Source organism: Nelumbo lutea, chromosome 1 (genome assembly GCF_056320005.1).
Source record: "Nelumbo lutea isolate HS-2025 chromosome 1, American lotus-T2T, whole genome shotgun sequence".
In the NCBI taxonomy this organism is placed as follows: domain Eukaryota; kingdom Viridiplantae; phylum Streptophyta; class Magnoliopsida; order Proteales; family Nelumbonaceae; genus Nelumbo; species Nelumbo lutea.
This window is the reverse complement of record NC_142684.1, coordinates 20971318-21115496: the sequence shown is the minus strand read 5'-3', so window position 1 is coordinate 21115496 and position 144179 is coordinate 20971318. Positions and strand designations below refer to the sequence as shown.

Here is a 144179-nt window from a genome sequence, read left to right as displayed (position 1 = left end):
AGGGAGAGGGGGAGGGAGGAAGAATAGAATAAAACCCAAGGCCTGGATAGTCATGGCACATTCTTGTTTGGATCTGATATCCCTTAAATAAAAACATCAGCAGTTTGGGGAACTATTCTTGGCCTTTTCCGTTTCCAGCAAAAATGGTTTTATACAGGAATACCGTAATGGTTGAGAAAGACGTTCACATTGAAGGACTATCAAAGAAGGAAATCTTGGGGGGTTTGGTTTCAGCTGGTATGTTGGAAGGAAGTCAGAATGGAAGACAATCCAGGTTTAGCTCTTAATAATTATAAAAAAAAAAAAAAATCATCCTTGGCAGTGTGGTCTCTTATGCCGTGATATCAAACAACAGAAAGGAGTCAAGGTTGGAATACAGCTTCTAAAGTTGTAAAATGTAAGCATAGAAGGAATAGAATTGCAAAATCTTCTCCCTATGTCTGGTCATGTCCACTTTGGGGATTTTATAGTAAAGGCAATGCCTTTTTTTGTGGTAAACAATGTTGAGGTTTACAATCTCAAGAATTTGGAATCTATAGGGGAATTTTCTTGCCTTGTGGAGTAGCCTGGTGAAGAAAAAGAGAATTCAGGAACAAAGGGGATGAAGGCTCAAGTGAAAGCAACTTTGAGGAAGACAAGGAATAAGAACCTAATGAGGAATAAGTGGTGGATGATGGTGTTAGAGCAAACCAAGAAAAAATATTAATAAAGTTAAAGCATCATTAAAATAAGCTACAAGTACAATGATGTCCAATCCAAAAAAGAAAAAAAACAATGTAGAAGAAAAGATTACTGGAAATGACAAATCAAAAAGGATCAATTAGAGGTAAGTAGATATAAGTTGTCCAAATGTTTGTGCATGACAGTTTTACAGCATTTTGGTCAAAAGATAAGAGTTAAAGCATCACCAACCAAAGGTACAAGTCAATGTTCCCATAGACATGAACCTCCCAACCATAATGAACAACCTAGTCCATCCAGTTGCATTAGTAACAAGACTTCTAAAGTCCCAGAAGATAACACACACTCAAAGCAACATTTATAATTGTCTCCATTCCCTATCTTTGTCACATAGCCACAAGTCAAATGAACATTCTCTCCAGGGTTGTAAGAAAGTCAATTCAGATAGGATAAATCTAGATTCAAATATGATGCAACCATATATTCAGCATATTCAGGAATGATCTGAATGCTACTAGTTCAATTCAGATTGGGTTCTGATATTACATTTTCACCTAAAATGACTTCCATGAGGCCTGAACCTAAATCTTTTGGTGTAAAAGGAAATATTAAAACCAACTTTACCACTAAATATATGTTAGTTAATACATATATTTTATAGATCATAATCAAGCTAGATCAGATCATTCATGATCAAGGTACAACCAATTATAATTGGTACCAATTGACAACTATATGCAGTCTAATGAATCACAGGTGGATCATGTTCTGATCCATTGAGAGACTTAATTTTTTATTCCTCAGGCACTTGGTCATTCTATATTTACCACTAGATCAGTAAGTTAAACAACTTGTAGATGCATCCATATTTAACCATATTTCAAATTAGATTGACTCGAAACAATATAAAGAATATCTAAAAATGTGATGCAGGGGAAAATGCTGAAGCAGGGAAAGGTTCTTCTGTAGGCTTCAGAAGACATTCTCCAGCTCAAGAAGGTACTGACTCCTAGAGAATCTATTCTTTTTTTTTTTTTTGGTGAGAGAAGGAACTGGGGTTATATGAGGTTGAAGAAAAGAAATATCTAAGAGGAGTACACATTTATATGAAATATATGATAGTAGCTCAATCCTCAAAAAAAAAAAAAAAGACTTATATAGCTGTCGTGATACCCAAAAAAACCCTTGCATGCTCATAGCTCAATCTAGCTAAATCATCAATAGCAGTATTCATCTTCTTTGTAATCTGGCAGAAGGTTGTTAAGCAGGAATTGAGAGTGCCTCCAATTTCATTCAGGTAGTCTACCAGTCTCCATTATAGTGTTTGCCGAGTCCCCAATAACAAACAAAGATGGCAACTGTACTCTTTTAGTTATTCTTAAACCTGTAAGCACAGGTACATCTGCTTTCAATGCATCTGCATCTCCTATTGGATCATTAAAAGTCTAGATGCTACCATCAATTTTTTTTTTCTGTAAACACACTAACCCAATGCCTGATGGTCCTGGGTTTCCATGTGCACTAACATAATTCAATGAGCTCTAGGATGAGGGAACCACCTAGAATTGGGGGGTGAAGAATGATTGAACAACAAATTAAAATTAATAAATTCCTTCTATGAGTTACTGATAAAAAAGTGATTGCACAACAAAACCTCAACCAGATTTCTTTATCATTTGAGGAGGACTATTTATCTCTTTCCTTCGTTCTTTTTCTTTCTAGTTTTTCTTTTGTTCTCTTTATTGCTGTTAAATAATCTTTGCACATATAGTTTCTCAGGCGAGCTGTGTACTCTTTGTTTCTTACCTAAGTCATCATAATGCCTCTTTCTCTTTTCACTAAGCCCTCCTGCCTTGATCTCCATTAATAGTCCTTATCAATACATTATCTTAAGCATGCTATTTCTTTCTCTTCCCTATCTACCTCAAAAAAGAAAATTCCTTATCAGCCCATTATCTTAATTCAGATACCACTCAGCTCCTAATTCGCATTATTTGAGTGTCCCAAACTCATCATCTACCTTAATTTACATATCAGTTTCATGCCTTCATATACCCTAATAGCCATCACAGATCTGTTGGTGAATCTATCTACTATCAGGATGTTGTCAATCCGTAAGTTAACAATTACTTGACCTTATTTTTTCACTCTACTAGGCCTCAAATTACAAAAAACATTCTGTCTCCCCCACCCCTCCTGGGAATATATCCATCTGTGTTCTCAACTACAAAACTTGGATGCTTCAATAGTTTTTATAGCTGGACTTTTCCTGCTCTGATTATCTCCATAACCATTAATCTGACCACTGGACTCCAGTCATCTAACTATAAATAGTTTGTTTCAGTAATCTATGGACAACCTACAGATCTTTTGTGAAAGTACAAACAACAAAGAAAGCAGAAACTGTTTACAAGCACAACTTTATTTATTAATTAATTCTCTATTTGTTTATTTTTAATCAGTACAACGAGCAATCAGAAATGAAATCTACTATTCTAAAGAAAATACGAGTAGGAGTTACCTCACAAAATTAGGCAAAATACACTGAGTATATTTAAACCAACCATAACCAAGAACCAAAAGAACTACAACTGAGACTTGTGAATTGTATAACCAAACAGGGGGTGGATAGGGATAAACTTTTTTGAGGTTACTAGTTGTATATAAAGTGATTGTATGGGGTTAGGTAGCAGAAGCTAGCCTAACAAAAAGGGAGAAGCTTGACACTTTGCTTTATGTAGAACATTATTTTTAACAAAATTGACTTTTAACAATAAGAAAAAACACTTGGGAATTCTCATCATCACCAAATTAGAGACCATAGCTGAGTATGGTTTTCTCCAAGACTTTTGAAAGATAACCAGAGATACCCCCTAAAATATCGTTCAAGAACAGAGAACTGCCAAATTGATAGCACTTTAGAACTTTGTTGTCCCTTTACAATAAAGTCATCATTCTGATTTAATCTATAAGCATAGATATTTTTGTTGATGAGTAACTTGTTTAATATGCTTAATTGAAATTGAGAGAAAATTATGTACATACAGCAGGCATCCCTTAGATTAAGATGGCCTTTTCACTTTCTTTGTGAATCAAAAGTTAGCCCCTGTACCCCAAAACAAATTGTCTCTATCCATCTTTATTTTTCCAAAGTGTCCGCCAGACCATGAGGTATTGAGTTGTCAATGATGTTGAGGGGAGAACGTGAGCTAGGTTTTCTTATGATCAGAACTTTGGGTGGTCAGGTGGATACTGATACACTTGAAACAGTCAAGGGAGATGCTTCTGAAGGAATGGAAATGGAGTGCGGCTCAATAATCCCCAAGCCATTAGAGGAGATCGCATACAAGGATCTCCACAAGTTGAATCTGGGAGAAGACATGAGTATATTGCAAGTACATGAAATTTTCTTACAACCTATGCTTAAGGAATGGATGGACAGAATGGATGGACAGAAATTCAGGTAGGTAGATTGAGCATTGATTTATGTTGTAGCAGAAGGTCCAATTCTCAGTCATGGAGCTTGGAGTGAGGAAGTTTCCTATCCTTTTGGTAAGGTTGATTTGCCTAGGAAGTCAGGAAGGTATGGGGAGACAAATCGCAGGTGTGAAAAGCCATAGATTGGTTCATGTAACCAAAGTTTTTTCTTGGTTAAAGAGCAGTTTGTGTGGTCCAGAGCTGTTTAGAGTTTCAAGAAGGTCAATAATAGAAAAGATGGAAAAGTTCCTAATCAGAGAGCGGGATGGAAAGTTGAAAATTTGAAGGAGGATCCAAAACACGGATCAACCTTGTACAGTTTGATAGGCGAGGATTTTCCACACTTGAATTGAATGATGCTTAAAACTAAAGGCTTACCAATTAGGTTAACAAATAAAAAGAAAATACCAATGACTATTAAGAGGTTGAAGGGGGTTCCATGCTGGTTGTGGACTGGATGAATAACGGTACTCAAGGAAATTGGATTTACAGGTAAGCATGAGAGACATCTGACAATTATCAAGAGAGGCAGATGCCACCTTTAGATGGGTTAACAGACCAGCAAATGGTTTGGCTGATACCTTTGCCAAACAAGGGTGGTTTTTAGTGGACGACTTTTTTGGGCTTCATTGAATAATTGATGCTATAAAGAGGTGACTCTTCAGGAGCCTAAGCTGTAAACCTGTTATATTTATTAAGAGTCACTGATCAAAAGAAATTCCTATTGTAATTATGTGGGGGTACCTAAGAAAATAAATATACATATACATGGATATTTCAATTAGAAATGACTTCAATTGAGTAGAAGTTCAAAATTAGAAGCCTATGGTACCAGAACACTAACAAAAAAAAAAATGATACCAGGATAATACTTGTACTGATGTACATTATTTTGTTGTGTGTTAGACACTTGTTCTCCATGTCCAACACCTTGTCCAGCTGTGTCTTTACCAAAAAGAGAAACTTGGGTTATAACATATTCCCAACATTTGTACAATGGCATAAATGTAACATTGGCAGAACGTTTGCAGATCTTATTGGTTGGTTTCCAATACCCCATGCATATCAAATGCATAAAACAATAATATTTGGGGGAGCATTCTATGGCCATTTTATAGAAGGGAAGAAAATGATAAAAAGAACCAACTTCCCCAACATCTATCTATTAAGGAATCCTAACTACTTGTCATGATAAAGCAAGCTTGCCTACACATAAATTCAAGCAGAGATTGATGGAGATGATAAAATAATAAAAAGTCCAGAGCCATCATTTTAGAGATGATATCAACGAACCTTGGTGATGACAGACCACCTGCAAACACATTTGAGTATGACTTTGTCAAATATGAGAAGTTGGCAATAGGCGGTAGAGCAGGCACCTGTTCACCTTTCCTTAGAAGTTGTTGCAAGTCAAGCCTCTGCAAGGTCAAGACAACTCTTGTTTCTTTCCAAATGAATGCAAGCAATCCATTTTGAATCACAAATAGAGAACCAGGCTTGGAGCCTGGATATCTGAAGCCATAGCCATTTGCAATACCCTCCCCATTGTAAGCATGCAGTATATCCACAGGAAAGGAATTTCCATCATTATCGCATGGAAATGGATCCTGTAAAGGCTCATCAACCTTTACAACAAACATTGCCGAGCCATTTGGATGAAGGACATAATGGGTGCCTTCTAATATTTTGGTTGCAATGAGAAGTCGTTGCCCCTCAGTTTCTTCATAAGAAAGCAAAAGCAAGAACAGAGCCTTTCCGGGTTTGTCTTCGGAAGATCTACCAGGAGGCCAGCCAAAGGTGCCACCCCATAGGCCAGCATACTCTTCACCAGCTGCAGGGGTCCTTGTGGGCAACTTATATAGGGCAAACCGGTTGTCAGGCATATTTGGCCATGCTCGATAAGTGGTTAACTTCATAGTAGAGGCATGCAAGTTAAGTCCTAATGTGTCACCAGACATTAGAAACTCATGAAGCTGAGCATGCTTCTTCTCACTGCTTGAAGTGCCATTTTTTGAACTTGAACGACCGCCATTAACTGAGTTTGACCTCCCAAGGATCTGTTTCAGTCCATCCCTAAAATATCCTGCAACAGTTTTGCTCCTTCTACGCTGTGAGTGACTTTCTTCCCCATTAAGGGTACCATGACAACCACTTGAACGATCAAGACTCTTTTTAATCTTGCTCAAATCCATCTGGGTAGGATCTGACTGCAATCCAGGAGCTGCCTCCCAATCGAAGTGCCCAGCACCAAGCCTATGCATCTGCAAAAGCAGCGTACGACGCTCGAACAAGAGCACCATATCCCTCCGAAATTTCTTATAATCATCACTCGATCTAGGAAAAAGAGGCCCAGTTGCTGAATCAGGAACTTTTAAGCGGACTACATTAGTGACAATCTCGAGCAGCTTCCGGCGATCTCCGAAGGCCAATTGGCTGAAAGGAATCGATTCGTTTGGTTCAGTCATCCGTTGTGACCTGGAAATCCCATTGTCCGACTCAGAAATCCTTCTAGACAGCTCCCTATACGAATGGAGATGAACAAGGCTCTTACTATGCGACAATCTCCTTTCAGAGTTCTGCATTTGTAGCTCAACCTCAAGTAGAAGCACATTACAGGTCCTATGAATCGGCTTCAGGGAACCAGGATAGAAGTAGTCACCATCCTTCTCTCTCCCATGAAGGAAGAACGCCATTGAACCATCACAGTCACCAATGATCTCAAAGACCGGAGCCCACAGAAGGGGACCATCCTCAAGACCCAAAGGGCCAAGCTCTTGTGGAATGATCCTGCACCCAACAACGGATATGAAACCAGGCATGACGTAAACTACATTGCCGAGCTCAGGGTTTTGGTGCACCCAGATGCCAATTAAGGGTCGAACACCGACGAGGAATCGACATAGGGCCTTGTAGGAGATGACACCCTTACGCCACTCAGAAAGTTCCCGAGCAGCGACAAGGCCCAAAGCCTGGCACTGCACGAACCAAACCTTGTCTGTTGCAGCGAGAGCGTTAAGGCTCCGGCAGCTTAGGCTGAGGCTGCATATGTCCCTTGGAGAGAGGAAACGGGAGATGATGGCAAAAACATCATCAGGCAGAGCTGATAGCAAATCAGATCCACGGGGAAGAGCTTGATCCATCATTAAACGAACTGATTGATGGTCCATGGCAGAAACCCCACAAAATTGAGTTGCAAATCTGTGCATAGAATCTACATAAACCCTAGGATTCAGCAAAACCATTCAATTCCGAATCTATAACATGTATCTATTATCAGTAACAACATCAAAATCAATAACAACAACAACAGACAAGCAAACAACAATAGCAGCGAATGCTAAGGGGAGATCCTCTAAAACCCTCATAAACCCTCTTTCAGAAGGGGAAAAAGAAACAGAATTTAGATATTGAAACCTGGAAACGAACTGGGTATCTTTCGGATTCTTCAAAAGTTGTCTCAGAGGAACCGTGCATGGCGGGGAGAGAGAGAGAGAGAGAGAGAGTTCAGACTTGTCAGAAAAGAATAAAGAAATACAAGAACAAGCAGTGTAATTATTGAAGATGGGCAGAAGTGAGGTGGGTATTCTTCGCAATCGTCGTCGTTGAATCAACTCAACGACAAATCATCATCGATGAGCCCTTCACCTCCTCTCAATTAAAAGGGGAATGATGAAGAGAAGCGAAAGATGTGATTAATTAGCCTAATACGGCAATTAATTACTCAATTTATTTAATTCATTTTTCAATAATGAAGAGAAAAGACAGACGAAATTCATCTCTCTATCTCTAACAGTTTAACGGGGGCCAACCAATCCTAATTATTGAATGGGATTAGTTGAAGGTAAGCTACCAGCAGAGTCCAACTCATTAGGGCTTTTTTATTCTTTTCAGCATTGACGCCTGCTTTGGGTGATTAAAAAGTCTTTGGCACTTAGGTCAGCACACATGCAGTAGTCCTACCAGGCCCATCAGTGCTACTCATTAGAGCTTGGAAGGTTACATGAGGACCAGCTGTAGAACTACTCGAAACCCTTTGTTTTGAGTGGGTAAATTAGGTTTCTTGGGGCTGTTTGATAACTGCTGAAATGGCATGAATGACTCAATGTTTTGTTTTATAGTGGATAAAATAATTAATCAGTAAAATAATTCGAGGGATGTGATGATCAACCAGACTAGTCACAACCTCCTAGAAAACTTATTAATTGAATGACCAATTGATAAGCCATTCAGTTCAGCCACTTCAACTATTAATTGAACCCTTATTTTGAAAATTTAGATTAATTAATCCATTGCTTTGTTTTTAAATGAATGAAATAATTAAACAGTAAAAATAATTTGAGGGATGTGATGATCAATCAGACTTGGGCTATCATAGAGTTGACAACCTCCTTGAAAACTTATTAATTGTATGATGAAGCGATAAGTCATTCAATTCAGCCACTTCAATTGTTATCGATTGGCCCTTTATTTTGAAAATTTAGGTTAATTAATTCTCTTAAATTTATGGGAGATTTTTCCAATGTATGAATAGATACCAATACTTTCTGGGTGTCTGCAAAATTTTCTATGGGGGAGGAGATCTTACATCCTTACCGTCAAACCCCTAAAAAATAGTAACCAAAAAATTTTCAAATACAAAAATCTATATTTTTGGTAGAAAAAAGAAGACAAAAATCTACTTGGGTCTTAGAAGTAGACTGGGTACCATCCCTTTTTTTGGTACATGAAGACTTCGTACCACCCTGACCTTTAGCATGTTTTCACACAAAGTGACCATGTTTAGACTTGAACTAGGGGTGATCATGGGTCGGCCCAGGCCGGGCTTTGCCTTCGGGCTTAGGTTAGGTCCAGGCCCGGCCTGACCCATATTATGGGTCTAAAAATATAAGCCTGGGCCCGGCCCTATATGGGCCTGGGTTAGGCCGGGCCAAAATTTCGAGCCTAATTAGTATTTCAGTTCCAAAATTAAACAATTGTACCTTTTTTTCACTTATTGTCGTAGAGACTATAGTAATCTGTAAGAAACTTTAAACTTAATATCAAGATAAAAGCTTCTAACATAAAAGAAATTAAATAATTATACATTGTAATTTATAAGTTTCAATTGGTCATTAGTATGCTAAAAATGATAATTTTAACAAACTAATTCTTCTATTAACAAAAAATCAACCTAGAACCTATAATACCTATAAAAAAATAACCATCCATTGTCATGTAATATCCACAAAACAACTTTAAACATCTCTATAAGTGACTCCATCTTCCATTCAATTCCTACAAATAAAAAGTGAAATAAAAAAAATATTAGAAAACTAAGAAAAAATAGTTCAAATTAATGTAAATAAATTAATAAAATATTGAAAATGGTTTCAATTTTATCCAAAACTTGCAACCAATCTAAATTTCAGATTTGTCTTCATCAATGGAGTCTTCATCACTAGAAGATTCGTCTTTTGGTGAGAGAGAGAGAGATTGGGCATAGCGGTGGTTTTGTGAAATTGGTGAGAGAGAGCCAAGAAGATTAGGGTTTAGTAATTTCTATATTTCATTAAATACTATATTAGAATTTGGTAAGATCTAAGACCGTAGGATTAAAATCTTTAATCTCCTACAAATCTCTATTTAATATATAAAACATCAATTATCAAATATTTTAAAATAACATATATACATATATATGTATATATATATATATTATTTATAAATATTTGAGCCAAGCTAGGTCTAAAAAAATTAGGCCCAAGCCTAGCCCTAAATTTTGTGGGCTTGGCCGGGCTAGGTTGAAATGATCATTTTACCTAGGGATGCAAATGTATTGCATCGGATTTGAATCAATCAGACACTGTTCATGTCAGATTCGATCTGATTAGATGTGTAAAACGGGTTGTGCCACAGCCCGCCTTGGCCTTGGGTTGTGCTGCCCTCCCTAGGGATAATTTGGGGGGTTGGCCCAACACAGCCCATGGCCCAAGCCCATGCGGGCCTGTGCTGAGCTGTAGGCCTAGGCGGGACCATAGGGCGAACATTGGATATGGGCCAAATCGGGCCAAACTATTTTTGTTTTTTTGTTTTTTTGACATTTTGTATTTTTTTTATTTCATTGCTAAGTAAAACTAAAATATTCAACTTTCCTTCTATTTGAAAAATAAGAAATCTAACAAATAAATGAAAAAAAAATACGTAACCAAATAAGAAATCAAAGAGACAAAGACTCAAAGTGAATAACAAATTGGAAGACAAATAGGAATTTTATTTCATTTAAATTTAAATGATAGAAAGCATACAATGGTTGGATGAATGAAATATGAAGATTGAAAATGGAATAAATTAATAAATTATAAAAATGCAATATAGCTACAAATTGAAAATAAAAATTATGTTATTAAAAAATATCAAATAAATTAAATAAAATTAAAACAAAATTTACAATAATTTGAAAAAATGCTATACAACTATTGAGTATACAAAAAATATTGACTTCATCATTTTCTCCTACTGTTCTTGACTTTGATCATCTGCTTCATGTGAAACATCAGATGTAGTGTTATGCCCTCTTTTGTCTTATAATCTATCTTCAAGATCCAACAAATCTTTAAAGTAGATGCACATATCTAGACTTTTATCATTCATACTTCTCTTGTCATCTAATACCCTAGTATGTACACTAAAACAAGATTTTGATGGAACTGTAGACACTAGAAGGGTTAGTAGATCGTGTGCCATAACGGCGAGAATTGGATAATTTTTTGCATGTTCACTCCACCATGCTAAAATATCAAAATTATTTGTTCCTTCCGAGGTGAAGAAAGAATCACCTAAAGTAGAAAAATTTGCTTGTAAATAAAATTTAAGTTCAATAAATTAACTTGTTGTCGAGGCAATGAAAATTTTGTTTCTTATTAAATAAAAAAGTTTTTCTCTTCCACTACTGAACTCAAGTTCAGAAGTGGAAGATGCAACTGTACAAGTTGTAGAATTTTTATTATTCCTTGTTATTTTAGATTAATATAAGCTATACATTTCAAATAATAAACTATTAATTTCTTCTTTTTTATTTTCAATTTCAATATTCATATTTTCACAATATGTTTGAAGTAAAATATCTAAACCATCTTTCCTAATCCTAGGATCTAATATGAGTAGAAATAATATTTAAAGGATCCTGAATACATAAATTTAAGATGTGACATGCACATCTGATATGAAATAATTTACCATTTAAACATGGTTTTATATTAAAATTTTAAAATATTTATTACTGAATCATTATTACTAGTACTATCAAAACTAATAGAAAATAATTTATTATCAATTCTATAAGCAGGTATAGTACTTAAAATACTTGCAACAATAGTTGGGCTAGTATGCAGCCATTCAAGCCTAGTACAAGGTCCAAAGTATCAGAAACGTAAGGTGTATCGAAAAGATAATTTTAAGAGACGTTTTGGGATACATTTTGGATATGCATGGACACATATGAAAAATCAAGATACACATGGATACATTAGAAAACTTATATAAATCTTAAAAAATACATTAATAACAATAAATATAAATTTTATATGACCTTAAACAATTTATTTAAACACATATAAAGAAAACAAGTTATTTAAACATACAAACCCATACCTCAATAGTTTATATAAAATGTGAGATATAGGGAAAATTTGGTAATTGTTGAAGATAATGGAAGGAGTAAAATGTGTATTAATTTTTAGAAAATCAATATAATTTATATTAATGTTTATAAGTATATAAATTTTAATAATCAATTTTAACATTAATTAATGAACATCCATTAAGAAGAAAAATATTTGCTAAGAATAATAATACATACAACTATAATCAACAATTGAATATGGTGTTGTGGTTTGTTTATATTTATTAGAATCATACTACCAAGGTTCAATTCTCCTTACCTTTCTTATTTGTAGTTTTAATGACAAGTCAACTTTGAATTTATTGCTTTAATGGCGGGTCAAATTAAAATTTGAACTTGAATATTGTCATAAATTTAATAATTAATTATTAATTAAGTGAGAAAATAGTTATTAAGAGAGAGGTAATACAAACGAAAAGGAACAAAACTATTGGATTTGTAGCGTTCCATGTATTAGGATGTTGCTAGAATGATACGCACCGGCCCGTATCGGCTGATAAGTTGTGATTTTTTAAATCTTAATTCTAAAGTTACAATAAGTTGTGACTTTTATTTAAAAGTCAATTTTCAACAATAAAATGTCTGGTAACACAAATATTACTTATGTTAAATTCAGAACTCCAAATATCAGAAGTAATTGTAACTTTAGAATTAAGATTTGATAACATATAAATTAAATTTTGTTTATATGAATAAAAAAATTTTAAATCATATGATCTAATGGTATTCCTAGAAACTTTTTTAAAATTTGGATTTATAGAATTGCGTAACCATTTTTCAAGTTTAGTATCTTCAACTAACAAAAATGGTTGTTCAGCATAGACAATGTATTTTGCTAATTCTTGCCTCACGCAAATGCCTGCCCAAATGGGCAGTACCACCCTTGCTACAATAGCTAGTCTTTCCTACATATTTGGCAAACAACTCTATTTCCCTCCCCTGAACCTCCTCTATTTTAAATATTTTTCCAAATTGGGCTAATCAACTTAGTGGCATTCTTTTTATTTCCTCTAGTATCAGTACTAGGGTCGGAAGCTTCGTCAATATAAATAACATCCATATTGGTGATAATACAACAATGTTGCAATTGAATATCGCCGACATTAAACATATTGGGGAATTGTTTTTGGGAGGGGCCGACCATTTTTTTTTAATTCTAAAAAAATAAAAATTTATTTAATTGCACTTACCTGGATTGTAGGTTTGAAATCCTAACTTGATTTCAAGGGTTGAAACCTTTTAACTCCAAGAGTCCAAGCCTCCCAAATTGCTAACTTGAGAGTTAAGATACTTGAGATGTTGAGCAAGCCTTCTTATTGTTGAAACTTCAATAAAGTTGATAATTGGGGAATCAGAAAATGTATGAGAGATCGGGAGATTGAAAGATTGAGACTTGAGAGAGTATGAGAACTAGAGAAGAGATTAGGAGAATTGTTGAATTGGTGTGAAGAGACTGGTGGAGGATAGGGCTATCTATAGGAATTGAAAATAAATCAATTGCCCAAAATACCCTAAAAACTAGCTATTTTTTACTTGTTGGGAGGGGTATTTTGGTCATTGTAAAGTTATTTATCACTTTACCAAAATGCCTCATAAACTAGCTATTGGGGGGTATTTGTGTCATTCTTTCTCCCCCCAAACCAAAATACATAAATACCCCCCATATAGCTGCCTATAGTTGTTGGGGGGCTATTTCTGTAAAAAAAACCCTAAAAGGTTAAATGACTACTTCATCGGACAGGCCAAGCGCGGCTTGCTATGGGCCCATGGATTGTGCCAACATGTAAGTAGTGGGTGGCACGACACGACACAGCCAGCCTGTGGACCTGGAACCCCAGGCCCAGCATGACTTGGACCATTGTGTCAGGCCTGGCACAACCTGCATGCTGCGTGTCGTGCCATGCCGAGTCGCGGGTGACATGACCTGGTATGCACCTTTAGATCTGATTCGAAGATCCGATCGGATTTGATAGGACTCAATCTGAATTTGAATCCTATTGGATCTTCGGATTTGATTTGATCTAACTTGTTTTCTTTAAAAATTAAAAAAAATATTAAAAGATAAAAATAAAATATACCAATTTAAATAAAGAAAAACAAAAATACAAGTATTTTTTAATTATTTTCATCATATATATACATGTTTTTTATAATAAATAAATAATATATCAAATTTATAAAAATATAATATAAATAATATATTTATAAATAAATAAATAACAAATATATAACACCCTATAATAATTCGGATTTGAACTTCAGACCTATAATAATTCAAATTTATAATCAGCCCCATCTATAACACCCTTATTTACGGGTGAATTGGCATCAATTCCGACCTAGCACTTAACCTGAACTGTAAAAACCCCCAAATTTTTTTGGAGTTATGGTTTCCCGCTTCTTTATATCATTGGTTGCCACTTTCATGAATTGGAATTTTTTGATGTGGAATAGAAGTAAGGGTAAATTTATGAAACATCCCTTAAAGTTTGATAATTGTAATTACTTTTCATGAACTTTTTGACATGATTGCAAGTATACCCTTTTTGTTAGAATCCTCTAAAAAAGGCACCAAAATGTCCAAAAGACTCATTTTAAGTATTATTGAGATTGATTTCAACAAAAGAAAAAACAATGCGATCTTTATAATCAACAAAAAAGGGAGAATCTTTTCAACTTTACCTTTGAGCGATTGATATGGACACATTTGAAAAATAAATCTATTTCAGAAAAGATATCAGAATGACTCTCGCTAGCCATTCATACGAGGAGAAAATTTACAAAATAAATATTTTAGTCAAAAGTAATTGCATGGATATTTTGGACACATGTTCATGTCTCTTTTTAAAGAATTCTAACAAAGTGGTCTACTTGCAAGTTGCAACTATATTAGAAAGTTCAGGGGAGGTGATTGCAATTATCAAACTTTGGGGGTGGCTTGAGAAATTTATCCTAAAAGTAAAAAGGTAAAAAAGAGAATTCGTCTAAGTTCAGGGGATGATTGCAATTATCAAACTTTGAGGGTGGTTTCAGAAATTTACCCTAAAAATAAAAAAGGTAAAAAAGAGAATTCATCTTTCCCTGCTGCCTAAATTTTCTTTCTTCCTTGGTTTTCCTTGCCAGTCAATTTAAAGAAAAATCACTTTTTTTTAGACTTTCTTTTCTTTTCTTGGCACTCAAATGCATCATTAAACCTAAAACGCATAAATTTCCCAGAGGTTGTTCTCCAACATTGGTTTCTTTTATTGTGGTTAAAAAAAAAAATTAGTCCCACAATAAGAACACATAAATTTCTTATGTACTGCTTTTTCCTTTTTTTTTATTCAAGTAGAACTGTATAAGTGTAGTATTCAATTTCTACTTTCTAAAATTTGATTTTGTTGATATGTTATTTCAGAAAGCATGTAATATTCTAATAGAGATTTTAATTAAATGGATGCTTAGTTCATCTTTCTACTAAATTGGTGGCCCCAATATAGATAAATCAAACTTATACACGAAGCTTTAAAGTAACCTGACTCTATTAGGGGCTGATTAACAATTAATAGTGCCTAAGGGTGTCAATGGACCGGTTTTGGATTGGATCCCGTCGAGTATAAAATCGATTTGGACGGATTAGATGGACCAACAAGACATATTGGATTAGACCAATTCGATCCAAAATATTTATTAAATTGGATTGGATCTAGTCCATCCATAACAAATTTATATTGGATTGGATTGGATTGGATTGGATTAAGCCAACATCTGATCCGTTGATATAAGATAAAAATATATGCATTAATGAGTCGGATTTGGACTAAAACCAATCTAAATCAAAATGAATTTGAATAGATTGGACAGAAGTTAAATTGGACCAGTCCAAATTGACCCAAAACATTTGTGGGATTGAATTGAAATCACATTGAACTGGATCGGATTGGACCAAATCCAGTCCAGTTACACCTCTAATAGTGCCCCAAGTCAGCCATCAAGTCTGTCACTTCCCGTGCATGATGTGGAACATTATTATAGATTAAACAACAACTAATTAATATAGCAATCAAGTGCAGATAATCCAGATTCAATTATGATGATGAGAACATGTTAGAACCAGACTAGCTGAACCAGAATATGCTGTAGCGTCCAAACATAGACATACCAACTGAAAAGAAAAGATTGCCTATTTTGTTGATATGTCGCTTTCTAAAAACAAGAAAAAATAAGACACTACCCATAAGATGCTACAGCCGCACATTTGGAATATGTTTCTAGTTGAATGTTGTCATTGATGGAATTGATTCTCGATGTGTGGCTGCGCTGTGTTGCGGGTAGTGTGTGGATTGAGATTCATGTATTATCCACTCTGCCCTCTCTGTTTATAAAAAGGCAAATGTTCCCCCCCCCACACTCTCCTGTGAATTTGGTAAACCATCCACATAAGTCAATCTCATGATCTGAGAGATAGACCTCAGCTCCTAAAGCAAAAAAAATTATGTATACACGAGAGTACGACATCCAATTTTACATATCTAATATATTTTTATGAATTTAACGTACACTAGGGGAATGGCCCGTGATGCACGGGGTATTTGATATTGATTGTGATGTTTGATCATTTTTTTTACATTCTGGGTATAGATGAAAGTTCAAGTTTTAAGACAATTATATAATACATAAAAGAAGATTATCCTCACAAATTGCCAAGATCTGAATTTTATAATTATAAAATGTTGGTTGCAAATGCATCAGATTGAAACAATAATGCACCAAATCAATTATAAAATTACATTCAACAACATTATATATAGATACAGTTCATCCTAATGAAACACAAAATTTATGGAGAATTGGATATGCCACTCTTAACCCATCTCCTGTTTTGTAATAACTTAAAACCTAAGAAAATAATTACTATTAATGGTTAGAAGTAAACTAAGTTATTATGTTAATTTACTCAATTAAATACTGAATAGCAAAGTCATTATCTAAGATGACTATTAAATGCTTACATTTAAGCGTAAAAACATTTTCTTCTTACTTTTTAACTAAAAGGGAAATAAAAAAAAATAGTTGGAAGTAAAATTTATGAACCAACCACTAGAGTAACATGTATGCAAACACCATCTAGGCATGTTGATAACCTCCGCATATTTGTCCAAAAATAAAACAATCGAACAATTCATAATGTGTCACAATGTTGCATACGACTGAGGACATGAGTTGTAGGCCTACTTAACAACCACACACATGATAACCTACGGTCCTAGTGGCCAAATGCCCTTATAAGACGTGGACCCAACTGACAAACACATTTAGGGTCCATGGAATGAAACTTTTGTATTTTTTATGTAATTTTTGTTATATTTTTTCATTTTTGTATTTTTTTATAAATTTTTGTTTTATTCTACAACTTTTTTTTTCATTTTTCTTTAATTTACCATTTTCTTTGTTCATTGTAATTTCTGTTATTTTCATCAATTTTTATGATTTTCTATATCTTTTGTAATTTTTTTTGTGTATTTCTTTATTTTTTGTAATTTATATCATTTTCCTCATTTTTATGTTTTTCATAATTATTTTGCAATTTTTTATTTTTTTCTTTAATTTATGCTATTTTTTACATTTTCTATCTTTATTTGTATATTATGAATTTTTTATAGTTATACTTTTCTAGAATTTATGTATTATGTTAAAAATTAATGGGTTGGGTAGGTTGGGTTGGGTTGAACCCAAAATGGGTTATTAGTTGATGGGTCAAGTACCCACCAAAGGGCTTTTTAGAAAGGACAATGGTGTTTTCTTTTTTTTTTGCAAATTACTACCATGCACCCTCATATAGAATTAGGATATGTTGGAACAAGCAAAAAACTAAGGGGTAGAATTGGTATGAAAAATTAGGGTCTTTCGACCACTCTAATTGAAGCATTCACATTTTTTTATATATGGTAGTAGATATAAATTCTTATTTTACTCTACAATTTTTGTTCATTTTTTTATAATTTATGTTTTATTTTTGTTTTTGTAATTTATGTTTTTTCTAAAGTTTTTACGATTTTTTGTAAATTTTCTCAATGTTTCTCTATTTTTCTGTAATTTATATTATTTTCTTCATTTTTTTGTGTTTTTTCACAGTTATTTTGCAATGACAACATATACAAAGGGAAAAAAATAGAAAGTTGAGGGTAAAGTTGGAAAGTAAAATCATGGTTTTTTTACCAAACCAATTGCAACATTCTCATTTTTCAGTATGGTATAGATTTGTAATTTATGTTTTTTTTCAATTTTTATGATTTTCTATATTTTTTGTAAATTTTCTATGTATTTCTTTGTTTTTTGTAAATTATATTATTTCTTCATTTTATGTGATTTTTCATAATTATTCTGCAATGACATATATACAATGGAAAAAAATAGAAAGTTGAGGGTAAAGTTGGAAAGTAAAATCAGGGTGTTTTGACCAAACCAATTGCAACATTCTCATTTTTTGGTATGGTAAAGATTTGTAATTTATGTTATTTTTCTTCAATTTTTATGATTTTCTATATTTTTTGTAAATTTTCTATGTATTTTTTTGTTTTTTGTAATTTATATTATTTCTTCATTTTATATGATTTTTCATAATTATTTTGCAAAGACATATATACAATGGGAAAAAATATAAAGTTGAGGATAAAGTTGGAAAGTAAAATCATGGTGTTTTGACCAAACCAATTGCAACATTCTCATTTTTTTCAGTATATATGGTATAGAAATTTCTATGAATTTCTATATTTTTTTAGTAAATTTTCCATGTATTTCTTTGTTTTTTGTAATTTATATTATTTTCTTTATTTTATGTTTTTCATAATTATTTTGCAATGGCAATATATACAATGGGAAAAAAATAGAAAGTTGAGGGTGAAGTTGGAAAGTAAAATCAAGATGTTTTGACCAAACCAATTGTAACATTCTCATTTTTTTAGTACTAAATTAATATTAAGCCCATAGTAGGATTCTTATTATCTAACTAAAATTAATATTAATTCAATAAGAGGTGTCTTTTGTATTCTTTTCAAGTTTAATTTTGGTGTTTAGATGATTTCACATGCACTACTTTAATCCTAAGTGAGGTTAATGAATTTTTAATTTTTATTCTAAATATCAGGGTGAATTTATAGAATAATTGATTGATATATGATTTCAGCAAAAACATAAATAACAATAAATTATTAGTTATGAGATCTCCAATCACCATTTAGTAGTCCTTATATTTCATGTGTGTAATTGATGAGAATTTATGGACAGTTGCAATGAGTTAAATGAAAATAGTGGGTAGCAACAAGATCAGAATCGGAGAGTGTACGTGGCCATTTATGATAAGATCAAATACTTGAATGATCAAAAAAGAACATTAGAAAACAAAAATTGTTGAGGGTAAAGATGGAAAGTAAAATCAAGATACAATCATGTTAACAGTTTGCATTCTCATTTTTTATCGTTGGAAAAAGTTTGATGAATAACGCATGGCCTCATGAATCATGATAATTAAATAAATTACTAGAAAAACAAAAAGTATAGAGGGTAAAAAGGGAAAGTAAAATCAGATTTTTTGACTAGGGATCGGCATACGGCCTCAGAAATCATGATAGTTAAATAAATTGCTGGAAAGACAAAAATCATAAAGGATAAAAAGAGAAAGTAAAATCAAGCTTTTTAACTAAAAATGATTGAGTCAATCAATCTTTAAGAAAACTTCTTCCACATACACATACATATCTAAAAATGACCTCCCAGTTCTAGTTATATCATCATCACAATGACAATTTCAAGGGAGAAGCCAATCACCTATATATGCATGGGTGAACATTTGGTTTATTCAATTAAACACGAAACCAAATCAACCAAAATTTAAAAAAACTGAAATAAAAATAATAAAAATTGAACCAAAACCGAATATGTTATATAAAAATCTAAATAATCAAAACTGAATTTCATTAATATATATATATATATATAATATTATATTATAACATATAATATATATTATACATTACATGTTATATAACAAAATCCGATTAATTTGGCCTTTCAATAACTGGTTATCTAATTCTGTTAAATTAAAGTCGAAACCAAAATTTTTAAAAGCTGAATTAACTGAACCGAATTAATCAAAAACAAAAATAATTGAAAAAAACAAAATAAAAAAAAATTGGTTTTAACCGAATAATACTCACCCCTACCTATATGTACATATTCTTTATGTATAATGTATTTACAATCATCTAAATTCAATTTAAGGTGTTAACCAACCATTTTATTGCTGTTAAACAACTCTCATCAAGCTGGTTTTTAGTCGAAGGATGTGACATGTATCAATTGTCATACCGGTCAAAGCATGCGAACTGTAATAGGAATAAATGAATTAATAGTTAATAACATTCAACCTAAAAATGTAGCAATGAATAACTTTAATTTATTATTTGATTACAAGAGGTAGAAACAATAAGTAGTTAGTTTTATCAAGCTTCCACAAAATGCTCAAGCCTAACACTACTCGTGAAGGATTAAGCTACAATGGTACCACATCTCTTGCAATACTAATATTATGTAATTATTGTTGGAAATTGGGGTTATAGAAATTTGGAGGAAAAGTTATGAGATGTGTGCCTAAAGATACTGACTTGGAAATGTTTTTTACCCCATTCAGTTTTACTGATTTTATTATTGGATTATAGGCAAATTTATTCTCAGGATATAATAAAGCTTTGAGCAAGAATTTGCAACAAAAAATGTTGAAGAGTTTTCGAAAAATCTTCACTGAGATAGTAGCAGATCGGACTGAGAGAGACAAGTGATTTTTCCGAAAAACTTATGTATTTAGTTGTTTGATTCATACTCCTTATATAATTTCTAGAGAGTCATCTTCAAGAGGAAGGTGCTAGTTCAAGAAAAGGCTCTTTGTACAACCACAATTTCAAACTTTGTGACTATTAAAAGTTAGTTAACAATTAATGACTGTTAACTTTTGAATAATGTCTCTTGGCCACACCCGATCAAATCGTGACCATTGAATTTTCTTAAAATGTCAATGGTCATGATTTAGCCTCACGCCAAAAAATCAATGCCACCTTACGCGAATCCCGCGGGTGTGAGCAAAGTGCGCCTCAAAAGTGCCTCAGTATGCCATACACGTGTGCACACATGTGTTGCGTTGTAACAAGCCTCCATACTCTCCTCTTATAATTCTAAGGAGTATAAGGCTTTAAAGAAGAGAACAAGTTCAAAACAGGTTTTAGTGTGAGATTTAAAAACTATTTTCAAGATATATGTGCAGGTGTATTTTTATGTAATTAATCAATCAAACCCCATTGGATTTAATCTGTAATGACATTAAAATCCAACAATTATTGCTTTTGCATCTGTACTTATGAAATCCATCTTACATCCACCCTTATAAATACACACACATACGAATGGAAACTGGTAGGTGGGGCTGTGTTTTTATACCCCATCCCCGATCCCAAACTCAAATACCTTACCCCGTCCTCACCCTATACCCCGATAGAATGAGAAATCCAAACCATATCCCCATCCTTATGGGAAACAAGGATCCCTGAGAAGTTGAAAAGGAGCCCTAAGAGGGGAAATTCCAAAAAGTACTACAAGTATCACCGCAGCACCGGGCATGATACGAAGGGATGCTACAACATCAAGAATGAGAGAGTCCCTCATCCGCCATGGGCATCATAAGCAGTTCGTAGGAGAAGAGACTAGCACCTCGTCATCCCAGCAGCAATAGCAGCACCAACAAGTGGCAGGTGTCATCGAAGTCATCATTGGGGGCATGGCCTCGGGTGAAGCTTCGGCCTCAGCCCGCAAGGCCTACGCCAGGCAGTTGAACATCCAGTGGCCAGTCCCGAAGAAGCAGAAGTACCCAAGCACTCCGAAGGAACCGAACTATCCGAAGGCCCTCATTTTCACGGACGAGGACCTGAAGGGGGTCACAGTCCCCCATGACGATGCCCTCGTGGTCGCAGCAATCATCGCCAACTACATGGTGAAGAAGATCTTAGTGGATGGTGGATCCTCGACCAACATCCTCTTCTACGATACCTTCAAAAGGATGAAGCCCGCACCTGAGTGGATCTAGCTAGATGGCGTTCCCCTCATCGGCTTCTCTAGTAGTGCCATCAGACTGAAGGGAAATATCATCCTGCCCATCACGGTAGAGACTAAATCGGACCAAGTGACTTGGATGCATGAGTTCTTGGTAGTGAAGGTTGGCTCCCCCTACAATGCAAAAATGGGGAGGCCTACCCTTCACACGCTGAGGGTAGCCATGTCTTCCTACCACTTAGCCTTCAAATTCCCCACTGAGCACGATGTTGGAGTAGTTCATGGGAACCAACAGATTGCCAGTCGAAGCTATGTGACAGCGCTGAAAGGCAAGAACAAGGAGGCCCCATCACTGGAGGGCCATGACCTCAAGGAGGAGCTAGCGAGCCAAGGCCAACCAGCCGAGGACCTTGCCTCGATTCCCCTAGACGACGCAAACCCTAAGAAAATAGTATGTGTCAGGTCCAACCTTCCCCCTGAACACCTATCCAAACTGGCAAGTTTCCTTAGAACTAATGCCGATGTCTTTACTTGGTCTGCCACTGATATGTCTAGAATTGACCCCATGATCATTACTCACAGGCTGAGCATGGACCCAAGCTCTAGGCCAGTTCGGCAAAAGAAGAGGAACTTTGCACCAGAGTGATGGAAGGCTATAGGAGAGGAAGTTGACAAGTTACTCGACGCCGACTTCATCTAAGAGGTACACTACCCTAACTGGATCTGTATTGACTTTACAGACCTTAACCGAACCTGCCCGAAGGACAATTTTCCTTTACCAAGGATAGACCACCTTGTCGACACCACTACAGGGTACGAGTTACTCAGCTTCATGGATGCCTTCTCTGGATACAACCAAATAAAGATGCACCCCAAGGACGAGGAGAATACCTCGTTCATCACTGAGCATGGCACATACTGCTACAAAGTATTGTCGTTCGACCTCAAGAATGCGGGGGCCACCTACCAACGTCTTGTCAACAAGGTGTTCAAGAACTAGATGGGGAGGAATGTCGAAGCATATGTAGATGACATGGTAGTGAAGAGCCTGAAAGCCGAAGCACACACCTCGGACATGGACGAGACCTTTGACACTTTACACAGGTTCAACATGAATCTTAACCCAAGAAAGTGTGCCTTCGGTGTCATCTTGGGCAGATTATTGGGATTCATCGTCACCCAAAGAGGCATTGAAGCCAACCCGGACAAGAAAGTGTGCCTTCGGCATCATCTTGGGATAATTATTGGGATTCATCGTCACCCAAAGAGGCATTGAAACCAACCCGAACAAGATACAAGCCATACTAGACATGGCACCCTCTCAACCGGTGAAGGAGACCCAGAGACTCACTGACAGAAAAGCTGCTCTCAACCGCTTCATGTCGAAGTCGGCCGACCGCTGCCTTCCCTTCTTTTGTATCGTCAAGAAGATGAAAGATTTCCAATGAACGGAGGAATGCCAATGCGCCTTCGATGAGCTAAAGCAATACCTTGCCTCACCTCCCCTCCTCACCCAGCTGGCATCAGGAGAAACTTTGTACTTTTACTTATCAGCGGGGGACGAAACCATTAGTTCAGTCCTGGTAAAAGGTGAGACGCCGAGACCAAGTACCCCGAGGTGGAAAAGTTAGCCTTCGCCCTCGTTATCTCGGTCAGAAAGCTCAGACCATATTTTCAAGCTCACACCATTGTGGTCCTGACAAACCCGCCTCCTAAGGCCATCCTCACCAAGCCTGAGACCTCGAGATGCTTGCTCAAGTGGGTAGTCGAACTGTCTAAGTTTGACATCCAGTACCAGCCAACTCCCACAATTAAAGCGCAACCCTTAACTGATTTTGTAACAGAGTGCACCATCAATAGACCCCTCGGGCGATGCCTCGAAGATGAACCAGAAGAGGTACACCTAGCCAAGGAAGCCCATCCAACATGGGAACTCTTTGCTGATGGTTCATCCAATGCCAAAGGAAGCGGAGCGGGCCTCATCTTCCTTACCCCCGACGACGTCGTCATAGAATACACACTGAGATTCGACTTCCCAGCATCCAACAGTGAAGCCGAGTACCAGGCCCTCCTCGTAGGGTTACAGATCGCCAAGAACCTCAGCTCCAAGCATATTGAAGTCTTTAGCGATTTGCAGTTGATGGTGAATCAAGTCAACGGTGAGTACGAGGCTAGAGAATAGAGCATGGCCAAGTACCTTGCCAAAGTTCAAGAGCTAACTTGCCACTTCCAGTGCTTCTCCCTGCAACAAGTACAATGAGTCGAGAACACAAGAGCAGATGCCCTCTCTCAGCTGGCAAGTACCTTGGATGTAGCCCTCGGCCGCACTGTCCGCGTGGAGAAGATACCTTAAACCTCTATAGAAGAAACCCAAGTACACATGCTAGAGGCTGAACTGTCTTGGATGGACCCCATCATCGATTTCCTACTAACAGGACGACTGCCTGATGATAGGAACAAAACTAGATGACTCCAACATCACGCAACACACTACACTTTGCTAGAGGGAAAGTTGTATATGAGATCCTTTTCCTTGCCTTACCTCTTATGCCTTCGTTAGGAGTAAGGTGAATATGTGCTCTGAGAAATTCATGAAAGCATCTACTATAACTGTTAGACAATTTTGTATGCCCTTAGCTTCAATCAAAATTGATGTACTTTATGAGTTTATTGTAAATGAATAAAAGTACATATTTGATTCATGTTCCCTTTGTATGTTTCTGTGTATTACCCTTAAACTGGACACTTATTAAGACTCGTGTTAGTTTTGAATGTTCACATCCAGTGGGTCGGTCTGGGGAGACCTATCCTAACAAGGCTGACACTGCGGTGCCACCAAGTTGGTTGGGGTGGCTTGTCTCAGACCATAGGCACATACAGTGTGGGATTAATTGAATATGTGAACTGGACCAGATTTCCAGTATTGCCCTGGACCTTGGAGATTGATGGGCAAAACTAGAAAGTTACACCCGACCCCTAGACTCGATTATGATACTGCACTAGGTGTCGGATCGGACTATCTTTGATGTACCAATCAGTGAGATCCTTAGCGGGGGTCAAAACCTGGGTATGTTGGGACAATCCGAGAATTCATCTGAGTGGGTGATCATAATGATAGGATCAGCCCCTTTGTCGGACAAAGGTAATGATTGGGGATGCACTATCACTGTTGGAAACCAAGACTGCTGGCAGCCGATTTCAACCGTTGAAATTTGTTTTGCAAAATATATTTTATATGAGATATAAAAGTATATATATTATGGTTTCTAAAATGTTTGCAAAAGGTTTTAATTCCCGGGATCCATATAAGTCGAGAGTGCAACACTGTTCCTTGCAGCCGAGGGAGAGGTCCTCTCTTGTCGGGCAGTGTATGATCATTATGGGCTGAGAGGTTAAGTGTAAGACCATTGAGGATAATACCTGATGGGCTAATCTTGCATCCGCCCACAGTCCCTACGTGTTACAAGGTGGCTTGGCCCAGGGACCACTTAGGGTAAGTGTTGGGCCCATAGAGCCCATTTGATGGGTTTCAAGGGGTGCATTGTCTTTAACAGTGTATTCGACCAGGCCTTGTAACAAAGGCTGGGCCTAACCCATGTGGCTGATGTGTAGATCAATGCTAGGGTCCCACACCATACAAGGAAGCCTAATTGGGCAGCAGTTAGGAAGGTTAAGTGAGCACATAAGCTTAATGGGCCTAAAGCCCATTTCGAACTGGGCTATTAATTTAGTTAATTAAAGGGGCGAATTCTAAGATGGATTAGCAGTTAGGATAAAGTCTTAATCCTATCCACTCAGAGAGTCCAGATCTGAATGTGATTCAGATCTAGAAACCTCCTAATAAGATTAGGATAAAACAAATCTAATCTGCAGATAAGATAAGGGTTTATCCTTATCATTAGAAGAGAAGGCTGATCAAAATATGATTTGGATAAGCACCTCCTAATGGGATTAGGAGCTGATCTTTTCAAGTTAACAGAAGGAAGGAGGGGGCGGCAGCCTTGAGAGAGACCAAGAAACACATCAGATCCTCTTTAGTGTTGAAATCAAGAAGAGAGAATTCTGCACCCTGCGAATACTCTCTTGCCACCTCCCTGCTCTTGCCGCCCTGTTTGCCAGTTCGATCTCCAGCTGTGGGAGAAGTCAAGATTGGATCTTGACATCAATTCTTTGAGAAAGGATTGAAAAGGAAGCTGTGCTCACGTTCCATCCTGCTGTTTCTTGCGAAGGACAGAATTCTTGGGGAAGAACACTGCTGATTCTGCTCCATCCTGCACTGCGCCATCTTCAGTGGGAGTAGTCTTTGGATCCTTCCTTAGGCGTGAACACCTTCGTTGGGAGATATTGTTTCTCCGTATCAGGTATCTTTCTCTCCCATTCCTTTTGGTTCAGATTTGGTTCAGTTTAAGGTTCAAGATTTATCCTTGAAAATATGATTTTCTAAATAGGGAATGTGATTCCCAGTTGAAGGGAGAGAAAAATTTTTGAAATTCGCCCCTTATTCCGCAATCTTTGGGCGTCCATGTGATGGATCTCTCAACCCTTCAATAACCACCTCGGCGGCCGAGCCCTAGCCCAAAAATTACTAAGGCAATGGTACTTTTGGCCAACTTTTCACAAGGATGCAGCCGAGTTGATACGAAGGTGTGATCAATGTCAGATACATGCCAATCCCTGCCATCAACCAACCACAACCCTCTCAGATCTCAGCAGTCCCTAGCCCTTTGCCAAGTGGGGAATGGACCTTCTCGGCCCTTTCCCTCAAGCAATAGGGGGCAGGAAATACCTCATCGTCATTGTGGACTACTTCACTTAGTGGGTAGAGCTCAAACTCTTAGCTATCATTACAGCTCGAACAATCCATTACTTCCTTTGTAAAAACATCATTTGCTGCTTTGGCCTCCCTCACATGCTTGCTACTAACAACGGAAAGCAATTCGACAATGCTAAGTTATGAGAATGGAACGCCTCCCTTGGCATCAAACAGTAGTGCACCTTGATGAGCTACCCTCAGATGAACGGCCTAGCCAAGGTCACAAACAGAACCATCCTAGACGGACTAAAGACCAAGTTGGACCAAGCCAAAGGCTTGTGGGCTAACGAACTACACAACATTCTCTGGGCGTACCGAACCACACCTCGAACAGCCACGGGAGAAACCCCATTCAGCCTAACCTATGGTACGGAAGCAATAATTCCAATAGAGATCAGCCATCCAACACTTCAGATTGAAACGCACGATAAGGCCGAGAATAGTGAAGCACTTAGAGCAAACTTAGACCTACTGGAAGAGGCCCAAGAGCAAGCGCAAATTAGGGTAGTGGCTCGTTACTACAACTCCAAGGTGAAGAAAGGTATTACCAAGAGGGAAACCTCATCCTCAAGCCCCAACAGAATCAAGCAAGTCGTCAGCCTCGACACCTTTCGTTTGGAAAATCAAAATGGAATACTTGTCCCTCAAACATAGAACTCGAAGAACCTCCGAATGTAATACAGATGAGTGTAATTTTTTTTATGAAGTAATGAATGAATGAAGCAAAGTTCCTCTTCGGCTCAATGCTTAGCATGTGTTCCCACCAGGTCTCTAAGACCCCAAGACTTCGCGACTAGTCGAGGTGCATGGCCTCTTCCAAGGACCTTACGCTCGTGCTAGAACGTCACTAGGGCATATTGATAATAGCGAACACCCTAACACTTCACCAAATTACCTCACGGCCCACCTCGGCGGCTGATGGCCTCTTGGCCTTATAACACTTAGCGCGATTAACTAAACACGATGGCTTGCCCCGGCCCGAGACCCCGACCTCCTCAAAGTGTTACCTTGGCTTCATCGAAGTAACCACTCAAAGAGGAACTAGGTAGGCATCGTCCCTACCTCGGCCCCTCCCACAGTTCGACGAGCCATCTCGACTTTGCCCAAACAACCATGAGAGGAAGAGAACCAGGTGAGATTCAGCTCCGCCTCGACCTCTTCCCCACACTTCAGTAGGCCACCTCGGCCTCTCCCTCCTAACAACCTGAGGTGTCCGTGTAATGAGCCAATACGAGCTACTTTTTGTGTTTGCACTATGGTCTCGTCGTGGGGAGAGGAAGGGACCCCTTGGAAAAAAAAAGGAAGAAAAGGGAGAACACATTGCACAAAACAAAATGAGCACAGTGTACAAAAAGAATGCTTGATTTTGTCATTATACTTCATCAAATTTAGGTCTTTACAAAAAAGTTTGGCATCCTCTTAAGCCGAGCACATTTACATCAAGCAACAAAAAGAAAAATGAAAAATGAAGAAGGCCCAAATAGGCCTCACCACCAGCCAGAGGTAGGGCTTTGCGCCACCATCAACAACCTTGGTGACCTTGGCAACCTCCTCGGGAAAGTCTGGAATCACCTTCATGCTCTCAACGTCAAAGTCTAGCAGCATCTCCTTGAGGACTTTCTTGGTATCCTTGATCCCATCTAGGTACATCCCAAATGTGCAATCGGCATGGTCCTATTCCCGCTTCTCTGCCTCCTCGACTCGCTTTGCCACTACGACTGCTTGCTTCAGCACCTCAACAGTTTTCCCTTCAGCCTCTGCCACATTCTTCTTGGCTTCGGTTGTCTGCTTCAGTGCCTCAACAGTCTTCCCTTCAGCTTCAGTTGCCCGCTTTATAGCCTCGACTGCCTTTCTGTCTGCCTTGGCCGCTCATCACTGGGCCTTAGAGATGAAGCTCTCGAGGTGAACCCTCTCCTCTTGCTCCTTAGAGAGGTCCTTCTGTGCCTCGTTTAGCTTCTCTTTGAATAACGACTTTTATCCGAAGCACTTGCTCGTCCTTGTGGCCTGCCCTAAGTTTGGGGAGCTTCTCCTTGGTAGTGGCGGTATCTTCTAGAGCTTCTCCTTCTCCTTTTAGAGCCTGTTCAAGTGGGCTAGGTTGAGGCTCATCCGGTCCCCTAGACCGACAAAGTGGAGACAGGCCTGCAACGAGAACCGCCAGCAAAAGCTACAACAAAGAAAAACAAAAGAACGCCGCAATGAATACAAAAAACTTACCTCGGCCAAGTGGTGCAGCCCCTTGTCATGGATGGCTCGTGACGAGCTTTGCATCCTCTGGAAGCGATCTCTTGAGAGAACCACCCTGCTCACCGGGGCCTATCTGAACCCTTCCTCGGTGATAGAGACCCCCTCATGAACTAACCATCGAGGGCGGAAGACCTTGGAAGAGTGCTCAGCCCCTTCGGCGAGCTCTTGGGCAGATGTAGGGGCAGACGAGGGCCCCACATGTTCCTCCTTGGCAGGACGACCCTTCATCTTGGCAACCTCGGCAGGACGCTCGCTGTGGGCCACCTTCTTTGGTGGCTATTCTCTTAAGGCCTCTTCGGCAGGCCTCTTCCTACCCGCCTCGGCCCCCTTGGTGGGCTCCTTTGTAGCCTCGATCGGCTTCTTTGTGACCTCAGTTGGGCCCTTCCCTTTGGCTGGAATCTGTGGAGTTGCCCCTTTGGCAGGGACTTGGACAGATGTCCCCTTGGTAGGGACCTTTGGAGCTGCTCCCCTGGCGAGGACCTGTTGTGAAGTTGCTCCCTTGGTGGGGGCAGGCGCCCGTTTGTTGCTCACGGGCATGCCCTTGGTGGGCCTCTGCAGCGTCTATGAACCCACCATCTGGATCGCTCACTCCTGCTTGGCACATGCATGCTTAATAAACATTTTATTGGCGTCCATCGACACCTCTGCATTTAAAAGAAAACAGATCAGTATCACAAAATGAGGACTAGGGGCAATGTGTTAAGGAATTGTAGGACCTCTCCTACCGAGGGGGGCAGGGCTAAGCCCCGCGAACACTAATGGAGCCTCCTCCTCCACCAAGGGCTTGGCTTGGATTGTCCCCATCACGAGTAGGTGGGCTACGTCAGTGGCCTCCTCGTCCTAGAGCAGAGGGGGACACCTGTCGGCGACTACGCTGGCCTCTCCCCACCTCAACCTGAACCTCCATCCTTCGAGGCAAGAGACATAAAAGAATTTGTCCTTCCAGCCATAGACGGACGAACGGTTGTAAACTGGTCTTCCCCTCCGAGGATCGAAGTAGTACATGCTGGCCTTGGAAGCGTACTCCCTCGGCACAAACATGGCATGAAACTTCTTTGAAGTCAACTCCACATCCTGAAGCCTAGCCCAAACTAGATTAGGTAGAAGCCGAGCCCACTCCAACAACTTAGAAATTAAAGGAGAAAGGGGAAACCTAATGCCAGACTCCAAAAAATGCAATTATATGCAGATTTCCCCCTCATCGGGGGTCCACGGCTGCTCACTAATGCTAGGAACCCTAAGTGTGTATGACCGAGGTATATGGAACCTCCTGGATAAAGACCTAACCTGGTCCACCTCTAAGGAGCTATCAAACTCCGAGTGTGGGAGGTCAACTGTAGCCACCCTTTGGGCAGTGCTCCCAACCATGGGCCCTAGGACAGTCTCTAGGACTAGCTCCCCCTCGGCTTGAGGGGACCCCTCGAGCTCCCTCGGTGATACTGATGCGGCACTCTCACGGGGAGAGTCATCGCCTTGGGTGGCTGCCCTCGTCACCCCCGAAGGCTACTCTTTCCCTCATCACTGTCACCTCTTGTCGAAAGGGAACAACGGCCAGGGGACCCAAGGAAGAGAGAGGAGAAGGGGCCCGAGGAGAGCTCCCCTTTGAACCGTTCAGAATTTCATAGCACTTAAGACCAGAGTCTAAGAAATACATGTTTTCAAGGAATTACCTAGAAGATGGAGGAAAGAAGAGAGAAAATGAAGTTTGTTGAAGAATTGAAGGTCTAGGAGTTGTTCACTCGATAACCAGGGCGCCTAGAGACAAATGACGGGAGAACCGTGACTAAGCCCCCTATTTATAGGAGAATGGATGGTTGAGATCTTGTCCATTCCAACGGCTACAAGTCTCCCACCTCCGCTGCCCATCTAGGACATGACACCCGTCACTCGACCTTGAGAGACGAAATGACGCTTGACTAGCGCTTAGTCTTGGGGAAACAAAACGGCGTCTAACGAATGACGCTTATTTTCGAGGAGAGGAAATGACATCTGACAACTGATGCCCAACCTCGAGGAGACGAAACGAAACCGAGTGAACCAGCAGGTCCGCTCGTCGCGACTCACCGGCCCGCATGAATAGACTAGGTGAACGCACAAACCAGTTCACTCGAAGGCGACTATCTTTCACACAAAAGGCTTTCCCCGTGCCAGACTCGTATCGAACATGATCCCGTGCAGCACATGACCCTAGACCGTCACCACATAAGTAGGAAATGTGGAATCGGCTCTGCCAAGCCCCTTTCACCCCAGGCTACCCAGCCGAGGCATCTATGGCTTCACTCCTCCTCAATGAAATGAAAATAAAGCGGATGCAGAAGCGAGATGAAGGCGATGCCACTGCAGGGTATACTCCGCTGAACGAGGCCCAACAACACCTATTGGTATTGACACTCCCTTCATCTGAAGCCAAGGCCTCTTCTTTACCCCCACCTCAGCCTCGAGAGAGGGGGCAAGTGATGTAGGCGCATTTGGCTGGCCCAACTACTCCTAGGAGATTCTGGCTATAAATACGAAGCACCCCCCACAAGGTAAGGGGCTTGACTCTCTGGACTCAATCTGGAGCTTGAGTAATCTCTAAGCACTGCTTTCCTCTAGAGAACTTAAGTGCTACTCAAGTCCTCGTCTGGACCCTTTGGCTCTAGACCTCTAACTCACTTTACCCTCGTACTAACTTGATCGTCGAAGTCCTTGCCACAGGTACCCACCCGAGGCCTCTAACACCTCTATCCTTGTAGGACCCCCTTCAAAGCCCTCGCACATCGTACTCAGAGCCAGCCTTCGGCTCCTACAGTATCAGAAGAAGACCTTCCGCCTCAGACATAGTCCTCAGCCCCAGCTTCTCCTCCTTCGGACCTTCAAAGCCTTCGGCCATCTCCACCGAAGCTCGTAAGAAAAATTGCCTTGTTGTCCTTGGCCAATCCGAGCATCAATAGGTGGAAATGGTATCTCCATAAGAGATAAACTTCTTTATTTACTACAAGACCGAAGATAGATTTCCCATGATCCCATCATGCTGGTGGGATCTTTTGATATAGGAAGCTTACCAGGTGTTGTTTGGGTGGACTAAGGGAAGTTCTAGTCATGGCCCTTTCACTATATATAACCGCCACGGTTCTAGCGAAAGTCTGGATCTGTGTGTGGCTAACATATTGCCATGGTAATAGCTCCGGTTTGTGATCATGGCTAACATATTGTAACGGTTCTAGCTACGATTTTTGTCTGTGGCTAACTTATTGCTACAAACCGGTGTCTTGTAGTCATGATTTTCATGGTAAGGAAGACCTATAAGATGGATTTATTATTGATTTATTAGACTTAAGGTTTAAAATTTCGATACGATACGCCCAATACGGGGCGTATCATGTTGTATCTTTTAAAAACAGATACGGGATATGCATGGAAATCGTGTGTATCGTCTTTTTCATGCGTATCGAACCCATATCGGGGGTGTATTGGGGCGCATCGAGGCGTATCGAAGGTGTATCGGTAGCATATCGACGAAAAAGATACAACAAAAAACTGAAAAAAAAAATAAAGGGGAAAAATATGATTCTTTCACCCCCCAAATGACTCCAAAACTCCAAACCTTATTCCCAAGAGTGCTAGATTTGCAAAATTTTGCTAGAAACAAGTGTGAATCTTTTTTTTTTTTTTGAAGATTTTTCAAAAATTGAAAAAATATGGTAAAAAATAGGTAATTTTTTTCAATTTTTTATAATATCTTATGATTTCTTATTTCTTGAATGTATAAATTTATGTTAATCTACATTTCTTACATCCAAAATCACATTTTTTTGTGTTATCTGTAGATTTATGGAAATTTCATGAGATATTTGGGGAAAATATAAATTAACAAAAAAATTGAAAATATAATTTCTCTCTGCGTATAAAGACTAAATATGTTTTAGATCTATAGATTTATCTATCATATCCATAGAGCAATTGAAATTTCTTCTTCAATATATATTTTTTATTTTTTATATTTTTAGAATAAAAATAATTAATAATTAATTATATTTTATCGTTTGATCACACCAATTGAAATTTATTCTTTAATATTTTTTTATCTTTATATTTATAGAATTAAAAAGTAAATAATTAACTAATTATATTTTATCATTTAATCACAATGATTGAATATATTATAATTCTATGGATCATCTATCATATATTCCACAAGGCAATTGAAATTTCTTCTTTAATAAAAATTGTTTGAGTATATTATTTAATGTTTATTTATTTTTTATATTTTTTGAAAATAAATAATAAATATTGAAATAATAAATAATTATTAAATATATTTTCACTTAGAAGTTGTGTTAATGCATATTTTGTGGTTGGATAAAAGAGTTGGTTTTCTCCCATCCTATTAAACATTAAAACTTAATAATTATAATTTATAAATTATAGTTAAGTATAAGATTTTTAATGAAATTATAATTAACTACAATATATTTCTTCATAAAATCATTAAAATATATTAATTTAATGTATATACACCTCATTTAGGTCTTACATTTAGTGTTGTTATGTATTTTTATGATTTATTAAAGTATGTATAGTGTTTTAAAGCGTACCTATGCGTGTCTTAGTTTTTCTCTTATACGCATGCGTATCCAAGGTGTATCTCGATACATCTCTTAAAATTGCCTTTCCAATACACTTGGCATTTCCGATACTTTAAACCTTGATCAGACTCATTCGTTCAATAATAATTTAGTCCCTGTTTGGTTCGTGGGAATAGAGGTTTGGAATCGGAATCAAAATGGACTATTCCGATTACAACTGTTTGGTTTAAGGGAATCAGAATCTCATTCTCATTCCTACTGGAATGGTATTCTCCCATTTGAGAGAATGACCATTCCCTGCCCCTCCGTTGGGAATGAAATCTCATTCCTATTTGTTCTAATTCTCATTCACATTCCTGTATGAAAATAAACCATTCCGTATTATAGTGAATTTTAGTAGATTGTAACCTTAAAACCTTGTTTCACGTATTACTAGTAAAATTCTTCTTCTTCTTCTTCTTCTTCTTCTTCTTCTTCTTCTTCTTCTTCTTCTTCTTCTTCTTCAGCAAATAGTGGACCAAGGGAGCATTGGTCCCCCAAGGCAAAGTTCCTCACTTATATCAATACATATCAAGGTTTGTTTCACAGCCACCCTGAGCCATGTTAGGTCTAACAAAAACATATGGAATCATCTTCACAAGAGATGGATGATGAACAAGTGACTTCTTATAAGATGATGAACATAGTTACTATTGATTAGTGTTTTTGAATCATCACTGACCTGGACAGTTGGACCATTCATCCCGGGAACTGCCCATGCAACCAGTTCTGTTTCACCCTTACCCTATTCTTTGACCAAAAACCATTAATTTGGCCAATGACCTGCTGACCCAGACAATCGAACTATCGACCCATTTAACCTAGACCACAGTTTTTAACGTTTTTTATTTTATTTATTTTTTATTTTTTAATTGTTTACTTAGAATGGACCTTCCATTTGAACTGAATGGTCAGACCGCTGACCCGAAAACCAGTAGCCAAAATGTTTCGGTTCTGAGTCAGTTTTTAAAACAGGGTCAGTATTTAAAACATTGCTACTGATACATTGAGTGTGTGGTCCAACAAGCTACATGATTTGGAGGTTGGCTCTCAATCAAGTTACTATAATTCCCCCACCTTCACTTCCCTCCATTGTTCTTGACCATTTGCATTAGGGGGCATGACAAAATCCGATCCATTGTTTTTCCATCTTTTTGGGTGGGGATAGAGAGAGATGGTTTCGGGGCTCGGATCTGCTATCCACGAGTTGTTCCCTACATCTTTACTCTCAAGATATTACAGATACACGGTGGTGGTGCTCTGTCGGTAGGGATGTGGGGACAAATTGTGGGTAGCAGATCGCAAATGATGGTTCCCACCTAAAATCTTTGAAGCAAATTAACAAGCTGCAATGTCTTTCAATAGTCTATTCAGGATCTCCTTCTACCTAATCTCTCTGAACATATTTCCCCTAGCTATTTATACTTTATGACTCAGGAGTCAAGAGTAAAACAGACTCCACGTCTTGATAATGCGATAACTGTGACAAGAATGATAAAGAGCATGGTTTTTAAAACCGATCTGGTGACCAAACAGGTCAGGGGGACTCGACTGGTCGGCCCATTTTGGCAAAAAATTAAAAAAAAATTAAAAAGAATTAAAAATTTTGAAAAATGATCAAAACTGTTCTAACAGTTTGAACGATTAATCAGCCAGTTCAGTGGTTTGCTGACCAAAATCAATGATTTTGGAAAAAAACAGAATCGGTCAAGTCCCGATTTTTCCAGTCCGACTGTCCGATCCGATCCAATTTTGAAAACTATGATAAAGAGAAGAACAACCAGCGCTTGAACGGTGACTCTTCAGCAAGGATTTTACTTTCCTTATCTCCTCCAATGTGATGTAGTTGTTTGATGAAGAACCTAGGCTACAGATCAATCCACCCTTTGTTTCTATGAGAGTGCCATGAAACTTGAAAGGTATCTTAGTAATAAGAAAATTGCAGGGGGTGTTTGGGTTAATATGGTAAACTATAGGGGTACTGTCTTTAGTAATAAATAACTCAATCTTCTATTTCGTCGCTTTTTTATACATGGGCATCGATCATGTCATCCTTTATAAATTTCTTTTGTATGCAATAAGTATTAGAATAACTTTAAACGGTTAGGGTCATTTTCAGATCTATCTCCACTCACAATTAAAAGAAAACCATTCATCTTTTGCATTTCAAAGTACTAAAATCAATTTCATGGTGGAAAATCCAGCCAAATTAATGAAAAAAAACAAGGAGAGAATGAGTAACCTTAACTTAGGTTATGGATTATTCAAAGGTACATTTACAAATGATACAAAATTTAGAATGAATGATTCAAAATAGTATAAAGGGTAAATTACAAAGATCCCCTTGTATTATGAGGTCAGTGATAAATACCCCCCTAAACTTTTGTTTGCAACAAAGACCCATTAAACTTTTATTTTACAATAAATACCCCCAGACCATTAAGTCAGATAACAGTAGAATACATTAAATTACTAAAATTCCCATTAGAATAGAAAAAGTACCCCCATTTTCTCACCATGTCTCTATGTCTCACCCTTTTCTATTAAACCCTAATTAACCAAAAAGTACATTTTTCTCCAAACGAAACCAGTTAAAATAACAAGAAATATTTCACTAGCATAGAAAAAAAAAATGTTTTTTTCACAATTCTTGATTCATTTCATTGATATAATGTATCTCTTCATCTTAAAATGTAAAAATTATCCACTCATTTCTCCAATAAATCAAGGAAAACCAAACAAAACCATAAATTTATATCTATCCAAAAGAAGCCTCCACCATTTCATTTGAATATTGGATCCAGTCAAAAATGTGCAAAAAACTATTGGAGCAACCAAGAGGACTTCAATGTTATATTTAGAAAACTAATCAAATTATAAACCACTCAAATAAATAAGAAAAGAGTAGTTTAGGAATTTCAAAAAATTTAAAACAACTGAATGAAAATCTTTTATTGAAGTTAACTGACCGAACTCTAATGGAGGGGGTACTTGTCACTAACCCCATAATACAGGGGTCTTTGTAATTTACCCTAATACAAATTACAAGAATGGGAATGGAAAACATTTTGTTATTACTTTTCATGTATTATTTTGAGGGAAATCTTCATTTACCCCCACCTCACACATTTTTACTTCGTCGTACAGTTGGGAAGAGTGATACTGGGTAATTGATGCGAATACAAGAGGGTGTTAGGAAGTTTTAAATTGTTGTGAGTATAGGGTGAAGTAAAAAATTTGTGGGGTGGATTTAGTGATATTTCCTAGTATATAAATTATATAAATTGTTCCCTTCACCTTATTTTATTATCTTATGATGTCAACTTCTAAGAAATTAAATACTAATTAGAAAATAAAGGCTAATATGATATTTTTATGTAAAAAAGAACTAAAATGATTTTTATCAAGGAAATTTCTTATATACTTTACTAATTCAATGTCTCAGATTGACTTGTTATTATTGACATTTATTATTATTATTATTATTATTATTATTATTATTATTATTATTATTATGTGTGTGTGTGTGTGAAAGTATTTAAGTATATAAATATTCAATAAAACACCAATTTTTTAATTATTATTAATTAATTTGTAGATACTATAATAATATTAGTTATAAATAATGAAAAACAAACTGATTCCTTAGGCTCTGTTTGGTTTGTGGGAAGATTTAGGTGGGATGGGAAGAGATGGAAAAATGTAAAAATCTGTTCTTCCATTGTTTGGTTTTATACATGAGAAAATAATAAGAAAACACTGTTTCAAGGAGAAGAGAGGAGAAGGTGAGGGAGAAGAAAATAATGTGTTTGCCAACCCAAATCTATGTCTACGACTATATCTAAGAACCCAGAAGAAGAAAGAGAAGAAGAGAAGAGAGAGGGAGGAAGGGAGTGTCTCCGATCTGTGTCTACAAAACTAGATCTAAGTTCTACCATGTCAGAACTTAGATTTGTGTTTATGAACCCAAACCTGTGTCTACGAACCCAGAAGAAGAAAGAGAAGAAGAGAGGAGAGAGGGAGGCAGGGAGTGGCTGAGAGGGGGTGCCACCACTGCTACTCTGTTTCTAAGTTCGAATGGGGAGGGGTGTTGTCGTCGCTGGTTTCGTCGAAAGAGAGAATAAACAGTGATTTCTTACATTTTTCCAATGGTGGTGTGACCCCAAATCTATGATTTTGAGATCTAATATACCACACTTTTCTCACCCCATCCCCTCTTTCCCTAAAACCAAATATGAGAAAAGAGAATATTTTTAGAATATTCCTTTTTTCTCATCCCATCCCACAAACCAAACGGAGCCTTAAAGATTATTTACTAAACTCAGGAAAACAAACTCAGTGAACAGTTAACTCACTGTTTGGTTCACCGATCAGGCATGTTGTACTCGCTGTTCAGCCCGAGTACACGTGCCGGACCCTGGTTGGTTCCCTTTTCTCGTTTGTTCTTTTGTTCTCCAATTCCTAACGAGAAACCCTTTTCTCAGCTCTTTGACTCTTGTTCTGATTCATGGTTAAGATCTGGTTGCTGCACTTAAAGAGTTCAATGGCTCGAAACAAACCCTGTGTGAGTCTTTAGGAGTGACACGTGTATCTGTTACGTATCAAATGCGCCCAAGTCTTGTCTCTATATTTCAGTTGATTTGATTAACTGATAACCCTAAAAAACAGTAATTAATATTCATTGTACTTCACAGTTTACAGTAAAGAGACTAAAGGTTAAGGAGATGAGGTTTTCAAGTGTTGTGTTTGTCAACAACCCTTAAACTAACCATCGATTCTGAACCGCTCCGAAAGTTGATTCACTCCAAACCCAGAATAGAATGTTCTTCCATTACTTTCCTCTGTTATCTCCTTCTCTTTTGATGCAATCATCTCTTCATTGTCTGCCCTTTGAACAAGAAGAAGAACAAAAGTGTTGCAGAGATTGGGTTGTGCTGAGAGCTGAGGGATGGGGAGAGGGAAGATTGAGATTAAGAGGATAGAGAATTCAACAAACAGGCAGGTTACATACTCGAAGAGGAGAAATGGGATCATGAAGAAGGCTAAGGAGATCACTGTTCTTTGTGACGCTGAGGTTTCACTTGTTATCTTCTCTAGCACTGGCAAGATGTCTGAGTACTGCAGCCCTAACACCACGTATGGAAGTGTTTTCTCTTGTTATCTTCTTCATATATTTTCCCGATCTTCTCCTTGACTTCATTTGTTGGTTTTTTCCCCTCTTTCTTTTGTTTTTTCTTCCCTTTCTCTTTCCCATGTTGGATTTTGTTTGTTTTTTGTTCTCTTTAATTTTTCTTTTTGATGGGTTAAGGTTGATCAAGCTCCTGGATAGATACCAGAAGTCTTCTGGCAAGAGATTGTGGGATGCAAAGCATGAGGTTATCTCTCTCTCTCTCCCTGTTATTCCTTGGAAATTTTCTGTCATCTCAAAAAGTATCTGGCTTTTAAATCGAAATGCCTAGTCTTCCTTCAAGATCTAAGTGAGGAAAAACAACCCATCTAGATATTTGCTTAAGAAACACATTCAGAGAACAGATCTGCCATCTGCAAGCTGGTTTTCTTTAATTTTCTTTACAAAACACACTGGAAAGAAATGAAACATGGTTTCCATAAAGAGATCCACCAGTGAAATCTTTCTCTGTGTAACAGTTTCTCAGCAACGAAATAGACAGAATCAAGAAAGAGAATGACGCCATGCAGATCGAGCTCAGGTAAAGCGATTTCCCTACTAAAACTTTCTCTTCTTTGATCATGTCAGTTGTGGGGTTCCATTTTAACGAAGTTATCATCATTTTTGTTTTTGCTCAGGCACTTGAAGGGTGAGGATATCAACTCACTGACCCCGAAGGAGCTTATCCCCATTGAAGAAGCTCTCGAGAATGGTCTGGTCAATGTCCGCGCCAAACAGGCAATAAGTCTCTTCCTTTGTTATTCTTTCAACGTCCTCTTTCTTTTAACAATCGAACAGCTCTGATTATGCTCGACCATCCGGAGACAAGATCTGATCTTCCATCTCCATTTCCTTTTCTGTGACAGATGGAGTACTTGAAGATGCTGGAGAAGAATGTGAGTGATCAATAACAGACAAAATCCATAGCCGTACTCTACTGATTGATTGCATGCAACTCTCTTTATCTTACACTCGTCCTTTGCATGTTGTGACTCCATTTCTGTTTATGGTGTTTAGACTTGATGATGAGTTTTCTGTATAGATGTGAAAGATTGGTCATTTCCCTAACTTCTTTTTGGTCAAATCGCTGCAGGGAAGAACGCTGGAGGAAGATAACAATCGCCTCAATTTTATCTTGGTAGGCATATCATCATCATCACCACATGCATCATCATACATAGAAAACTCATAGTCTCTGCATAAAGTCCATTCCTCCCATCAATCTGTCAATCGATCAGAGCAAAAAATGACTACGTAGAGATTCAGCTATGTCTACATCTTGTAGCATAAAGCCATAAACCATTTAATGACCCCACCATGACGGGCCAACTATACGTATGTTTATTATTTGAGTTGAAAACTAATTAAATTAGACCCATATATTCTAAGACCCCGTTTGGTTTGCAGGAATAGGGGTCTGGAATTGGAATGGGTTATTCTGATTTTAACTGTTTGGTTGGGTGGAATTGGAATTTATTCTCATTCTTGTTGGAATGGCATTCTCCCATCTGAGAGAATGGCCATTCCCTACCTCTCTCTTGGGAATGAAATCTCATTTTTGTTGATTTCAATTATCATTTTCATTTTTATTTGAACCAAACAAACTATGGAAATAGACCATTCCAATTCCGACTGTGACCAAACGAACCCTAAATCTATTTTGATCAATACCTACAATCTAATTTGGATGAACAAACAAAACTTTTGTAATCTACATGACACCAAGATAAACATGTATGTATTAAAAGGAGGCATGGATGCATTTGCATTAGTTTAAAAAATTTGAAAAAAAAAACAATATATAAGATGATTAGAAGTTTTATTTCTGTGAAGAGAACTCAAATATAAGGGAGAGCAATATGAGGAAGGAAAGGTGGCGGAGAAAAAGTACGGAAGTAGTTTAGAAACTGGGAGAAAGCTAGTTTGGAGAGAGAGGGAATATGGTGATTAGAGTGTGGTAGAAAAAAGAGGTAAAAGGTAAAAAGAAAAAACAAAATAAGAAAAGAGGATACATATACCTAAATTCATGTGCATATAAAATTTAACAAAATATTTTAGAAAATTTATAAAAATCATAAACAACAATAATATTCCCCATATTATGATTAAGGGTGTCAATGGACCGGTCCAGTCCAAAATCAATTTGGACAGATTGGATTGACCAAAAAGACAGTGGATTGGACTAATCCGGTCTAAAATATTTATTAGATTGGACTGGACCTGGTCCGTTCATAATAAATTTATATTGGATATAGTTGGATTAAGCCAATATCCTGTCTATTGATATAAGATAAGAATATAGGTGTCAATGGACCGGGTTTGGGTTGAAACCAATCTAAATTAAAATGAATTTGAACAAATTGGACAGTCCAAAGATTGAATTGGACCAGTCCATAACGGTCCAAATTATTCATTGGATTGGATTGGACCTGGTTCATTTTAGTGGACTCACATTAGACTGGATCCAATCGACACTATGATATATAACATAGAGTTCAGATTACAAAATCATTTGTAGCAATGGAAATTTATTCATTGACATACATCACTATAATGGAAATACCATTACATTGACCTCTCTAAAAGACGATCATCTTGTGGTTAAGGGAAATATCATCCTAATCAGTTAAAATAGAGGGTATGACCTACAGAAATTAAAATATATGCTGCTGGAAATATATTTTTTGGGATGAAATTTATACCATGAATAATAATAATAAGGTGCTAGGATACCCCAAATATATATCTTGTATATATAGTGTTGTATCAATCATTCAATTTTTAGTGTAAATTCCATTTATGATACCATGTCCATACCATTCCTTGGGGTATCCAAGTAACAAGATAAGGCAGAAAAAGGAAGTCTGTGATCCTTCTATACTGAAGCTAGTTGGGCATGTGAAAGATTGTTATTGTTTAGGAAGCTTTCCTACAACTCAACTAGAAAACTTGCTCTGCCATCTTACAAACAACATAATTGCTTTCACTTTTTTCTTGGTGTCAATGAAAAGTTATTTCACACTGGCTATTGATCACTATTTATCCTCTTCTTGTTACTAGTCTTCCAACAAGGTCAAGACTCTTCTAAGCCAATCAACTGGTTTTTTATCTTGGTGTCACTACTTTTGATCATCTTGGCCATTGAGTATCCATACCTATACTATAAAATGTAGATACTTATCTTGGTTTCCATGCAGCTCATAAAACTTAAATCAATGTATCATATGATTCATATCATGTAAGGTTAATATTTATATTTTTACATACCCTTTTATCTTTACTTGCACACATGCATAGCATGCATTCTTGCACTTTTTTTTTTAAATTAAACAAGCAAGCGGCGCCATCTAAGTTGCGAAAATTGATGATTGTGATCTAAGTGGTTATTGAAATTGGATGCCCTTTTTTTAATTGAATCTTTTCATTATTTCTGCAGCATCACCAACAAATGGGAATTGACAATGGTGTGAGGGAGATGGAAAACGGGTATCATCAGAAAGGAAGGAACTATTCTTCATCATCAATGCCTCTGGCCTTCCGTGTGCAGCCAATCCAGCCCAATTTACAGGAAAGCAAATAGCCTAACAATATTGCATGGTATCCAATTCCTGTAGCTTATTATCTAAACTCCATTTATCTACTGTTACAAAACAGCACTTACAAGAGGAGAAATGTGTAATAATATGTGCACATGCTTGGCCTTTGGCCTCTTACTATCTTATCACAATTCACCATGAACTTAACATGGTAGTCAATCTTAATATTAATGGTGTTTATCTTCTTATCTACTCTGACTGCCTGAGAACACTGAACTAGTCTTCTAGCTAGTCTCCAACTCTTCCTTACTGTAGGTGTAAAATGCTATACCATTACTTCATTGTTATTATTAGTTTGGTAATTTATGGTTTGCAGTGAGCAGAGAATTTGGCAATTAGAAAGGAAACTGATCATATCACAGGTGCTTGGTAAACCGTTTATGTTATTAGTAGGCTTCCTTAGTTGATTGTGTGATTCTTTGAATCCTCATCTCCTAGATCTGGTACATTCACTTGTATCAGTAGATAGCCCCCCTCTTATGATTAATAATTTTTATTATCTTATAAGTAATATATTTATAAGAAATTAATGCCTATAACTAATAAAATCTTGTGAAACCAAATTCATTTCACTGTTTGTAACTAATATTTCTTAATCTATATATATATATATATATATATATATATATCGGTTCTATGTAAGACAACTAAATTACTAATGCACATATAAAATAGTTCTATTTTTTCTTTGATAGCTACATATAATTAAGTTCCTTGAGATAGATCATTTTAGACCTTTACATAGAATGCCATGTTCAAAAAAAAAAAATTATCCTATATACTTAGCATCCCATTCAAAATGACACAAGAAGAAAAACATTTTTTTTTACTTCTAAGACTAGTTTAGCACTATCTTTAATTGCATCCCTATGCATTGTTCCTCAATTAGCTAGGTTGTTGTTTTGTTGCTATTGATTTATATTATTTTGGGTTATTCGATTCGTTCCAAAACGTTGTAATTCTTACATAGCACCTGTAAGTGCTTTTTCATCTAAATAGGCTTCTAGAAATGCCACATTTTTTAAAATGTTATTTGAAAAGGTGTTATTTTAGTGTTTGGATGGGTGTTTTTTGCACCAGCGTTTTCTTCAATATAGCTAACACAAAATCTAATCAACAGGTTTGTTTTTAACATTTTCCTATAGGGCTTTTAAGATGAAAAAAGCCCATTTGGTAAACATTTTTTTATTGGCTCTTGGCTACACCAACATGAAAAGCTGCAAAAGCCCATTATAGATGCACTCCCAAACGTGGTCTTATTATCTATATATATAATAGAAAAAGGAAAAAGGGGAGGTGAGGGTCCTCTCACCACAAAGCTCACAAAGCTCATATTTATTTTTAAATGAAATCATTAAAAATATAACAAAGCATTCCTCTCTCTCTCTCTCTCTCTCTCTCTCTCTCTCTCCTTAATAGTCCATCTTTGTAACATCTCCTATCCCCCATTAAATCCCTCTTTTCCTCTTAAGTCTCTTTCGGCTCTATCTAATAAAGTAGGTGTTCATTAGAAGGGTTGAGTTAAGGGCCAACCATGAACCCGAGCTTTGACCCAAATTATTGTCAAAACCCAAATTTGCCCACCAATGCATGGGGGTGAACCAATTTTCTTCTTATAGAAAAGTCTAAAGAAACCATTTCTCTTTTCCATGGGTTATTAGGCTTCTCTTACTTTATTAATTTAATGTATATTTATTTCATCGATTCCTCTGATTCAACAATATAAAGCACTTAACATGAGCCTTTAGTTATATCCATTTGTTTAATATTGAAATTGTTTTTAAACTTAGTTATTGAATTCATGTTAAGCACATTTTTTGGCTATATAAAAAGAAATAAATTTGAAGCTCAATAACTAAAAAAGAAAAGAAAATTATTTTTTCTACTATTTTATATGTAAAGAACTACAAATATATAAAAACTTCGGCGAATCACTATTTCCCCCTTAAAAACACATTTTTAAAAAGTGGTCCACTCATTGACGGGCCACTACTAGTCTTTGGATAAGCCAAAACCTAGTATCTTTCGTTGCGCTTCCCTTTTTTAGTTATATTTGGTTGTATTTTCCACCTTTAAATGGATTTTAGAATTTTTTTTATCAATAAATGAGTATTAGTATTCTAAAAGGAAAAAGGGATTGATATTATTTTAATCGCGAATGGTGATGCATTAGAAAACAAACCTAACTCTTCAAAATTTACTCTAGTGTATATTGCATTTTCATAGTATTTTCTTGTAACTGATCTTCTCTAATAACCTAAAAACCAATAGAATCATTGAGTGAGAAAAAAATAACAAAATCTGTTTCCACCATTAGTTATCCTAAAATAGTAACGCCCCATTTGGATCATGGGAACAGGGGTCTGGAATCGGAATCAGAATGGAAATTGGTTATTCTAATTCCAACAGTTCAGTTGGGTAGAATCAGAATCCCATTCCCATTCCTGGTGGAATGGCATTCCTCTATTTGAGGGAATAGTCATTCCCTCCCTCTCCCTTGAGAATGAAATTTCGTTACTGCTGAATCCATAAATCCATAAATCCTTTGGGGACAAGTTCTTGAAACTATTGTGGATCTAGGTCATTTGACGAGGGACCTAATTGTTTATTGTTTCTTTGTCCACATCCCGCTTATTATCCTCCATATTTCACATATGCCCTTTAGCCACCATAAAACCTGTATTATCAACCAAATGGTGGGTTTTCAAAATATAAAAAGAAAGATAAAACCATTAAGTGCCCGTTTGGGAAGGCTGAAGTGCAGTGGCTTCTAGTAGCCTATAAACAATGTTTGATGAAAAATCTAGAGAGACCTAATCAGCTTTCCAAATTCTAAAGCGCTTGAAAGCAGCTGAACCAGTTTAACCAAATCTTCAGCTCAAACCTCCCAAACGGGCCAAGTGCTGTCCATTTATATATTGAGAGAAAATTGATAATACAAATTTATGAGGGCAATTAATTAGTACATTCATAAATAAGGTGGAATTTAATGTACTACTCATTTAAATATATTACAAATTAAGGCCCATTTTGGTTCGCGGGAATAGGGGTTTTGAATTGGAATTGGAATGGATTACAGCAACTCCAACTGTTTAGTTGGGCGGAATCGAAATCCCATTCCCATTCTTTCTAGAATGGCATTCCCTGCCCTTCCTTTGGAAATGAAATCTCATTTCTGCTGATTTCAATTGCCATTTTCATTCCTATCTGAACCAAACAGACTATAAAAATAGACTATTCCGATTCTAATTTCAAATGATTTAGATTTCAATTTCGACTATAAACCAAACGGACCCTAAATTCAATGGACAAAATTGCCTTTATTGAGCCACCTCATATTGAGTCTACTTCACATGGTTAAAATTCCTCTCTTTATCTGATATGAGACCCTCATTAAAGCCTGCCCATTCGTACTTATTCCTCCTCGGTACCCAAACTAATAACCCATAAATGTGCTGTGTTGTATCTGAACAAGTTTCTCAGAAGCCCTCCTTATTCCTTAATGCTTTAATACTTTAGACAACTTGTTATTCTGGCCGTTGATTTCAAAACCTAGTGAATTGAACTGAAGTCAAGGGCCAACAATATCCTGGCCCACAGGCCACAGCACCAAGTGTGGAATCCCACCAATACAAAAAAGAAACACAATTTTCTGACATCGATCGATCAAATCTTCAACATCAAAATGTTTAGTAGATGGAATCGTCCAAGAAGGTATTTGGCACTGGTGTTACATCAACAACATGAGTCCTGTTATTTTATTCTGTTTAGTGCCAAATAAAGTAAGAGCAACCATCAAACATAAGAAACATCTCTTAATGCTCTCATGTGCGAAACTTGATACAAAATATGGCGATTCTATTTCAAGTTAAATTTGCTTGATCAAATATTGTTATGAATTAATGTTAGGCTTACTTGGGAAGGAGTACAAATACAAATATATATAGTGTAAATACATACAAAATAATATAAAATGTAAGGTTTTGCATTCTACATATTTGTATTTGTATTCCTTCCAAATGGAACCTTAGGCTCAGTTTGGAAAGATTATAAATACACACAAAATAGTACAAAATACAGGGTTTTACACTCTACATATTTGTATCTGTACTTCTGCCAAACTGAACTCAGTTTGAGAGTACAAATATAAATATGTATAGTGCAATCAAATTGATGATGCAACGATTAGAGGGAATCAAAATGAAAATGCAACACATCAGTACTAAAACACCATCCATGTGATAGTCATGTTTTTTTAGCCTATAGTTATAGACAAATCTATACCTATACTACTTTAATAAACATGAATAACCTTAGGAATATTTCTGATTTTTTTTAGGACAAAATTTATCCATCCATATTTAAATTTATTGATAAAAATGAGGGCAAAATATAATCAATTATTGATATAAAATGAGTTGAGAAGAGATAATTATAAGATATTCAATGCATTCAATTTCCTCTCATTAAATCTAACAATTAAGGTATTAATTTGCATTCACCTTCATTGAATCATATATTTAAGGCATTCTATTTCTTCTCATCATTAAATTCTATTAATTAAATTTATGCATAATAAATTAATAATTCCAATAACATAAAAACATACTTTTAAAATCTACTTGAAAAAATAGTGTTTTCATCTAGGTGGTGGTAAGAAATTAAACCATTTTAGGACAAATGGGTCAATCTATGTTTCCACAATTAAACAATAAAATTCAATATAGATAAAATGCAAAAAATATAAAAATTAAAAAATAGGAACATTTTTAACATCATATATTTGATATATTAAACAATAATAAGTATGATAAATAAGAAATGCTTTTATTAATGATGGAAATGGAATATAAAGTTTAAAACCAATTAGAAATAGAACTATTTTTCCATTCTCTTTCATTAAATCTCATACTAAGGTATATTCTCTCATTAAACCCACAAAGTTAATTTTAATAGTATAAAAATAAATATTTTAAAAATAATTTGAAAACATAACAATTTTCTTCCCTCCCAGTGGTGGGTAAGAAATTCAACCATTTGGGGTTAAATGGGTTAATAAATAATGTCATAATTAAATAAATAAAATATATAATACAAAAAAAATAATTTTGCATATCTCTAATATTGTATATTCATTATACTAAATTGAAATACATATGAAATGTAAGAAGTAATTTTATTTAATAATGAAAATGGAAAGCTAAATTTAAAACCAACCTAGAAATGAAATAAAATCATAGTCAAATAATAAAATTTTTAAAATTAAAAAATTTAAAGAATAACAAAAATAAAAAAAATTGGGCACATATCTAATGTTATATATTCATAAAAATAAATATTGGGTACATCTCTGATATTATACATTCATTATATTGAACAAAAATAAGCATTATACATAAGAAATAATTTTATCAATGATGGAAATGTAACACAAAATTTAGTGTCAACATAGAAATCAAACTATTTTCCTTTTTGGGTTGTGGGTTAGTGGTTTGGGTCAAATGGATTTATTGATGATATGATAGTTAAATAATAAATCTTTAAAAAATAAAAAAGTACAAATAGTCAAAAGAATATATAAAAAAATTATATATTAATTATATCAACCAAAAACTAAGTGTGATAAGTAAAATTTTTTATATAATGTAGATGATATATAATTTAAAACTAATCTGAAAGCAAAGCTATTTTATTATCTAGATAGTGGGTCAATGGTCCAACTTTTCAAAAAAATCATGATGTCATAATTGAACAATAAATACTTAAAAAAATAGAATATGAACAATGAAAAAGTATAGAATTTTATTGCATTTGAGAACATTTATAATGTTATATATTCATCATAGTAAATAAAAATTATTTTTATTTATGACAAAAATGGAATACAAATTTTAATAATAATAATAATTGTTATTATAATTTAAAATTTTCACATGCAATGCACATGCACATTTACTATAAGCATTTGAGTTTATTTTTAATCATATTGTTACTTTTGTTAATTTTCAATTTTTATCTTAACTATGATATATCTAAAATTCAAGTAATTAATATAAAAAAATTCTCACGTGTAATGCACGTGCTTAATTACTAGTAATGAATAAAAAAGGGCAGCCCAGTGCACAAGGTTCCCGCCAATGCAAGGTTTGGGGAGGGATAGATGTATACAGCAAAAGAGTCGTTTCCGAGTGCCAACAAATAATGAATCAGTTCCTGAAAAACGCAAAGCTAATAACAATGCATGACCTTCAACTTACACAGATGGATTGAAACTGGATCATCCAAACCCAAAGAGGAAAAGGGGAAAAAGACTCTTAACATCCACCAATGCACCCCTTATTTTGGCTGGGTTTTAGTTAAGCAAAAAAAGTTCTGAAAACAACTTTGATCTATTAAGCAGTGAAAAAAATTGTAAATTTTGTGTTTTGATGGATCCCTTAGGAATATTTCCCCAATAAAAACACGCAAGTATAGAGATCTTCTCATTGTATGGCTGAAAAGGCGGTAAAATGGTGTGAAGAAGGTTTTGTGAGGATAAAATCCAAACTTCCATTCAGGGCTAAAGTGGACAGCTAGACTTTCAAATGATTGACTATAATAGCCAATTTGGGCTCTCCAGATTTTCACCAAAACTAACTTATGGGCTGTTTATGAGAGCCTGCGGTGCTCCACTTGAAAAGCCAGAAGCTGCTGCCTTTCAGCCCGAGTTCACATGCACATCCCGATCTTGTACTGGGAATATCTCCCGATGATGTCTTATCATCTTTCATACTATCATCGAGAAATGTCCCAATGCAAGGTCGGGATGTACTGTGGGACATTGTAGGGCGCCCTCTTGTGGTGTGCAGATGTGAATTCTTTCGGCCTTCCCAAACGGTCACCATTTCATCAATCATGAGTAATAAGATCATCATCTAATATTCCAAATAAGCAATAGGGATTCATAGATGCATGCTAATGATGGTAATGGACATTGTTTCTACTTGATTCCATTTTCAAACTTGGACCAACTCCAATAGATTATTATAATCCAATAGGTCAACCCTAATATAAAGTGAAGGGAATTATAAGAAAAAGATAAGTGACAATAAAACTTGTATTTATTTTCAAAGGCATTTGGTTAGTAAGAAAAAACAAAGTTAGGCTATGTATGGTTTGAAGGAAAAAGTAGGGAAAGGTGGAGAAACCTTTATAAACCATGTATATGTTTCCCCACCTTTTCCTTTCTTTTCCTATCTTCTCCTTCAAACCAAGCACAGCCTTAAGAAAAAGCAGCATTAGTGACCCTATCCACCCAAAGTTATGGGTGTTCACCAAAAATCAAAAACTGAAAAATTGAATCAAACCAATAAAATCGAACCAAAAATATATATTATAAATATCAAAAAACCAAAAAAAAAATGAAGAATTAAACCGATTGAAAATAAAACCAATCAACCAGTTAATCAATTGATTTTGATTTATTGATTTCGATTTATGGTTTTCGAAGAACCTATTGTACCGGTTCAGTTTAGAAAATAGGCCTAACCAAACCATAAAAACCCTACCCAAAGTTCAAATTGTCGATACACTGGTGCATATCGGTCATTTTGATACTATAAGTATGCAGCATCTAAAGTTCTATCTATATTGATGGAAAATTGGTAATACAAATTTACGAGGGCAATAAATTTGTATACTCATAAATGAATCCATATTTGCTTCTCATAGAGTGCGCCTCAAACCAGTCTTACAGCCTTTTCAGCCATGCATTGAGAACATCATACAAATAAGATGTCTCCGACTGCAACACTTTGTGAGATTGGTATGAGGCACACTCTGTGAGTAGCAAATTCGATTTCCTCTAAATAATGTGGAATGTAATGTACTACTCATTTAGAATCGAAGTCAAAGGGCCAATGACATCCTGGCTGGCCCATGGCACCAAGTATGGAGCCCCATCGGTACAAAAAAGAAACAAATTTCTGACATAAGTCTTCAACACCAAAAACTTTAGTATATGTAACTGTCAAAAAGATATTTGGCACAGATGTTTCAAGGAAATTCAGTTTAAATGCCGAAATCATCATATTCACCATCATCAAATCCATATCTTAATTATATGGGATCTATTATACTACATGACAAGGTTCTAAATATCGATACGTCGTAGGGGCATATCGGGCACTACTAGACCTTTTTTACTTTTTTTTTTTTTTTCAAAACCGGTTCAGGGGGCGGTTTAAGGCTCCTCCACCCCTTAAACCGGTCAGAACTCTGATACACACCCTCTGTAGGGGCGTATCGGAATGCTCCCGATACGATACGTATCAGTCGATACGGGCCGATACGTATATGACAAATAAAATAAGACTAACCACCAAATATAGAAACAATAATTCTTCTAATAATCCAATGCGAGAAACTTGATACAAAATGTAGTGTTTATATTTCAAATTAAATTTGGTTGATCAAATGTTGTTTTGAATGTTAGGCTGTGTTTGGTTGCAATGTAAATAATTAAATTTGCACTGATGCAAAACTATGGAAGCGCAAATTATTTGAGTGAAAATTCTAACCTAATTTTGTTTCAAATTTTAGCTTATTTTGTTTGATTGCAATACAAATGAAATAAATTACGACATGAAACAGAATAAAGTAGAAAACAAAACAAAATTAAGCTAGAATTTGCATTTTTTCATTTGCACTTCCATGCATTTGTGCTAGTGCAAATAAAATTGCACTGCAACCAAACGCAGCCTTAGGTTCAATTTGGAAAGAGTACAAAACATAATGCATGTGTAATCAAATTGCGGATGCAACACTTAAGCAATGGGCCTCACAATAAAGTTATCCTTACTTTTTTGGATAAAACTTATCTATATCCTAAGTGGATAAGTAACTTAACAAAATTTTTTACAAAACATGATGGGACCATTTTACTCATTTTAATAATTACTTTTTGTAGGTAAAAATGTCATTTTATTATTTAACTGGAAATCCTGAAAATCAAAAGAACATTGATAAATGCATGTTACAAACGAACAAGGCCTTAAGCCATATGATAGTCATGTTTTTTTTTAGCCTATTGGTGTTGATAAATAATGAATCGGCTCGGAATTTGACCATCCAAACTCGAAAGGGGGGGAGGACTCTTAATATCTATGGTCTATCAATGCACCCTTAGTTTGGGTGGGTTTTGGTTACGTAAAAAAGTTAATTTGTGTTTTGATGGATCCCTTGTGAAGTTGTTCAGTAATTTAAATGCTGAACCTCTTATAAATGTTTATAATAAATGATTATTTATTGTTCATTATTTATTAAATTATAAATTTGTTAATAACTTTAAAGTTTTCATGTTTAAAATATATTCTAATAAGTTTATTTGCTTATATTATTATTTTACAATGACTCAATACCTATTACTTTTTTGAGTAATGAATTTTTCATATTTTATAATTATTTAATGTGAGTTAATTAATTATAAATTTATTAATACATTTAACAATTTCGTTATTTTAAAGAAATTTAAAACATAAGGGCCTATTAATGATATCCAAAACTCTGAGGCCCAATCCGGTATCCAAATCCATCATCTCGGATTCGGATAGCCATATACAGTTTTAGATCGGATTCGGATGGGGTAAGTGGAATGCAATTGAAAATCGGATTAGGTTTGGATGTACCCACTCCGATCCAATAAAAAAACAATTCCAATATATTTTTATATATTAATACAGAATATATTAAAGCTTTTAGTGTATTTGGTACATAATTGAGTTTCTGAACAATACAGCTTTGTATTGAGCTTAGAGTGAGTTCGTCGGAGTAAGATGTAATCCGAAAAATCCAATCGGAAATACATTATCCATACATCCGATCAGATTATTCAGATGCCATTAATTCCTTTTCAGGTCAAACTTAGATTTAGGTGAAACAAATCCAAATACAGACCTATGATTAATAGCCCATTTAGGTTCTCTGGATTTCCACCATACCTGATTTAGGCTGTTTATATGAAGCCCAATTTGAAAAGCCAAAAGCCGCTTCTTTTCAGCCCTCCCAAACGGGGAGGATATCATCAATCATAAGTAGATATAGCAATTTCTACCCTGTTCGGTGAGTATTTGTCTCTATCCTTTTCGGTGGAACGGGTTTTTTTTGTTTGAAGGGCAGGTTTTGGGATTCTACAACCCGCATGGGCATGGGTCGAGTATAGTAGTAGGTTAAACTATACTCCTCGATCCACATATTGTTGAAAAGTATATAAACTTTATGTATTAGGTGTTGAATTTAATAATATTTTGAATTTTTTATAAAGGATAATTGATAGTTTGTATGATTTTTATATCTTTTAATCAAATAATTAGAAATTTTATTGTTTATTTGTGTTATTTTACTTATTTATTACTTATATATGACAATAAATAATAGAAAATTAGATGTGAGTTCTAAACCTAACCCTCTCTTACCCTTGAATGCGAAAAGGGAATGATCGAAGAGAGTTTTGCATTTTCATATACAAAAGGGTTTGGATTTTCAAAAATAGTTAAAATCTAACCTACTACAGAATTTGGATAAATACAAATTGAAAGATATAAGGAGACTGAATAGAATTTAAAATTTAGGCTAAACCCTATCCTCCTCAACATTAGGTGTTGAATTTAATAATACTTTGAATTTTATGTAAAGGATAATTAATAGTTTGTGTGCTTTTTATATGTTTTAATCAAATAATTAAAATTTTTGTTGTTTATTTGTGTTATTTTGCTTATTTATTGCATATATATGACAATAAATAATAGAAAATTAGATGTGAGTTCTAAACCTAATCCTCTCTTACCCTTGAATGCGAAAAGTGAATGATCGAAGAGAGTTGCATTTTTATATACAAAAAAGTTTGGATTTTCAAAATTAGTTAAAACCTAACCTACTACAGATTTTGAATAAATACAAATTGAAAAATATAAGGAGACTGGATAGAATTTAAAATTTACAAAACCCTCCCTAAATTCATCCTCCTACCATCCTTAATATTACTTAACGTTAAGATTATCCAATATTCCATATGAATAATAGGAATTCATGGATGCACGCCACGGAGGGCATTTGTCTGGTAAGGTTATCGCTCACATTTCTTGAAATTGTGTAAAGTGGTTTGAACACATTCAAGAGTGTGGCCACCATCGTTATGATAATGTTTCCATAATTTATGCTAATGATGGTAATGGACTTGTCTGTATTTGATTCCGTTTTCAACTTGGACCAACTCCAATGGAATATTATAATCCAATTGGTCAATCCTAACATGAACTGTTAAGCTCTGTTTGGCTGTCAAGGGAATATAACAAAGCAACGAATTTATATAAAATGAGAAAAAGACAAAAAAGTGACACTAAAAACTGTATTTTCTGAAAAGTATTCGGTTACTATGAGAAAATAAAGTATGATACACCTGATACTCAAGGTTCTAAATATAGGCATGGATCGGCCTGTATCGGTATGTTTTTTTTTAATTTTATTTTTTTAAAACCAGTTCAAAGGGATCAGGCCCGGTTACCCTTTGAACCAGTGGTTGATCCAATACAATCCTAGAGGGGTGTTTGGTAAGATATCGGCACGATGCATATTGATACTTTGAACCTTGACAATACTCACTAACATGCTTATTACATAGGTGTTTTAATTTTTTTTAACCTAAAGGCACATTCATTCAACTTACATCTCAAAATGGACTATCAACCTTACATATGAAGGAGGTGATACCCAAGTTTTGGAAACATGATACTGATTAGCATAGGTAGCAAGTTTGTGAGTTAACCGATTACAACTTTGAGATGAAAAGAACACTAAAGCTTGAGAAAACAAGAAAACAAAGATCTGCACTCCATAATTATATGGTGTAATCTAAGGATCTATGGGGAATTGAATAGATTCACAATAGTTTTGGCATCACTCTCAATATGAAAAGCTTGTAAACCCAAACTTCGAGCCATCAATAAACCCAAACACCATCTGTATTAATCTTAACAAATCCATCAGGAGGTTTATCTAAGGATCTATGGGGAATTGAATAGATTCACAATAGTTTTGGCATCACTCTCAATATGAAAAGCTTGTAAACCCAAACTTCGAGCCATCAATAAACCCAAACACCATCTGTATTAATCTTAACAAATCCATCAGGAGGTTTATCCCATTGTAGTGAAGAGACTGATGTAAGCAGAACCTGATTTTGTTTATGAGAATTTTGTCTACTTATATGAATTAGCACTTCTGAATAATGGGCTTGAACCGATGAGATTACAGAGGGTATGGAAATATGAGACCACCTTGTCGCGATGCTTCCATATATACCACATAGTAACCATTAGGGGTGTCAATTTGACTGGATTTGGTCCAATCTGGTCCAGTCCAATGTGAATCCATTACAAATGGACCTGGTCCAATCCCATCCAATGAATATTTTGGACCATTTTGGATCAATCCAGAGACTGTTCAATCTGTTTCCATTCCTGTTAACTTAGATTGGTTTCAACTCAAATCTGGTCCATTGACAACTATATTCTTATTTTCTACCAATCGACCAGATATTGACTCAATCCAATATAAATTCGTTATTGACAGACCAGGTCCAATCCAGTATATCATATTGATCCATTCAGTCCGTCCAAATTCAACATTTGCAGATCAGGTCCAATCCACTTCCTCATTGCAAAGTCTACATGTAGGATCAACATTTGCAGACCTCTGAGCCATTTCTTGTGAGGCATTTATATCCTGAATTACAAGTATAGCGTCCATGAGGTGTCAAAAACCATATAAACCTGTCATCTTGAGGTATAGCCTCATAGGAGAGAGGAATAGAGGGAATTTCGTTGCAGGAATTATGAAGTAAATAACTAGCAATCATTGCAAAATTCCAACCTGAAGTGTTCACATCTATAAGTACAGCAACTCTCTCACAAGCTGTCGGCCATGATTCTTTCAAAAAAATTGTAGGCCGTGATGATGGTTTTTGTAGTAAACCTAGAGGCGTAAATCGGGCTGTGCCTCCCGTGGCTCGGCACTAATTTGGACCGGTTTGATACAATGGACCATGGGCCATGCCAGGCCTGGTACTATTTTATGAGTTGTGTCGGGCCTGTGGTTTTAGGTCCACGGGCCGATTTGGCATGGCACGATTGAGAGGATCGTGCCGACCATGACACGGTCCATCTATATTATTTATATATATACATATATAATATTATATAAATTATAATTATATAATAGTATATAGTTTATAATATATTAATAAAATAAACAATTATTTTCAATTTTATTATACTAATTTATTTAATTGTTGTATATATAAATAATTGTATACATCAAAAATTATATAAAATTAAAATTTTAAATTTTTTTCAATTTTTTTAAATAAGTAGCTTTGGCCTGGCCCAAGACTTGGCCCATAGACCAACCCGACCCATACCACAGCATGAGCCTGCACGGGCTTGGGCCATAGACCGTGTTGGGCCGACCCCCCAAGTTATCCTAAGAATAGGTGGCACAACCCAGGATGGCCTGTGGGCCGACATGGCACGACCCATACTTTGCACAAACCACCCACAGGCCATGCCGTGCCGGCTTGTTTTACACCTCTAATTAAACTCGATTGCAACCATGGGTCATCAAAGATATTGACCCGCTAACCAGAATAAAATGAGCAATCTACAGCCATGCAATAAAGAATCCCTACAATCAAGCATCCCATCTACAACCATCTACGCCAAGATAGCTTCATGATGAGAGACTTATATCAAATGTGGGTCACGAAAACCCAATCCTCCTCTGTCCATAGGTCACAAAAAAGATTTCCATGCTTTCAAATATATTTTGGTCGTTTGTCAGTCTTAATACCCCACCAAAAGTCACAACATATGGCATTTAGTGCTTTACTAACAGAAACCGGAAGAGAATATGTGGACATTTGATAAAGAGGCAGTGCAGAAAGTATAGACTTTATAAGAGTTGTACTACTAGCATGCGAGAGCAAGGAAATAATTTAGGCTATGTTTGGTTTGAAGGAAAAGGTAGGGAAATGAAGGAAAACATAGTGAAACCTATACAAGATTTATAAAGGTTTTCCTACATTTCCCTTCTTTTCCCTACTTTTTCCTTCAAACCAAACACAGCCTTAGTTCTCCGTTCTCGTTCTGCATTGACTTTGACGTAGACCCAGGTGGGAGTAAAACTTTTACTAAGGGATCCGTTTAATAGGATTTTCATGGAACTGATAGATAAGCATTGCTTGATCAACCCTATCATAACGTTTAGAGAGATCAATTTTGAGCAAAAAGTAACTTGTATCGCCATACAATAATGCAGTGTTTTCAAAATACTATTTCTTTTAATTTTTTACTTTGAAAATTTCATAGGGATAGGTTGTAAGCAATGTTTTCAAAATATTATTTCTTTTAATTGATACTATAAAATAATATTTCTTTTAATTTTTTACTTTGAAATTTTCATAGGGATCGGTTGTAAGCATTGTTTTCAAAATTGGACCGGACCAAATGATCGGACTGGAAAAACTGGGAACTAGGCATCTGTTTCACCCAAAACTGTCCTTTGGCAAAAAATCGTTGATTTTATCAACAAATCACTGACCCGGGAGATCAAACCTAGACAATGGTTTTTGGCCATTTTTATAAGAGCAGTTAATGTTTAAAAGCCTAAGTTTTTAGAAAACCCAAAAGGCATTTAAATAAGCCTTCAATACGAGATATATTGTGTCTAAATTTTAAACTTTACAAGTTTACATTCACCCGTTTTGCACTAAGAAAAGAATAACTAACATTCAAAAGAAAACTTTCAGAAACAAGTAAACCCTATTGCTGGTTCCATGTACCTTCTTGGCTCATTCGAGCACCTATTTTAGACCTCTCTATTTTTTTCTAGTTATCTCTCACTTTATGGACAGCCAAACTCTGCCTTTTAAGGGCAGTGAGAGTTGGATTACAGGGTTGAGCTGGCCATTACTATTTAGTCTGGGGATCGATGCAATTAATTGTGTTTCACTTTCAACGTTATCTGAGGAGTTCAAATCTATGACCCACAACATCCCACAACACATCCCCGCCGTGTATTGAGAACATCTCCCGATGATGACATCGAGATGTGCTGTGGGACATTGTGGGGTGCCCCCTTGTGAGGCGTAGATGTGAACTCTTATCTAAGGGAATGGAATATGCTCCTCACACTTGGGCACCTCACATGTACATTCACCGTGCATTGGGAACATCTCCCGTGAAAAATAACTTACAAGTACGGGAGATGTTCTTAATGCATGGTAGAATGTGCGCGTGAGGTGCGTGTGAGGCGCCCTATGTGAGGAGCAGATCCAGTCTCTTATCTATGTGGGAAGTGGGACCCAACAGTTCTGGCTTACCAATACTATCTGAAAAACCTGCATGATGATCAAGTTCTGCCTTAACAGGTGTACTTAATACCTAACCCCAAGTAAAGTCTAAATCCTAAGTAAATCACCAAGTGTACGTTGACAAGTTCAGCTCTGAACTCTATGGAGAGCATCAATCATTCCCATAAGTGTTGCTGTCAATGGGTTAGCTCAAGCCCGAAATAGGATTGAATCGGTACAGTTAGATCAGACTTAGAGGTATCAATCGGGTCGTATTGTCCGCAGTTTGAGCATGGTCGGTCCCAATTTTGAGCCTCATGGCTCAGCCCAATTATCACAGTCCATGTCGTGGCCTGGCACAATTGTATGGGTTGTGCCGAGCTTGGGTTTCATGTCCACAGGCCATATTACTTGTGGCCCACGGACTAGTAGGGCCCAACCCACGACACAACCCAACACGGCCTATATATATTATATTATATATATATATAAAAATTATAATTATATAATAATATATAGTATATGATATATTAATAAAATAAATAATTTTATTATACTATTTTATTTAATTATTGTATATATAAATAATTGTATACACCAAAGTTCATTTAAAATAAAAAAATTAATATTATTTTTCAATTTTTTAAATAAATAACTTTGGCCTGGTCCATGGCTTGGTAGGGCCTAAGGCTCGACCCACAGACCAGCCCGACCCATGGCACGGCATAGGACCGTGTGGGCTTGAGCCATGGGTCGTACTGGGCCGACCCCCCAAAATATCCTAGGGAAGGAAGGCATGACCAGTTTTATACCTCTAACCAAACCCAATAAGCAAATGTTCATAACCAATTTCGAACTAGTAATGGGGACTATCAGGTCTAGCCCCATAAGACTCGATGATATTTGAGAGTCATACTTCTAGCCTATAATTTGACAATGGATCTAATTATTTGTTAAATTGACGCATTTGGACATCATTATATGATGTATGGCGCCGAACTTTGATCTTTAAAATTCTTTTTGATAAACCTCTCAAGTATGTTAGCTAAAGATTGGGTAATTGATGCATCAGCCATTAGAATTTACAAGGTCTACGGTTTAGGCATCTTTCCTGTCAAGTTTTGCATGTGATCTCATGGTGGAACAGGGTTCTTGGTTATTTAACAATGACTTCATCCAAATGTGAAGGTGAACAAGAGCCTAGAGTATATTCTCAATAGAGTAGACATTTGGGTTCATTTGTCTGGCCTACTAATGGAGTATCTCTTTGTTTTTGTTGTTCGGAAAATAGCTTTGAACTAGGAAATCCAACTTGATGTTGTTGGTATTGCAAAATAGAGTAAATTTTCTCGATTCCTCATTTCCATGGGTGTCTTAGACCAATTGCAAGCTGAGGTCCCTTACACATTACTCAATGGTCAAACCATTCCCATTCAGATACATTATGAGTGTCTCCCTCACTGTTGTGTTGTGCGAAGCTTGGCCACGATGAATTAGTGTGCAAAATTCAACACTGGGTATGGGTGGCTTTGGAAGAATGCCAAAATCCTGAGGTTCGTAAACATTTATAGGCTCTCTAAACCCCAATTTTTCATGGATATTCTAGCACCATCCCTGGCCAAGGCGAGTTCGATTGCAATGCCTATTTCGTTCGAATCCACTGTTCCATTCAATGTGGACAAAGCCCAAAGTATGGCATCTTCTCCACTAGCACTAGAAGCGGTTACAAAAACGGTTGCACATGAGCCAACTATTAGCAACGCTATAACTTTGATAGGCAAAATTGCACCCGAATTTCATGGGGTTAGTTCCTCCATAACTAGCAAGTCATCTTCTCTTCTCTCTCCACATATATCCCTTAATTCAGTTCCTTGTCATAATTCTAACTCTAATCACCATTTCACAAATGTAGTATGTTGTCTAGAGATTTCATGGATGTTGATCATGATGACATGGCATCATTATACATGCTTCAAGTGCACCATTAAATTTAGTGTCAAATGCTTTTCATTGGAACTCTTTAAGGGATGATAGGTTTCCTTCCAAAATTTTTGGAGGTGCACCCACAAAATCAAGCAAGTGGATCTCTCTTGGTGCCTATAAAAGCAAGGGACTCACAAATCTGAGAAGGCTTTATATCCTGTCGAGCCAGGGAATAATATATTTATAATGTATTGAATATAAAAGTTCAAATAGAGTTCTAATGAATATAGAACACTAATAGTGCTTATCAGAATATACAGATAGCTATTATGAGAGAATTATCACAAAAACCTATATACGTGGAGATATCTTCAACACGCCCCCTCAAGCTCAAGGGGATAACATTGAGCTCGGTACAGAGTGGACCAAGATGTGTGGGAGGAAGGGCCTTGGTGAATATATCTGCTAGCTGATCAACCGTAGAAACATGGCGAACATCAATTAATCGTTGACGGACACGTTCTCTAGTGAAGTGAAAATCCACTTACATTTGTTTGGTATGATTGTGGAAGACAGAGTTGAAGGCTAGGTAAGTGGCCCCAATATTTTCATAGAGTAAGAGAGGGGGATGACGAAGATGAACACCCAGATTAGCTAAGGATTGAAGCCATGAAGTTTCAGCAGTGGTGTCAACAACAACCCAGAACTTGGACTTTGTACTAGATTGAGCGATGGTGTTGAGTTTACATGCACTCTAGGAGACCAAATTCGAGCCAATGAACAGAGAAAACCTATATATGGGTCGGCGATCATTAGGGCAACTAGCCTAGTTAGCATCCATATAGACTATAAGGGTAGTAACCTCAGAGGGAGAAAACAACAAACCATGTTCCAAGGTCCCTTTTAAATAACTAAGAATGCATTTGGTAGCCATTAAATGAACATTAGTGGGACCATGCATGTATTGGCAAACACGGTTGACCGCATAGGTTACATCTGAACGAGTAGTTGTGATGTATTGAAGGCCTTTAACAAGGCTCAGATAAGTAGATGGATCAATAAGGGGAGTACCAGAGGACTTGGTGGGGGCAACACTAGAGGCCATGGGAGAGGATAGAGGTTTGATACTATCGAGGTTGAAGTGCTTGAGGAGGTCGAGAATGTACTTGCACTGGGTGAGAACAAGACCTGAGCCATGGGAAGAACCTCTATACCAAGGAAGTATTGAACAACACTAAGGTCCTCTAAGGAAAATTCCCGACTAAGAAAAAGAATAAGAGCCTAGATTTCGGTAATACTATTGTCGGTGACCAATATACCATCTACATAGACTAGCACAAAGAGATGAACATTTCCCCAATGAAGAATAAAGAGAGAGGCATCACAAGATGATGACGTGAATCCAAGAGACGATAAGTAGGAGGCCAGGAGATAGAACCATTGACGAGGCACCTGTTTAAGGCCATATAAAGCCATGTTCTTGTAGACATAATTAAGGGAGTTGGAATCAACAAATCCTTGGGGCTACGCCATGAAGACATCACGATCAATGAATCTATTCAAGAATGCATTATTGACATCCAACTAAAGAACAAGCCACTAATGAGACACGGCTAAAGCAAGAACACACCAGATGGTAGAGTGTTTGAACATGGGGTTGAAAGTGGCATCATAGTCAACACCCTCGACTTGTGAGAATCCATTGGCTATCAAACGGGCTTTATTGTGATCAACTGAACCATCTAACTTGTGTTTGACTTTTAGACCCATTTGGAGCCGATAACATGCATGTGAGGTTTTAGAGGAACAAGAGTCCATGTGTCATTATTCAACAAGGCATCAAATTTAGTGGACATGGCGGTACACCACTCAAGAGGCTTGGAAGCAAAGGAGTAATATGTCAGTTCCGGTGGGCTGAGGGTAGCAAGTAATGCAAAGAGTACTAGATAGCAAGTGCCTAGCTGAGCTATAAGATGAGAAACACGAGCCATGGAGTACTTAACCATGCTATGAGTACGCACAAGAACTACAGGTGTTGGTGCAAATGTTACTAGTGGAGGTGGTTCAAGTGACACTAAAAAAGGCGGTGCAACTAGATATGTGGACTACAACAAGTGTTGAATAGAATAGGTGCACAAAGCAAGTTAAGAGAATGTATTAATGTCAGATAGAGTAGGAGATGAAGCCCCCTTGAGAAATATCATGGGACTAAACATGTTGCAAAAGGGAGGGCCCATCATGCGGTTATGTAGAAGGTTTGGTTGTGGGTTAAAAAGCTTGCAGTGTTTCGATGAAAATGGGCCTAGATGAACCGAGGCAGGTGGAGAAGTGGCCTGAGCAAAGGGAAAGAGAGACTCGTCGAATGTTACATCCTAACTGATATATATGCGGCTTGTATTGGGTAACAAGCATATGAAACCTCTATAATTATCATTATAACCCAAAAAAAATGCATTGTGAGGATCGCATCTGAAGCTTGTGATCATTGTAAGGATGTAAAAATAGGTAATAGGCACATCTGAAAGTTTGAAGGAGAGAGTAGATAGGGGAGTGAGCCATTAAATAGGACCTCGTATGGACATTTGTTCTTGGAGACGGGATTCGGTAGGCAGTTGATAAGGAAGACAGATGTGCAAATAGCCTCATCCCAGTAGTTAGTTGGCATAGAAGCACTAGACACGAGTGAAAGGAAGGTCTCAACGAGGTGACAATGATGACGCTCTACTGATCCATTTTGGGGATGAGCATGTGGGCAGAAAATGCAATGTGTAATTCCAGATTGGTGGAGGAAATGGGAGAGGGAACGATACTCATCTCCCTAGTTAGATTGAAAAGATTTTAAGGTAGTATTAAAGTGGCGTTCAACATGAGTTTTGGAAGTAAGAAAAGTTGTATCAACATCAGATTTTCGTTTTAATAAATAGAGCCATGTAAACTTACAAAAATCATCAACAAAAATGATATAATAATAAAATCCATTGTGAGAAACTACATGGGATGGTCCCCAAACATTAAAAAAAAAAAGCAAGGTTAAGTGGAGCACAAGATATTGAGGGAGAAGGGGTAGGGAAGCCAATGACTCTTGGCACACTGACATGCCTTACATAATGGTGGACCAAAAGTATCTATTGTAGGAAGACCAAAATGAGAAATAACTCGATGAACGATATGGAGGGATGGGTGTCCAAGTCTGCTATAACATTGATCTACAAAGATAGATGTGCCTACCAGACTAGTCGGTTTACACAATTTATTTTCAAACTGTATAACCACTTGAAGTTGATAAAGTTCAAGTCTAAGAGGTCCTTGTAAAATGGTTCTCCCTGACGTATGATCCTTCACAATAAAACCAAAGGATTCAAAATCAAAACATGTATCCTTATCTTTATAGAATTGAACAACTAACAACAGGTTCTTAACAATGTCAAGTACATGAAAAGATATTGTTTAGAGGAAAAATATGACCATTGTGAGAGAACAAAGAATAACCAACATGTTGAATGCATAGACCTAGTCATTCCCAATTTGCACTTTATCAGGGCCATTGTACTCACACTGAAGTTATAAGTTGTTAAGGCTAGAATATATGAGTGGTAGCTCCGGTATCTAGGTACTAGTTGGGATCAAAGATTGTGGAAGCTCCAACATGATATGTAACAAATTGAGAGTTGGAGGAGGATTGGTCACCATGAAATGATGCATCAAACTACTTATTGTATTGCAAGGTTGTGTGATTATACAGATTGCAAAATTGATAGCGCATGCCATTGTTAGGGTTGTTACTAGACCTAGGACCATTAACATGGCCTCTCCCACAACCACGATTTCCACCACTACCATATTTTTTATTGTTGATACACTGTTGAGTGGGTTATTGAGTATGAGACCTATCACTTCAAGAGTTGGAATTGGTTAGATTGGTAGAGGGAGCAACAAAGTCTATAGATATCAGAGGATGCTGGTGTTATGTCCAAATTTCGTGACTGACAAACTAGCTATGAAGATCTTCCACACCTTGAGAGTGGAGGTATCTATTATGGTAGTTAGATCCAGAACAAATGTCTCATAATTAGCACCAAGACTAGAGATGATGTATAGGATAAGGTCATCATCAGTGACAAGGGCATCAATGGGAAGATCCCTTTTTGAGATGTTGTAACTAAAGCCTAAATTGTAGAACTTGAGCTCAAGAAGTGGAGGCAAAGGACCACAACAATGAGTCAAAATCTGGATTGGGTATTTGTTTGGTTGGATCTTATGGTGAAGGGACTTGTAGTGGTGGACACTTTAGAGTATCTTCAACAATACTGAAAAGGCCATAGGTTTTGAATACAAAAACACAATGGAACTTCCACATCATAAAGTTATCTCTATTAAGTTCCATTGGAGTGAATGGAGTGATACTTGATAGTGTTGGAATGTTTGAAGTTGAAGCAATAGTGGTTGCGATGGAAGTAGTAGAGGATGCCATGGGAAAGGTTGGTGGCTTTGATACCATATAAAAGCAGGGGACTCACAAATTTGAGAAGGCTTTATATCCTATCGAGACAGAAAAGATTGTATTAATACATGTACTGAATATATAGGTTAGTGTACAACACCGGTAGTGCTTATCAAAATATATAGATAGCTATTATGATAGAATTATCACAAAAACATATCTACGTGGAGCTATCTATAAGACACATGGAAATATCTTCAAGAATAACCATTTTAAACTTTCTATTGCTCTTGATGATAACAATGTTTCTTTTATGATGCATGATGTCCAAAGCCCTCCTTGTTATGACACACCATCTACTTTGGTAATGCAATCTCCACAAAAAAGAGATATTTGACATGGTGTCTACTCTCTCATTAATTATGCTCAATTCAAACAAGATTGATCTAATCCTTCAACGATAAAACTAACTCCAAAGAGCCCTCATCTACCTGATATGCATCACCTTCCTAAAGTTCCTCCGTCCATTTCCCCTATTCTTAAGATCCACAAGGTGCATGTGAAGAAAGTCTCCAATCTCAAACATTAGGCTCGTTTGTAACTGACTATGCTCAACATTATAAAACCGTAGTGGTGGGCTCCTAAACACCAACTCTGGAGCCACAAGTTGTCTATCTTGGAATTGTTAGAGAGCGGGGAATCACTTGACAGTTCATCATTTTTACTAACTTCTTAAAATATGAGCATATATCATTTTTTTTTTATTTGTGAAACAAAGTGTGCTGAAGCTAAATTAAAGAAGCTATTGTGCTTTTATTACCAATATAATGTAAACATTGTCCCTTCCCAAAGGGCCTTGTGTATATTATGGTTTGGATGGGTTAAATCATCCTACTTATGTGGTATGGGATTTATTCAATTGCTATTATACCTTTATACAATTAGACGATTGATTTTTTTTATATGGTGCATTCTATGATTCATACCTTAATGAACCCCATATACTTCATTGGGGATATCAATGTTATACTAAATCCAGAGAAAAACGACAACAGAAGAGTTAAATCTCAATGGTATAGGAAATTTTCACACTTGTTGCATGAATGTGGACTCATTGGTTTGGGTGGTTTGTGCCCCTTATTCACCTAGTTGAACCAAAAGAATGTTAGTGATCTTGTGAAACAAAGATTGGATAAAGTAATATCTACCCATAATTGGATTCAACTATCCCCTCAAGTAGTTGTGCACCACCTACTTGCGGTGGAAAGCGATCACTCTCATGTTATCTTACATCTTGTCAGTAATACAAAACACCATAGTTCGATGATCAACCTTTTTATTAATGAATTCACCTCTCAATGGTCTGTTGCATTATGCTCTTTTGTTTAGTAACATGAAGCAATGAAAAGGTCCGGGACAACTTGGGTGTCAATAAATATGACAATATCCAAAAGCATATAAGCAAGGTTGCAAGTCGGTCGGGTTTTAATTCAACCCAGGCCCAACCCTAAAAATTGAGTGTAAAGCCCAAGCATGGCTTAAGCTCGAGGTGAAGCCCGAGCTATTTAGCCCAAGCCTAGCCTACACTAAAATTTGGTGCACTCGGGTTGGGTTCGAGCTAAGGACATGTTCGGGTTGGTCAATTAGCCCACACTAAAAATTGATAATGTGTGTATATTTATGCATATATGTATAGTTGGGATAAGGTCGACTGGGCTTGAGTCGGGTTCGGGCTTCCTAAGGGCCTAAGGGCTTGGCTTGAGCCCAACATAATTTTAAAACCCAAACTTTTGGACCTAGACCCAACCCAAGGACAAAAAATTGAAGCCCAACCCATGTAAAATTAATGGTTGGACTGGTTCAAGCTTGGGTTGGGCCTGCCCAAATTGCATCCGTACATATAAGTAGACGGGAACAATGACTTTCTACCCTGCAACATATGGACATTGCTCATAATATGGGATATGAAGAACATTCTATGAAAATGAAGCTTGAAAAGTGGTTGCCTCAAGATGAGGAATATTGGAGGCAAGGGTCTCATGTTAAGTGGCTAACAGAAGGGGACCGAAATAATAGGCTTTTCCATCTAGTTGCTTCTAACAATAGAGGGCATACTTCAATATCATGGCTTAAAAATAATGATGACATGTGGATTTTTTCTCACTAGGAAATAAAAGTTATTCTTACTGACTATTATAAGAATCTCTTTTATTCTTCCTCCCCTAATACATTTGCATTCCAAGGACTGTCCCCAACAATTACTATGGAAAGCAATGAGTGGCTATGCCTCATTCATGATGTAAATGAAGTTAAAAAATGCTTTATTTAACATTAGTGCCTACAAGGCACTTGGGTCTAATGGTACACAAGCCTTTGTATATTAGTGATGTTGGCAATTTGGCATTTTATAGGTGATGAACTAGTCAAGTTAATTTAGGATTGCTTAAGAGATTACAAAAATTTTGTTGAATTAAACAATACATTTCTTTGCTTGATTCCTAAAATTGATTATGTTGAAGAGGCAAAGGATTTTCGTCCAATTAGATTTTGCAATTTCACTTATAAAATCATTGCAAAAATTATCACTCTTCAATTGTGAATTTTATTACTAAATATAATCTCCCCATTCTAGTTTGCCTTTACCTCTAGGTGATAGATCATAGATAACACAATTATAACTCATGAATTTGTTCACACAATGAAAAGGCAGATGGGCAAGGTGAGTTATTTCATGTTCAAACTTGATCTCTCCAAGGTGTATAATATAATTGAATGGTTTTCTTAATGGAAATGCTCCATTCTTTGGGATCTTGTAAGCAATTTTGTGAATCAATATATGATTGCATATCTACATCATAATTGGATGTATTAAAAAATGGAGATATGAAGCCTTATTTATTTCCTTCTCATGGATTGGAACAAGGCTACCTTCTTTCACTCAACATTTTTATACTTTGCTTAGAAGTACTTTCATCATTGCTCTCTAATCAACTTGACGCATGTCATCTACTTGGATTTCATTTTGGAAGAGGTCTTTGTATGAATCATCTATGCTTTGATCCTCTTATTTGGCAAGTGTTCTTAGACTGAAATTTTGTGTATGAAAGAGCAATTGGATTTTTTTTGTCAATGGTCCAAGCAACTAATCAAATTTCAAAAATCTCCCATCAATTTTAGTAACAAAGCTCATCATCAACTTCGACTAAGATTAGTTTCATTCCTTGGTGTAAGAAAAATGGGAAATGTTGAAAAATATTTAGGTGGATAATTATTACTCTCCAACTTTAGAGTTAGAGACTGGAATCCCATTATTAACAAGTTGCAATCTAAGGATGAAAATCTAGAGTTCTCTTTAGAGCAAGGAGCACTATTTCAATCAATTATACAATGGAAGTAGATCATCTATATCACATGCAAATCTAGGATGCCCTCTTAAAACCCAAATCTAGATGAGGATTTGGTTTATGTAATGTGTACAGCTGCAACCAAACCTTAATTACCAAACTCTGGTGGTGATTATTAAAGGAGAATGATGCTCTATGGGTGAAACATTTGTTAGCTAAGTATTTCCCTTCCCAAAAGTTATAGAAGTACAAAGCTACTAGCTCAGCATCATTGATATGAAAGGGTATGATCCTATTTGAGGGAAGTCATTGGTTAGTTGGAACTAGTGACATTTAGATGCCCATGTCAAACCCTAGATACCAGATATTTCCACAACTGTTGGCAATCACCTATCAACTAATCTCTTAATACAAGTTGGTGAATTAATAGATCCAACTTCTAACTCTTGGAACTAGAACTTATTGGTTTACCAAATTCCTCTTTATGTTGTTACTAAAATACTTTTTATTTGGTTGATACTAGTGGAATTAGGTCTAGACAACTACTTAATCTAGGTCCACACTCCAACGGGCAACATCACAAGTTCTTCCATACTCAATATATTTGACTCTAAAACGACATCCTCATCAAATGACTCTATAATTATAGGAGATTTTAGTTGGAAGAATTTTGGAGTCTAAAATTGATACCACTAAATATTCTATTATTTGTATGGAAATGTCTTACCAATTTAATCCTAAATTCCTAACAAGAGGTATATTCTATCAGATGCATAACATTCCCAAAATTGCCCAATGTGCTTATGTGAGATAGAAATTGTATCACATTTGTTTTTCCATTGCCCAGTGGTTCAACTAGTCAAGTTTGGCCCTAACCTCAATCTGAGAACTGATGATATTGATGCCTCCATTCATACATGGGTTCTCTCTAGTGGAAGATAGATCATGAGAATCCAAACACTCAATTTAAGAATTGATTATATTGATTCCTTCATTTATACATGGACTCCTCTCTAGTGTAAGATCGATTATGAGCATCCGAACACTCAAAATTACCCACTATGCATGAAATGAGATTATCTTTTGCAATAGTCAATTCAATCATCATTTTGTAACATCTCAAGCATAGGCCTTTCTACATATTTAATTTAAGAATGGATGATGTTGATGCCTCCATTCATACATGGGCTTCTCTCTGGTGGAAGATAGATCATGAGCATCCAGACACTCAAAATTTCCCACAATGGATTAAATGATATTACTTTTCACAGTAGTCAATTCAACCCTTGTTTGGTAATATTCAAGCACTGACCCTTCTTCTTACTATTCTCCTGGGGCAAAACACCATTGAGACTGTCCATGTACCCATTGAAGCTGCAATTCCATCAAGACATTATAATTGGATTCCACTACTATTCGGTATGCTTAAATTGAATGTAGTTGGTTTTGTCGATTTGACTAATATAGGGGTGGGTTTCATCTTTCATACCCATGTGGTTGATTGTATCTATGCTTGAACATTATCCTTTAATAGTCATTATCCTCTAGTAGAGCTTTGCACTGTTAGAAGAATTGAAATTTGCAAATAATCTTGGGGTTTTTAGTCGTATGTTTAAAGTGACGCTCTCTCTTTAGTTAGACGTTTATTGGTAGACACTATTGAACCATCATGGTCTATCAACATTCTAGTTGCTTAGTACAAGCATCTATGGTGTCTTTTTACAAATACCTTTAGAACTCATATTTTACATTTAGCCAACAGAGCGACTCATCATCTTGCTAAATTATCTCTCTCTCACTTGCACTCTCTAGTTCTAGAGTTTATAGTTGGTCCATGTACATTTTTTTTGTTGATATCATTGTACAAGAGATTATTATTGAGGTTTGATGAATGTTAAGAAAAATTAGAATCTTATTAATAAACTTAGTGAATCGGTGCATTGGTTTAAACACATATGGAAATTAGGGCTACCTTCTAAAATCTCTACTTTTATGAAGAAATTTATGCATGGTGTTATTTCTATTGATGACATGGTAAGGATAAGAATTCATACAACTTTTAAATGTTGTTGTGGTGGGCCTTGTAGCCCACACCATGTATTCGGGTTGAAACCTTCACCCATTTGTAATGGTGTTATGGCCAACACAATATGGAATCACTATAGTAATTTGCTCAATATCCCTATCATTCAAACCCAAGATATTATTAACAAAGTTAAATCTTGGTGGAACATTATAATGGAGTCTCCCTTGGACAAGTGGCATCTCATTTGTCAAGAAAGAGCATATCAAAAGTGGTTATTTGCACTCTCAAGCAAAAGCTTCTTTAACACGTGTTTATTCACTTGATGATAGTTGCCTCCACTCTAAAAAAAGTTTGTGATAGTTACATCCACTAAAAAGAAAAAAAAATGAGGCAAGGGTAAATTACAAGGACCCCTATACTATGGGGTCAGTGACAAAGATTCCCTATACTTTAATTTGCAACAAAGACCCCCCTGAACTTTTATGTTGCGACAAATACCACTTAATCGTTAAGTCATATGACGAAAAATGTTAAGTTACCAAAATACCCAACTAAACTTTCTCTATTTTATTTTTCTTGCCATTTTCTCTTAAAACCCTAACTGATCCCAAAATATCTTGATAGTCATTGAAAAAAGAAAAAATCTAAAGCTAGAACCTATCCTATTGGGTCAGTTCAGGTTTTTTGAATTGGGACTTGCTTATCAATATTGGTCCTAGGGTCGATTTTGGCCTTGGTAGTTCTAGGGTCTACCTATGGAAATTGTTCTTTCTTTATCCGCTTCCATCCACCCCCCTCACCCGGAAAAAAAAATGGAACATGTTTCTTTAAAAACATGATTTTAAATAATGATGACAACAACAACAACAACAATAATAATAATAAAGGGAAAATTTCGGATTAGTCTCTTGTACTTTAGGGGTAGTCTCACTTTAGCACTTAAACTTTTGAAAACTCCCAATTTAGTAACTATCATTAGTAGTCCGTCAATTATCTAACACATGGGATGCCACATGTGATTTGAAGCATCTAAAAATTCCAAAATTACCCTTTAGAAGAAGACATTTTTCATTGTCTTCTTCCTTGAGATCAAACTAGAGCAATTGTGAACAGAATTCCAAATCCACGATTGGTACTATTTATGCTATATGAGGCTATTAGATTTGAAGGTGAATATAGAAACCGAATTAGAAATTCTAGGTGTAGATGACTATCTAGGGCTTTAGAAGATGTGTAATAAAGTTGTTTGCCCTTTCACTATGCAGATGGTGAAGTTGTTACTAATTGATAAATCTCAAGGGAAGATTGAGGTGGATTTAAGTTCAGCGAACTTTTTATTATTCATTCTTTCCTCTTCTTACAACTTTTGAATTAGTAAGAAAATAGTAAAATGCATAACTTAGCTATTTGTCCATTCACAACACATAATAGAGCTGTTCAATATTGTTGGTTGATAAAGAAAATTAGATAATACATGAAGGGCATTTTTGTCCTTTTATATGCCACTTAACATCTACTAGCGATTTTGGAGTAAATTGGCAGTTTTTCCCAATAATAATAATAATAATAATAATAATAATGAGAAAATTTATCAAACCACTTAAGTGACTTGTAAAGTGAGACCTTGGTCATTGTAGCCTTAAGTGTTTGGGTTCAAATCTTTACATCCTTAAAGTATTTTGGGAATTTATTTCAAGGTAAATTCAACTCCAAAGCTAATTCTTCAACTCAGTTTGAGTAATCCTTTACGCCCTATAATCGGCTTGAATAAGGGTATGCCTATTCCTAGAATTTGAAACCATACCCCACTTAAGTGACTTGTAAAGTGAACGCCTGGTCATTGTAAACTTAAGTGTTTTCGTTCAATTTTTTACATCTTCAAAGTATTTTGGGATTTTATTTCAAGGTAAGTTCAGTTCCAAAGGTAATTCTTCAAAGTATTTTGGTTCGAGTAGAGTAATCCCTTAGACCCTATAATTGGCTTGAATAAGGGTATGTCTATTCATAGAATTTGAAACCATACCCTACTTGGTAATAGTTGGGTAAGGTCAGTTCAAGGCCAGTTCCATTCATTCTACTTAGAAACTACCTATTTGCTAACTCTTAGGTTCAAGTTTCATTAAATACACCATTAAAATTTAAATTCATTTTATTAATGACATATAACAATTTTAATAATTTATACTTAATTTATTCATACCTAATTAAATCATTATAATTATTTTTTATGTAAATATATATTGATTGCAACCCAAATTCGTTTTGAATCTAGAAACCCCCCACAAGGTTGTATTTGAATTAGAGTAAAACAAATCAAGGTGGTGTTTGGCGTGTCTTTTGGCATGTCTTTGGGTTTTTTTGGAAAGCTCAAAAGACCCAAAAATGGTATTTTTGGTATTTTTCTATTTGGTAGCATCATAGAGACCAAAAGACCCATCGTCAAGCACATGAAAGGAGCAATAAAGTCAAAAATCGAGAAGCTTCAAATGAAGCTTTTAGTTTTTCCATGCTGAAAATAACATTCCCAATTGTTTTTTAACGCTAAATAGACTATGATGCAAACCAAACAATCTTAAATTATAAATACAATACCTTAAAAGCTTAATGCATCTTCGTATCTATAAGATCTGGGTACTGTTTGGCAAGTTTTTTTTGAAAAATCTTCTAGAAGATTTGACAATCAAAAGACATAATGAGATTTTACATAACGATCTTGGTAGCCTATGACCTGTTTGATTGGAGACACATTTTTGCATGAAAAGATGAGATGAAATAAATAGGAAAATCTCTATTTGGAGCTTCCTGCATCTTTTCGGGACTGTGTCTTTCGACATCTAGATTTTTTCCCAACAAAACTGGAAAAGATAAAAAGCTGGCAACCCATACGAAAAGATGCTCTAAACAGGGCCTTAAGGTGCTATTTGGCAAGTCTTTTTTGAAAGATTTTTTGGAAGATCTAACAACCAAAGACATAATAGGCTTTTATTAGAAGCCTATAGCCTGTTTGGTTAGAGGCATGCTTTCCATGCAAAGATGAGACAAAATAAATAGAAAAATCTCCATTTGAAACCTCCGGCATCTTCTCAAGGCTACATCATTTGGCGGCTAAATTTTTTCCCAACCAAACAAGAAAAAGATAAAAAAGCGACAGCCAGGTGAAAAGATGCACCAAACAGGGCCTAGTTAAAAAGACTTAACAAACGGCCCCTAAATGTGGTCCGATTCCATCCATTTGCACCCCAAAAAAAATGCAACGTGTTACGTGCCCAACTGCCCTTATTAGAAAAGTAAACCCTCGGAAATTTCTTGTATTTTGCAAAAAAGGATGTACACATGTAACCATCGGACAATACAACTCATTTTTTGCAGCTCTCCCAAGTCCCAACCCGAGGCATCCCTCACACGTGTAGCATCTACAGAGAAAAGGTAATGACTTTGAGGTTTGTTCGTTTGTTGCAAGTTGAAATAAGGTCCTGTTGCTGGTCCGAAGACCTTCACACGCTTTTCGTCCCTCAAACCGCCGAATGCAAGGTAGAGAGGTTTTTGTTGTCTACACAAACACACAGCGCCTCTCTCTCTCTCTCTCTGCTACATAAAAAATTGAATGGATTAAGTGATTTCATTTCAATAATTAATATAGGAATTAAAATCAATCGTCTCTCCGGCTCGTTTCCTCTATCGGCGTTTGTTATTAGGTTCTCTACTTTATTTTTTTGCTAAAATCTTGTTTTTTGTTTATTTTTTATCTGCATTCTTCTGTAATGGTTTCTTATATTAGGGCTTTGATTTTGCAGAGTGAGAGGTGGTTGAGGGGGGTGATTTTAGGGTTCTTGTTTGTTTCTTTGGATTCATTCCGAAAGCTGATATACTGGTATGCCTCTCTATTTTCCCTTTTTTCTTTCAAGGAGATATTAGCAAGTGCAGTTAGATGGGCGAATGACGTTATTCATTTTGGGGTGTCCAGAAGACGCATTGTCGTTTTGGATAATATTCGTTGTTGGGTGCTCATAATTTTTTTTTTCTAATTTTCTTTTCTGTATTTGTATAGCTGGGAATGGACTAGATTTTCTAGATTCGATGAAAGGAAGATGGGTTCTTATGAACTTCAGGTTCTGGTTGATGAGTCTTTCTGCGGATTGCCTTCGGATTCTGGTTGCTTGTTGCCGGTAGGAATGCTGGGAGAGGAATTTGAAAGGCTGTGGTGGCGGTAGTATGGTGTTAGTTGACGAGTTTAGAGATTGTGAGGGGCGTTACAGTGCCATATTAGAACAACGTTCTGGCCTGGAAGCCGCTCGCCAGTTATTTACTTGCACCGGGGATAGGACAGGTCAATCTGTTATTGAAGGGTCATCGTTCTCAGAAATGGTTTGCGTCTCATCTAACTGTAATGGGGACATCGTGCACCCGGCGGACGGAGTTCATGCTTCTCGGAATTACAGTGTTGATTCAGTGAATTCTAGCATTGACCAAGAAGCATCTGTTGTTGGAAAAGGTGGGCCAGAGAATGGGCGTGGGAACATGGTTTTCTTGGTATCAGAGGAGGCACCTCAGAATGAATGTGGTGTTAACGGGCTTTGCTCTAATCAGAGAGGCAAGGACTATAAGTCATCCTGTTTGACGACTGAAGAATGTTTTGGAAGGGAAGAATCTAAATGTGACAGTGCCCCAGGGAACTTATCAGAAAATGAAGAAATTTCATTGGCTTCATCACCCCTGACTGATTCACTGAACCAAAAAACCCAAAATGATAAGAGGGCTACTGTGGATGTCAATGACTCTGTAGAGGAAGTGTTTACTGATGCTGATGTTCAGAAGGTTGTAGAGGATAAATGTGATGTTTTAACCAGAGTATCAGGCAACCTGATCACTGAAGCATCACTAATAGAAGCAAGTACTCACAATTTCAAGCAAAGGTCACTTGACATAGCCTCTAACTGTTCTATGAATGATTCAGCATCTTTGCAATCATCTCAGCCAGTATTAGATAATATTTCTTCTCAAGCGTTGGCAGTGTCAGATCTTCAGGAAGGGGATGTTGTTGATGGTGTTCTGACATGTAGTAGTATGGTTGATTATATTGGGTATGCAGACAATGGAGGGAAGGATAGTGTTAGGCCCAGTTCTGCTGTGTCAGTTCTACAGGAAGGGGATGGTCTTAGCAGTGCTCTAACATGTGGTAGTATGCTCTGCAATCATCTTAATAATTATAGTTTCAAGGAAGGGTCATCTAATTTAGTTTCTGATTGTCCTATTGAAGATTCGGCTTCTCTACATTCATGTCAACCTGATATGGAAATTATTTCTTCTCAAGGCCTGGCAATGCCAGATCTTCAGGAAAGTGGTGCTCTTGGTAGTGCTCTAACATGTAGTAGTACCAGCAGTATTGTTGATTATACTAGGCATGTAGATGATGATGGGAAAGATAATACTGGGCCAGATTCCATTATTCCAGATCTTCAGGAAAGGGGTTCTCTAGCATGTAGTAATATAGTTGATTATGCTGTGCATGCAGACAATGAAAGGGAAGATAATGCTGGGTCTGGTTCTGTTTCTGCATCTAACTGTCCTGACACTATAGGCCCAATTCTTCGGAGGAGTACCCGTCTAAGTAAATTGAATAAGATGTCTGAGACAAGAAAGGCTACAAAGCAATGCAGCAGTACTGCCAATGGCATATTGCACTTAAGTGGAACGATTGGAATCTTTAAGAAGACATCAAGAGGGAAAAGAAGCTGTCCCTGTAAGCGAGCACGTTCTTCTGTTTGGGGTGCTTTGGGAAACATTATGGAAGTGTTTGAGCAGAATGATGCAATTCAGAATCATGAGTTGGATTTAACTCAACTTCCAAGTCATGGTTCACAAAAAACAAGAGGTGGTCAAAGGAGTAAAAAGCAGAAGACCCGGAAGGGTGGAAATTCACGTCGGTCCAAAAGAAAATTCTCTGCGTCAACTGGTGGTGCTTGTTTAAAAGTTACAATGGGGGAAGAAGTGGGTCAAAGAAATCTTAAGGCTGTGCTACCTGAGGCTGTAGATCCTTCAGCATCAGTACAAGTTTCTGAATGTGATTCGGACCAAGGAATCAATCTTGATGTCTCAAAAGCAGCTAATATGGGTGATGTGGAACAGAAGCTGAGCCAAGACGCACCTACTGTTAGACAGTTCCAATGCCCCAGTGAAAACCTGGGAAAGCCAATTAGTGCTGTTGACATTTCTGAATTGGATGTTCACCTTACAGATAAGGACTTGGAGAGCACTGTGACACAAGACATGTCTATTGGGAACATTGGTGGTGCTTGCCATGTGCTTTCCTCCCAAATAACATGTGAAACAGTAGGGGAAGCAACTGAGAATAGGTACTTGGATGTGGGAACATCTCCTGATTCAGAAGTGATCAATCTGATTCATGATGTTCATGTTGGTTTAGGAGTTCAAGAAGACCTACATGCTATAGTTTCAACGTCCTCCCAAGATGCTGCCATTCCAACAGAGGTTATAGTTTCCAATAGGCTTGTCATATACACAAAAAAAGGCAAGAAAAATGTTGAGGTTAAGGGAAGTTCATATTCCTTGTCAGGATCCTGTAAAGAGGAAGGGGGACTACTTGGCCCAGAAAAAAAGAACAAGAACAAAAAGCCGGTAAAAAATAAATCCAGGCAGAGAGTGGGGCATAATCTTGATCATAGTGAGCCCATTGAAAATGCTTCCAGCAACGGTTCAGGTCTTGAGGGATGTTCCACGGAACCATTGCTTTTGGTGGGAGGGGTTGAACCAGGAGTTAGCCAAGAATCCTTGAAAGGGGAACTTTGCCCATCTTCTGGGCAAGATGTTGGGGTTACACCATCAGAATCATTGACTTCTGAGGGTTCATTTTCTGCTGCTAAAATTAAAGGGTGTAAGCTTCCCAAAATGTTTAAACACAATGTTGGAGCAAACAAGTGCAGGCCACGTATCCCCACTTCAGCAAGGCGTAGGAAAGAAAATAATCATGAACGGAAAGGTGGGCACAAAGGTAGTAAGTGCAAGATTAAGGAGAAGGGGCCTTTAGACCACAAAAAAGAAAATCACCTACAGTGTGGTAGTGGTACTGACATGGATTTTTCTTCTGGGGTGAAAAGGGATTCAGCATCTAGTGAACCAGATGACTTAAACAGTTAGTTCTTTTCTGGCACAGCTATTTGATGTCTAAAATGCTTTGTGTGTTTCTAGTGTGCACCTTCTCCTGTTTATTTTGAGCATGGAGAAACTAAGATTGTCTCATTTTGCAGAAATTAATGTAGGAAATGACATGAATGATGAACTGGGGAGAACCAAAATTGACAACCACATTGCAACAGAGGATGTATCTAGCTCTTCCATGGTGTCCATTAAGTCAGAGGAGCAGTTTATGCCCCCACGTAATGCATGGGTGCGGTGTGATGATTGCTATAAGTGGCGTTGTATATCAGCTGCACTAGCAGATTCAATAGAGGAGACAAATTGCAGATGGTAAATATTAAATTCCCACAGATTTTCCTATCATGAGCAACAATCAGTTATTAGATGATGTTAACTTATTGTATGCAAATATGTGAGAAAGAACAAAATTGCTATCTTTTTCAATACACAAGGTTTACCAAATGCCTGCAAAGCCAAGCTGGAGTACAAATTTGTTTCACATCAATGTTTGCACTCATACCAAACACAGCCCAAGTAAATGCTACTCACCAACTCCTACCGAAGGGCGATCAATCAAATTCTGTTCAGTATTCACAAAAGAGTCAAACTGCAGGATGTCTATATTTACTTTAGAGCTGTCTTTTCAAAGGTGAGCAAATTAAGTACCCCCACCCCAAATAATAAAAAAAACATAGAAAGAGAAAGTAAAAAAAACCAATAAACTCACTGTAGCTGCTGTATATTCGGCATCTCAGCCCAAAACAATTTCCTTAAATTGCCTTCAGGTCCATAAACTCCTGTTAAAGCTTCTTTGATTAGATAATTTAGGTTGATTCCTTTTCTTGCATCTATTTTTTTCTACGACTTTTGTTATTCTTTTGAGTCAAGTTGTTTCCCGTTCAAAGCTTTGTTGAGTGGATGTGTCTCATCTAAGGTGAAGGTTTTCTGCTAGGAGGCAAATCGGGCAATTAACATGTATGAGAAACTCCAAAGGAAATGAAAACTTTGGTGCCTTTCTCCCTATATGTGTATTCTTTGCCTGAGGAGTAGAGAAAATACTAACCATCTATTGAGTTCTCATTATGCTGTGCAGGTGTGGAACCATTTCTCTATTTTCAGTAGTGAACAATCCCTGGAAATGTTTTGAAGCTGTTCATGACACCTCCTCAATCAGTGATTTAAAAGACACGCCTAGGCGCACAGGCGAGGCACATTTTGGGGTATGTGCCTCGCCTAGGTCCTAGGCACACCCCTTTCAAAAGGTGCACGCCTGGTGCACCTGATGCACCTTAGCCTAGGCATGCACCTTTTTAAAATTTTGTGCTTTTTGCTTTTTTTTTTTTTTTTGTCTAACAGCTGGGTCTACTCCGCTCCAGTTCGCTTGCTTCGCTCGCTCACCAAAGCTTTGAGAACCCCCTATTTGCTAATGTTGTTCATTCATTCATTGCAATAAAATATCTTCTTAAAAGGCAATGAAAGTTATAAAATCATTATTTTTTATGTGAGAAATAAGAATTTCAGACCCTAACATAGACTTGTTCGGGCTTGCCTCGAGGGGCATGGTACAAAGGTGACTCATAGAATCAAGAATGCAATATGTTTTACATCACAATAGCTACTTGAAGCAATGCAATTAAGGAGAAAAAGAGATTGTGGGTTTTACATTCTTGAAAATGCTTTATATGTTTGTTTTAAGGTTTGGAGTTGGTTACTACAACAGGTTGGATTGAGATCATGAGATGGAGGTAGAGGGTGACTGCCAAACTAGAATCTTTTGGATAAAAGTTGGCATTGGAATTCCTTGGGGAGTTAGGCCTTTGTAAGGTTGGCATTTCAGCTAGGTAGCAATTTGAATAGTGCCTTTAGTGAGGCAGGAATGTCAGCTAGGTAGCAGTTTGAATGGCTCATTCAAATGGGTGCCTAGGTGTGCCAATGGTTTCATTGATGCCTTAGCCAAGTCAGGTGCTGTCAGAGAATGGTTGGAATGGGGGTGAACCAGGGCCAGGATTATATTGTAATCCAAATGTTGCATTTCTGAGCCAAATGGGCTTGTTCTTTATTGGCCTGTTGCTCCTTCTGAGAGTAGTTTGTTACTGAAATATTCTCGATTATATATAAAAAAGTGGGTTCCTCATTCTGGAGGTATTTAGCTGACACCTTGCTAGAGATAGTGTAGGAAGAATGGAACTTGAATGGTGGGTTCCGGGGCCTGGGTATAGCATCTAAGTTTTAGGTTACTTTTATAGAATGGTATATTAGCAGTGTGCTGTTTTTCTATTCTGTCTAGTATTAAATCGTTGCTGATCAAGGTAAGAGAATTCCTCTTAAAGCCCATACATTTGTGCCACAATATTTTTACACAAGCTCTCCTTCTTTAGGGGTTTGATGTTTTTTTTTTGTTATTAGTAATAAAAATTTTAGATATGAATTAAAAAAATCTAAGACTTGTTGGCTAGGTAATTGAACAAGCATTTTCACAATAGCATAATGAGGGTATTTAACAATGTTTTGGTGCAAATTAGTTGGGCATTCTGGTTGTTTGCCCTGAATCTCACTTTTTTTAGCTCATTTATGGAAATAAAAGGAATCGACATAATCTCTTGACGTTTCTTCCACTTCTTCAACGTTTTAATCTCAGTTAGAGAGTTATCATGCTTGAGTATTTGCTGCATTCAACTGATTTCTTACTACCAAGTCACTTGGTACCATTAAGTTTTTCTTATTTTTACTTATTTGTATGTGATAACCATATGTGCAAGCAAATTATCTTCCTTGTGGGGTTGTCTTATGTCCTGTGCATGAATATTTGATACTTATTTTGGTTTTGTGCAAGTATACAAGGTTATGCCTTCCTCCTTTCTCTTGGTAGTTTTTCACCTGTTGCAGTTACCCAATATAAGAAGACAGATTGATACGATGCTTTCAGTTATCCACTGTTATTTGATATTCTCTTAATCATAATTAATTTAACCATGTAGGACTTGCAAAGATAATGCAGATAAGGCGTTTGCAGACTGTTCAATTCCTCAAGAAAAGTCAAATGCAGAGATTAATGCAGAGTTAGAAATATCAGATGCTTCCGGTGAAGAAGATGCTTATGATGTAAATTCATGCAGGCAGTCAACAGGTATGTGATTTGTGCTAATGTTTGTTTAGGATATTGAGATCAGAGGTACACTGGGTTTCTTCATAATTTATTGACTTATGCTTCCATTTGCCTTTTTTTTTTTGATAGGTAACAGTAAATTTTATTCAATAAAGTATGCTTCTATTTACCTTCTAGTTTACCATTCTTCCCTTTGGTACTGTTGCAGGTCCTCAACAGGCATCTTGGACACTTATCAAGTCAAATTTGTTTCTTCACCGCAGCCGTAAATCCCAGACCATTGATGAGGTCTAAATCAATTGTATATATTCCTGTGGCTTGGAAATAGTGTGGATCTTATTAGTTTTTTGTCAAATGTAGGAGCTACTCTGTTAATAAATGGTGATGAGCCCTATTATATCCATTTTGACTGTAAATGCTGTGCTGATTTGTAGTTGGTTATTATCCACTTCATCCAGTGTGCAAGATAATCCATTATCCAATTCTAATAATTGTTTTTGCAAATCAGTTATCTGCTACTGACACAATGACGTTCCAAAAATTCTTCTTTTCAAGTCATATACAGTCTCTACCTACATTTGGCCATCTCCCTCATCGATGCATCATCCTTGCTGTATATCCTTGGGAACTTTGTTCCCATAACCTATTCTATCCTGAGTTCTAAATTTTCTAGAAACCTAAATCCAAGTGAACTTGATCTAATTAAAATGGTTTGCATAGATTTAGTAGAAATCCACCATTGGTTGTCCATGTGAGAAGATGTTGAGATAGGAGGCATGGGCATTCAGAAATGGGAGAGGAACATGGATGGCTAAGGGGCATGGGTTGGGGAGAGTGGCCTGAGGAAGAACTTGAGAATAGAGGAACTTGGATTAAATTATCACTGGAACTTGGAGGTGTTTCCTGAAAAATTCTTAGATTCTTCATCAAAGGAAACCTTTGTGCTGTCTCATAAGTCATAACCTTTCCTCTTCCCTTTGTTTACAGACGTTCCTGATTAAGTAATGAAGACTTTCTTCTCCTTTTGTTCAGATATTTAGGTCTGTGATACAATAGACCAGATGTTACATATCATGTTAAATTTGAGATGTGATAGAAGAGCCCTATCTCGACATTGAGAGTGACTCACCTATTGTCATCTGATGGATGTTTAGCAGAAAAGTTGGCCCATGAATCCTCACCACCATATTGTAGAATCTAGATTGTTGACTTCCAGAATGAACATCTTGGTCAGATGACTCCACAATTGGCTGATTTTCTAGCTAATGAGATGGCCAGACATGGAGTAGGGAAGAGTGACTTGCCTGGGGAAAGGCTTTCACTTTAGAGTGACCTCTCTTTGTGGTTTCTATCTTATTATCTTATTATCTCTTTTTTTTTTTTGATTGGTAACATGAAATTTTATTGATTGTGGTAAACAATCTTATTATCTTTAAGTGATCATTGTTAGGCTAGCAGAATGCTGCTACCTAATCCCAAATTTTCTTTTGGTGCCACAAGATTACCCCTAGAAGATCTGCTCCCTATTAACCCCGTGCTTTGCTTGTGAATAACCCACACTGTTAGCAGATCGTTGTACCCATAGAATAGAGATAACCATATCCCTTGTTAGGGACATAATCTCTGAATATGTGTCGATTGTGCCATATTCCTTTACTGCCATTTTTTATCCAGCTTACTGCTACCTTAACAGTCCCCTTCAATCACCATGTTGCTCAAGCTCAACCTCTTACCTAGCCTGTGGATTTCATTGGAAGAGCCTGTAATTGTGGTGGTTGTGATTTGTGAAGCCAAAAATCTTGAAAAGGAATGGTAGTAGGAACCCGAAGTAGAGATAGTCCAGATTCTAGAGTCAGGTTTAGAGGGATCAAGAGAAACTCCCTCCAACAGATTAATAAGGTCAATCACTTAGAGATTCTTCAAAGTCCCTTATGCCTTCTTTTATCCAACTCTAAAGAGAGTTCCAAACCTGAGGCCAAGTGGGAAATGTATTTGCTCTTATTGATAAAAAATGGGTTTGTTCTTGAATGAAGATATGACAAAGATAGAAGGGTAAAGCTTCTTAAAATTTAATCTTATTGCCATCAAATTCAAGAATATCATAATTGATGTCTTGAAAGAACAAAGGCAGAAGCACTGAGATGGCTTTCCAAGTAGAGGCATGAGTTACTCTATTACCACCCTGGTATCCCAGCCAATTATTTTGTGTCACAGATTGTCCTGATGTAGTCGGAATATCCAAAGCCATTTACGAAGTGGAGTTTGTGCCACAGATTTAATGCACCATTATATTGTTATTTATTGAAAAAAATGTGCTAGTTTGATACTCTAAATACCTGAACATACTTCCACCTAGGTGTTATTATGATAATCAAAATACCTGAACATGCTTATTTCCCCGTGTTGACATGATAATATACTGATATTTGATACAAAATTACAAATTGGTACTTTTTCCAGTGATGTTATTTTCAAGTGTTATCCTCTTATGAACTAGTAATTTACATATTTATTTTCATAAAAGCATGTATTATTTTAACAAATTTCATATAGGAAACATAATAAATATTATTCCAGTTCATGTACCTATTTTGTCATCTTTTAATAAAGGTTTTTTTCCCACTACTATAAAAACATACTTATTTTGGTAGAAAAAAAAAACATCTTATGCCAATAGGTGAAGCCAGTGAAGTAGCTTATTCATTGACTAGGGTAAGTGTTGGAACAAGTGAGATGTGGTGGCATCGGTCCTTGCTGAGTAGCTGTCTTAAGCATATAGGGAGGGTGAATGATTATCCCCTTTCTTGTTTTCTTTATTGGATTTGATGTTGCTTTTATCTCTTGCGGTATTTTTTTTTTGGGGAAAGGTAAGGTATTGTATTAAAAACAGACTATATATCATAAAGTCATACATCTATTGCTGTAATCTTTCTCTATTTTTCCGATTTGATTAATAATATTTTTGGATCACTTGCCTATTAAAAACAGGCTATATATTATAACTTTTTCTCAGATGTATATTAAGTCATCCTTTTGATCAATAACTATCATTTTATTATTTAAGTGAGAAAATATTACATATATACATACATGCTTGAGAGATAAAATCTCTTATATCTCTCCTTTTCCTTTTATTTCCTTGTTACAATTGTGCCCAAAACATTTGATCTCTCCTCAGTCCTTGTTTTTCTAATGCATCAGGCATGCTATTGGCTGACATATACACCCATTGAAGCCTTACCTCCATCTTCCTAGTCAGCCACTTAAATTTTTTGATTTCATTTTGATAAGATATATATATTAAATCATTTCCCCCTTTTTCTGATATATGAGTTTTGTAATTTTCAACCAGATAATGGTTTGCCACTGCAAGCCACCTCTTGATGGCAGTTTGGGTTGCGGAGATGAATGCTTGAACCGGATGCTTAACATTGAATGTGTTCAAGGCGCCTGTCCATGTGGGGATCAATGTTCAAATCAACAGGTACTTTTAGCTGTTATCACTTTAACTTTTATTTTTGTTGTTGTTTTTATTGTTATTATTGTTATGGTGCTGGGTCTTGTTTTCCATCTGAATGGTATAGCTTGGATTTAAATATTCATTTGCAGTTCCAGAGGGAGAAATATGCAAAATTTAAGTGGTTTCGTTGTGGAAAGAAAGGATATGGGCTTCAGTTGTTGGAAGATGTTTCCCAGGGTCAATTTCTTATTGAATACGTTGGTGAGGTAATTCTGCAGTTTTTAATGGGATTCATCTTGAAGGTTTATATAATACTGAAAGTCTGAAACCCGAAAAACTAAAGGAAAAAAAGGCTACAAAAAATCCTTGAAGTGAGAACTCTTGCACATTTGATTGACACAATATTTATGTTCCATGCATTAACACTGCCCACTGAAGTAACAAGTAAGCAGATTCCAGATAAAAAAAAAGCATGCAAAATTTTGATATCCTGTCCAAGGTATGCCTGAAATTCCACTTAATATTGCTTGTATTGGCCTGGTTATACCTGTGAGGCTTACTAGCTTTAATTTATCACTATTGATTCTTGAGACCTCACAATTTTTGAATTTTATCTCAGCATATCAGTTTTTTGGTCATGGTGTGCTTATGTTTGAAAGTAAATTGATGTTTTTTTAGAATCTTTAAATTGATTAAAATGTCATATCCATGCTTTTCTTTTTATCAGTTTAGCCACCCACTACTAGGGTAAGTTCTATCCTAAAATTTTCTACTTTGTACTCCAATCAGGTGCTTGATTTGCATGCTTATGAAGCACGGCAGCGAGAGTATGCTTCTAGGGGTCAAAGGCATTTTTACTTCATGACATTGAATGGCAGTGAGGTTTGGTATTCTCTACTTTAGTTCTAATTTTAGAATTTTCTCATTTTATTATTGTTTCCCTTTAAAAGGAAATTTGAATGTTTGTGATTTAGGGTAAATGTGGGTAAGTGTGAATAATTTATTTTGATATTGGAATATTTTATTTTATTTTATTATTTTTTAGGGGGGGGGGTACAGTCTTCACTTATAATGTTAATATAGTCCCATCCATATTGACAGCACTCTCCATGAAGCTGGTGCATGGATGTATAGTTGCCCAGCTTATTGAGGCTTGGGAGTGGTATTTTTTTCTGTTTTTGGAAAAAAAGGAAGCACAGGCTTTATTTATTTATATGTTGGAGAAACAGTCAGTCTGCTATATATATAGCTAATATTTACATTATATATTACAAAACCAGTAATTAATTGAGCTTTCCTTACAACTTTTGTAGAGCATTAACTTGCTGACCATTTTTTTACAAATGGTAAACATATCTCTTTGGAGGCAACAATCTCTCTCATAAAATGTGCATGCACTTTATGTATTATGTTCTGTCATGCTGTACCAGATTGTGAGCGATAATTATTGCAACCTTATTGTTGTAATATTGGTTCATAGAGCCTTGTACTTGACATCCCAATACATGGAGTGGAGATTTTGAGGCTTAATCTAGTGAAGTTTACAAACTCCAAGTGCCATTGCCTTGTAATCACTTTTCTACTTTAATGGGATACCACCAATTGCTTTTGTATCATAGCACCAAGATGCTTGCTATGATGAGAGGCCCCTGAGAAAGCTCTTTTCAAATTTGCATGTGGTGGCTGATAGAGATATGCGTTTGACAGTGTTATGAGTTAGTAAATGACAAAGTAATTTAGTTCCCAAAATTCCACAGAATTTGAATGATTAGGAATCATATGAAATGTTGGAATCACTATCAAAAGTCCAAAATTGCTGCCCAAGGGTGCAGGATGTTGATGGAAGATGCTGGAAATGAGAGAAGTCTGGAGGGTTCATTGTTAAATTAGGGTGAAAGGGTTGTGCAATGCCGTTAGTAATCATGGTTTGCAATTTCAATATCAATGGACATTTTTCCATGCAGAGAAGGGGAGGTTTCTGAGATATTTCGCTAATTCTGCTAAGATATTTGGAGAATTTCTAAAAACATGGGATTTGTTAATACAAACTTAATCGAAATTTTATAAGAAGCATAATCACACATTTAAAGCTCAAAATAATTTTAATGATCAGCTGTACATATCAAATAAGAAAAGATTAATAGACTTAAATAGGTATCTCCATGGTTTAAAATGTCGCGACATTTTGCTAATGTCGCCCGACATATGTCGGTGTTGAGACATACTGACATGAACTCTCACTTGAATTAAAAAAAACAAAATATCGGTCGATATTTTGACCATTTCGGTAAATATCGCCTATGTTGTTTACAAAACCAAAAAAAATAATATTTTGAAACATTTCATTCAAATGTCGACAAATCAGCATATATTCAAAGTGAAGACAATCAAATTTCTCATAAACAAAAAGAGAAAAAGAAAGAGATTAAATGGGAAAAAAGAAGTTTTCAGTTTACTTACCTGAAGCTGGAAGAACTACAACTTCAGGCTTGAATAGGCACAAGAGTGGCTTCTACCCTCGGTCTTGTGCTGAAATACCTTATTGGAACAAGATGCAAGACATTGGACATCTAAAACTCCAAAAGAAATTGCTCTCATCTCACTCTCAAGTCTCATCTTGATTTAGGTATGCAATACTATCCCTATTGCCCTCTCACAGTGAATAACCATGAAAAATAAGGGGAAAAAAGGGAAAAAAAAATGGAAGATGAGGAGTTGAGGAGAATGCTTGTCTTCATCTTCCTCTTCTATTTCTTCATCTTCATCTGCGGATTCCTAAAATCCTCGCACAGTCGCACTGCGTCTTTGCGTCTTTGTAGAGTCTTCGAAATTTCAGGTTGAGGGTTCAAATGACTAATGAACCCTTAAGCCTAAATGTTTAAGTTTATGTTATAAAAGACATGCCGCAGTACATGATGGTCTATTTAAGTCTATAGACCATCACAAAAGCAAGCCTTTAAATGGAATCTTTAAAACATAATTACAAGTATGTTATAGTGCAATTGGGTCTATTGTAATACTATAGACCTCCTAATAGAAAACTTATAAAAAGAATCTTTAATATATTCTTATAGTCTTATTACAAGTATATGAAGGTCTATAGTAATATTGTAGATCCTCATTATAAAAGCCAACAAAATGATTAAATAATAAGAAAATTAATATTTAAGATAAAATATAAAATATTCATAAAAACAAATGATTAAACTAACTACTTATTAAAATAAAATAAAATGCATGAATAAAATGTTTTTATAATAATAAAATATTAAATGGTTTGTCTAATTTATATGATTTAATAAATAGTTTATATAGTGATATTGTATACCCTCATTATAAAAGTAAAAAAATGAAATAATAATAAGAAAGTTTATATTTGAGATAAAATATTCATAAAAACAAAAAATAGTGAGATATTTTATATAATAATAAAAATATTACTTAAACTAATTACTTATTAGAATAAAGTAAAATAATTTTCTTAATAATAAAAATATTAAATGGTTTATATTATTTATATGATTTAATTTTAATTATTTATTAGAACAAAAAGATATGCATCATGGAAGATAGTAGTCTAGAAAGGTGCATTAATGTTTATTTTGTTATTTTACAGAATATCATTGCATATTTCCACATATTTCATAATATTTCCACAATGTCTATAATTTTTACAATATTTCCATCCGACATTTCCAACATTACTGACATATGTCCAATATTTGGGTAAGCGACATTCCCATTGACATCAACATTTTTAACCTTGGGTATCTCTTTTTCTATCTCCTTTTTAGGTGTTTAGCTATCTTTTCGTTGTGTAGGTCACTTATTTGCCATTTTGAATTTTATCTTTTCTGATACTATATGTTTTACTTGGATTGAAAATTCTCTTCTATAGTTGTGTCTCTTTTTTCTTTTTCTTTTGGACTATAGTGACCTAGTAAATGAATCGTATCAGAATAGTAGCCAACCATCCAATCATCAAATTTCCACTTGTTCATTAAAAGAAAGTTATTATATATATATTTTAAATTCTTTTGAAAAGGTACGGTATTGCATTGATGAATAACTTAAAACAGAGAAAAACACCTTTGTACATACTGTACAATGGGACTGTTCAGAAGGTTCTTTCAAGAATATAAAATTATAGAAAAATATGCATTAGAAAAAATCAACTGGTAGAAAGCCCTTCTACTATGTTTGGTGACTTCTGGGAACCATAATATCATCTTCAAAGCAGTCAATCATTGTTGCTTTTCTTGTTCTTAATGGAAACCTATCCAGCTACCAAGTTGGAATGTATATTTGGTCTATAGAAAGAAGAGAAGTCTGAGAATAAGAGCTTGAGAAGTTACGAAATCTTGAATAGGATGATTGGCTGCCTGTTACTATCCTTTGTTCAACATGAATAGAATAGTAAATAACCATGAAGTCCATGTTAATATGTATTTGTATATGTATGTGTGTGTGTCCATATACTGTTAATATTTTTCCAACTACATCAACAGCAGATAGCACAATAAAATTCAGTGGGAAAAGAAAAAAGGAGCATAGAAGCATACCAGTCCAGAAGCCAGGCAGATTCAAATAGAGAGAAAAGAGTGGCAGGGCAACAACAGCTGACTTCACCATATCCACACTTTAAACAAGCCTCAACCTGGAAAGAACCCAACCACAGCTGACTTGATAATCAACCCATACATCCCATCCAGCTAGGGAGAACCTCCACTCCTGTGAAACCCAAAAAAGGCCCAAAACTGGACCCACTAGAGGCAACATGAACAAGAAAAAGTAACCCTATTTTTATAGACTGTTCTATATCTTATTTCCTTATTTTGATATGAGGATTGCATTTAGGTTAGAGGAAGAAGGGAAAAATACCCCCAAATAAAAAATTGTATATTAAGAAGGTAGAATTAACTGTTCTCATTGCTGATGTTGTTATTTTTATCTTCATGATCAAATATGTATCCTGAACATTCTTGTGGCCTTTATATTCTATTGTTATACAAACATATCTGCCTTCCAAGTAAAACAAAAAACTTAAGCTTAAACAAGGGTGGGTTATATATATATTGATATTTAATATAATATATGTTACCTTTTAAAAACAAATTTTACTATTGATTTCTTTTTGACTATTTTATTCCATGATATTCACCATTCATCATTTCCGTTGCTTTCAGGTGATTGATGCATGTGCTAAAGGAAATTTGGGGCGTTTCATCAACCACAGCTGTGATCCTAACTGCCGTACGGAAAAGGTTATTTTTATTCTTTATTTGCATATTTCAATAATAAATAAAATGCATTATATCAGGAAATGGGTATGTGAATAAGAGTAAGTCGTAAGTACATAATCCTGGGACTTCATATGGTGATGGAATCAACTGCAGCATGAAACCCAACAAATAGGTCCTTGTCAGCACCATATAAAGCTCACTTTCTAAAGTTATCAACTGATCTGTTTTTTCCTATGTACTTACATATCCTTATGTTTATTTTTTTTTCTTTATTCATTTTTAACTTAGAAACCTATTTTCATTTTGACGTTGACGACATAAACTTATCTTTCCTTTTTGCTCCTCTCTCTTTCTATCTGTAGTAAGTAACAAAATAATTTATTAAACATAAAGAGAGGAGAGTATTTCCACATTGATGAACTATGTAGCATGTAACTTTCCTTGAGAGGATATGTTGTGAAATGATTTATTTGGAAAGAGAGGGGTCAAACTTGGATTCAGAGTTAGGTAAGGTAGGGATGGAAAATGTAAATCCAATTTAAAATTGTCTTTGGTTAGATTAGTTTGAGGTCTTAGGCAACTGGCCCTATCCAATGCTGCTGTTTTGTGTATAATTCTACATTTTTGTATGTTGCTGTTTGGATTTTTTTGCATGTGCATTTATTTTTGTATATCTCTGCTTAGATATTTGGAGTTTCATGCACACATGTTTATGTATGTGGGATGGGGAGAAAAGAGTATGATGAAAAGGTGTTGCTTTGTAAAATATTACTTAATATGATATACATGTATCATTTGTGCGTAAAATGTGTATTTGTGTTTTTCTAGTTATGCTTATTTGTGCATTTTGGTTGCCAAAGTTCAAGCTCAAAACCAACCTGACCAATGCAATTTCATGATTGGGTTGGTCTAGGGTTGAGAACTTTGGGTTGGTTTAGAGTTATTATTGACTTTTGAGGGTTTAATCTTGGACTGGATGGGATGGTTAAGCCATTTGATCCATGAAACTTTTCATGGAGTATCTTATAATTTGCTTTTAGATTTTGAGACTGATTGTAATGGGGATGAGAACCATGAGTTGGAACAGAAAGGGAAGTGGTCTTGAGACTCCTCAGTAACTCAGTTTGTGTCCAATTATTTGCCATCTTCAGGTAGTCCAGGGAATCTTGTCATTTCATATTCTGGTGCTAACAACTGTGCAGGTGCTTGTGCAGCTTCTCTGGCATCCATCCATGATATTGATAAGCCCAATCTGAGTTTAAATGATAGTAAAGGAGATTGCGTGTGTGTGGGGGGTGGGGGGGGGGAGAAGGAGGGAGCATTGCAGCATTGGAGAATAAAAGGAGCAAAGTGGGGAGGTTGAGGTGGTTGGAAGCAAGGTTCAAAATTTCGATATGATATGCCCCGTATCAGGTGTTTTGTATCGTATCGGTGGCTTAACGATGTGCCCCTACAGGGGTCGTATTGGGGTCTGACCTGGTTCATGGGGTAGACCAACCTTAAACCGATCCCTCTAAACCAGTTTCAAAGAAAAAAAAGGGGAGAGCGAGCTTCGATACAGGCCGATATGCCCCTACCGGCATATCAGTCTGTATCAATATTTTAAACCTTGGTTGGAATTCTAGAGGGGTAGGAGAGGAAAAGGACGAGGATTTTGGGGGGGGGGGAGTGAGCTGTTGGATGCACAAGATAAAGGGGAAAATCTTATTAAAAAGGGTCAGAGAAAGACAGTTGGGGGAGAATCTAAAGAAGGAAAAAAAAAAGAAAATGTGTGCTTTGGAGATGGGAGCATTTCTGATGGGGGGTTGAGGGAAGACTTAGGTAATGGTAAGAGAGATATCTCAGGTGAAGATTTAATGGAGGGCTTAGCTATTACATTGGGCTTGAAAGTGGAACCCCCTAATGAATTGAAATTCTATGCTAGAAAAGGGAAAGAGGTTGGAGAGAGAGAGAGGAGGAGGAAAATGAATGAGGTTGAGAAGCTTATTAATGATGTAGAAGGGGATAAGGAATTTAGTGCTAGGGGAGGTAGGAGAAAAGGATGCTTGTAAAGAAGAGGGGAGGTTGGGGTTAAATTCCAAGATTATTGGTTTGGAACATGAGGGTCTTAGTTAGTGCAACAAGATACAAGAAAGAGAGCAATCAAGTAAATACTTAGAAAGGAAAAGCTTGATATTCTTTTGATTCAGGAATCCAAAATTCAGGATCTTGATAGGGGATGGGTAAGAAGTTTCTGTAGTGAGAGAGAGAGAGAGAGAGAGAGAGAGAGAGAGAGAGAGATGTTAATTGGAGCTTTGCTCCATCTTGCGGTGTTTCAGGAGGTATAATAACAGTGTGGAAGGAGTATATAGTATGGTGCAGAAAAGAATTGGTAGGGAGTTTTACAGTGTTTATGAAACTGAAAAATGTTCAGGATGTTTGAATGGGTTTTAACTATAATGTATATGGGCCAAACTCCTATATGGCAAGGAATTTGATGTGGGAAGAGTTAGAAAATATAAGGGGACTTTGGGAAGGACTGTGGTGTCTAGGAGGTGACTTTAATGTGATCAAATTTGCAGAGGAGACATGGTACAAGGCAAAGGGTGACTACTAGTGTGAGACAATTCGATGCCTTTCTTGATTCCTATGATTTGAGAGATATTTATTGGGACAGACCAGGTTTATTTGGTGAAATCTTCAAGAAAACCCTATTTATTCCAAGTTGGGTAGATTTTTTGTGTCCCTTGATTGGGAGAAGGAATGGTGGCTCACACACCCTAATTTCAAATAAAAGGTGAAGGAATGGTGCGGTAACCAACAACAATATCCTTAGTGGGAAGGTCAGAAATTCCTGAAGAAACTACAAAATTTGAATGCAAAAATCAAAGAGTGGAATAAATTATAGTTTGGGAGACTGGATGAGAAAAAGGTTAATCTGATTTCAACAAAAATCTAGAGAGAAGTGGACCAAGGAGGGGGATGGTAATTCATAATACTAGGTTTTTTTTATGCTATTGCTAATGGTAGAAGAAGGAAGAGCGTAATTTCATCTCTAATGTTGAAGGTGTTGAAACTACAAATGAACGGGAGATAACAGAGCCCTTTGTAGAGAATTTCAATTAATTTATAGAAGGCCACAAATGGTAGATGGTCAGTTGAAAGACTTGAATGGGATACCTAGAAGATTTTCAAGTTGAGTTTTTGGAAAGAAGGTTTGAGGAGGAAGAGATTAAGGAGGCAATGTTTTCCATGGATGGATCTAAGGCTCTGGGGCATGATGGTTTTACAATGGCATTCTACCAAGATCGTTGAGATATCATTAGGGAGGATTTGGTTAAAGTCTTTTCATAGGAGGGGAATTCATTTAGGGAATGAATTCTACACTTCTTGCTTCAATGCCAAAAATAAATGATGCTACTCACTTGAAAGTCTTCATGCCAATTAGTTTGGGTACTAGCATTTATGAATAAATTGCAAAGGTGTAAGGTGTTGTCCTTGAAGATTTAAAAAGGTGCTCCAATGAATTCTTCATTTGTTGCCTTGATGCCAAAAATAAATGATGCTAGTCACTTAAAGTCTTCATGCCAATTAGTTTGGTTACTAGCATTTATAAATTAATTGCAAAGGTGTTATCCTTGAGGATTAAAAAGGTGCTCCCCTCAATTATCTCCAGTTTAAAGGTGTCTTCATTTAAGATAGATAGATTGTGTAGGTCCTAATTGCGATGAATGTGTTGAGGCCCAAAAAAGATAAAAAAGGGAGTGGTAATTAAGTTAGATTTGGAGAAAGCTTATGGTCTTGTGGATTAGGAGTTTTTCCTTAACATTTTGAGAAGTTGTGGTTTTGGAGATTTATGGTGTAAATGGATCAAGGGCCGTTTACAAATGAGTCATTTTTCTCTATCATTGTCAATGGGTCTGTGGCAGACTTTTTGGGGTTGTTAGAGGTCTTAGGCAGGGCAAATATCTATATCTATCTCCCTTTCTTTTTTACTTTGGTTGTTGATGTTCTAAGTAGGTTGATTCTCTAGAGCTAATTGTTTGCAATTGTTCAACAATTGGTCTATGGGGAGAGATAGAGTGGTGGTTACTCACCTACAATTTGCGAACGGTATTTTGATTTTCTGCGATGGGGAGAGTAGAGGCAGGTTTGAGAATTTGAAATTGGTGGTGAGCCTCTTTGAAAAAAATCCCAACTTAAAAGTCAATTGGGGTATAAAATCTTGGTGGTGGGAATCAATTTAGAAGAAGAGGAGTTGAGGTCTTTGGAGGGTGGGCCTTGGCGCAACGGTTGGGTTGCTCCATGCGACCTGGGTTGTCAGGGTTCAAGTCTTGGAAACAACTTCTCTGTATGTGCAGGGGTAAGGCTGCATACATCTCTCCCTCCCCAGATCCCACATTGGTGGGACCCCATGCACTAGGCTGCCCTTTTAGGAGTTGAGGTCTTTGGCAAAGACTTTGGGGGTGTGAAAGTGGTGAGTGGACCTTGAGATATTTAGGATTACCTCTAAGCAATGTTTTAAAACGTGGAGGCGTGATGCGAGGTGTTCCACTACCAAGAGGCCTGAGGCATAGTTTAGAACGTAAGAGGCGTAAGCCTCCCAAACACAAGGAGGCGTAAACCTCCTTAAGAGGAGGGGGGTCAAGAGGAAGAAGGAAGAGGAATGGGAGGAGGAAGAAGAGGAAGGGGGATCTCATTTTTCTTTATTTTTAATAAAAATTTTTTATATTAAGAAGAATAAAGATGCACAAGTAAATAGGATTAGGTGAGATGGGATAAGGTGAACCTGGCTTCATCATGGAAAGTTCTAAGTGGTATCCTTCCTTAATTTCTTGATCATGTAAGGTATTTTGGCCTCTAGTAATAGGATTAGGTTCTGGGAAGATATTTGGATTGGGGAGTCTCCTCTGAAAGATGTGTTTCCTTCTTTATTTATTCTCTCCATGGTAAAAGTAAACTTTTTATAAAAGCAAACTATACAAAGGCTTTGCAGCACAAGTGAATACAAAGAGTCCCAAAAAAATGTACAATTATAGAAATCCTAGATGTCAAGCTACCTTGTACAAAGTATACTGCAGTGTAACAGAAAACAATCATACAGCAATCACAGGTCCAAAAACCAAGCATCTTGTGGAACAAAACACCCACCATGCCCACAACTCCCTCAAAAATCACAGCCAAATGGAATGGATGGGCACAAATATCGCTGCCTTTTACCAGACCACCTGTTACACTATTGTAAGATCCATTCACCTACGTGGACATGTGCCCTACCACTTTGGAGAGATCTCCTGGAGTATTCAAATTAGTGCTGCAAGCTTCACTATCCTCAAAACCATTCCCCCTCTTCAAATCAATATTCCTCCTACCCATAACAGCATTTTTTTTTTATCAATAACAGATTTGTTAAATTCATTGAAATATCAAACTATTTACAGCAAGGAAGACAAACACTCTTATCTTCCAAATACAACTTAAACCCTCCAAAGAAAGAAAAAGAGAAAAAGAAACAATTAAGTTACAGCATCCACCGGCTGTTTTGTCTTCCTTTCCTCTGCCTTCTAAATGCCTGGAAATATCATTGGCATGCACTTACTTTCCCAAAAAGAGCATTCCAAGTGGTTTGACAGTTTGAACCTCATTGGCTACTAGCCTACCACTTGATCTGAAGGAGAATTATGACGTACCTGATGAACCCTGTCAAGTTGGATTTCTTCATCCACATGCCCATTATCCTTGTGCTATGAGTTTATTACCTTCTTCCCTTCTGCATTAGAAGGGTCATTGTTGACCTCCAAGTCCCATCTGACATCATACATGTTCTGTAGCTCCGTCAAGATAGCAATGGCAATCTAGAACCTCCCAAAGCCTCACTATCAACCATTAAAAGACGAGTTGGCTCAGTGTTTTAAAAGCGCAAGGCATAGGGGTCAATTTGCGCTCGTGGCGCATGGTGAGGTGCGTGCCTTTTTAAAGCAAGGTGCAATAATAAAAAAATGCAAAAAAAGTCAGAAAAATAAAAAAATGCCAAAAAATTCAAAAAAATGCAAAAAAATAAATGTTTTAAAAACCTATCATCTAAAATTAAATTACATAAACATAACATGCAAAGCATATTCAAATGAGAATTCAAAAATAAAATCAAACATATAAAACATTTTCAAGCATGTAAAGTAAAACCCACAATCTCTTTTTTTCTCAATTGCATTACTTAAAGTAGCTAACGTGATGTAAAACGTATTACATTCCTGATTCTACGATTCGCCTTTGTGCCATGCCTCTCAAGGCAAGCCCAAACAAGTCCATGTTAGGGTCTTAAATTCTTAGTTCTCACACAAAAAATAATGATATTATTAATTTTAATTGCTTTTTAAAAAGATGTTTTATTAGGATGGATGAATGAACAACATTACCAAATAAAGGATTCTTGAATTCAAGATCCTAACATGGACTTGTTTGGGCTTGCCTCGAGGGGCATGGCATGGGGGTCCGGGGGGCGGAGCCCCCGGCCCAACCGCTAGGTTCAAAGAAAGCATCAAATTTTCAAAGGGTGCAGCTGCTAGGTTAAATAAAAAGCAGAAAGGGCTGCGCCTAGGACCTGGACGAGGTGCCTACCCTAAAATGCGCCTCACCTGTGCGCCAAGGCGCGCCTTTTAATTCACTAAGTTGGCTTACCTTTCTTAGGGTTACTTGATTCTATGATGTCTAACTGAAGTAGAATCTACCCACCTCCACCTTGTTTCTAATGTGGTTAAATCATCAGCACCCTCAAATGGAGACCGACGAATGGAAGAATTTGCCACCCTCTGCACTAAAGTTGGAAGAGAAAAGGAAAATCGATGTAATTTTATTCTTTATAAATCTTCTCCCTACTTGTGATTGGAACTAGCTTCGGAGTTCGAATTATTGCTTCTTAAGGGGATTTAATGTTTGAACCTGCTATAATCAAACATGGGATCAACAGGAGAAGCTTTGAGCCCACTAAATTTTTGATGCATGTCTAGGGCTGTCAATGGAGGTGGACATCATATACCTAACCAATTATATTGTTATCTGCAACAGGTCTTTATTCCAATGGCTTGGAATCTGATTTTTGAGTAGGGAGGATCATTTTAAGCCTTGCCCAACCTGGCCTGCAAATTTCTGGTCTTGTGCTTGGGTTTTATACAGCCCTGGGCCCAACACTTCAGGTCCAGACTTGGCTCGGCTGACAATATATTTATATATTATATACTTTATATATGTTTTATTTTATATTTATGATATATAAATATTATAGAATGTTACTTGTAATATATTATATATTATTATTTTTTTGTATAAATTATAACATGTATTTTGTACATATATATTACATGTCATATAATATAAATTATTATGTATATTAAATATAGAGTATTAACTGACGGAGGCTCAATATGGACCTGGAGTGGTTAGTGTATGGCATTTACATGATAGACATACCCCTTAGGAGGTTTTTCATTGTAGATTTTGCTTGTAATAACTGTAACATGAGATGCCTGATCTCATGAATTTTTAGTTCATATATGATATTCTTATGATGTGTGCGAAGCTGTTATAGCAAATACCACCCTGAAGCTGTTCCTTTTAATCTAGAATCCAGAACTGTCAAGGGATGGAGAAGCTGTTAGAACTCTGGTACTGTTGCTTCATTTCTATCATGTTATCAATGGCGTTTTGCCTGCAACCTTCAAGATTCAGAAAAGCTTTAGATTGTAGAGAGCGGGTTTGCCCAAGGGTTGTTGCAGGAACTATGACACTTAACAAGGAGAATGATGCAATTTGCATAACAAAAAGGGATGGAGAAGCTGTTAGAACTCTGGTACTGTTGCTTCATTTCTATCATGTTATCAATGGCGTTTTGCCTGCAACCTTCAAGATTCAGAAAAGCTTTAGATTGTAGAGAGCGGGTTTGCCCAAGGGTTGTTGCAGGAACTATGACACTTAACAAGGAGAATGATGCAATTTGCATAACAAAATAAGGACCTTCATCATTGCTTCTCAGCTAACCTGTTATAACCTTTGAAACTCTTCAATAATTATATAGTTGTGTTTAGCCTTTTTCAAGCCTGTTAGAATAGCTTTAAGTTGTTATGCCTCAATTGAATCCTCAAGACCAATAGGGGAATAGATAACCAAAATGTCTCCTGCATGGTTTCTAATCACTCTTCCTACTCCTGAATCCTGATGGTCCAGGGTTCCTATGCTGTAACCATCAAAGTTCAGCTTGATATGAGGGGGCTGTTGTTGGCACAAACTAGCAAGTATTTTTCTCCTGGTTGGGGCAGATGCAGCCACTTCCTTCCTATTTTTAATGATGCCATCTGTTGTATATGGTGCAAAGAGCTCCATGATGTTCACCCGGTGTGATACCTTGATAATATATTATCAGTTTACCATTTATCCAATTATGTGATCTTTAGTTTGTTTTTGTTGTCAAAATAAAACCTGATTTGGGGATAGCTTGTCCTTGTATGCTTTCACATTTTTTAAATCTTTGTTTTTGTTATAATTGTAAGATGCAGATTGAGTATCATCTGACTGTGCTGATTTTCCTGTAGTTTTTCTTTTATCTTTTTAGCAAAGTTTAATGGTAGTGTGTGCCGATCTCATGTATGAAAAATTTTTATGCAATTAACACTTTCTTTTTCGTTTTTTTGTTTTTTGTTTTTTTCCGAAAAGGTAAAGTATCTGTGAAGAAAGTGAAGTTGATAGATAATGGATGTATGGATTTAGCGTAGATCTTGTTTCATAGTATGATGTACTTAGTAAATATTTGTTTTCCTCATTATCTTTTTGATTGTTAACTGTATAACTTTTATTGAATTATAAAAGAATGATGTATGTACAACAAGCCAAGCATAGGCTGTTTCCGGAACACCTAAGCCATTTTTGTTTATATATTAGAAAAGAGTCCAAAAAGTTTCTGTTCTGTGCACCCCTTGTACCAATCCATCTTCATGATTTCAGGTGTCAGTTGAATCCTAATATTTCTTTTTAATTTAAGATGATTATTTTGGTTTATTGCACTAATATGTTTTCTTATATAATATCTATGAATTAATGACCGAAATATTTAATGTTAATGTACTTCCTGTTATTATCTTTTATTTACTTATGAAATGTTGGCTATACTACATCAGTTGTTTTTAGCTTTGATAATTTTTGTATATACAGTGGATGGTGAATGGAGAAGTTTGTATTGGGCTATTTGCTCTAAGGCATATTAAGAAGGTAATACTTCAGTATCATGTTGGAACTATACCTCTGATTGCAATTCATTGTTTTCAATTTGGTATCTCCTGGCCAACATTTTTGTGCTTCATCTACTTACATTTTCCTCTGATGTTTAAACCTGAATAGTTGAAAAATGTTTTGCATAGTTGTTAAGACACTAAGTTGAAGCTGGGTGAAAGATGAGCATCTTACCACCTAGGCATTGACTGGGTAATGTTTTATTATATAAATAGTCTAATTGATTTTAGCTTGTTTCCCTATTCTTTTTGAATCATCTTGTTTCTCTAGTTGGTATAGCAGCCAGACAACATTAAAAATGAACTAACGTGAAAGAACCAAACATTAACAGTAGAATTGAAATGACATTTCATGGCCTATAAAAAAATAGGGGATGAATCTCTCTCCTGTTAATGAGGGAAATCACCTGTATCTTTTTATGGGAAATTGGGAACTAGGAGTGTTCACAGTTTGGTTCGGTTCGGTTCTAGGCTATTTGGCCAACTGAACCGACCTGGTCAGGCTGGGGAGTTGGTCAGCTGAAACTGATCAACCAATGATGAAAACCAGCCAACTTGGGTTGTATCGGTTTGGGTCAGTTTTTGGTTTGGTTGGTTGGTTCAAAAAATTTAAATTAAAAAAAATTAAATTTAGAAGTTAAATTTAAATTTAAAGAATTGTAATGGTGTTATTAAAAAGTAAGTTGAAAAAAATTAAAAATTACAATGTAAAATATTTTAAACTAGGAAATATGGGAATTTTCTCACTTTCCCTTATGGTTGGTTCAGTTCGGTTTTGGTTAGTTTACAAATGATCAAACCGAAACCGACCTGACCTCTCGGGTTAGCATAAAAACTAAACCGAAATTGACTGTAATAGTTAGAAAACTGACCAACTCGGGTCGGATTGCGTCGGGTTGGTCGGTTTCATAGGTTTGATGAGCAGCCCTTTTGGGAACCAGGTGAATTAAAGAAAGATTATTTGATAAAATGGGAGATTGTTAGGGGGAGTAAAGATCAAGGATGGTTGGGAGGGGGAAACTTGGGAAATAAGAATATTTCCCCTCATGATGTGGAGATCTTGTTCCGGTCATCTTTCCTCAACTTGCCAAGAAAGAGTGAAAGAATTATGTGGAGATGCATTAGGGCAGCAGTGATATGGTCAATTTGGGAGGAACGAAATGATAGAATTTTCAATGAGAAGGCATTCAGCAAGGAAGCCCTCATGGAGAGCATCCCAAGTCAGTCATCATTGGATTAAAATGATGAAAATATTCAGACATTGGTGGTGTGTTCAGAGACTCAAGCAAATTTTCGGGACCATTAGGTGTAGATGATTCAATAAAGGCCGAACTATTAGCACTTCTATAGGGTTTAAAACATGCCAAGCAAGCAGATTTTAAAAACTTAGAGGTTGAAGGCACTCAACACTGGTGATATCATGGACTGACACCAGGGGTAATGCTCCTTGGATCTATAGACGTTCCTTATGGGAGATTGAAAGCCTAGCAAGGGAACTCGATGCTTTTTTCACATGGATCGGGAGGACTGCAAAGGGATTACACTGAGAGGTATAAAGGCGTTTGGGTGAGGCGACCATAGAAAACTGCCTAGGCGTCACCTTCACAACTATGAGACCAAAAATTCCACAGATTCTGGGTTTGGATATGGGGGGTTAGTGGAGAATATTTTTGGAGTTGTGATTACTGTGAAGCTAGATGGGACCAATTATTTAGCTTGCTCTCAATCTATTAAGGTACACATGTGTAGTAGAGGAAAATGGGGTTACATTACAGGGAGCAAGAAGAAACCGAAGGAGGATGATCCTACCTATGAGAGGTGGATGGAAAGAAAACTACACAATAGTGGGTTGGTTAGTGAATTCTATGCAATCACACATTAGTCAGCATTACTTGTGGATGGAAATTGCAAAAGAAGTGTGAGATAGTATCACATAGACCTATTCCCAAAAGCTTAATGTTACTTGGGCCTACAAATTGAAACATGATGTGAATAATCTTAGACAAGGGGAAAAGCCCTTAGCAGTCTACTTCTCTACGCTGAAATCTCTTCGGCAAGAGATTGATCTGATGGAGACTATTGTTTGGGGTTGCACAAAGGATGCAAAAACATACAGGAGGTTGGTGGAGAGAAATACTCGGAGCATGATATTGTGAGGCAAAATTTTTTAACAAAGGATGAGGTAACTTTGTCTCAGGCATATGCTATGGTGAGCAGTGAGGAGAGTAGAAGATATGTTTAGTCTGTTGAGCCACAGGTTGGTCACTATGCTAATGCGGGGATGAAGCCAAAGGTTAGCATTGGGAAGAAAGATGTTATTTGTGAATATTGCAAGAAGCCTAAACACGCTAAAGACACATGTTGGAAGCCGCATTCAGAGCTTGTTCCTACTAGATTCAAGGAAGAAAATGGTGGGAAAAGGGTTGAAACTAGAAAAGATGGAAATGCAAACGCAGCCACCTCTTCATAAGGTGAACAAGGACAGGGTGGAGAGAAGTCAGTGGGAGAACAGCTTGCAGCCGTCAGGGCTGAATATGAGAAGTATGGCCGAATCATCAGTCACTTGGAGTCCACTGCTATAACTCCTTCAGAGATTATTCCTTCCACTACATATGCTCACTCAGGTATTCGTGCCACTGCACATCATGCTTTTGTCTCAGGTACTCATAAACCCCTTGGATAATTGATTCTGGTGCTTCTGACCATATGACCAGTGTTTCACACTTATTCACCTCCTACTAACTTTTTGGATGGGATAAGATATCCCTTGCTGATGGCTCCCTAGCCCCTATCACAGGAAAGGGAGACATTAAGACCTCTAATGCCCTGACCTTATGATCTGTTCTTCATGTACTTAAACTTAATACCAATTTGCTAAGGAATATTTTAAGAAGGACCTTACCTCTTGAGAAGTTTGGGGTTATTCATCAGAGTTCTTGTGCTCGCACTCTAGTGATTCCACAACAAAATGGAGTAGCGGAGAGGAAAGACAGACACATTGTGGAAGTTGCAAGGAGCATTCTTTTTGCTACCCATGTTCCTTTGAAGTTTTTGGGTGATGCGGTTTTAACAGTTACATACTTTATTAACTACATGTCTTCTCGAGTCTTGGGTTAAAATCTCCCTTTGGAGTCATCTTTTCTAATGTTGAGATTTTCTTTATTCCTCTGAGGGTCTTTGGTTGCACTTGTTATGTCTACATTCCCAGTTCCAAAAGACACAAGTTTGACCCCAAGACTCAAAAGTGTATCTTCCTTGGTTATGCCTCTACACAGAAAGGGTACTGTTGTTTTGATCCCATTAGTGGCACCCGGTTTGTTTCTATGGATGTCACCTTTATAGAGTTAGTTCCTTTTTATAGCCATCCTTCTGAGGGGGAGAGATCTCTCAAGTTGTTTTCTTCATCTCTTCCTTTGTCAACTCCAATTGAGTCTTCTGTTGGAGCCCTCCACAGTTACCCCCATTCCCATGGAGGGATCTCCTTTGAGGTCTTCCACTCCTTCTCCTCCTCCTAGTCCAACGGTTGTTTCCACTCATCCTATTCTCTAGAGGTGGTACCAGCGACAAAGGCTAAGGTAAACACAGGTTGATCCCACACCTCCAATTGAGACTTAGGCGCTCTCGATTACTGAAGAGAGGACATGTCCATCACCTCCTCCACCAACACCCTCGTTTCCAGACCTTGGCCTACCCATTGCTTTGAGAAAAGGTAAGAGAAAATATATAACTCATTGTATTTCCAAACACCTTTCCTACAACTTGTTGTCCCCATCCTACTATGCCTTTTTAGCCTCAATTTCCTCTCAATCCATCCTAAAGTCTGTTTCAGAAGCTTTAGCCACACCAGATTGGAGAGATGTATTGAGGGGTGCAAGTCGGGCAGGTTGGGTCGGGTTTATGGTCAACCCGACCATGGTTTCCATGCATGCTTTTTTCACACGGATCATGCAGATGGGTCAATTGAGAGGTATAAGGCTTGACTTGTTGCCAAGCGATATACCCAGGTATATGGGATAGATTACACTTAGACCTTTTCTCCAGTTGCTAAGATGACTTCGGCGAGAGTTCTTTTATCCTTAGCCGTGAGCTATGATTGGCCTCTGTATCAATTTGATGTTAAGAATGCATTCCTAAATGGTGGTCTCACTGAAAAGGTATATATGTCCCTTCCTCCTGGTATATGTGGCAAGGAAATGCAGGGTAAGGTGTGTAGATTGAAGAAATCATTTTATGGCCTGAAACAATCTCCACGTGCTTGGCTTGATAGGTTTATGACTGCTCTTGTTTAGTTTGACTACACTCAAATTCAATCAGATCATACTCTTTTTGTTAAGAGAAAAGCCACTCTGGTGACATTCCTTATAGTTTATGTAGACGATATTGTGGTTAAGAGAAAAGGCACTAACTTCCTTCTTCTTTTCTTCTTCCACAACCTATTGCTGAAACTTCTTTTCTTCTTCCTTTTTTTTCTCTTTTCTTCTTTTCTTGCATTATTTGAATTACTGTAGATGTAATTTTCATCCGAGTCCAACACCATTCCTCTCCTCAACAGATTGTCTCTAGTCAATAATCTATTTAAGCACATAGTCCATACAAGGAAAGCTACTTTGTGGGGACATTCTTGCACCTAATAAGGTTTACAGGAACTACCTGTTCATCTGAACTGACAAAGGCTTTGTAGAAAAAGCTAACTGTGAATCTTCCTGTCCTTTCCTACTGCCTAACTCTTTTGTCTGCATTACCAGCCTGCACTTGAGCATTGTAAAGAAAATGAAACATTTCTACCATAGTATCCAAATCTCAGTCATTCAAACTTTTTCTGAACCGAGGGTGTCACACCACATTGTCCTCTTACATTTGTAGACAGTCCGCTACAACATCCTTGTCAGCAGTCAAGTCAAATAGCAGGAAAAGCTTCCTACAGGGATCAATCTCTGCACCAAACGTCCTTCTAAAAACCCACCCAAGATCCATCTCCAATCGTAAATCTCATTCCTCTTGAAAAATGGCTATAAGCTTTTTCAATACCTTTCCATACTGAGCAGCTGTAGGATTGATTAAATGTCCAAAGGCCACCTTGTTAATCCCCGAATCTCTAGAATCACTTTTCCGTCAAGGCAATTTTCACATCCTTAACTCTCATTACCCCCAAACCTCCCTGGACTTTGGTTTACAGACCTCACTCCAGTTAAGTAGGTGGTATTTCTTCTCCTCTCTCCACCCCCTCCACAGGAAACTCCTCATTCTTTTTTCTATACTGTCTGCCATACCAGCCAGCATAGAATAAAAAGAGCAAGTACATTGGAAGGGAGAACATAACACTTTTCACCAAGGGAATTTTGCCTCCATAATAAAGGTACTTTGCTTTTCAAGGGTCAGTCTTTACCAGTTCTTTCCACAATTGATAAGTTAGCTACCCAACTTCAGCTTCAGCCATTAAGGAGCCACTGATCCCCTGATCTCCTATTCCCTGGTATTTAATTATTGCGAGTAGCTGAACTCAAACTTTGAGAGTAGGGGTGTCAATTGGACTGGATTTGGTCCAGTCCGACCCAGTCCAATGTGAGTCCATTACAAATGGACCAGGTCCAATCCAATCCAATGAACATTTTGGACTGGTTCAATTCAACCTCTGGACTGTCCAATCTGTTTGTTTTAATTTAGTTTAATTCTTACCCAAACCTGTTCCATTGACACCTATATTCTTATCTTCTATCAATGAACCAGATATTGTCTCAGTTGAAAAACAGCCCACTTGATGTATGGAACTGTTTGAGATTAGATGCAAACCAGAAAATGAACAAACAGGAGAAGAAGAGAAGAGAGAGCTGGCGGCAATGAGTGTTAGAGAGTAAGAAGTTCGAACATAACCCCTCTCTAACACTCTAAACATCTTATTAATAAGTTAATCTTTGACAAATTACAGAGAGGCCCTTGAGTGAGCAGGAAAATACAAAAAACAGAATATTACAGAGTATGGGCCCAGAATAAGGCCCACAACAGAGAGAAACATAACATAACATGAAATGACAGTCTATGGGCCATTCGGCCCATCTTCTCTACACTCCCCCTCAAGCTGAGCATAGATGTTAATCATGCCCAGCTTGCCAGTGTCATGTTGAAGCCTTGCCTTGGAAATGCCCTTGGTGAGAAAATCTGTCAGTTGTCCTTCAGAAGTAATGAATGGAAGACACACTTCACCGGAGGAGACTCTTTCACGAATAAAGTGTCTATCAACCTCAATATGTTTGGTTCTATCATGTTGTACCGGGTTGTGAGCAATGTTGATGGCAGCCTGATTATTACAGTACAACATCATGGGTTTGTCATGATCTACCCCAAGTTCTTCCATTAAGGACCTTAGCCACAATAATTCCGAGACTCCATGTGCCATGGCTCTATATTCTGCTTCTGCGGAGGATCGAGCCACAACTGTTTGTTTCTTACTCCTCCAAGAGACAACATTACAGCCACCAGACTGCAATACCCTGAAGTAGATCTTCTATCATCAATATTTCCAGCCCAATCAGCATCAGTATAGGCTTCAAGTTTCAGATGACCATGTTTGGCAAATAGAATTCCTTTTCCTGGAGAGCCTTTCAGATAGCACAAAATCCGTTCTGCTGCTGCCATATGGGTATCTCTAGGTGCATGCATGAACTGGCTAATGCAACTGACAGCATACGCGATATCTGGCCTAGTCATGCACAGGTACAAAAGCTTCCCAAGAAGTCTCTGAAAGACCCCTTTGTCTTCCAACAAAGTTCCATCCGAAGCTGAAAGTTTGTGACTCATATCAATAGGAGTTGCAGCTGGTCTTGCACCCAATTTTCCAGTTTCAGACAACAAATCAAGGACATATTTCCTCTGGAAAATAAGAATCCCATCCCTGGATCTGGCAACTTCTATGCCAAGGAAATATCTCAACTCCCCCAGATCCTTAATCTCAAATTCTGTACGGAGGAAAGACTTAAGGCCCAGAATGCCAGAGGCATCATCACCAGTCACTATAATGTCATCAACATACACAATGAGATACACTGCTAGAGACCCACTTTTCTTCACAAAAAGAGTATGATCTGACTGTGTCTGAACATAGCCGAATTTAACAAGTGCAGCTCTAAATCTCTCAAACCAGGCTCTAGGAGATTGTTTGAGGCCATAAAGAGATTTCTTCAGTTTACATACCTTTCCTTGCATATCTTTCCCATACATTCCTGGAGGAAGACACATGTAGACCTCCTCATGTAAGTCACCATTCAGAAATGCATTCTTTACATCTAACTGATAGAGAGGCCAATCAAAGTGAGCTGCCAGAGATAAAAGAACCCTCACAGATGTCATCTTAGCAACAGGGGCAAAAGTCTCTAGATAGTCAATCCCATATGTCTGTGTGTAGCCGTTTGCAACAAGTTTGGCCTTGTACCTCTCAATAGTCCCATCTGCCCTGTATTTAATGGTAAAAACCCATTTGCATCCAACTGGATCCTTCCCTTCAGGCAAATCCACCACCTCCCAAGTACCATTTTCATGTAGAGCATCCATTTCAGCCTGCATGGCATCTCTCCATTCTGGAATCCCAAGAGCTTCTGATACAGACCTAGGAATGGGGTTAGAAGCAACTGAAGAGAGGTAGGCACAATATGAAGGGGAAAGTAGGTCATAAGAAAGGTGTTTGGAAATGCAGTGTGCAGTACACTTCCGCTTTCCTTTCCTAACAGCAATGGGGACATCAAGATCTGGGAAGGGGGATTCCAAGGGAGCTGAAGCAATACCTGTTATCTCATCTGTGATTTGGAGGGTATGAGCCTCATCTGTTGTAAGGGAAACCACTTGCTCATTCTTGGATCTCTGCCTTTGATACACTTTGGGATTATGGGTAGGACGAGGAGGTAAAGAAATAGGAGCACTAGGACAAGAGGAATGAAGTGGCTGATCCTCCTTTGATTCATTTTGTGAGGATACAGATTTGTCAAGAGACTGAACTTGGACAGGAAGGGGAAGAGCAAAAACTTGTGACAGACTCTCCCCTTGTTGACAATGTCCTTCCTGAGAGGAACCATAAAAAGGAGAAAGTTCATCAAAGGTAACACCCATAGAGACATGTTTGGTGCCAGTCTTTGGATCAAAACAACAATAACCCTTTTGTGTGGGGGGAGTAACCGAGGAAGATGCATTTGTGGGCTTTTGGTTCAAACTTGTGTCTCTGCACACTTGGAATGTGAACATAACAGGTACAACCAAACACACGAAGAGGAATTGGGAAGAGATCCTTATCTGGATGAAGAAGACTGAAGGGGGATTTAAACCCTAAAACCCTGGATGGCATACGGTTTATGAGATAGGTAGTAGTAAGTACAGCACCACCCCAAAATCTTGTGGGAACATGTGAGGCAAATAAAAGGCTCCTTGCAACTTCAACAATATGTCTATTTTTTCTCTCATCCACTCCATTTTGTTCAGGGGTTCTAACACAGGAGCTTTGGTGAATAACCCCCATGTCAGAGAGATACAAGGATAAGCTCTTCTCAAAATACTCTTTTGCATTGTCAGATCTGAAAACCTTAATTCTGGTACCAAATTGAGTCAAAACAAGCTCATGAAATTGCCTCACAAGTCTCGGGACTTCGTCTCGGGATTTCATTAAGTATATCCAAGTGAATCTAGAAAAGTCATCAATGAACAGGATAAAGTATTTGTAGCCCCCCATAGAGGATAAGTGGTAAGGCCCCCACACATCAGAGTGTACAATATGAAAAAGAAAAGAGGATATTTTATTGCTCACAGGGTAATTTTTTCTACAATGCTTTGACAACTGACATGACTCACAATTGAGACTGGACACACTGACTCCCTTAAACAGTTTGGGAAGCAAATGACTTAAAGCAGAAAAAGGTAAATCACCCAACCGACAATGACTCAACATAATTTGACTGATTGACTCTAAAGAAGTAGAACCAAAAGCAGCATTCTTGGGATGATCAAAGCATTGGCCAGGGGTGTCGAGCAAGTATATTCCATTCGCTTCATGGCCACTCCCAATCACCTTCCGAGACTTCAAGTCCTGAAACACACAGTGAGAAGGGAAAAAGGTTACACAACAATTCAATGACTTGGTCAAGCTACTTACAGATAACAAGTTGGTATTTAACTTAGGTACATGAAGAGTGGAAGATAAAAGTAAAGAGCCTGTAGGCTTGACAGTTCCCTTGCCAGAAATGGGGGCAAGAGAACCATCAGCTAAGGTGATTTTGTCACGACCAGGAAGCAAATCATATGACACAAACAAAGTGGAAAGGTTGGTCATGTGATTAGAAGCACCTGAGTCAATGATCCAAGGGGTCTTGGGATTACCTGAGGTAGATGCATGGTTAGCAGAAGCCCTTATACCTGAGTGAGCAAATGCAGAGGTGGTTGGACTTCCAGAAGGGTTGGATGATGAAGTTACACCTTCAAGCTGGCTGATCATCCTTCCAAACTTCTCATAATCAGCTTTCATGGCTTCCAATTGTGCACTTGCAGACTCAAACTCTGTATCTGTACTTGTGGCTGTATGTGCACTTCCTGTCTTTCTACTGTCATTCTTCTTCTGGAATCGGATAGGGACAAGACTGGGATGCAATTTCCAGCACTTGTCCTTAGTGTGTTTCGACTTCTTGCAATATTCACACACCACCTCTTTCTTTCCTGTGCCACTGGGGGCTCCTGTAACCCCTTTGGGTTTGATTCCCATATTTGCAAAATGATCATTGATACTGACCCCTTGAACTTGCACTTGCCTCCTGCTTTCTTCACTGTTGACCAAAGCATATGCTTGAGACAATGAAACATCTTCTTTGGACAAGATGTTTTGCTTTGTAATGTCATATTCAGAATTCAGCCCTGTCAAGAACTCAAAGACCCTATTCCTTTCAACCAATTTCCTATATGTTTCAGCATCCTTAGGGGTATCCCATGTCACGGCCTCTATCAAATCAATCTCTTGCCATATAGATTTTAGGGCTGAGAAGTATGCTGCAAGTGACTTCTCCCCCTGTCTTAGATTCTTCACATCACTTCTCAGTTTGTAAGCTCTGGCAACATTCAACTTCTGGGAGTAAGTTTCTGCAACACTATTCCAGATTTCTTTAGCCGAGTTCATCCACAAGTAATGTTGGCTAATCTGTGGCTGCATTGAGTTCACAAGCCACCCAATCACTGTGTAATTCTCCTGCACCCATTTCTCATAAGAGGGATCCTCCTATGGGGGAGCTTTCTTGCTCCCAGAGATAAACCCCCACTTTCCTCTACTGCAAATATGAATTTTTACGGATTGTGACCAGGCCAAATAATTGGTTCCATCCAATTTAACTGTAGTTACAGCCAACATGGAATCAGTTGTAGTTCCCAAATTATGTCCATATTCAGCAGTGCTCTTGTTCTCAATTTCTGAGAAGTCCATTATGTAACAACTTCAATTAGGGTTTCGGCAGGCCTTTAAAAGTGATCTGATTTCAAAGAATTCAGATTGAGTTGAAACAATAGCAAACACAACAACACACAAACTCAGTTCAGAACTGACAGCCGTGAGAACCAAGTTCGGTGGCAGCACTTTCAAAGAGGAGAAACTCTGATTCAACCTTCAAGGAACAATCAGTAGGCCTCCAAACAATATGTATTCTTGGTTCCCAACAATAATTTCCCAAGGAGAACAAAGAAAACAGTCCACAGTACCTAAGAGGACTTTTTACAAACACTATGTATGCAACAGTCAACAGTTCACTGTTAACAAGCAGAAATCACTTCAAGAACACTTTGTCTAAGTCCAAGAAGCAGCTGAACTAAAGTAGAGGCTTGTACCACTCAATTTAGATCAGTTTTTTTTGGCAGTTTGGAAGCCCAATAACAGCCGAACCACACTTCCAGAATAACCCAGAAATCAGTCCAGCAACAATGCGCCGAATGGAGGTGTTTTGAATGCTTTAACAGTCCTCCCAAATAACAAAAAATAACTCAGCAAAGAACTGAGAAAAGACTTACAGCAAGAGAGTCTCTGGTTTGAACTATAAACCAGGCCGAACACTTGTTCTCTAAGATAACTTCGAAAGTCCTTTTCTCTGATTTCAAATCAGGGCAAACAACTTGCTCTCTGGTTCTTCCTGGTCACCGAACCCTTCTCCAAGTGTATAGAAACTTGGGCACCCTCCAATGACCTCCAAGAACCAGGCGGATGACTGTAAACTTTCAGCCCTAGAACCTCCTCATGTAGTTGGCTGAACTAGAACCACATGAGGGACACGCCAAGCAATGGCCTGCTCTGATACCAAGTTGAAAAACAGCCCACTTGATGTATGGAACTGTTTGAGATTAGATGCAAACCAGAAAATGAACAAATAGGAGAAGAAGAGAAGAGAGAGCTGGCGGCAATGAGTGTTAGAGAGTAAGAAGTTCGAACATAACCCCTCTCTAACACTCTAAACATCTTATTAATAAGTTAATCTTTGACAAATTACAGAGAGGCCCTTGAGTGAGCAGGAAAATACAAAAACAGAATATTACAGAGTATGGGCCCAGAATAAGGCCCACAACAGAGAGAAACATAACATAACATGAAATGACAGTCTATGGGCCATTCGGCCCATCTTCTCTACAGTCTCAATCCAACCCAATCCAATATAAATTTATTACAAATGGACCAGGTCCAATCCAATCCAATAAATACTTTGAACCATTAAATCTGGACTGGTCCAATTCAATGTCTTGTTGGTCCGTCCAATCCGTCCAAATTGATTTTGGTTTGGTCAGGTTCCAATTCAAAGTGGTCCATTGACACCCCTGCTTGAGAAAGAAGGCGAGAGAGGAGAGAGAAAGAATAGAAGCCTAGGAATCACTCCTAGGGTTCAAGAATCACCGTAGGGCTGTATGAATAACTCACCACAAGTCACACAAGCAGCAAATAACAAACTACTTGCTAATTTGGAAGAGCTCAAAAGTACAATTGTCATTCATAAATCAACTTAAAGAAAAATTAAATAACTCAAACTATTTAACCAAAACATGATTGATGACTCGTCAACTCAAACTAATAGGCTGGACCCTACAGACACATGTTAAAATGACCAAAATACCCCTACTGTACAAAATTACAGATATACATAAAATCTCAGAAAATTCCAAATTTGGCTCTTTAGTTCCCACATCACCATTGCTCAGCTTTTGATGATAAATTCATAATTGGTGGAAGTATAAGAGGGATTCATGATACCCTTAGACAGGTAGCTTACCTTGACTTCATCTGAGTGAGTCTCTTCCAGAACTTGAAATCTTGATCCCTCTTCAGCCAACAGATGAATGATCTGCCTTGAACAGAAACACTCATTAACAAAGAATATACCTTCCACAACCACCCTAAGCTATTGCTGCTTCCATTGGCCACTACATCTAACTATTTAGTGATAGATCTCAACCCATTCTCCCACATCAGGATCGTCAGAGAATATTTTTTTCCGGATGAGATTATCCATGTTCTCTTCCATGAACCTCCCCAATGCTTACTCATTTTGATGAATGTTAGTCTCTACCACATGTTTAGTAGAACACTGAATACTCTGACCCTTCATCTTGCATATCCCTTTGGTTAAGGAATCCATCTGATCAAAGACTCTGATCTCCTCAGCAGCAATAAACAGTTAGTGAAAATCTGTTGAAGCATTTGCAGCAGTAACTCAAAAATTGCTAAGGATTCCTTCTACAATTAGATAAAAAGAAATCCCCACATAGCCTCCTTTTATATATAATGGGCCTGCTCCTACATGCCCACCCCATGGTGACCCAATCTTCTACTCATTTAAGCTCGGGTTGAGCACTTTCAAAGCTTCCACCTAGGCATTAAGGTTGAAGGGCTTCCCACTCTGCATGTCCCTCAGCCACGAGCACTCTGTTTACAGCACTATACACCTGGATCTTCAGAAAATCATTCTTTGTGATTCCCCAAAATGTAGTGCCATAAATGAACATAAGGAGGCTTGTAATTGAAGGTGATTTGGAGGTGGTAGTATGCTGGCTAAAGGAAGACAAGGCTGGAATGTGGAGTTACAGCAGTGAAAGGAAAAAGTTCAAGTGGCTGGCTAAGGACATTGAGATAACGTACAGCTGGGTGAAGAGATCTGCTAACTCATTTGCAGATGGGTTAGCCAAGCTAGGGGTGCTTAGGGATTCTTTGTCATAGGCTCAACTTTAGTTCTGTATTTTTTTTTCTTATGGGATCCTAGCCTCTTTTGGGGAGTTACTTGTTATTGATAAAAAAAAAATGTAGTGCCAGAGTTGGAAGAAAACATTCTTATATGTTTTTTTCTCTTTTTCATATTTTTAGTTCCTGCACTGCTTCAGCTCCCTTCCCCATCTAACTTGAACTTATTTGGCATCTCACAAGTCTGTTCTATCCTTTTCAAGACCTTCAGTTGCAAAGCAGAGGAATTCTGAAGGTGAGAGTGAGAATTAAGATGGGATTCCAAATAGTTCTCCACCTTGCCATCAGGGCATTGGGACACCGGCTCTCCTGGGGAGGCACAAATCTTTGATGATTTCCATCTTTGGCCCCTTATATCTGTTGGGATGACTCCCCAAGCCAGACGATCAAAGCCCTAGATCTGGAAGCCCCCAAATTGGTGCTTACACATCTGTATGCACTGTCTGCAAGAATCTTTAACTTGGTTTGTAATTTCATTCTAGCACACTTCAGTATGGATATGGATTGTAGATATTGGTTAGCATGAACTTGATGAGTAGTACTAGTACCATTAGTATGCGTGTTTTGTGTTTATTTTTTTCTTTAATAATACTAAATTACATGCTAAGATGTGGGGATTTTGCTGCTTCAGGGTGAAGAGATAACATTTGACTACAACTATGTTCGTGTATTTGGGGCTGCTGCAAAAATATGCTATTGTGGTGCTTCTGACTGCCGGGGCTATATTGGTGGTGACCCATCAAATACTGAAATAATTGTCCAAGGCGATTCAGATGAAGAATACCCAGAACCTGTAATGATCGATGAAGATGGTTATAACAAGGATAATAACGGGGAAACTATTTCTTCTACTTGTGTTAGCGGTCGTGCAACTCAACATGCAGAAGTTCCTCTGCAAACTAGAGATGCACTGAACCAAGCTGTATCTACCATTGGACAGTTAGAGCTTTCATTAGATAATGAAGACATCACGAGCAGATCTTCCTCTGCTGTTCCACCTTCTGAAGTTTCTTTGACAATGGAAAACAATATAAGCAAGACCTTGTCTACTGTTGGACCATTAGATGTTTCTTTACAAACAGAAGACACTATAGGCAAATCCTCATCTGCTGTTCAGTTGTTAGAGGTTTCTTTCGTGAACAAATTGGTGTGCACTTCCCAAACTTTGGATACATGTTTCCCAGATTCAAAAACTATTAGGAAATCTGCAACAGATTTTATCGATGCTAAAAGGTCCAGATGTGATGCAGTGGAGCATAAGAGAACTGTGACAAAATCACATCCTCTCATGAAATCGTCTCGGTCATCTAGTTCAATAAAAAAGAGCAAGAACAGTGCTTATCCTATGATCACTAACAAACTTCAGGTGATGGCAAGCAAGCCAAGAAAGTTGCTGGAAAGTGCTGCAAATGACCGTTTTGAAGGAGGTAATTAATTTCTCTGATGTAGGCTGACTAGATCTTTTTTTTATGGATGGTTGAACTAGAGTCTCTCATCTATTTACCATATCATTGAGATATTCCTTGGATACTTGCAGTTGAAGAGAAACTTAATGAGTTGCTAGATGCTGAAGGTGGAATAAGCAAACGCAAAGTGAGTGTAATTCAGCTCAAATTTCTTTGTACTTTGGTATTTCTTATTTTTAGGACTTGGGAGTCTATTTTCTGCAGGCATGAAGTATTGATCATGCAATTTTCCCCCAAACTTCCAATGCTGCAATATTATCTGATTTTTACTCATTTATTGATATTATATGTATGGTTAACCTTGTTTATGTTTCTATGGCATTTATTTGTCACCAGGATGCTCCTAAAGGTTACCTGAAGCTTTTGTTTGTAACTGCAGCTTCTGGAGATAATAGTAATGGTGAACCATTTCATAGGTTGTTATCATCTTTTTGCTCATCCAGAAGGCCTTTGTAGTACTTTCTACATTTGTTAGATGTTCATATATTATTGTTTTTAATCATTGCTTGTTGCCTGAGCAATTTTGTTGTATCACCCTTTTCTGTTGCAGTACTCGAGATCTTTCAATGATTCTTGATGCATTCTTGAAAACAAAATCACGGACAGTTTTGAATGATATAATCAACAAAAATGGTACTGCTACCTTGTTGTTTATCATGGGGTCTTTCCTTTATCAAAGAACAAATACTTTAGTGTGAAAAAAAGATCGCATGCATATTGATGGAGAAATGATTACTTTTTGGTTTTTTCAGGTTTGCAAATGCTACACAACATAATGAAGCAGAATCGGAAGGACTTCAGCAAAATTCCTATTCTCCGGAAGCTTCTCAAGGTCAGAAAACTACATATTTTATGATTCTTTTTTGGTACAATGCACTTTCTTGCAACTGATGTTATAGATATTTTTTCGGAGAGATTTAATTTGAGGATTGGTCTGATATCTTACCGTGTATTTTGGTGACAGTTGATTGTGTCAATGACATTTCAAATGTCATAACATTCTAATTATTATTTACAATTCTCACTTTTTTTTTAATGTTGGTAACTATGAAAGAGTTCTCTAGGTAGATAATTGATAGAGAAAAGGACTTTCAAGAATATCACAGGGAGAAAAAGCACAACTCCCTAAATCACCTTTGAAGTGTTCACAGGAACAACTCACTCTCCAAACACATTCTTGCAACTATCTATCAATTGAATTAGCAGATCCTGATGTGCATTTGGACAAGGTATTCAACTTATAATCCAGCTCTTGCCTCTTTAATGAAGTATCTCAGTCTCCAAGGCCCATCAGACCCTTCCTCTAGCTGATGATTACCTGAATTTTATCCTCCACTCTATCCTTTCACATATAAGGGGAATTGAGAATCTAAGTTCCACAATTACTTGGCTTTCTGAGGTCACCATCACCATTGAAATGACTAGGGAAGTATGACCCCTGTTGTGTTCTTGTAAACACGACTTAAAATAGTTTGTTTGCTTAGCCTCTCTATATGGATGAAGTGTCTGACTGACACTCTGGCACTTCATGGATTCTTGAGGGACACCTACATAATATTTTCCTTTCTCTTTTTGATTATTTGACGTAAATGAACAGCCGATGTACAGAAAAACTTTTAGATCTTTTCTATAGGTACATAATGTTAGAATTCTATTTTAATAATTTAACTTTTTTTATAAGTTTCTATGGATCCTAACCTTTTATCTTGCTGACTGAGATTCTTGGATACATGTTAAATTCTAATTCTTATGTTCATTTCCATGTAATACTGCTTACCTCTCCCAGGATCGCAGATAGCTGGAGCCAACATTGGGTAATGACCCCTGATAGATGTGTCTAGCCACCCTCCTGCCCCTTCTTTTTGAACACAAATATTCCTTTCTCAAAAAGAAAAAATCAAGATGAGAAAGTAAATGGCACTCGATGACTAAAAAACTAAAGGAAATGAAATATTCTCTTATTTGATATACAAACTTGTTTTCTATGGTTTTGAGCATTGAATGTGCAAATATACTTATCCTAAGAATTCCACATAGTTTTCTTAACAAATTCCATGTTTTTAGAAAATTTCTTGATTTCTTTGGATTTTCTAAATATTTTATCAAATTATTCAAATATCCTTGAAAATTTCCCATCTCTGCATGGCAAAATGTCCAGTGAAAATGAAATTGCAAATGTTGTTTATGATGTATAGTGGAGAAAACTTTTTGATGCATTTTGATTTTTGACATGACATCTCTAGTGGTTTCATCCATTGGTTATTGCAATGATGATACCATCTTTTTTACTGTGAATTACTTGCATGTTTCTGTCAGATTAAATATTTATTTATATTGCAGGTATTGGAGTATCTTGCACTAAGGGGAGTTCTTACCTTAGAACACATTAATAGGGATCCTCCTCATCCTGGAATTGAAAGGTCAGATGATCTGAACAGTTTTCATTTATTTCTCTTTCTACTGCCATTTTCTTATAGTTAATATTGATCACCCAATTAAAATACTGTTCAATTTTTATAAACTGGACCATACACCAAACCTCTTGATGGGATAGTTTATCACTTAGCCTCCTTAGTGAAAAGAAAGCCAAGCAAAAAAAAAGGTGTTTTTTTTCCACATTTACTGAAAATAAGGTATAACTGATGCCTGATTTTTCTTGAAAAGAAAATAGAAAAGAAATTCTTTTCACATTTACAAAAAGTTTCTTTCTCCTCGATTTCTCTCTCTCTCTCTCTCTCTCTTTGGATTGGGTAGTTCTTATATGCTAGGTGATTTGCATCTATCACAAACTGTTTTCTTGTTGCTAGTTTTTGATTGGTGATGTTTGTTGAAGTCCATCTTAGTTGATATCCTGCCAATGACCCAGTAGCTGAGAATCTGAGATGGTCACTCGGCATCACTCTGATTACGGAGGTGCAGGATCAAACCCGCAAAGCTGCAGGCTCTCTGTGGCAAGGTCGTTGGACCTCATGGGTACCCTGCTGTGTCTCCATCCGACCACCCCTTGATCGGTTGATCCCCCTGTAATGTAATTCATAATACCAAAAAAAAAAAATCTTAGTTCATACCCCTAAGATATACAATTTTGGTGGTATTGACTAATTAATAAGCATGCACTGCTTTCCTTAATCTCAGTATTGCATTGACTCTTCTTAATGGATGACATTGTCTGTGTTGGATATGCATCAGATTCTGACACTCCACAGATTCATGAGGGACTCTTCTACATAACATTTCCTTTTTGTCTATGAGTTTATTTAACATAAATGAACAACTAATGTACAAGTTGAGTGTTATTTTGTGTATCAAATATTACTTAGCAACAAAGACAACATTTTAGATCACTTCTTAGGTATTTAATATTATAACTCAAAAAATATCAACTGTTTTTTTGATAAGTGATAAGTTGAATTTTATTAAAATTAATTAGAAACTATCAGTGGATACAGCCTGGAGATTGCAAGAGGCGCGAGCTAATTACAATTGAGCCCAAAATAAGTTGTCCCTGAATGCCCCTTGCTTAGCTAGAGAATCTGCCAGCCCATTAGCTGATCTCCTTTCCAACTGAACTCTCATTGTTGTGTTGGAGGTTAACCAATTGAATCTTCTCATTGCCGCTCTAAAGGATCAAACTACAGATTCCGGCTCCTTCAGCCACCTAGTGACCAGTTTAGAGTCGCCCTCTATCAGCAGGTTCCCAAAGTTCACTTCTCTAGCCAGCTGTGCTCCCTTTAAAACTGCTTAACCTTTGCATTAACTGCATCCCTCACTCCAATTGGGCCAGAAAATAGTGCAACAATCTGACCCTCTGCATTCCTAAAAACTCCTCCCACTTGGGAAGGCCCCGGATTACTGAAGCAAGTGCCATCAAAGTTCAGCTTGATGAAGCCTTCTTCAGGGGGCTTCCAAACTGCTATAGGCTTGTTCTTAGCCGAGGGATAGTTAGCTATCAGTTCCCAGTTTCTCCAAAGGTCATCAAAGGAGAATTGTGAAAGCAAATTTGAAGCTTTAGTGCAGTTGATGGCTCTGTTCAAAATGCAGTCCCAAACATTATCCACATCTCTCTCTTTGTCATTAAAATTCCTATCATTTCTTTCCTCCCAAACTGTCCAAACCAGAGGAGCCCTAACACATCTCCACAACAGTCTCTGTTGAGGGCCCGGGAATAGGATCTCGTCACGGGTCGGTCCACGGGGAAAACCTCCTGTTTTCCCTTGTTCCTTCCTGCTCCTGATGAACCTATCTTGGCACCTTCGGTGATTTGTCCAAGAGATCACCAACTCTCCTAACTCACTCTTGACTGAATAATTTGATATCTCATTCAATAATGGGGTCTCCTTAAATAGGAGATTACGAGAGTCCTAATCAAAGGGAGTCTCCTTGCTGAATAGGGAGACTTCTAGTTTTATCTTGCTAAGGATAAGATAAGCTAATCCTAATCTGATAAGCTACTAACAAGATAAGATAAGCTAAGCTAATCCTAATCTGATAAGCTATTAACAAGATAAGATAAGAGATAAGAACAATAAGATAAGAACAAGCAAAATGAGCTAATCTAATCTAGATAAGGCTGTTGTTGCCGAACTGGGTAGGATGAGCATCACTGAATCCTTGCTGCTGCTGGCGGTGGGCCCGGGGCCTGTTGCTGCCGGCGGCGATGGTACGTCTTCCCGAGGAAGGCGTCCATAACATTACTCCCCTCCTGGACTATGAGCTTGTCCTCAAGCTCGAAAGCTGGATATGTGGCTTGGAACTCTGCCAATGGGAACCATGTGGCTTCTGTTGGTGGTAGATCACACCATTCCACCAAGACTTCAAGGATTCCACGATTAAAACGAGAGTGGGTGACAGTTTTAGGCTGGGGAACTAGTTTGCCATCTTTCAAGGGTGGTAGGGAGGGAACTTGGTCCGGGGGAACACCCGTAAATGGTTTCAGCAAGGAGATGTAGAAGACATCATGAATTCGGCTAGTCTCTGGCAATTCCAGCTGGTAGGCCACACTGCCAATCCGTCGTAGAACCTTGTAGGGCCCATAGTACTTAGGGGCCAGCTTCGGGGCAGCCTTGTGGCGCAAGGAGCGCTGCCGGTAGGGCTGGAGCTTCAACCAAACAAATTGTTCTGGATCAAACGACAGTTCCCGGTGGTGCTTATCATAGTGGAGCTTCATGCGGAGCTGGGCCTGCTGCAAGCGAATGCGGACGTCGGCGAGGAGGGCGTCGCGGTCCTGTAAGGAGTGATCGATTGCGTCCAAGCGAGTAGATCCAGGCTCGTAGGGCAGCAAGCGGGGAGGATCCCTGTCGTAAACGACGCGAAAGGGAGTCATGCCGAGGGAGGAATGGTAGGCTGTGTTGTAGCAGTACTCGGCCTAAGGAAGCCATTCCAACCACCGTCGAGGTTGATCGCCTACGAAACAACGGAGATACATCTCGATAGTGCGGTTAACCACTTCCGTCTGATCGTCGGTTTGTGGCCGGTAAGCTGATGAGTAGGCCAGGGTGGTGCCGTGTAGTCGAAATAACTCTTTCCAGAAGGCACTAGTGAAGACCGGATCTCTATCGCTGACGATGGATTCCGACAACCTATGTAAGCGAAAGATATGTGTAAAGAAGGCGAGGGAAACCGAAGTGGCACTGTATGGGTGTGATAGAGGAATGAAGTGCGCGTATTTAAAGAAGCGGTCGACTACCACAAAGAGAACTGATTTGCCCCCTACCTTGGGAAGTCCCTCAATGAAGTCCATGGAGATGTCGGCCCAGATTTGCAATGGGATGGAAAGGGGCTGAAGGAGGCCTGCCGGGTGTAGGTTTTCCCATTTGTGCTGTTGGCATGTGGAGCAATTCTGGACAAAATCTCGAATAGAAGTCTTCATACCTCGCCAATGGAAATCAGACCGGACGCGGTATAGTGTTTTTTGAATGCCCTCGTGGGTGGAGTTATGGATGCTGGTGATGATGGTGGGAATCAACGGGCAGTCTGCTGGAAGATGGACTCGTCCCTTATACAGTACCAACCCGTCGTGAAGTGACCAATCGGGGTCGGCCGTGCCGGTCTGGATCTTCTGCAGTAAGAGCGACCATTCTGGGGACTGTGGTGCTACCTTCTTAATGTCATCAAACAGAGAGATCCGAGGTTGGGAAATGCTACATAGAATCATCACGTCTTCTTCTCGCCTAGATAAGGCATCAGCTGCACGATTAGAGGATCCCGCCTTATATTCCACCCGGAAGTCAAACCCGAGCAGTTTGCTAACCCAATGCTGCTGAGGGTAAGTGGTGAGACGCTGCTCTAACAGGTATTTGAGGCTGTAATGATCAGTTTTGACGATGAACAACCACCCCCACAAATACGGCCTCCAGTGCTGGATGGCTAGGGCAAGGCCGATTAGTTCGCGCTCATAGGCTGGAAGCTTCAGATGCCGGTCAGCCAATCTGCGACTGAAGAAAGCGATCGGGTGCCCTTGTTGCTGTAGTACGGCCCCGATACCCACTCCGGAAGCATCGCACTCGACTGTAAATTCGAGGGCGAAATTATGTAATTGCAGGACAGGGGTTGAAGACAGTGCATTTCGCAGTGACATAAAAGCTTCATCAGCTGCGTCATCCCATTGGAAGGAGTTTCTCTTCAATAGGTTGGTTAGCGGGGCTGCTAACACTCCATAGTTCTGTACAAATTTGCGGTAGTAACCCGTTAAACCGAGGAACCCGCATAAGGCCTTGGCGGATTGAGGTTTGGGCCATTCTGTTATAGCCTGAATCTTGGAACTATCAACTGTTACACCCTGCCCATGGATGATGTGGCCGAGGTAAAGAACCTGTCGCTCCCCGAAGGAGAACTTGGACCGTTTCAGGAATAAGCTGTGTTGGCGTAGGAGTACGAAAACGGTCCTCAGATGGTGGACATGCTCTACCCATGATTTGCTGTAAACGAGGATATCATCAAAGAAAACTAAAATAAATTTGCGCAGATGGGGCTGGAATACCTCGTTCATTAGTGACTGAAATGTAGATGGTGCATTGGAGAGTCCGAATGGCATGACTAAAAATTCGAAGTGGCCATGGTGGGTGCGAAAAGCAGTCTTCTTCACGTCACTGGGAGCCATGCGAACTTGGAAATATCCGGACCTTAGGTCCAACTTAGAGAAATACTGGGCACCATGCAACTCGTCCGGTAGTTCGTCAACAACGGGAATAGGGAACTTATCTTTAATCGTCCGGTCATTGAGTTCTCTATAGTCAACACAGAACCTCCACGTTCCATCCTGCTTCGCCACCAATAGAACCGACGAAGAGAAGGGGGAGTGACTTTTGCGTATGATCCCTTGGTTTAGCATCGCTGTACATTGTTTTTCTATCTCATCCTTCTGTAAGTGAGGGTAGCGATAAGGTCTGACAACGATTGGTGCTGAACCCGCCACCAAAGGAATACGATGGTCGCAAGCTCGGAAAGGGGGAAGGCCTTTCGGTTCCTGGAATAGATCTGAAAACTCGGCGAGAAGTTTTTCCATTGCTGCCGGTTTTGTCTGGAGTGCATGAACCTGCGGTGTCTTTTCTTTAACCCTGCAACCGTGCCATGAAACTTGCTTGCCATTCAGGTGGAAGGTCATGGTGAGTGCGCTGAAGTCCCACAAAATCGGGCCTAGGGTAATTAACCATTTGACCCCAAGAACAATATCGAACCCATCCAATGAGAGTACAAATAAATCAACAAGAATTAGTTTAGAATTGACCTGTACTGGGACGTCCTTACAAATCCCTGGACTGTGAACTTTTTCACCATTTGCGACGGCTACCTGTAGTCGCGGCCGGAGTTCCATTGGTAGTTTTAACTGCAGGGCTGCATGTTCACTTATGAAGTTGTGTGTGCTCCCTGAATCGACGAGAATGCGCACCGGCTGACCTGCGATCTGTGCCTGTAACTGCATGGTCTGAGAGGTTTTAATACCGGTGTTCGCATGGAGAGAGATCTCTGGTTCGAATGTGACGGGTTCCCCTTCCTCCTCCTTTTGCTCATCTATGAGAAGGCAAAAAAGCCTCTTGCATCTATGTCCTGCCGAGTAGAGGTCATCACAGTTGAAACATTGACCTCTCGCTCGGCGCTTTGCCATTTCTGCCCTGGTCAAGCGCTTGATGGGAGGAGTGACCATGTTACTGCCTGTACTTGTCACTGCTCTAGAGGTGGTCGTTGCTACTGGTCTTGGGGGCACCCACGAGTTCGGTGGACGACCCACATTAAAAATTCCGCGGCTGAGCTGCAGCTTGCGCTCAAATGCGCGGGCTAAGTTCATGGCTGTGACCAAATTTGGGGGATTCTGCATCTCGACATCCACTCGCAGGGGTTCTGCTAACCCTGCTGTGAACATATCGACTTGCTGGTCTGGTCGCACGGAGGATGCCCTCGCGAGGAGGGTTTGGAACTGTCGCTGGTATTCAACAACTGTTCCGGTCTGTTTAAGGTTAATTATCTTGCCCAGTGGGTTGCTGGTCAATGGGGGTCCGAACCGAAGAAGGCAATAGGATTTAAACTAGGGCCAATTGAGCTCGGATTCTTCTTGCTCTAACCGATAAAACCAAAGATGTGCTTCTTCTGTTAAATGAAAGGCGGCTAGGCTTACCTTGTCCTGGTCATTTGTCCGTTGATTCCGGAAGAACTGCTCGCAGCGATACAACCAGCCTAGGGGGTCTCCGTTGCCGTTGTACGATGGGAACTCCAGCCTGCTGTACTTGGGGATGATGGTTGCTCCATGGCCGACGGACTGCTGTTCGTCGGAAGACTCTGGCAGATCTGGCCGGCGGTCCTTAACTGCTGTCCCTCCGTCAGAGTTCCTTTCTCGGCTGGAAAGAAAAATCTCCATTAGTCGTCGCAGTTCTCGCACTTCACCTTTGATCTCACGAACTTCGGAGCTGGTCTCCACCAGCTGGTGCTCGAGGTCGTGGACCCTGGAAGGTAGCTGCTCCAGATCTCCCATGACGCCTTGCTCTGATACCAAGTTGTTGAGGGCCCGGGAATAGGATCTCGTCACGGGTCGGTCCACGGGGAAAACCTCCTGTTTTCCCTTGTTCCTTCCTGCTCCTGATGAACCTATCTTGGCACCTTCGGTGATTTGTCCAAGAGATCACCAACTCTCCTAACTCACTCTTGACTGAATAATTTGATATCTCATTCAATAATGGGGTCTCCTTAAATAGGAGATTACAAGAGTCCTAATCAAAGGGAGTCTCTTTGCTGAATAGGGAGACTTCCAGTTTTATCTTGCTAAGGATAAGATAAGCTAATCCTAATCTGATAAGCTATTAACAAGATAAGATAAGAGATAAGAACAATAAGATAAGAACAAGCAAAATGAGCTAATCTAATCTAGATAAGGCTGTTGTTGCCGAACTGGGTAGGATGAGCATCACTGAATCCTTGCTGCTGCTGGCGGTGGGCCCGGGGCCTGTTGCTGCCGGCGGCGATGGTACGTCTTCCCGAGGAAGGCGTCCATAACAGTCTCCCCCTTCTCTTAAGCCACCTGAAGGTAGACGGGTTGATTAGCCCACCAATCTTTTGAGGCTCTGTCCACGTGCAACCCAAATGACCAAGGATCTTTTCCCACAACCCTACAACAAAAGGGCAATAGATTTGTAGATGGTAACAACTTTCTCCATTAACTTTGCAAAGGAAACACCAATTTGGTGAAAATGCTAAGGTTAGGTCTTTTCTTTTGCAGGTTATCCATAGTGTTCAACTTCTCAAGAGATGCTTCTCAGCATAGGGCTCCCACTTTAGGGGGAATAGGTTTGGACCAGATTTCCTTGCAAAAAAAGGGCTGAGGGTTAGGGCAGAGCAAAGAAGTATAAGAGGGTTAGGGGTCCAAATACAAGTGTCAGGTTTAGAAAGATCCAAACAAACAGGTTCAAGGGTTTTGAGAAGCAAAGCAACCTGGTCATTCTCTGAATCCCTCGGGTCTTTTCTAAAGCCCATGTTCCAACTTATACCAGAAGAATGGGAGAATGAAACAAGCCTCTGAATGGGTTCAACTTTAAAAAGGGATAATGAATACAGGGAGGGAAAAAGGTGATTGAGAGTGTAATTACCGATCCATAGGTCATCCCAGAACAAAGCCCCATCTCCTGTACACAGATCATCATTTCTAGCATCTATGGTCCTATCAAATCCAGTTTGAAGGAAGCCTTGGGGAGAACTAGACAATGCGAGGAGTAAATGAGAAGGATCTTGGACAAGTGGAGGAGATTTTAATGCAACTCTCGAATTGGAAGACAAAAAGAGGTGTAGCGGAGGTAACAGAGTTATGTGTCTGTTTCTAGATTTCATTCAAAAGCAGGCATTTCATGATCTTGCTTTGTCTGGTGCTACCTATACTTGGGCCAGCAATCTAGATTTCCTTCATCGGTAAGACTAGACAGGTTTATAATATCTACCATATGGAAGAGTTGTTCCCTAATTCTTCTCAAGAAGCTCTCGTGAAGCCTTTGTCAGATCATGTTCCCATCTGGACACAAATGGCATTAGAAAGAAGTCAAATCCATTCAGGCTGGAACACTGTCTGCTGGGTTTACAGAGGTTTGATCCAAACATCTCAAAGTGGTAGACAGAAATCTCCTATGAAGGCTCAGCTAGCCTTGTAATGAGCAAAAAGTTATAATGGCTCAAAAGTAGGAAAAAAAACTGGCAATGACAGAAGTCAAAAAAGGTGACAAGAAGAGGGACTTGAATGCCTAAAAATTATTACCAAGATTGTTTTGGAAGAAGAATCAAGGTCTCTAGAGGAGGATCAAAAGAGGAAGAGATCCTTGACCAACAAGGAATTCAACTCTTTGGCTTATCTAAATGGGGTGAGGTGGAGGCAAAGGTCAATAATTCAGTGGTTAAAAGTTGGTGACAATAATACCGTGTTTTCCACAAATCAGCCAATGCAAGAAGAAGAAGCAACCCCATTAAGAAGCTGGAAAGCCAAGGGCAGCTAATTGAGGAGGAAGGGGAAATTGAGATATAAATGGATTACATTTTGAGACATAAATGGAGTGTCAACTGGGAGATTTAGAAAAACCCTTATTGGGGAGGATGTCAAAAAAGTGGTTGAAGAAGTGGTGGGAAGCTCCAGGTTCTGACAGTTTTCCATCCTGTTTTGCAAGAAATACTAGGAGATCATAAAATATGACATCCTTAAAGTTTTGGAGGAGTTTCATTATTTAGCAACATTGGAAAGAAGCCTAAGTACAACCTTCATCTCTCAATTCCCAAGAAAAGGGGGCTGCTGAAATGAAGGATTTCAGCCGGTAAGTTTGAGCAGAAGTGTGTATAAGATTTAGTGGAAGTCTTGGCTACAAGGTTAATAAAGATAATAAATTCCATTATTTCTATTTATCAGGGGGCTTTTGTCCACAACAAGCACTTTCATGATGGTGTCCTCATAGCCAATGAACTCATGGACTCATGAAAAAAGGAGTGGAAAAAGTGGCTAGTTTTGTAAAATTGATCTAGAAAAGGCCTACAACCATGTTAACTGGGCTTGTCTAGACTACTTGATGGAATTGATGCATTTTGGAACAAAGAAGTGGATGGGTTAAAGAGATGCTAATTCTATATCTAAACAGGGGGTGGGAAGAGATTCCCTGTTTTGGGCACAATTGTAAGGGAGTTGGGTATGGTTAGGGAGAGAAGAGGTTTTGTCTCTCACAGTCTTTGCTCTGTACCTTTATGTACTGTACCTATGTAATAATGCATTTCGGGATGTGTCACTACTTGGTGCAGCCAAAGGCAATTTTAAGAGTTCAAGAGGGCTGCGACAAGGAGATCCTCTGTCTCCCTTGCTTTCCTTGTTGTCATGGAGAGCCTAAGAAAAGTGGCTGCTAGAGCATTAGTGTTGGCCCTGTTGGGATTGTTAGAAGGATTTAAGGTTAGTAATAATGGTACACATAATAGAGCTGTTGCAATTTGCAGATGACAGTCTTTTTTTTCTGATTTCTTCACAGAGCAGGTTCCCAACCAATGATACTTACTATGCTGGTTTGAAGTGGTTAACCTGCCCAAAAGTAAGATGTTGGCAGTCAGGGAAGTGCCTAATGTACAAGATTTGACTGATGTGTTGGGGCTGTAAAATAGGAACCCTTCCTTCAAAATATTTGGTCTGCCTCTATGGGCAAAATGCACCTCAAAAAGCATTTTGAGTCCAATATTAGAAAAAGTACACTGAAAATTGGCTTCTTGGAAGGCTAGATATCTGTCCAAAGGTGGGAAAGTCACTCTTATCATAAGTGTGCTGGATAGCCTTCCAGCTTATTATATGTTTATTTCCAATTCCCTCTGAGGTAACAAGAAAAATTGGAAAAAAGAATGAGGGACTTCCTACGGGTTGGTGGAAGGATTCCTCAAAATACCATCTGGTAAGCTAGGATAATATTTGTAAATCTCTTTCTCATGGTGGGCTGGGAATTAGGAAGGTGAAATTGTTCAATCTAGCACTATTGAGAAGGTGGGTTTGGAGGTTCTCTGCTGAGCAAATGGGTTATGGAGGAAAATAATAGCAGAGAAATATGGGTTTGGTGCCAATGGTTGGCATGCTGCTGATTTCCATCTTTCTTATGGATGTGGTGTTTGGAAAGGCCTTTACAAATTTTATCCCCACTCAATGAAAGGGATAAAATATAAGGTTGGCAATGGAAGCAGGCTGAGGTTTAGGCTGGATCCTTGGTGTGGTGACAATACCCTAAAAGAGAGTTTTCCCTCTCTGTTCAATGTGACTGAAATAAACAGGCTTTGGTAGCCGATAAGTTTGAGGTGGAAGGTGGCAGAGTTACTTGGTCCCCTGTTTTCAGGAGAAACTTTCATGATTGGGAGTTGGAGCAGGTGACAGAAATCCTCACTAGAATCCAGAACCAGCACTTAGAGTTGCAACCTGAGGACTCAAGAAGCTGGAAATGGACACAATCAGGCGTATTTTCAGTCAAGACTTTTTACAGAGGCCTACTTGATGAACTCAATAGCAATTTTCTTGCAAGGCCAGTTGGGAAGTTGCTGCACCCCTGAACATCAAATTTGTTTCTTGGGTGGCAGTTAAGGAGAAATGTCTTACAAAACAAATGATTATGAGGAAGGGCTTTACCACACCAGGTCTGTTACACCCTCTATGTAGTTTGGAAGTGGAATCTTCTAATCATTTACTCGTTCATTGCAGCTTTTCTGCAAGGGTCTGACATCAATTGCAGATCTATTTCAAGGATGGAAGATCCCTAGCATGACCATAAAAAGGAAGATTTTTAGGGTCTGACATCAAATGCAGTTTTGTGGGCCATATGGGTGGAGGGAAACAATAGGGTTGTTGAGTAGAAAGCAAAATCTGAGGCAGGGGTAATCAACTTTGTAGTAGAGGAACTAAGGGGTTGGATGTCTATATCTTATGAATTTAAAGATGTTTTTTCTGCATCTTTTTTGAGGGTGGACTTAGGGTTTTTTTTTTTTTTGGGGGGGGCCTCCTAGTTCTGAGTATACTTGTACTACAAGCTTCTTTTGATATTAATATATTAATACATTATACTTTACCTTCTCAAAAAAAGAAAAAGAAAAATCAGGGTCAGCACTGAATATTTTCTACTTCAGCTAATTGAGGTTTTCCATTTTTGTGTTTGTAGAACTGTGGGTGCTTTTACTTGTTAAAAAAAAATTCTGGTTTCTTTGATGGGCAACTGATGATACTGTTGTATATCTATATCACTTCCTTGTTTGCCTAACTTACCTTCTGATGTCGATTTCTAGGCATTGACTTGATGTGTTCCAAAATAGCATTGCAATTAACAGCTTCATTCCCTTATGGTTCTTCTACGGTTAATTCCTTTTCTTATGGGAGATATAATTTTTGAAAATTTTTTCACATTGTTCACATTTGTGGTATTTTTTATGCAGCTTTAAGGATTCAATACTTATTCTAACAAGACACAATGATGTTCAGGTACTTTCTTATGTTCTTTGCCTTGTATACCTCTACAGAGAAATTATGTGCATTCTTGCCTTTCTGGATTCTTTATTGCAGTCCTATTGATGTGCTTTCCTCTCTGTTATTAATAATGTTGTGTGGACATCATACCATTGTTGATTTAAACATGTATGCTTTAGTTTGTGAAAACACTTGAATGACATTTTTAAGTGTGCTACGACTTCTTGGATTGAAAACCATGCCCATCTCTTGATTTTTTTTGAACAACTTCAAATTTTATTTATTATAAACAGAATATGTACATATAAGTCAAGCATTCCAGGTTAGTATCTACTACCTCACCTAATATACATACTTTAAATTACAAATGAGACCAGTACAAGTGATCCCTATGAACCCCTTGCTTAGCTAGTGTATCAGCCATCCCATTTGCTGACCTTGGCACCCGTTATACTTTTAGGTGCATGCTCCTAATCAGCCATTTGAGCCTCTTTAGTTCACCTTTATATGCCTATGCTGCTTTCTTGCTATTCCTTGACCAACCAGCAACCACCTTGGAGTCGCCTTCAATGGTTAGTTTATCCAAATTAATGTCTCTTGCTTGTTCTACTCCTTGAAGCACAACATTGATCTCCTGTAACTCTTAACAGTCTGAACATGCCATATTGCACCCAAACATTCACAATTGATATTTAGTTCTTATATTAGATGATTGATTTATTTCCATTCTTAAAATAGAAAGTTTGGTTATGAACGCCAACTAGTTGTTGGATGTAACAAGTCACCTTAACAAAAACATGGTTCGACACTTCATCTAGGCATATGTACATGGAACTAGTTGTCCATTTTTTTAGTAGGGAATCTAGGGATGACACAAATGAGGTTTAGTATGGGTTGGAATAACCCCAACGGCCCAACCCTATGGAAAAATTTCCGTCCCTCCACTGCCCAACAAAAAACCTGGCAGTTCCTATACCCCCAACTCGCTATTTGCAAAACCATTACTACACTGTGTTGCCTTGTTGTAAGGTAAGATGTCCAAATGTTTGCATGGATTAGTAGAGTTAAATGTTCAAATCACTTAAAAAAAAACTTAAATGAACAAGCAAGAAACACTTCAAATAATTAGGATAGAACCCATCCCAGCTCTTCACAACCTTCTATTCTAGCATGCACAAGTCAGGCTCAGAATGCTGTGGCCACGAGCATAGGTCCATCTAGTCCCAGCCCAACTGGCCAAAGACCACCCATTCAGTATGTCTATTACAGGAAGCCATGTCAGCCATTTGGTTAGTGAGTGACCTCCAAGTGCTGGTTGAATAGCCATTCCCATCCATTCTTATTTCCTGTTTGGGAACACTTAAAATATGTACTTATTTTAAGTGCTGGTACCACACAATAAGTGGAAAATAAGTACTTATTCGTGTTTTCCAGATAAACCTAGAGTTGGGTGGGTTTTTAAGTGCTTATTCAATAAGCACTTATGTATTTTTTATGGGACAAGACTGTCCCCAGTGTTTTGTTTATTTCCAGGGACTGCCCCCATCTTCAAAAAGCCGAAGAATCCTATTGTTTTCTCTCAATCGAATCTTAACTTGCATCAGCAGTGCCGGCAACCATTGTTTTCTCTCCATTGTGTCAATATAATATTCATTTCTCTCCCTCTCCATTGTGGTTATATAGTATTCATAAGTATCAAATATATGCCTATCTTAAGTTAGAGCTATAATTGCCATTTCCACAAATACAAGTACTTATAGGATAAGCAGGACACCAAACACTGCAACATAAATAAGTACTTAAAATAAGTACAAGTGGTTTGAGAAAAGATCTTCCAAATTCCTATAAAAAAAGATCTCCCAAGCGCTAATAAGTACTTTAAAACAAACACTTATTTCCCAAGAATAATCTTAGTGGTTGTAACATAAACTTTTTCCAGAAGAAAGTGGTTTAGGATTATTGGAATCCAAAAGCATCAGAGGGTTGAAATTATCAAAAAAAAAAAAAAAAGCATCAGAGAGTTGAATGGAAGAAACCAATCATCATCATCCAAGCCTTATCCCAACTGTATAGGGTTGGATGATTGTGTATCGTACACGATTGGAGGTCACTGGAGGCTTATGATACATCTCCATTTGTGTATTATAAAGGCAAATGACGGTGTGTATCATAAAAAGCAATTGAAGACTGTGTGTATCAAGCTTGAGAAAAAAGGCAAAGGACTGTATTATAAAAAGCAATTTTGTGAAGGAGCTTGACAAAGAAAGGTATGGTATGAGTTTCAAACTTTTGGTGAAGAGGGCTAGAGTTTTCAAAGTGATGGGGTAGTCAATTGAGAGCTATAATAACTGTTATGTAGTTGATAGATACCTATGTTGCAGTTGCCTAGGACTATCTATGACCTTTGTTTAGTTATAATTTTTTTTTTTGTTTAAGTTATCTGTTATAACCAAGGTTCAAAATATCGATACACCCCATATGCGGTAGAGGTGTATCGGGCAGTATCAATAGCTTTTTTTATTTTTTTTATTTTTTTTAGTTTTCTTGAATCTTGTTCAGAGGGGCCGGTTTAAGGTCCGTCCACCCTCTGAACCTGTCGAGACCCCGAAACACCCCTTGTAGGGGCATATCGGTAAGCCCCCGATACGACCTGATACATATCGATATTTTGAACTTTGGTTATAACTTAAAATAGTATCATATATGCCTTTATGTTGTTATGCGCACGCTAGTTGCTTTAAGCATTTGTAATGGTATGTTGTTGGATTATGGACTTATTGTATATAAAATAGAAAGAAGGCAGAAGATACAATAATAATGGAGCTGGAAATGATAGAAGGTATAATGGATATGCACAAGTAGGGCTGTCAACTGGGCTGGATTTGGTCCAATCCGGTCCAATCCAATATTGGTCCATTTACAAATGGACTGGACCAAATCCAGTCCAAATCCATGCAAACCAAATCCAATCCAGTCCAAATAAAATGCAAATGGACCAGATTGGGGGTCCAATCCAATCCAAATCGAATCAAACACCAAAATAACATGGGAAATCCAGAAAATATATAAATAACTACAACACTTGCTGCAATCCAATCCAATCCAATTAAAATGCAAATGGACCAGATTGGGTCCAACCCAATCCAAATTGAATCAAACACCAAAATAACATGAGAAATCCAAAAAATATATATAAAAAAACTATAACAGCTTCTACAATCCAATCCAATCCAATCCAATTAAAATGCAAACGGACTGGATTGGGTCCAATCAAATCCAAAGTGAATGAATAAAAGTACTTCGATAAAAGTGCTTTCGTAAAAGTATTTTTGTAAAAATGCTTTTGTAAGTACTTTTGTAAAAGTGCTTCCATAAAAGTGTGTTATCTTTTGTGGTGTTGGGAGCTTAAGGAACAGTCCAAGATCACAAAGAGTGTTTGGTCTTCCATCCCAGCTGCGGTGTTAAGTACTATTTGGGCTGAAAGGAATAACAGAATATTCCAAAACAAATTTAGTGAAGTGGATCAACTTATTTCCTATACATTTGGAACGATAATATCCTGGAATGCTGCTGTAAAAGGACTTCAACCAAGGACTTTAGGAGCCCAGCTGCTGGCTGGGGAGAATTAACTTTCTTTGTACTCTTGGTTTTGGGCCTTAGTGGAAAGGCCCATTGTAATTTGTATGCTGTTTCTTCATCAATAAAAGTTTACCTTTTTTTTTTTAAAAAGTGTTCATAAAAGTGCTTTTGTAAAAGTACTTTTACAGAAGTGCTTTTATAAAAGTACTTTCACAAAAGTGCTTTTATAAAAGTTTTTTCATAAAGTGCTTTTATAAAAAGTACTTTCGTAAAAGTACTTTTATAAACATACTTTTATAAAATTGCTTTTATAAAAAGTGCTTTCATAAAAGTACTCTACTTTCATAAAGTACTTTTTATAAAATTACTTTAAAAGTGCTTTTGTAAAAGTGTTTTCATAAAAATACTTTCAAAAAAGTGTTTTTATAAAAGTAATTTAATAAAAGCACTTTCATATGGATACTTTTGTGAAAGTACTTTTATAAAAATCCTTTGATAAAAGCACTTCCGTAAAAATGCTTTTATAGAAATAATTTTGTAAAAGTTCTATCATAAAAATTCTTCTGTAAAAGTGATTTTATAATAATACTTTCATAAAAGTTCTTTTATAAAAGTGATTTCGTAAAAATACTTTGGAGTATTTTTATAAAATTAGTTTTATATTAAACTTGAGCAAATCGCTTTTATTGTGATTCACATATTTAATGACTTTGGACTACCGGACCAATCAGTTTTGTCCAAATTCAGTCCACTATGCGTACAAACCATTTATATTTGGACTGGTCCGAGTCCATATAATCTTTTGGACGGTCCAAAATACATTTGGACTGAATGGGGTCCAAACTGAATCCGGCCCATTGACACCTCTATGCACAAGGGTTGCATATAGCTGATACGGTAGGAGAAAAATGCAAGAATAGTAATCATAAAAAAAAAATGCAAGAATAGTCAATGGCAAAGCACAAGGTGAAGAGGCTTTAATAGAGAACATAACAATCAAGGTAATAGATCGAGTCTGGATTTTGAAGCTGTTTGCATATTTCCCTGTGGAATACTATAGGGGATGACAAAGCACTGTTTCCTCTACACCAGTTAAGACCACAATAGCTCCAAGTTGGACACCACATAGTTGTCAAGGTAACACCTAGGTAGGTGCCTGGGTGATTTATATTCAAGACAGCACCCATGGAGGGTCACCATACCCAAGTGTCTAGCTTTTCTGCACAAGGCACTATATAATATTTTTTATAATTTTCATTTTTTAAAGATTATAATAAAAAAGTAGACATTGTTATACTAAATTATTCATTTTGTGGGTTTATATACAAGTATCTTTTTATTACTTTGTTACCCTTCAAGACTTCAAAACCTGAACCAATAAACAGGAAATACCTAAAAATTTTATCCAATCAAAGGCGGAATTGCTGGCTGTTTTACAAGGCCTTAGATTGAACAGAAACCTGAACATTGGAGATGTGGTGGTAAGAGATTCAAGGGTTGCAGTGCGTTGGGCTTGAAGCAACAGCTTGGACTCTTGGCGATATAGGAATCTAATCAAAGAAATAAGAACCTTGGCTAGGGAAATGAGAGTTACTTTTAAGTGAGCACACAGGTCAGCCAATGATTAGTTGGTTCACTTGAAAGAGGAGTGACAAGCAATGATCTTTTTGGGAAACAACAGCCTAAGATTTGTGAACTGTACTCTGTAATTGATGATAAACAGATAGCATAGGAAGCTGGGCTATCCTAATTCAGGGAATGCCTGTCACATATCTAGTTGCACTCCATTCTTTTATACCATCCATGGAGTCTGATAGTTCTCGATAAAAAAATGGAGTTCTTTTAGGTCTTTGCATAACCAGTGGTGTGTTCCTTTTCTACTGCTGATGGAGGTGTGATTTGCAAATAGTTCCTTATTTCTTCTATTTGCCTTTTTTTTATGGTTGTGACAGAAGAACCATGGAATGACCTATGGGATAATAGCATATAAGGGCAACTTTTGGGTCCTAATATCAGTAAAAGTAATATTTAAAAAAATATAAAAAATAGGGTAACTTTTGAAAAATAATATCAATAAAGGGCAGAATCACCATTCATCTTCTTCCTCTTAAAGTCTATTCACCAGCGCCCGCCGCCTGCCACCGTCCGCCGCTGCCTCTGGCAACGCCTCCGCCTGTCTCTGCCCACCTCGCCTCCGCTTCCGGCAATGTTGCCAGAGGTGGGCGGAGGCAGAGGCGGCGGCGGCGGCGGCGCTGGTGGTTATTTCTCTGCCCAACGCTGCCACCTCCGCCCACCAGCGCTGCCACCGCCTCTGTCTCCACCCACCTCCGGCAACATTGCTGGAGGCGGAGGTGGAGGTGGCAGCGTTGGCCAGAGAAATAACCACCAGCGCTGCCACCGCCGTCTCTGCCTCCGCCCAACTCCGGCAACGTTGTCGGAGGTGGAGGTGGGTGGAGGCGTAGCCAGAGGCGGCGGCACTGGTGAATAGACTGCAAGAGGAAGAAGATGAACAGTGATTCTGCCCTTTATTGATAATATTTTTCAAAAGTTACCCTATTTTTGAAATTTTTTTAAAAATATTACTTTTACTGATATTAGGGCCCAAAGGTTGCCCTTATATGCTATTATCCCATGACCTATTGAATACCACCTTTATTGCATGAACTTCGATTCCTTTCTGCAACTGTTTCATCTTCTAGTTGATGGAGGAAAACTCAAGAAGGAAGGATACTTAGAGGAATAATAATTTTATGGATGATGAAGAAGTTACAGAATTAGCGGAATATTGTGGCAAGAGATCGAGGGGTGAATAAATGACTTAAAGAGACAAGATGGGAAACATGGGGCAGAATTTCAAGTTTAGGACTAAACCAACCCATGTCTGAAAATCTGGAAGATGATGAGATAATTGAGGGGGAAAGGAGAGATTGTAGCAGTAAAATTGGAAAATCAAAAGAAACAATGGATGATTCAACTGGAGAGGGGGCGGGCATTAGAGGAGAATGAAAATCTGGAGGTGTGCCTATATAATTAGGAAAATTAATAAGTGGGTGGAGCTTGGTAAGGTGATTGACTGAGAGATTGAGATAGGAAGGGTGTTGGTGTGTTTTTTCATGGGGGAGAGGAGGCGGCTGGAAGAATATTTGAGAAGCTTGGTAAAAGACAAAGGAGGAAAGAAGAGGAGGATAAATAGAAAAGAATAGAGGTTGCTGAATCTTGTGGGGGGAGGTTGTAATACTATTGGAGGGGGAGGGGGGTGGGGGAAGCAAGAGTGAAAGAGGTGTGAGGGAGAATAGAAAAAAGAAGTGTTATGCTGAGAGTAGAGAATATTTGGAAGAAATTGGTTGGCTTGGGATATTGACAGGTCATTTTTGGTTTGATGATGCCATGGTTCAAAGTAACCAAATGTTTGATACTCAACTTTTGTGTATCACACGATTCAAAGGGGCAATACTTGTAGTTTTAAAAAGTTTCAGGTTTCAAAATTTTAACCAGGACATCTCTAGGAAGGCTATTAAAGTTTGAAAATGACCTTTGTCCTAAATTGTGGTATTTGGTGTTTTGGTGGATTCAGAAACTGATAGGTGCCATACGATATACACGGATACGTTGCACAACATATAAAAAACTGATACCTTTGTCCTCAAGTGATTGCTTATTACTTTCTTTCTATTTTCTTTCTTAATAAACGTTCTTTTATTATAAAAAAAACATTAGCTACTGGTAATCCGTATCAATCAGTCAGTAAAATTGGTGCAACTTAGCCTTTAATCCATCCCGATCAGTCAACTTGGACTTGTGTTTTCTTCATTTGAAAATATGCATTCTAGTCCAGATCATTTATCATGTCCTTATAAAGACAAACATACTTTCTAGGCAGTTAGTGTAGGAAAAATGTATTATGAAAGTAAAAGCAATTGATATCAGAGAATAATGCAATGTGAACAGAGCTATGTTAATCTCATCTAACATTTGGATGGATAATCAATCTCATCTCAAATTTGGTAAAAAGAACTCTTTATGTCATGATATTAAATTACTTTTGATATTAGAACCAGATAGTGTATAAGCTCATAACCTTTTTCCACGTGGTGTTTTTTTTTTCTAGGATATTGTAGCTATGTAAATTCTGCATTTTAATATAATATAGGTATCTATTATTCTTATAGCAGTAAATTAGAGAATGCTCCTAAGTGAAAAAATATTAAAATATTTACTTACAGGCAGGAATATTTCAAAGTTCAACATATTTATAACTGCAGTTCTTACTAGTCTTTGGCTTGATTGATTGCATTTCAAATTGGTCATAACCATTTATATCAGTAGCTTCAATCCTGGTTTTCTTGCTTATTATGCACTACTTGCCTATTTATTTAGATTTATGTTCATGATGACATCATTGATCATTCCTTTATATGCAAAGTATTGTACAGTGATCAGAAGTAAAAGTTGTTAATATTTTATGAATTTTATGTTTTTTGTTGTTTTAGTTTTGTTTGGAAATGAACATGAATCTGCATGCCTTGTGGTTGAGATGGGTTTTAATCATTCTGGGTCCATATAGGTTCACCATATTGCACGGAACTTCCGAGACAGATGGATTCCTCGTTCCGTTAGGAAAGTAAGCTACTCAGACAGGGATGACATCAAATTGGAATTGCAAGGTGGTCCAAACTCCAGTTGGCTTTCTTTATCACATAAACGCCGGAATGATCAAGGTTTAAGACCCACAGAAGCAATCAATTGTGTCACTCAAGCAATGCATGCAGCAAATCCACTTGGCACTGATGGCCAAGAGGGCAGTTCCATTCCTTATATCAGCAGTTGTCCACCAAATGTGACAAGGATGCGTAAGTTTAAAAGTCGCTGGGATCAACCTGTGGAGAAAAACCTGGATCTGCAACTACCTCATATGATCAAAAAACAAAAAGTAGAACCAATTTCAAAACAGAAACTTGAACCTAGTGCACAGCAGCTTGAGAGCTGTGAAGTTGTGCAGGACCAAATAATGGAAGTTGACAATGACAAAAATGTCAAAGGTTGCATTCTATCTCTGCAAGATGAAGCAGCTACCAGGGTTGGTGCTAGCTACATCCAAGATGCACCTCCTGGGTTTTCGTCTCTGAAGAGTTCCCCAGTTCCATCCAATCCTTCTGCAGTTACTACTGCTGAATTTTCATCAAAAGAGGCTGGTCATGTAGGTAGTGGTTGTGAAGTAATTATGGGGACTGCCCAGGCAAGGTACCTTTCTCATTTGTCTGTGTCATACGGAATTCCATTATCCTTTGTGCAGCAGCTGGGGACACTACAGGCAGAATCTGTGGACTGTTGGACAATAGCACCGGGCATTCCTTTTCATCCTTTCCCACCATTACCTCCTTTTCCTCGTGATAGAAGCAACTCTTCATCCCCAGCATCTACTGCTAATCCAGTGATAACTAATGCATGTGGAGGTCTGAGCACTTCACGGGAAAGGCGAGTAGATGTGACAGTTACTGGGACAAGCAATCAGGAAATGGTTGAGCGAGTGAGGTGTTCATCAAATGGCTTGGGAAGGAGGTACTTCAGACAGAAAAAGTTGAATAATTATTATCGCTACCCATGGCTCCGCACAAGGAATGGCTGGGGATTCAAAGGAAACAATTCAAGAAATGGAGTATACAATGTAGGTGTAGGACATGTAGTAGTAAATGAGTCCAGGACTGTGTGTTTAGATGGCGTAAGTAGTGGAGGTGAGAATTTGGGTTCTAGTTTGTATCAAAATCCATGACACTCATACCAAGGTTGATTGAAACAGATGCAGTGAGGAGCTGCTGGCTTTTTCCCCAACTCCTCTCCATGTATTTCCAATTCTTTTGTTATACAGGTTTTATGATTAATGAAAATTTATTATTTGATTATAGTCCTTACCATCCAAGTTCCTTCCAACAGCTGATGCCAAATGCAACCCTGAGTTGATGCCATCCTCCCATGGTTTTTGATCCAACCACCAACTACATCAAAGAGGCGGGTATTCTTGTTTATGTATGGTTCATAAAGAAAATTAGGACACCTCAGGTATTTGAAGTAAAATATTAGATTTCTTTTTTAATGTCTTGTTTTGGATTATATGCATGTTTCTTCTGCTTTTTTACATAATGCCACTGAAAAGGCATAATTGTCTTTATTTTTAATTGTTTATTTCCTGATTTATTAGAGCAGTTAAACTAGCTGATTTTTCTTGTAGTTGCTGTAAGTGACCTGTATGAATTTAGGAGTTTTATTTATTTATTTATTTAAATCATCTTGCCTGATGGGGATGTTTTCGTGAGACTGCTATTTTAGGGACAAACTGTGATTCAATTATTTCAGCCTGGTCAGGCATATGCAATGTCATATCTGTTCTGAAACTTTTTTACTATTTAATGATACAAATAGAACATGCTATGGTATGATTTCAAGAACAGAATTTGCCTCTCCACCCCTTGGTTTGCTAATCTATCTGCAATGGATTTAGGCATTTAGCACAGCTCTTTACCCACTGAATCTTTACTTCACTGTTTCTTGTCCATTTAAACTTCCTTTTTAGATTGCTGTATATCCACATCCGCAGATAATCATACTGCAGCCAACTAACCACCAGTTTAGAGTCCCCTTCTACAATTAATCTTCTAATGTTCAACAATCTTGTTTTCTTATTCTTTTCATCAATGCCAATACTTCTGTCCTAAGAGAGTCTCCTTCCCATACTACTTCCATCAAAGTTAAGCTTAAGGAAGCCTCTGTCTAGTGGAGATGAAAATAAATTAGTTATTATCCTACTAGAGGATGATTCAGCCACTACTTTTCAACTCCTAAACATATCATCCATTGAGACATGAGAGAACATTTCCATGGATTTTAATCAATGTGCCACTCTGATCTTATTGTCAATAATACCATCCTTAGTTCTTTCCTTCTCCTGGAATAGTCTTGAGTTCCTTTCTTCCCAAATTGTCCAAAATTTCCGCTCGTGTATTTCTACATAAGTCTTCCCCTTCCATCTGGCCATTTAAAGAATGTTCAAACAAATAAGCTTTGAACATTAGCCTGAGGAGTCCACCTGCACCCAATCAAAGAGAGAAACCATTCCCAAATGCAAGTAGTAAAGGAACAGGAAATTAACAAGTGATAGCAATTCTGTGATAGCAATTCTCACCATTGGCCTTTACATTAAAAAACAACTATGTGGGGATAAACACAACTATGGTCTCTTTCTTTCAAGCAGTTAACATGTATTAATCTTTTTATGAACAACTTCCCAACATAAAGCACTAACCTTAGGTGGATTAGGCTTACACCAAACTTCCTTTACTGGAAAAGAATTCCAAGAGCTTATAGTCACTTTGAGATAGAGCCTTGAAAATGGAGGCACAAGTAAAGGAACCAGAGGGGGAACAAGTCTAGACTTGGCCATCTGGTTTGGAAGAGTCAATGAAGACTTGTTCCAGTAATTGCAACTAGTACATTTGGAGTTTTTGAGTCCCTAATAGAGCTAGAAGGAACTAGGAATTTAGACACAGGCTCATTTTTCAAGTGACTCAGAAAAAGGATAAGGAAATTGATCCTTTAAAGGGGAAGAGCCCAACCAAGCATGTTCCTAGAATTTAAGTCTGCCTCCACAACAAAGATTGTACTTACCAAGAGGAGTAACAGAAGTAGAATACCAGTAATGGCCTTCTTAGGTGAATCTCGAGTTGCTCGATTTAGTGCTCCAATGCCCCATCCATTGGCTAAGAGCCCATGTATGCTTAGATCACTTTACTCATAAATTATCTCTTTCTTGAGGCAACCTCCAGAGCCACTTCCCAATAAAGCTTGGTTTCTTCTCTATAAGAAACCTAGACCTAATACACCTAGCTCTTTGCTTCTATTACCACTTCCCCACTAATTTTGCGATCTCTATTCCCTTTCCTTAGGCTTCCACAAAAAATCTCGCATTAACTTCACAAAGTGGCACCTTAATACACCTCCCACGCCTTTGTTTAAGACTAAGATTTCAGACCAACAAAGCGGCACCTTAATAATTGAAAACTGTAAAAAGTTCTTTGCAGAATCACAATATCTAGATTTAGCTTAATGAATATCATCTCATATTATGCAACGGATTATATCATCTTTCTTTTTAAACATAATGAAAGTGAAAAAAAAATAAAGAAAAATAAAATTGAACAGCCTAGTAAGGTTGTCCAGTTTTACTTTGACCTTCCTGCAGTAGGGAAAAGAAGTTTGCACCTTCCATGTCATGTGGCAAGTGGGTAGGACTTAAAAAAAGAGTTAGGTCAGTGTTTTAAAAGATATCCCTAGGTTCATGGGCAAGGTGTATTTCAAGTTTTTTACCTCACCTCAACCCAGGTGCAGCTAGGGGTTAACCAAACTGTGACCAATATTTTGAAATTGAACCAAACCAATCGATTTCTTGAAAATCCAAACCAAAACCGAACCAAAGCAACCGGGTAACCACTTTTTGGTTTTTTGGTATTTTTATTATAATGTAAATTTCATATCTCTTATGTTATGGGCCCAAGAATAGGATCTCGTCACGGGTCGGTCCACGGGTAGAACCTCTAGTTTCCCCTTGCCCTTCCCTTTGCGTGCAGACCCTATCGTGGCGACCTAAGGGGTGATTTGTCCAAGAGATCACCCTAACTCTCCTTTACTCTTCTCTTTGATTGAAATTTTGGATGCCTTTATTCAATAATAGTGGCTCCTTAAATAGGAGATTACAAGAGTCCTGCTCTTAGAGAGACTCCTTCCTGAATAGGGAGACCTCCAACTCAATCTCGATAAGATAAGACTGATAAGATAAGTCTCTCTTAATCCTAATCTAATAAGATAAGATAATCTAATCTACTAACTTAATAAGATAAGATAAGAATAATAAGATAGTCTAATCTAATATGTTGAATGGATAAGACTGTTGTTGCCGAGTTGTATAGGATGAGAACACTGGATCATTGCTGCTACTGCTCCCAATACGTGTCCACATCATTACTCCCCTCTTGGACTATGAGCTTGTCCTTAAGCTCGAATTCAGGATGGGTGTTTGGAAACACAGTCAAAGGAGTCCCGGATAGGTGGAATGACTTTGCCCTCCTGGATCGGGTTCCAATGAAGAGGGCTCATCCTCGTCTTCCTCTTGTTTGACCAGGAGGCAGAAAAGTCTCTTGCACCTGTGCCCTGCTGAGTAGAATTCATCGCAATTAAAACATTGTCCCCTCGCCTTGCGTTCCGCCATCTTAGCCCTAGACAAGTGCTTAATAGGGGGTGCAACGACGTTGCTCCCCACACTGGATGCTGATCTGGAATTGTTGCTCGTCTGTGGCTTCCATTCTTGGTTGGCTGCTGAATATGGAGCCATTCCGAGTAGTTTCGGGGATGGCCATGCTGATGGAGGCCGCCCCATACTGAAGGTTCCACGACTGAGTTGTAGTTTGCGTTCGAAGGCGTGAGCTATATTCATGGCTGTGACCAGGTTGGGGGGATTCTGCATCTCCACGTTCACCCGCAGGGGTTCTGCTAACCCAACGGTGAACATTTCTACCTGCTGGTCCGATCACACTGAAAATGCCCTTGCTAGGAGGGTCTGGAACTGGCGCTGGTATTCTGCCACCATGCCGGTTTGTTTAAGGTTAATCAGCTCGCCTAAGGGGTTGCTTGTCAGTGGGGGCCCAAATCTAAGAAGGCAGTAGGACTTGAATTGGGTCCAACTGAGCCTGGGTTCTTCCTGTTCTAATCGATAGAACTAGAGTTGCGCTTCCTCTGTTAGGTGAAAGGTGGCTAGGCTTACCTTATCTCGGTCGTCTGTCCGTTGATTTCGAAAAAACTGCTTGCACCGGTACAGCCAGCCCAAGGGATCTCCGTTGCCGTTGTACGACGGGAATTCCAACCTGCTGTACTTGGGGATGACTGCGGCCCCCTGGTTGACGAACTGCTGTTTGCCGGAAGACTCCAGAAGATCTAGTCGGCGGTCGCTAGTGGTTGTCACCCCTTCTGTGTTCCTCTCTTTGCTAGAAAGGAATAACTCCATCAGACGCCGCAGCTCCCCGACTTCGTCCTTGATCTCACGTACTTCTGAGCTGGTCTCCATGAGCTGGTGCTTGAGTTCGTAGACCCTGGATGGCAGCTGCTCCAGATCACCCATGACGCCTTGCTCTGATACCAAAATGTTATGGGCCCGAGAATAGGATCTCGTCACGGGTCGGTCCACGGGGAGAACCTCTAGTTTCCCCTTGCCCCTCCCTTTGCGTGCAGACCCTATCGTGGCAACCTAAGGGGTGATTTGTCCAAGAGATCACCCTAACTTTCCTTTACTCTTCTCTTTGACTGAAATTTTGGATGCCTGTATTCAATAATAGTGGCTCCTTAAATAGGAGATTACAAGAGTCCTGCTCTTAGGGAGACTCCTTACTGATTAGGGAGACCTCAAACTCTATCTTGATAAGATAATACTGATAAGATAAGATAAGTCTCTCTTAATCCTAATCTAATAAGATAAGATAATCTAATCTACTAACTTAAAAAGATAAGATAAGAATAACAAGATAGTCTAATCTAATATGCTGAATGGATAAGACTGTTGCTGCCGAATTGGATAGGATGAGAGCAGCGGATCATTGCTGCTGCTGCTCCCAATACGCGCCCACATCATCTTACCTCCAATATAAGATATGAAAACACCATAAAATGATCGGTTTGATACAGTAAACTGTCAGTCCCAAAAAACATATATAAAAGATAAAGAGTAGAGAGAAAGAGGATGATATTTTGTATCTTTGAGATTGAATGAGAGAAGGACTAAACCAAGCTAGCCGGCTATGGACTATGGTGCCTGGTGCTGCACTCTTGTGGAGTGTGGAGATCACCACTGGCGTCTGGCAAGGCAGCGGTGTGGTGCTGTACTACATGGCGGAGATTAGAGGAGCTAGAGAGCGAGGGGTCAGAGGAGAGGAGGAATGGAAATAGAGGTGTTTGGTTTCATTCTGAGTGGGAACTTCTCAGTTTCTCTTGGCACTTGTCGTGGGTCGTGGGTTTTGGCTGGGAAATAGGGAAGGAAAATAGGAGTGACAAATGGGATTTGGGATGGGGGATTGGGAATCTTGAGTAGACAAGTCAAGTACGAGCAGGATAGCTCATAGTCGGGTGCGTAGCCTGGGTAGGTAAGTCATATATGTATATATACACACACACTGGTTGGTCGGTTCGGTTAATTGCCAATTTTTCTTATAGGTTAACTGAAAACCATTTTTTAGAAAAAACCAACCGGAAGCCCCTTTCGAAAAGTGCATGCCTGGTGTGTCTTGTGTCTCAGCCCAGGTGTGTGCTTTTAAATGCCTTTCTTTTACGATATTTTTCAAATGGTCTATTAACTTTTAAAATAAAAAAGAAAACAAAAACTTCTTAAATATGTGAAGTCTTAGTTCATGCAAATAGGATCACAAATAGCAAAATCTCCACTAAAGAAGCAGGAGCATACAACTAATATCCAATTTATAATACCAAAATAGAATGATCTATGACATACATATATGGGCGAGACTTTAGGTCAAGTGTGCTGTTTTAAACCCTCGTATGGACTTGTTTGGGCTTTTCCCTCAAATGGGTCTTTATGGAGGCAGAGGATTAGAAATGCAAAATGTTTAACATAACACTAGTTGCTTGAAGTATTGTAACAAGAAGGTAAATAAACAGACTGAAATTTTCATATGCTTGAATTGTTGAGAACTTGAAGAACTTCGCTATTATGCTTTTGTCTTCTTGTTTTCACTTCGAGTATGTTTTATATATTATGTTTGTTTTAAATTTGAGATAATTATTTTTAAAACATTTAATTTCTTTTAAAATTTATCTTGCATTTTTATGTATTACTGTTTATATGTTTTTTATTTTTTCAAAAATTTGCCCCTTGCTTTGAAGAGGCACACACTTGGCCTTGCACCTTGGGTGCTAAAAGTCCTCGCACTTTTAAACTAGAGTGAGATATTATTATCTCAATTCTCCAAAGCTCCCTCATATATGGTTCCATGTCATCTTCAAACAGTTTCAGGTCTTAGTAACGATGTCGCATAAAAATCATACTAAACATCAGCTTGCTGTGTCCATCACTGTTTCCATTGTTACTGGACGCCAGAGTTGCGAAGATGAGTTTTGAGTTTTGGAGGAGGGATATCAAATATCTAAAAAAAGAAAAAAAAAAAAAGTAAAACAGAACAAGCTTAAGGTTGTCCAGAAAACACCTTCCACGTGACAATTGGACAGCATAGGTACTGCTTCATGGGAACGATAAAGATAGCATTTGTTTAGTTTTTGGGTTTTGGGAAATTAAGCTATTGTCTCATTGCACGGTGATACGAAAATTCATCAACTGTACTTGTAACTATTCTTTTTCATTACTCAATAAAATTTCATCAACTATACTTTGCAATGATTACTACAATGAATATGCTGGCCATAGTTCCTTCTGGTATATTGGCTTTTGTTCCCTTTTTCATTACTGGACTTTCTAGATATATTGATAAAAAAATCTAATAAAAATGAATATGTTTGGGAGGGAGAGGGTGGGATTTCTTTTTAGAAGTATCTCACTTGACATTCCAACATGTACTTCTCTAAACACACGTGCTACATAGAGCATACTGCATTAATATTGTAGCCTTGTAGCTTCTTCTGGAACCAAAAAGGAAACATATATACGAATGAAGGGGAAAAAAGTGAAGAATTTGAGCTTTTTTCCCTTTGCGATACATTCCAAAATTTGTATGGATTGAACAATCATTCATGTATTGACAGCTGAGAATCTACCTCGTCATTTGCTGGCACTTCTAGCATTAATGTCTTAACGGTTTATTGGCTGGTTTTGCAGACAGAATTTGAGGCCTTTCACAGTCCATTCTCTTTTGCAGAAAACCATGGCTTGTTAACATCTTTTGACGTTCAGAAGCTGCTTCGTCTTGAGTTCCACAACCTTATAAAGGGTTAATTGCATAACCCTTCAATTCTCGGAGAGCCAGATGTGGGAGTCCATGAAATGAAAATTCTCTAACTTCCTGCTATTACCTTACAACTGCCATTGAGTAGTTGAATGCAGCGCAAAACTAGCATTCCAGAACAAATCACCGGACTCTGGGAGGATGAAAACTGAGATCTTTGACACCACATTTGTCAGTGATCACCTTAGACGTATTTTTGCAGTGGAGTTCTGGAGTTGCAAGTGTGGGGTGCGACAAAGTTCCTATTAGGGTTGATTGCAACTCGTTAGAGCCATTCTATCTAAATCCTTGTCTCCGGGTTCACAAATGTCCCTTTGGGGATTTAGACGTTGAGTTTTTCAGAGGAATTTCAATCTTTTGAAGTTCTACATAGAAAAAGAGCAATCAATCCCCTTGTGAAGTATTGTGACAGTGGAAAGTACATAAATAAAAGATAATGATTTAGGAAATTCGTTCAATTTATTATTTCATTGATAATAGACTGAGATCTTCAAATTTTCATTGTGGAATGTGGAATGCATGATGGTATATAAAAAAAAAGAAGAAAGATTAGTTCTCTTCAGGAGCTATTCCCCTATGAGATTATGAGAAAAGTTTTAGTAGCTTATAATTGTAATCCATATGATGGATTGTGAAAATGGGAGGAATTGGAAATGAAGATCCTAAAGATGCATAACATGTATATTTTCATGGGCAATTACACATGTAAGAGGGTACCTTCACACAACGAACAAAGTATCAATGTATCATACCGTATTGTGTTATACCTATCAGTTTTTGATGGGATTCTTTGCCAAAAAAAAAAAAAAAACTGCACACAGTGGAAGTATGGAGATCCCGCCATACATTAATGTACAGAGGATATACCTGTGAATTTAACATAAATGTATGGGGATATTCCTAATGTGCAACTGGATGTCATGTGAGCAGAATTTTTGCTTCTGCGAGATTTGGGCACATCAGTTTCATGGCAGGTGATACAGGAATAAAGATATGCAAAACTTTATATTCGTCTTTGAAATTTGGTCATCTTCAGAGTATCGTTGTCCAATATTGGGTGGTCATCTTCATGTTGGTACTTTGAACCTTGATGTTACATATTGAAAGGAAGCGAAAAAAAAAAGAGAGGAAAAATTATTGATAGGTGCTATATTCTAAATCCGAGCAACAAATAAAGAGAGAAGGGGAGGAACTGAGTGGGCAAACCAAGGTGTTTGTAAGGACTTACAAAAAAGCAAACAATCCTAAGGTGTGCTCTTTGATGATTAAGTTAGAAAGCAAGAAATAAGTCATCGGAACGAGCAAAGAAG

The 144179-nt window shown here is 37.8% G+C and overlaps 3 protein-coding genes across 15 annotated transcripts in view; 2 read left to right on the top strand and 1 right to left on the bottom strand.

Annotated features, from left to right (window-relative positions):
- Positions 1-7861, bottom strand: part of LOC148873882 (F-box family protein) — a 9080-nt gene extending 1219 nt beyond the window's left edge. The window contains exons 1-2 of one of the 8 annotated variants that reach the window (XM_088964369.1): positions 7573-7861; positions 5452-7356 (exon numbers count right to left, since the gene is read on the bottom strand). In XM_088964369.1, the coding sequence (XP_088820495.1) occupies positions 5452-7325 (1874 nt within the window). In that variant the 5' untranslated portion in view covers positions 7326-7356; positions 7573-7861. Of the gene's footprint in view, positions 1-5451; positions 7537-7572 lie in introns of those variants that run through there. The other 7 variants (XM_088964367.1, XM_088964368.1, XM_088964372.1 and 4 more) reach the window with 7 other exon arrangements.
- A 30368-nt stretch (positions 7862-38229) lies between these two features.
- PI (K-box region and MADS-box transcription factor family protein) lies at positions 38230-42514 on the top strand. Its single transcript, XM_088964364.1, has 7 exons — positions 38230-38695; positions 38868-38934; positions 39206-39267; positions 39365-39464; positions 39593-39622; positions 39820-39864; positions 42163-42514. The coding sequence occupies exons 1-7, from the start codon at positions 38508-38510 to the stop codon at positions 42304-42306; spliced, it is 636 nt and encodes a 211-aa protein (XP_088820490.1). The 5' UTR covers positions 38230-38507; the 3' UTR covers positions 42307-42514.
- Positions 42515-72894: 30380 nt separating this feature from the next.
- LOC148873880 (histone-lysine N-methyltransferase ASHH2-like) lies at positions 72895-143318 on the top strand. 6 transcript variants are annotated; one of them, XR_016105526.1, is made up of 21 exons: positions 72972-73133; positions 73233-73309; positions 73487-76588; positions 76704-76923; positions 79572-79720; positions 79908-79987; positions 83052-83183; positions 83309-83425; positions 83949-84041; positions 88346-88423; positions 97583-97639; positions 111519-112314; positions 112425-112480; positions 112690-112769; positions 112904-112986; positions 113106-113185; positions 114694-114773; positions 126253-126298; positions 134427-135702; positions 135794-135919; positions 142783-143318. XR_016105526.1 is itself a non-coding variant. In XM_088966076.1 (20 exons), the coding sequence occupies exons 4-20, from the start codon at positions 73651-73653 to the stop codon at positions 135630-135632; spliced, it is 6291 nt and encodes a 2096-aa protein (XP_088822202.1). In that variant the 5' UTR covers positions 72913-72969; positions 73079-73133; positions 73233-73309; positions 73487-73650; the 3' UTR covers positions 135633-135764. The 6 variants fall into 6 exon arrangements, 4 of the variants coding, with proteins under 4 accessions (XP_088822203.1, XP_088822202.1, XP_088822200.1 ...); XR_016105525.1 differs by having other exon boundaries at positions 142743-143318; XM_088966076.1 differs by lacking the exons at positions 135794-135919; positions 142783-143318 and adding an exon at positions 72913-72969 and having other exon boundaries at positions 73079-73133; positions 134427-135764.
- The last annotated feature ends 861 nt before the right edge of the window (positions 143319-144179 follow it).

Bases quoted from the DNA above. Each gene is read 5' to 3' on its own strand.
- PI (XM_088964364.1), top strand. From the start codon at position 38,508: ATGGGGAGAGGGAAGATTGAGATTAAGAGGATAGAGAATTCAACAAAC. The intron at 38,935-39,205 runs GTTATCTCTCTC...TCTGTGTAACAG, and splicing joins TGTGGGATGCAAAGCATGAG to TTTCTCAGCAACGAAATAGA. The intron at 39,623-39,819 runs GTGAGTGATCAA...AAATCGCTGCAG, and splicing joins TGAAGATGCTGGAGAAGAAT to GGAAGAACGCTGGAGGAAGA.
- LOC148873880 (XM_088966077.1), top strand. From the start codon at position 73,651: ATGGTGTTAGTTGACGAGTTTAGAGATTGTGAGGGGCGTTACAGTGCC. The intron at 76,924-79,571 runs GTAAATATTAAA...TTAACCATGTAG, and splicing joins GAGGAGACAAATTGCAGATG to GACTTGCAAAGATAATGCAG. The intron at 88,424-97,582 runs GTTATTTTTATT...TTGTATATACAG, and splicing joins CTAACTGCCGTACGGAAAAG to TGGATGGTGAATGGAGAAGT.